At 41.0% G+C, this 144,179-nt stretch overlaps 3 protein-coding genes and 1 long non-coding RNA gene across 13 annotated transcripts; 1 reads left to right on the top strand and 3 right to left on the bottom strand.

Moving 5' to 3' along the window:
* Positions 1–37,298: 37,298 nt before the first annotated feature.
* On the bottom strand, positions 37,299–113,726 carry CLIC5 (chloride intracellular channel 5). Of its 2 annotated transcripts, none has more exons than XM_032682694.1 (6): positions 112,412–113,726; positions 67,757–67,866; positions 67,307–67,432; positions 65,859–65,965; positions 47,348–47,529; positions 37,299–45,143 (listed from the first exon to the last, which is right to left on the bottom strand). In XM_032682694.1, the coding sequence occupies exons 1-6, from the start codon at positions 112,931–112,933 to the stop codon at positions 44,976–44,978; spliced, it is 1,215 nt and encodes a 404-aa protein (XP_032538585.1). In that variant the 5' UTR covers positions 112,934–113,726; the 3' UTR covers positions 37,299–44,975. The 2 variants fall into 2 exon arrangements, with proteins under 2 accessions (XP_032538585.1, XP_032538586.1); XM_032682695.1 differs by lacking the exon at positions 112,412–113,726 and adding an exon at positions 95,249–95,608.
* Positions 113,727–114,733: 1,007 nt separating this feature from the next.
* LOC116784268 lies at positions 114,734–121,331 on the bottom strand. Of its 5 annotated transcripts, none has more exons than XR_004356009.1 (5): positions 120,176–121,331; positions 117,595–117,853; positions 116,693–116,804; positions 116,219–116,287; positions 114,734–115,526 (listed from the first exon to the last, which is right to left on the bottom strand). It is a non-coding gene; the product is annotated as an uncharacterized LOC116784268 (long non-coding RNA). The 5 variants fall into 5 exon arrangements; XR_004356011.1 differs by having other exon boundaries at positions 114,734–114,862; XR_004356008.1 differs by having other exon boundaries at positions 116,219–116,804.
* ENPP4 (ectonucleotide pyrophosphatase/phosphodiesterase 4) lies at positions 114,984–129,590 on the top strand. 3 transcript variants are annotated; one of them, XM_032682692.1, is made up of 5 exons: positions 114,984–114,989; positions 115,680–115,681; positions 123,922–124,754; positions 125,665–125,835; positions 128,362–129,590. In XM_032682692.1, exons 3-5 carry the CDS (start codon positions 123,938–123,940, stop codon positions 128,724–128,726), a joined length of 1,353 nt encoding a protein of 450 aa, XP_032538583.1. In that variant the 5' UTR covers positions 114,984–114,989; positions 115,680–115,681; positions 123,922–123,937; the 3' UTR covers positions 128,727–129,590. The 3 variants fall into 3 exon arrangements, with proteins under 3 accessions (XP_032538583.1, XP_032538581.1, XP_032538584.1); XM_032682690.1 differs by lacking the exons at positions 114,984–114,989; positions 115,680–115,681 and adding an exon at positions 122,044–122,172 and having other exon boundaries at positions 123,908–124,754; XM_032682693.1 differs by lacking the exons at positions 114,984–114,989; positions 115,680–115,681 and adding an exon at positions 122,049–122,187 and having other exon boundaries at positions 123,908–124,754.
* Positions 129,591–132,908: 3,318 nt separating this feature from the next.
* ENPP5 (ectonucleotide pyrophosphatase/phosphodiesterase family member 5) lies at positions 132,909–143,906 on the bottom strand. Of its 3 annotated transcripts, none has more exons than XM_032682687.1 (4): positions 143,846–143,906; positions 141,055–141,906; positions 137,655–137,831; positions 132,909–136,312 (listed from the first exon to the last, which is right to left on the bottom strand). In XM_032682687.1, the coding sequence occupies exons 2-4, from the start codon at positions 141,899–141,901 to the stop codon at positions 135,942–135,944; spliced, it is 1,395 nt and encodes a 464-aa protein (XP_032538578.1). In that variant the 5' UTR covers positions 141,902–141,906; positions 143,846–143,906; the 3' UTR covers positions 132,909–135,941. The 3 variants fall into 3 exon arrangements, with proteins under 3 accessions (XP_032538578.1, XP_032538579.1, XP_032538580.1); XM_032682688.1 differs by having other exon boundaries at positions 141,055–141,909; positions 143,846–143,901; XM_032682689.1 differs by having other exon boundaries at positions 141,055–141,909; positions 143,850–143,899.
* Positions 143,907–144,179: the final 273 nt, after the last annotated feature.

Below are 144,179 nucleotides of genomic sequence, written 5' to 3'. Positions count from 1 at the left end.
ATCTAGGTGATTAGCAGGGTACTTGCTAAAGGGTGAGAGCCTTGCGCTTTGGTTCACCATCCGTCATGAATGCACAGATCTCTTGCTGTGCTTGGTGCCAAGGTTGTGGGTGGACGTGGCATCTGTATGGCACAGCTCCCTCTTTGAAATACACCACTGGAAATGCAGGAGGACAACACCAGTGTTTGTTCTTACTTTCTGACAGCTTGGCTTTCTCTGGAGTTTTTCAAGGCCTTTCTCTTGGCTTTGTTAAGAGTGGTTTTCCAGTTCAAATGTGCCATTTTTAAAGGCAGCTTATTAAAAAGAGGGAAAGAGACTGTTTAAACAGGCAGATACTGAGAGGACAAGGGGGAATGGTTTTAAACTAAAAGAGGAGAGATTTAGATCTGATGTTAGGAAGAAATTCTATACTGTGAGAGTGGTGAGGCACCAGCACAAGTTACCCAGAGAAGCTGTGGATGTCCCATCCCTAGAAGTGTACAAGGCCAAGTTGGACACGGCTTCGAGCAACCAAGTCTAGTGGAAGGTATTCATGCTCATGGCAGGGGGATTGGAACTAGATGATATTTAACCAACCCAAAGCATTCTGTGATTCGATGGTTTTTAGTAATATCCTCCATTGCACAGCTGCTGGGGGTGAGAGCCACAAAAGGCCTCGGGTGCTGTACTATTCTTCTAAGCTTCTGTAAAATCCAAATCCCTGAATTACCTCCCACCTAACCTTGGAGATGCCTCCAAGGCACCATCAGCTGTTTTCCCTAAATTTGCCACAAATCCTTCCTCCTGGCACTGCTCAGTAGCAAACAGCCTAACCCATGCTGCATCCACAAATGCTGCCAATCCTCTTAAGGGTACACCTGTATCCACCCAGGAATACACTTACTAGAGGTGACGACAGGTGACTAAGGAGGTTCTAACCCTCCTTTAAGAGCACTGAGAAGAAGCTGGCAGGAGCCTAGTCCTTCACCTGTACAAGAACTGCATTAACCTTTAGCTCTATACCATTATTCAGAGGACATTGCCCTCTTTGAGACTTTTATATCCTGGCTTATAGTAAGGGAAGTCCTCCCACTGTGACACTTCTTGTATAGATCTGCATCACTTTTTAAATTTAATCATTTGGGCTGAAATTTTACAAATATGTTTCACCTGTTTCCAAAATAGAGCCCAAGAAAAAATAATTCCATTGTCTCACAGTATAAAACACGACAAAACTCAAATAGGTGTTTCATTAAAAAATTCTACTGTCCCTCTTCTCCGGAGTAGGGATTTGGAATTCATCAAGGGGCTTACCCTACTGTCAGAGACATGCCTTTTCCTGCGAAAACCTTCTCTGGCGAAATTACCCGGCGAAATTATCCTACGAAATGAGCCTTTGGGAACTCTGAGGTCGCACACACTCCACAGAGACTTTTTTCAAGTTTAACAGCTTTGGAGTTTCCTCCAGCCCTGAGCCAAATATGAGTTTCCAGATAATTTGCTGCTCTTGGCTGTGGCAGGGGTGCTGTTAATGCTGGGGGAGCTGGGAGATGGGGGATGCCTCTCGTGTGCTCCCATTGCTCCTCCTGCTGGAGTTGAGCAGCATGAAGGAGGTTGCTGGGGAGGGAGATGGGTAAAACTCCAGCTGTGTGGGAAATGGGTATAAGTAGGGCAACAGAAAAGACAGACCCTCAAATATGGGGCTTGACCCAGTCATTGCTGCTGGGGTTGTCTGTTTAGGCTTTTCCCACAGTTACTGAAGTTGGCAATTTGTAAAGTTTTTAAAGGAAAAATGAACTTTCTGTGCAGGCTTTATGTGCTGTCAGCTAAAGGGAAAGAAGTCATTCTAGTTGCATGGGGAGATGTAAGCACAAGTGTTCACAGCACCAAGAGCAGGAATCTCAGGAAAAAAGCGCTTGGGGCCCCTTACACCACTCTTTTCTCCCCCTGCAGTCCCCTACTCCATTTCCCTGCATCCTCATATGAGTTATGGTACTGCCATACAGCATCTCCTGGATCTCTGCACTTCTTGCTCACCCTCAAGACTATTGATCCTGAGCACTGGATGAGATCAAGATGGTTTGGAAGAGATAGGATCTGATCATTTAATTCAAGACATTATATAATCATAGAATTGGAAAAGACCTCTAAGATCATTGAATCCAACTGTTAAGCCACCACTGCCAAGCCCACCACTCAACAATGTCCCCAAGTGCCACATCTACATATCTTTTAAATACCTCTGTAGATCTTCTGCACATGGAAGGAAAACTGAGATTGCAAAAGCTACCTAAACTGTGGTTTTTCCCAATTTCTTGCTTGCCTTTGCGACTTAAAGCTCTTGGAGCATAGAGGGATGTGTACATGCATGTGTACGTCATATACATTTTTCCCAGCTAATTTGTGCCTGGGATAACACAGAAACCAGACCATCTAGTGTGAAAATGTACAATATCCTAAGTAAAAATGCAGTCAGAAACTGGCATTTGGCTATGGGTTGCAAAGCTGAGAGACACCACAAATAGGATAACAAGGAGAGTTTCACGAATATTGCTCAATAACCTAATGCAATTTTTCAAAGCCTCAGTGGTGGATTTCTGTCTCCAGGCTCTCTTGTGGTCAAGGAAGTGTGAGGAGCCACAAATGAGAGCATGATTTTGGCAGCAGCGAACCAGCTTTACAAGTCTTGCAGGACTCTGGTACTCCATGGCATTAGGTTTTCATTCAATGCAGAAGTAAAAAGGGTATGCACATGATTTTCTAAATTTTCTTACCATCTCCCCACTTCATGCACCCCCTCTTGTTCATATGTGTGTAAGTCTGAGAATGAAAGAGGAAACGGACAGATTTATCTATTTCACATCACTTTTCAGTCATGTTATTAGATGGAAAATAAGAAAAAAAAAAAAAGAAAACCCATCAAGCAATGAAAAAGAATTTTTAGAAATGGAGACAGTAGACAGAACTAAAAAAATCCCTGTCTGAATTGGTATAAAATTTTATATGGACATATTTGAAATTTTTCTACAAATCTGAGAGGGTACACATTTATTACATATAGTTGGGACATAGGCTTGCAGATGGTTGGATATTCACTTTGAATTTCACTGCAGTGATTTTCTAGGTAAGTACTCTCACCACAAGCAGACACAATGTTTGAAGTCCTTTCAAATTGTAAAGACAAAAGCCTTTATGTTGGACACAATGTGAGATAGACTTGCCTGTTGAGGTCCTCAGTGAAAGAAGGTGTTCAGAAATTACTCCTGGTAAATGGGAGAGGATTAAAGCACCATTCCCTCACCCCAAGAGCAACTCTTCACTGCTGGGGGAGGGGAGCTGCTCTTTGAGACAGCAGGGAGGACAAGTTCCTCCACAACTGGAGAATACCATAGCTTCCTCTAGAGATGCCTTCTACCAAGAAAACCAGGATAAAACAAAAAATACTCTAAGATCAAAGTGAAAATCTGTTTCCTTTAACCATGTCTTCCCAGACAGTAATACATAACTGAAGTTAAAACTTCTTTTGGAATACAGAGGTTTTTCAAAACTCTGCTTTGGCCAGTTCAGAATTTTTATGAGCTTGGACACACAAGGTGCAGACAAGGAGCAAGGGAAGATAAACAAGAAGCAATGAGCTTTTTTAGAACAGGCAGACAAGAGTGACATGAATGATGTTCATGTCTTCAATGTCTTCATGAAGTCTTTTCCAGAGTTCCAGGCTTATATTCCTCTAATTCTGATATATCACAGAAACACACGTAAAACTATATTAGAAAGACATCAGTAAGATTACAAAACAGGTTTCAAAATGTTAATAAAAACTAGACTTTATGCTTTTCTGTGCAATTTTCCAATCCTTAGCCCCTGCACACATGCATGATAAGCAGCAGTATTATTGTCCTGTCTGCCATTTCAGTAGGAGCAGTGGCATTGGGGCTGGTTTATACAGACGTGGGGAATAAATACCAGGTGTCCTTCTACTCCAGTCCTAAGTGATGATCAAAGGGTAAACTGACCTTTGCAACAGATTGTCAATGACCGTTCTGGATCTGCTGCCAAAACAGATTAATTTGTGCATCAGTCTCAGGCTTGTTCTGCTAAGTGTTATGGTAGAAGAGATTTAAGACCAGGTTTGGAGCAGATACAAGTGAAATCATGTTTCACCTCCTTGTTGATAAGCATGAGACCAGAGATGTTTGAATGATATAAAGAGATTGAAGAGATGCTGAGATCACCTTTTGCTGAGTTGATCTTTGGTTTGGGTCTCCTGGTACAGAGACCACCAGTTCTACCATGAATGTGTTTGTCTTGTGACAGGCCAAGAAGACCCCATATGTCCATGACTTGTGCGTGTAAACACATAGCTTTGCCTGGCTGTCTGTAACAAAATGCTGTCAAAACCAGAACTTCTTCTTTTTTCTTTTTTTTTTCTTTTTTTTTTTTTCCCTACCAGCAGGAGAGGAATGAATGAGATTACAGAAAGTAGAAGGACTTCCCAGTTCACTGGGCAAAATCTCTGGAATATTTAATTGTTTATTGTTTCAGTCAAAACAGTAAAGGTGCAATAGCAATTCTGATATATCTCTATAAATCTTCTAAGTTTGAATGAGTGTGAAGATTGTATTTCTGGTTTCACAACAAGCTAGAATCTGCAATGCCTCAGAGGAAACACTTTGTCAAAGCGATGACTGCTCAGATGGTTGAGTCAACACTTCTCCAGATACAGAGATGAAGAAGACACCATAATAATTGTCAAAAATTTATGATCTCAAAATTAGCAGTTTAACTCCCCTTTTGGAGCTCTTAGCTGGTTTTTTTGCAGCTCCACTTTTTGCACTCAGCTCTGCTTCTTTTGATGGCAAGTTTAATAGGCAGATCTTAATTTCTGTTTCTGTTCCTCATTGTTACATGTGCATTAATAGAGACAGGAGCCTTGAGGAAAAAACTATATGTGATGAGATAACTAAAGAGTATCATAATTTACAGTGCCAGAGGGCAATGTTTGGAACTTGATTGACACCCTTAATTCTGGTATTTATCATCTTTTAAGTGCTTGATTCTACAACTATAAAATGTTCTTTCAGTATGATTGGATTATTTCTTATGAATTTCAAATTTAATATCCTAGGTCTCAAAAAAAACCCACTTCCCCTTCCCCCTCCATGGCCCATCAGGTGCCACCATCCCATTTATGTGGGAAGACTGGACTCTATTCAGGCAGACTGTGCACCAACCATTATTAAAGATAAAAGAGAAAGCAGCAGTGAGAGTAAACTGTCCTATTCTACTAGAGTTAGGTAGAGGTGAGAAAACTTCAGCAGCAATTTTCACAGACATTTGCTGACTTCAAAGGAATAATAAGCAACAGAAATTCTGGGAGTCATCCAGACTGCAAAAACAGGGCTCATTCCTTCTTCCCCTTCCTCTCTTACCTCTCCCAGTCTCTTTCCTACTTCTGAGTATGCCTAATCCCATCCTTCTGCCCTAGTCCCTCTCAAATACAGCTGCTCAACACACAGCAGAAAAATATCCAGAGTTAAATTATGCATGTGGGCATTTAATGATTCCCTGGATGGACAGACTGAAGAACAGCAAGGCAGACAGACAAGTAGATAAAAACTCCTAAATAGGTGGACTTGCACAAGCAGAGGTATGCTTTTCTTTGCAAAATATCTGATCTCAGATTTCATATTCTCACTGTGTCCAAAAACTGCATTAAAAATATTTAGGGACACATTATACTAATTTACAAAGTCTAGAGTCAGCACTTGTTCATACACATCAAAGCCTCACATAAACTTGGGCACATTTGACTCCACCATACAGATGCTAATGAATTTTTTTTCTGTAGAGATTTTCTTTTTGGTCACTCATGTGGTGGAGAAGATAATTTTCAAGAAGCCCAGTAAGTAAATTCAGTAAGGCCGAGGAAGTGGGTATTGTCATCTGTTAACTACCATGTTGAGCTTTGAAGCTGCGAGAAGCCACAGTGCTCACCACATGGCCATGGTCAATTTTTGAGTGGTAATGTCTTCCTCCAGATGACATTATGTCAACCACTGTAATAATGTGCGCTCTCTCTCTAGCTTTGAAGGTTTTTTTCCGATCATTTCCTAAGATTTTATCGGAAGAGTCATGGACCTTAGGGGAAAAACTGCCAAAAACTCATTGTGTAATTTTGCAGGATCAGATTACTGTGGTGGAGGGAGGGTGAGAGTCCAAGACAACTTTAGGCAAATCTGCCTAAATCAGTTTATTTGATACAGGTTGTCTGATTGCACAAAGCCTTATTTCAATAAGAAAATATTGTTGCTTAATAGCAAGACAATTATATGGTTGTATTCCAGCTCAACAGAATAGACCTTGTAGGAAAATTACTTTTTTTCTTTAACATAGTAATTTTCTATTAATATGAAAGAACAGTGTAAATCTTTGTAAAAATGATGTTTTATGAATGACTAAATGTTCATCAACTATTTATTACTCAGGTAGCATGTACTGACAAGATTTCATGGCTTTGCTCTAATGCTTTCTATTCTTTACCTCTTTAACCTCTCTTTTCTTTGAGTAACTCCTCTTCTGTGGAAAAAAGTCCCTTTCAGATCTGTAATGGTTGTGAAATGAAAATTAGCTCACTTAGATCCTCACTGTCTCAACTAAAATATGACCCAGAGCTAGCTAAAACCCCTGTGTAGCTTCCATTACTGTTACTCTTACACTGCTACCTACCCATGTCACACAGCAAGACTATGAGATGACCAGAGACCAAAATAATGTCTCCTATAACCAAGTCAAGTGCCTTGACCACAACACAATCTTTCTCTTAAATCAATCACATTTGATTTTGGTTACCCAAAATCTCATCAATGAGGTTTTGCATAAGCAGTGAAGTGCCAGCACTGGGCTAACAGTGGCAGCCAGAAGGAGTGGCTGATGGCTAATGGCTTCTGTGGGCTGGAATGGGTATTAATGAGGGCAGGACTTGCCCTTCTGTTATTTGGTCCACAAAAGGATTTCAGTATGCAATGTTTGAGAGATGGGGATAAGGGGAAAAAGATAGTCCAGGTATGGATTTGTGCAAGCCAGCTACTTAGTCTTTTTGTTCAGGTTTTTTTTCAGGTTGTACAATATCATAGTCAGTCATTCCTCAAACATACTGATCTTCCATCGACTTTTTTTCAGTATAAGAACTGTTGCATATTGTTAACACAATATGCATGTGTAGTCACGTGTTTCAGTCAAGGCTTGTATGAAACCCATATAAAGAGGTTCTCCTTGAACTCAGGTGACTGTGGTTTGTGGGTGGGGAGAGAGTTTGGATTCCAGCCAGCCAAACTGCCTTCAAGAAACATGCTCTGGAAGTTATGAGGAATTAAAAATTTTTAATTCAACAAATCTTGGTAATTTGCACTGAAAAACTGCCCGAAAGATATTTTTGTGATTTGATACTTACTTTTAATAACCGTAGAAGCTCAGAATTCCAGAAATAACATCAAAATTCTTGTGCAAGTTTTCAAGACAGAAAAGTGATGCTGCAGGAAGCTAAGACTGATGTGACTTAAATTCATGGCAAAAATAAAGGAATGCAGGAAAGTGATTTAATAAGTAAAGAATTTAGAAATAATGTGTAATTGGGGCCAGTCAGTAAATTCAAATTAACTTGATTCTCTTATGAAACAGCGTATTTGATCAATAATAATATTTTCGGAGGTATATGAGTTATATAGGCTTTTGCAAGGTCAGTTGACTGTGTCATCATTCTCTGCAATCATGAACATTGCATAGTCTTAATAGCACATAAGTGAAATGAATTAAGAAATTATTAGCTAAGAGATCTCAGCAATAGGAATGTCATCAGGAAATTAGTTTTTAATATGGTGCATCCATTGGGCTCCTACAGGGATTGATATTGTGTCATGCATTCAGTGCTTTTGATTATTGTTCCGAAAACAATAATAAAAATTACTCTTCATGGAGTTTTTGGATTAAATAAAGTTTTCTGGTGGCTAAATAATAAATGAAGACAAAGCCTCAATGCCGAGTGAATTGGGTCGTTCAGTAACCTCATCCCAGTCAAATAAAGGATAGTTCAGCAGGTAGTTCAGACTGTGCAGGAGACTTGCGACAAATGTTTTTCTGGAAAATATGGGTAGTCGTATTGAAGTTATGCTTTGGCCAAGACAAGATGTGGGTCAGACCCCATTATTTCCAAATTTTCAGTTTTAGACCCCAAGGACCAAGTTCACCTAACCACAGGTACACATTTAAAATATGGACTTCTGTATAGAAGTAGTCACTCTGGACTCTATAGTCACAGAATCGTAGAATCATGGAGTGGTGTGGGTTGGAAGAGACCTTCAAAGATCATCCAGACCAATCCCCTTGTCATGGGCTGGGATACCTTCCACTAGAATAGATTGCTCGAAGCCTCATCCAGCCTGGCCTTGAACTCCTCCAGTGACATCCACAGCTTCTCAAGGCAAGTCATTCCAGTGTCTCGCCACCTTCATAATAAAATAATTCTTCCTTATATTCAGTCTAAATCTCCCTTCTTTCAGTTTAAAACCATTGACCCTTGTCCTATCACTCCAGGCACTGGTAAAAAGTCTCTCCACTTTTCTAATTAGCCTTCTCTATATATTGAAAGGCCACAATAAAGTGGAGCCTTCTGTTCTCCTAGCTGAACCACTCCAGCTCTCTCAATAGTCAATAAGGAGAGATGCATTTTAAATCCATGGCATACCTTTCCCAAATATGGATAACAAAACCAAGCTAGATTAAGCAATCCCCAAGGGATCATATTTGTTTCATTTGCTTACAGTAGATGCCTGGGTGAGCATCCTCAATCTAGATATCCTCACTGTAGCATTACGAAGCTATACAAGATAAATCTCACCTCAAGTGAGAACAAAGGAAACAAATTCCCTTGAAGTCATGAGACATTAACATATCTCTTACTATATTATACCTTCAAAACAACATATATTAGGAATAACACAATTCACTGTTAAAGAACTGACAACTCATATTGGAAGACAGTCTGAGAAATGATGAAAGAACCCAGTTTTCAGAAACAGTTTCCTGATTTCACAGTGCACTTTTTGAATCACAGACTGTGTACCCCTCGTATTTCATTTATATCATGACACTGCAGACTGAGCAAAACAGTGGGGTTTTGGTATTAATGTCATTAGTTTTCTCTTAAAATCCATTCTTCAAGGTAAAATTCAACAATAACAGCAATGTATTCTGATTGGTGGAGACTTCAGGGTGTCTTTATCACAAACTCAACCCCCTCTGTCCTTCAAACAAGTCTACTGACATTTCCAATGAAGAGGAAAGGAGAATGGCAGGCCTGTTCACCCTTACGTGTCTGGCTTGCCTCCCTGATGTGACATCATTGCTCATGCCCTACTCCAGCGTAATCGAGCAGGTCAGTGGTTATTCCAAGCTTCACCCATTCCAGATTCCACCCTTAACCCTCCAAAATAAGTCTTTTATAGTTAAATGATTCACTTATTAGGTAAAATAAACATGAAAATAATGTCAAATTAAAATAAAGAGAAGGAGCATGAAGTTAAATTCGGACTGACACTGAGCAAACAGTCTGGCTGGAATCATTATACCCTTTTGGAAACAGGCACGGATATCAGAGCATGGATCCAATTAGTTTCAACTGGGAGGACCCTTCCTTTTCCTGGCTCCCTGGGCTTAAATATCACCATTTAGATATTATTTTAGAGTTAGGGACAACTGTCCTGCAGTTACCATCTACAGGAACTCAAGAAACCTGCAAACTGTGTTCTGAGCTCAAGTATTGAAACAAAGCATGAAATTTATCATTTGCAAAGATCATTAAGACCCTAGTCACGTAAATATTAAACAGGCCTTGGCTTCTATAAAAACTTGGAGAGAGAGCAAACCCGACAGGTTCACCAAGTCCCAGCACTGGTCTTCATGTCTGGAGCCAACAGGCAGGCCAGTGTGCATAGAGGAAAAACAATCAGAAAGGGATGTACAAAGGCTGCTCTTCAACTGCTCAAGAGAAATGCTAGATCACAGTTTCAGGCTTGCTATTATTAATTGGAGTCCACAAGTGATTTATTAAGATGCGCTACTGGACCACCTATAATCACTCACTGGCTTTCCTGCTGGTGCTGCTTCCCTCAGCCCAGCGGGTACAAAACGATGTGTGAAGGGATACAAAAGAGCAAGTCAGGAATGTGGAAAAAACTTGTGGCTGTAGGCAACTTTCTGCCTTTCAGGCATAGCTCCCTTGTTGAAGTTGTGGTATCATATAAGGAAAACACAAAACCACAGAAGTTAACTTGGTGATGCCAAGTGAAAGTCAGAGAGGAACTTTTCACAAGGACAGATAGTGATAGGACAAGGGGGAATGGCTTTAAACTGAGAGTGGACAGGTTTAGATTGGATATAAGGAAGAAATTCTTTACTTGGAGGGTGGTGAGCCCCTGGCATGGATTGCTCATTGAAGCTCTGGTTGCCTCTTTCCTGGAAGTGCTCAAGACCAGGTTGCAGAAGGCTTTGAGCGACCTAGTCTAGTGGAAGGTGTCCCTGCCCATGGCAGAGGGATTGGAACTAGATGACCTTTATGGTCCCTTCCAACACAAACCATTCTGTGATTCTATGATTCTATGCCAGTTCAGGATACGTTGTACACAGGATTCTTCACTGAGCACATCTGCTATTGGTGCCACTGAAATACAAACCCCAGAAGAGGAGGGAAGTACATTTCCTAACTAAGTTAAGCTTGCTTGAGCTCACTGAGGGGAAGACACTTTTCAGGTTCACTTGGAAGAACAATTCTCACCAACTCTTGGTAGATTTTAAACCACTATTGAAACCATGTGCAGGGTGTGTATAGTGCAAGGTTCATCCCTACTTGTTTGCAAACATACCACCACCCTGAGAACTGGCAGTTCTCCCCAACTTTGTCACAAGAGATGACATTTTAATATCCTGACCTAATAGAGCTCAGGAACATCTCAGCAGCTACCTGTCATGAGAGAACAGTAAGCACCACAGATTTGTGCAGTTCTTCATTTTACATACAGTGAGAATCAAAAAGAGTGTCAGGATGTAATTTCAAATACCCAGGGTTTTATTTATATTTTAGGAGGAAAATATAGACATTAACCATCTTTTTTTTTCTTTCAATTTCTTTTTAAAATCTCAAAGCAAATGGAGTCATAGTATTTCTGCTGGTACAGCCAAATTGTTCTTCAGATTTCTGTGTATTTGATTGCAAGCAGTTTTCATCTCTCTCTGCTACACCATGAATTGTCAATGCACATAAGTGTATTATACATACATTTATATTCCCTTTCAGCCCAATGAAAACCATACATGTATTTTTAATTATTAAGCTGTTGACTTTGAAAATTGGGCAACAGTGATTTAAAATAAAAATCAAAGCTGATTTTATTTTAAAATAAAAATCAAAGCTTTGCACCATCTCTGCAAAGTAAGAGTGATCCAATCAACACTTGACATAATCAAGTGGTGTGAATTCTTCCAAACAGTCATTACAATCTTTAAAACAATCCTTCATCCAAAAGGCTGATACAGCACCAGTCATCACTCCAAGGAAACATTAGCAAAATAGGTAAGAGAAAAGAAAAGGCAAAAGCAAAAATGTCTCATTAAAAATCATGCAAATTGGGCAAGAAAAGTCTTGACTTTGTTTTTATTATACTTGCTTCTCAAATGTGACAGTTGATGTTGTCTTTTTAGGCTTCTCTAGGTTCAGTATTCTCTGGATGGGGACATCAGCTTTTCAGCAGAACGCTCTACATCCTGGCAGTGGGTCACAGGGGTATGGCCACACAAATAAAAGCCATGTCTAGAGCATTCTTGAGAAATGAAACCAGCAAGATGGAATTGCTGTAGATTTTCTCCCTTACTGCCCTGGGGAGGCTGAAGATCTCTGCCAGCATCTGGTAGCTCCAGGTCAAAACCACAAGTACAAATGAAAAAAGGTAGAAAATAAGCTTGGCTGGGGAAAGGGAAAGGTATCCTTAGTACCAAGACGATGTTCTGCAAGACCAGCCACCTTCCCAGCACACCCTTTGGTGGCAGCTTGGCCCTGTGGTTCATATGGCCACTGCTGCCAACAGAAAGATGATCCTTGACCCACACACTCCCCCCAAGCAGAGTCAGCAGCCTGGGCCTTCCCCCAGAACACAAATGGCCACTTGCAGCTTCCTTGCTTCCTCCAAGACACACTTCTTGTGCCCTATCACTGTCAGATGGTACAGCCCAGCACTGTCATCCCCCTGTTCTCTCTCCACAGTCCTCAAGGACCAACACACCCAATCAAGATGTAACAACAAATTCAGCCTATTGGAGTAGTTCTGCTTTGGCAAGGCTAGCAATAAACCAATGTCTGATGGCCACCTACGTGCTAAAAGAAAAGTTTTTGTTTACTTTAGTAGGAAAAAAAATGGCCAGAGTAAACTACTGGTCCCGGGATCATTGCTGTTGATGACTTGAGTCAAAGTGTTACATCCAAGACTGTCAGTTTGATCCACTTACACCTTCAAAACCAGAAAGTGAGACAATCCCTGTCACCTGAATGAAACCTGCTGAGCTTGACCTCTTGAAGTGTTATGGGAGTAATTACTTGTTCTACAACATGATCCACATCTTCCAACCAAGTCCACAGATTGCAAGCACAGCTGGGAAAACAATGTATGTCCTCATCAGTGTGGACCAAGGTGAGACAGTACAGTCATTCAACACTGTTTGTCCTCTGTGGAACTACAAATCTTTCTGTGATGCTCTTATCTTTACCCTTAAAAATACAGAAGAGAGGCTGCAAAGAGCACTCAGCTTTTACTAGCATTGGAATAAGATTTCCAGGGAAGTGGTGAAATCACGATCCCTGGAAGTGTTTAAAAGTCATGGATGGATTACTTGAGGATATAGTTAGGTGCTGAACACAGTGATGCTGAGCGCTAGACTTGGTGATGTTAGAGGTCTTTTTCCAACCCTAATGATTCCATGATTCCAACCCTTTGTACTCAGCAGGTGTGAGTCATAAAGTAATAAATCTTTAGAGAAAAATTGAGAAATTAAGTGTTTCCTAATTGGAAGCCTAATGCCACCATTTCATTATATTTCAGATGAGAAACCTGGGAATATCATATGGAGAAGAAGATTCAGCATCTCAGCACAAAATTAAAATCTTGCCAAAAGGATGCTTTTACATAGAAGGTATTTAGTAAGACAATGACTGGTTACCTTCATGGTCTCTTGATGATGGATGGTCTAAGGAAATTCATCCTAGGAGATGATGATGAAGACTGTAGTATGGCTCCTACCAACCCAGATGCACATGTAAATTAATATGCCTTTGTATGATCCCTCTCCTCCATTTTTATCTCACAATATTGGAGCAGTGTCATGATACTGAAAGCCAGTTGAGCAGATGCTACCGCAGGAGATGGTAATGTTCTTGTTGACATCACAGAAACCAGAGAAAGACTAATAAGAAACGGTTCTGGAAACACCATGTCGAAGACACTCATGCAGAAAAAATTGTTCATCTTAATCTCAGTAATGCTTTTGTTACATTTGTTGCCCAGAGGAGCTGTGGCTGCCCCATCCCTGGAAGTGTTCAAGGCCAGGTTGGACAGGACTTGGAGCAACCTGGGATAGTGGATGGTGTCCCTGCCCGCAGCAGGGGTTTGTAACAAGATGGGCTTCAAGGTCCCTTCCAACCCAAACCCTTCTGTGATTCTATGATTCTAGGATTTCCATTGCTTGCCCTGGCTCAGGGTGAAATGCAAAAATAAGGGTCCCTCCTGACGTCTGCATTACAACAAGAGATTGTGGCCATTTTGGCTCCTTGAATTTTATAAACAATGCAGTCTCAGCACACTGGCTACTGTTTTCCATATTAAATTGTTGGGGGGTGGTATCAATAAACAGCTGCACGGTCCAATTAGTACTGTTTACTGTCAAATTAACAAGGAAAGTGATACTTTCTGCTCTTTGTTTATAACTCTGCCCAGTTGGCCCTGGCACCAGAAAGACTAAATGAAAATGGACAGCTCCCGATGGTAGATGCTCTCCTAGATCAAACAGAAGGGAAATTTTGTTTGCCTTATAAACTAAACAGTATCTTTTCAGGTTCATGTGCTCAGAATAACAGCTATTCAGTTGCACCAGCTGTTTTTTATTTCACTGCTAATTGTATGTCTCATTCCTCAGCCAACTTGCAGGTCATTGTTTGATTGCTGATGTTCACTCAGAGAAAGGGAGCAGAGTTCAGTGCACATGTGTGTGCATGAGGTAGAACAGTGGGTAGAAGTTTAAATTCCTGGATGAAAGTTGTGTACAGTTGTAGGTTTGCTTCATACTGAGCTTTAGAAGATAGACCCTGGCCTTTCAGCATGCTCTCTGAGCTTTGCTTTTGGAAAGATGGAGTGCAAGGAATGTCAAACACTTGCTTTGAGTCTAAAGAAATCATCTGAGTTCTTCAGTCAAAATATAAATTGTGAACGAAACTGAATCACCACTTTTATTAAGGAAAACTTAATTTATTCGAACCGAGCCTCGTTTTTAGGTGTGCTCTAGGCTACTTGAATCAGAAAAACGTTATCTCTGTGCACTGTGCTTCTTGCCATTTACTCACTCTTCTGACTTTTCCTCCTTCACCTCTCCATTCATTGCAATTTCTCTTATAATTGTTTATTTTCTAAACCCCCCTGCACTCAGACAGAAATATAGAAAGGCTGTCATCACATTGCAAAATAAAAAAAAAATTGATCACACAAACTGTGCACAGCCTCTGGTTATGGTAGACTTCCCCCTAATTTTACATGATTTGCATTATTGCCACTTCAAGACAGGTTTTTGCAAGACACTTGATATTGGTGTATCCTTCTCCTTTAATCCAATAATAATTTTTCCATGTGCTTGTAAGAGTATAAGGAGGAGAGCTGTGTGGAGAGCTTACTAGGGCTTTATTTCTTATCAGAAGAGGCAAAACTTGGAGAAAGTAAATATACAGACTGTTTACATCCTTTTGTTAAATGCTCAGAAACTATGTGAATGAGGGTGGCATAAATGCTTGTATGCATTAAAACCAAAAGGCTTCTCTGTCTCCAGTTAAAAGGCTTTTGTGGTGATATCGCGTTGATAAGAACTTTTAAATGCTATAAATAGGTAGATACAATCTCTAAAGAATGTCTTTGAGGTCATTCTAACTCATCCATCTCAAGAAAAAAAAATCACTACAGGCAACTTTTGCAGATCACATAACGTTTTGTAGACAGTTAAAGCAGTAAGAGGGGTCATTTCTCCAAAGTGACAGATCTGCACTGCAGTGAGGCATGAAGGGTGGGTTGAATCATGTCCAGAGCTCTTTCAAGACACATTTACCTGTGAGCTGGGCATCCGACCCCTGTTTTAGTCATTGGAGGTTTAATCCTAAACCGTGAGGTTCATCTTACTGTGGACATCTACATCTGATAAGATTTTCTTTGCCCAAGGTTCCACTACCTGTACCTATAAGATTTTGACTATAATGGGATTCAAGACAACTTGGTGGACATGTACATATATAGAAACCTGAAATTATGAATTAAGGTGACATCTAAGTTACTTGACTAAGTTTTCTGCATAAAATATGGAAAGGAGTGTTCCTTATTACACCCTAAGAGGCAACAGTAAAATAACAGGTGGGATGTTCTACTCTGTTAAATTCTAAGGAACCTTAGATGAGTGATTTAAGCTATGCACAAAGCTTTAGAGGAGTGAAATTCAATGGGAAAAGAGAAAGGGTTATGGGAAGAAGGGGATGGAAGAGAGATAGAAAAAAAGAAAGAAAGAAAGAAAGAAAAAGAGAGAGAGAGAAAGAACACTAATTTCTCATTTTTGTTAGAAAATAGCATCATCTATTAAGAAATTATATGGTCATCTTTACTGGAAATTTTTGAGAACAAATCATAACGTGCTATAAAGCAAAATTCAAATTAGGATCCTATAAATTGAAATTTCCCCTGTGCTTTCATCCAGATGCTTAATTATATACTTCTGATTCAAAAGCCTCTGTAATATTATTCCTTCAGTATAACACTATACAAATGAGTAAACTTCAGAGATAAGTGAAGTTATTTCTAAATGTTTCGAGACATTTTAAAGCTGAGCAAAATTACACCAGAATAACAAAACAGCAAAAGGTGACCAAATAATATACAACATAGCTCTGCTAAACCTTAAACATGGTGTATACTTTATTTAACTACAACAGCATTTCTGTTATGTGATGCCAACTAAGTGCAGGGCAACTGTAAAGTCAAAGAGGATAAAGGAAATCACTTTTTCAAATCTCTGCCAGACTCTTTCAAAAGAGAACTAGGAATGTAGCAAAAGTGATCAAAGGCAAAAGAGCCTGCCAGGCTTTATTTACTCTCTACTCTCTGTCTGTTGGGGATTGACATTTTTTATATTTTTATTTCTTTTTTAAAAACAATAGTTTAGACAAATGTGTCTAGACTGATGGTAGAGCAAATGTGACATCAATTATGGATTCTTACACAGTGGCTCAGCGTATGTGGGCAGTTGCCAGTTCCCAGGGAAACAAAAATTGCCAGGCTGCCAGACTGGAAATAGCTGCTCATCTTACCATGGTCTCTTCTCAGAGCATGACTGGTATCAGAGGCTTTTGAAGAGGTTGCTTTGCTTGGATGTGGGCAACTGTAGGGCGCCTTTTGCATTTCCAGTAGAAGGTGTCAATGGAGAAGAGCCTACAAGGGGATATCTTTTCACAGCTCTGCAGGAGGTACTTCAGATCCAATCACATGCCAAGTGAAAGCCACTTTGGCTTGAAGAAAGTTGTGTGCAAGTGTGGTGAGGTTGTCTCTGCACCCCGACCTGGCCCATTCAGTGGAACCCCTGAGTCTGCTCTCACAGGGTTGATTTTCTCAGGCTCATCCAACAATAGGCACCCAGGAATTAGGCAATATTGTGGATCTTTTATGACAGTGGCAAACATCTTCCTTGCCGGGAACATCTTCCATTTTGGGAAGACTTTTGTGTTATTCTGATTCCATTACATTGGTGGTTCCAAATAAATGTGCTATCAGCTAATAAACTAATGCTTTTCATATCTCAGTTGCTTCCAGGTGATGGCTCTGATATTCTAGCAAAAATTCCCATTACTCATTCTAAAGTGAATTCCTTGTATTTTGCTCTGCTGAACATCATACTATTTTTGCTTTTCTCACTCTCAGAACATCAGATCTCTCTTCATGATACTCCAGTCCATCTCTTGTCATCAGCAAATTATAGAACCATAGAATCAAAAAAGGAGTTAGATTGGAAGGGAACTTAAAGAACATTCAGTTCTGACCACCTGCCATGGGCAGGAACAACTTCCACTAGACCAGGTTGTTCAAAGCCCCATCCAGCCTAGCCTTGAACACTTTCAGGGATGGGGCATCCACAACCTCACTGTGTCTAACCACACTTAGAATTTCTTCCTAATATATGACCTAAACATACCCTCCTTCAGCTTAAATCTATTCCCTCTTGTCCTATCAGTTCATGCTTTAGTGAGAAGTCCCTCTCCAGCTCTCTTGTAGGTCCTCTTTAGACACTGTAATGGGTTCTAAGGTCTTCTTGGAGCCTTCCCTTCTCCAGGCTGAACAGCCACAACTCTCTCAGCCTGCCCTCACAGGAGAGCTGCTCCAGCCCTCTGATCAACTTTTCAGCTTCCTCTGGACACATTTCAACAGGCCCACATCTTTCTTGTGTTGGACACTCCAGATCTGGATGCAGCACTGCAGGTGGAGTTTCACAAGAGCAGAGGAGCAGATCAACAGCCTTTTGTGCTAAAGTGACAAATGGCTCTATTAAATGAGCTCATTCTTAAAAAATGGTTAATGACAAGCACAATTCTTGAAAAACCCTGATCTTGTAACCTCCTTCCAGCCAAACCCATAATTTCTTTCATCACATTCATTTTTTTCTTTCAATTGAGCTGATTCCCTACACATCTTCCAGCTAATTCCTATTCGATCACTGATCAGTTACCACATATATTATGATGTGGAGTTTTTGGAGGGCACAGCAAGACATAAACACAGTATAATAGCAGGTCAATGCCACTTAGTGTAGAACATATTGCTGACCATGTCCTTCTCAGTTTATACATGAAAGTCTGAGTTATATTAGTGTTCCAAACCAGGTTGTCAGCTTCTACACAAGTTTATAGGTAATGTCTTTAGCAAGAAAAGTACTTCTTAATATTTGAGCCCATGACTGAACCTAAAACAAGAAATCTAAATTTAAAAAAAAAAGTGTAGGCAAATGGCTTTGTCTTTTAACAAAGACTCAGCATTATAATTTTTAGAATTTGCCAGTGACACAACCCATTATTGGTTTGTCCATATTAAAAACTTCCTAGCTTTACATTTAATCAAAAATAGCTCTGACTGGCAGACGTGCTGAAGGCTGTAACCTTCTGGTTATCCACAGAACTAGAATAACAAGGGCAATGGGGTAACATCTCCTCACCCTGCCTCTTTTCTCCCAGAGGGTCTAACTCTTCCCACTCAGTCTAGGGCTGTTTTGCTGAGTCTGTCACCAAAACTGTGGAGCTGAATTTCCTGTAGGGATGCCAGGGACAAAACCAGAGTCAATGTGTAGCCACAAAGAATCCCTTAAAACTTGACTCAGAAAAATGATTCAGACCGGCTGAGGAAGCCAATTCATACAGATAACTACTCTCTGCAGCACTCAGGCGAGGGTGAAAGAGGTGGGTGAAGACTCCTGCCCTGTTATTAAACAAGCAATTTCCCTGAATTCTCCCTGAACTGAATTCTCCATTGCCTTAAGTGATCTGCTGGTGAAAGTGCAGCAGTCAGCTCCTCTGGTGCCAGAACCACAAGCGCTGGGCATCGCTAGAGCATCACGCATTCTCTCCACAGGCAATGCGCCTCCCAAAATTTATAATTCCTCACTTTTTTTCAGAGGTGTGAATGTGGAGCCACTGAAAGTATGTTGGGTGGGGATGGACCATACGCTTCTCTGTGTGTTCAGCTCCAGGAGAACTCACTGGGGCTTTTTAGTTCTTAAAGGAAGACTATAAAAAAGAGGGAGAGTGACTTTTTATATGGACAGATGGTGATAGGATAAGGGGGAACGGTTTTAAACAAAAAAAGAGAGATTTAGATTAGATGTTAGGAAGAAGTCCTTTATTCAGAGGGAGGTAAGGTGCTGACACAGGTTGCCCAGAGAAGCTGTGGATGCCCCATTCCTGGAAGTGTTTGAGGCCAGGTTGGAAAGGGCTTTGAGCAACCTGGTCTAGTGGAAGATGGCCCTGCCCATGGCAGAGGGACTGGAACTTGATGATTTTTAAGGTCCCTTCTAACCCAAACCATTCTCTGATTCCATGACCCATCAGGATTTGAGCCAAATCATTATGGCATATATGTAAATAGATTTACCACTTCATTTAATGGCCAAGAAGCAATCAGCGCGTTAGCACACAATCAGCACATCAGCACACAGGTAGTGTGGCTTTGTCCTCCTGAGCTAAAGAAATGATTTGTGCATGTTTTGTCTCTTTTCACTGGTGCAAGTGAAAAGTGGCCAAGGCAGGTAGAAAAACCTGGAAAACTAGGACTTCAAGAGATGTGCCAGTGGGAATGCCACCTTCCCTGTGGTCTGTATCACCTCCACTTTAGCTTCCACCTAACAGCTACTGTCCAAGGAACTTTCTGCCTCCTCAGCTCTACCACATTGCCACTTACGAGCTGATACTGTTGGTGTTTACGTGAAGACATCAGACTGTGAGCAGCAGGGCAGGGTAGTGAGCCCCAACAAAGAGGGAGAGTGGGCAGCTAGTGATGGTTGTGCCTGGCCCCATCTCTGCCAATTCCACCAGCACTGTTTGTCGAACTCCTGGGTCCTCATGCTGTCCCTTTTTCATGTGGTTTGGCTTTCAAGGCAGAGCAAGTTCATTCACATTAACTCCCTGATATCAGGAGGGTGGAAAACAACATAGCTTTTAACTCAGACCTTGGCAATAAAAGTTCTCTTTCTACAAGAAGAAAGCAGTTCTTTGGAGAATTGCTTCCAGCAAAGATGCACCCTAAAGAGAAACTTTTACAGCTACAACACACAGATGAAACTGGAACGGCCTTTAAATTGTATATCAAGATGTTTCTACAGAGCAATTCAAAAGAGGGCTTATGTTATCCAAACCAGTTTAAGGAACATAACTGCACCTGCCAAACTAAGTGCCCATTATCAGGAAGAGCAACAGGAGCAGAGAGAGAAGATGAAATAGCATATGGGGCCAGGGCATTTGTTCCCAGCATGAATATTAGTTCATGGTCCTTGCTTCCCTCAAAACACACAGAGAAAATCTGTATGTACAACCTTCCTTTGGATAATCCATGGTATAAAGGCACTAAGTCCATTAAAAGCATTTATTTCATAAACACCAGGCAAACATGCCCAGTTGGTAGGAACTATAGAATAGAAAGAAGGTAGGAACTACTGGGCAGAGTAAGATCTATCACATGACAATGGAAGACTCTGAATTATATTTTGAGCTTCCTAAGTCACCAAAGACCTCTAAGCTTTTTCTCCACACTTGGACTGACATTTTCCATATATCAAATTTTTTAAAAATTTCTAGATTATTCACTTTCCATTAAATCTTGAGCAAAAAAAAATACTTCTTTTTCAATGGAATCCATAAGTGACAACAACACATGGATTACGGAAACAGATTATCTGCTGTGCTGTTCCCACTGTGCACAGTTGCATTAGTTTACTCAAACTTGTCCAGCTTCTGCCAGTGGTCAAATCCTTAACCCCAGTCACAACAGGAGAACAGTGACTTTCCATCCACTCCCATTTACAAGATGTTTCCTAAAACACTGTCTAAATCTAAGTAGGTGGTATTTTCCCACGTACATTCATAATTGAAGAAGCTGGAGACATAGTCTAGACATTCTGTATTTTAATACTTGTCTTATTAATGTTTCTCCATGCTTCACTTTCCTTACCCGTAAAAGGACACTGATAAATCCTGAGGTACTATCAATACGAGGTAGTACAGTAAAATTAGCCAGTTCTGTTTGTTTAAGCAAATTCGAAAACAGAAGTGATATTCAACATTAGTAAACACGCATGCAAATCTAATTGTAATTTTTAAAAATGCCCCAAAAGACTAAAGGTCTGCAAAGTACTTGACTGGGGGCTGTTATTTCTTTTTCCTTTGATTTTAAAACATCTTTTTACAGCCTTTTTAAAATTTCTAGTAATTTTCCTGGTTTTATTCATTCCTAGTTTTTTTTTTGTGTTGAATAATGTCTATGTGTTGGGTTGACTTGTTTTGTTTTGTTTTATTTTTCCCTTTCCAGTATTTTTTTGTTACATTGGTCACTTCTCATGAAAAGTGCTTATCCTTCCCTATCCTTTTTGTGATAAGAAAGGGCTAGAGACTATGGACAATAGGCATTTTTCTTACCTTTTTTTTTTTAATAAATGGATTTTGGAAGAGCAAATCCCTTAAAATAAATACAATGCAACCTGAGAATAGGTTTTTTATATTGTGCTAAAACTTGATTTCTTCATGTGGGCTAGTCTGAGGCTGTTGCAATAAATTATAAGTTCCCAGCATCCAGAGATTTTGAACAGTCACTGCCAAATGCCAGGATTTGCTATTAATAGTAATCTTTTGGTTACTCCCTGTCCAATAAATGACTGTTTCTGATATAGAGTGGCTCATACTTGGCATGAGCAACACACATGCAAGACTGCACACTCATGAAATACACATGCTCCCTACGAAAACATGGCCAGAGATACAACAGAGCAGAGAAAGGGGAGATGGGAATACTTTATATGTTGTGAGAGGGAAGAGAAAATCCAAAACACAACAAAATCAACCTCTTGAATGGGGAGTCCCAGGTGAGGAAGGTGTGTAAGCCTGTGTGTGAGATCTCACGAGCATCAATGGGATATTGACGGCCCGAGCTCAAGTCCCACTGAGACCCTTGGAGATCCCTCCATTGCCTTGCTCCTCCTTCTCCCCTAGCTTTGCAGCTCTTGCCCCAGGCCTTCTTTGTCGACCTTTCGCTGAGCTAATTCAGCTCATTAAAGTGACAAAAGATGTATCCAACAAAAAAAAGTGTGGAAATGTGCCACTTCCTGCCATTTTACAGGGGAGACTCAGCTCACACAGGGCTGGGACAGCAGTATAGCCACCTGAGTGGAGGTGCAGGACTGCATAAAGACATGGATCAACCGAAACAACCCAAACCACTGTTGGTCTCCCATTCACATTTTTATTTCAGAGCCTTCCTAACAAGATGTCTTGAGTCAGCAAGGTATTTACTTACTTATTTGTTCTCTATCCCAGGGTTGAGTGACCAGTCTTTTATTGATTTTCTTCCTTTCTTGAGAGTTTTGTTTCATCTCCCCACCTCCTCTTTGTATCAGATGGCCCCGCCACATAAATATTCCCCAAATACTCCCAGCATGTGCATCGCAAGTCGTCGCTTCTTCAGAACAGAGTTCAGGGCTCATTTTTAATGCATATTCAGTGAGTGAGGGGAAGGAGAGAAATGGGAAAATGTAAAGAGTGAATTTATTTCTCCTTTTGCACTAGAACAAGTCCATATTAATTCCAGTTGTGCTGATGAAAGAAAAATTTGTCTTAGTGCTGCCCAGCAGGGATCTTGTAGGTTACGGAATATTCCCCTCCTTGGTTGTAAACCAGCACAACCTTACAGCATAGAGAGCTCTTTCTTCACAGCTTTCATCTGGCTCAGCCCTGATTTGTAGAGATGTCAATAAAAGCTTTTCTCCTGGCTCCAGTGGGGGATGTCTACAGCTCTTCCCTGGTTTGCTTCCTCCTCATCACATTCTACTGGCAGCTATCTTTACACTGGAGGGACAAATGTGTTGTCAGTTATACATGTCCTAATCATTTGCCTATGGCACTGCAAAGAGAGGCACCTTTCTGGGGCTGGAACACAATTTGTCTGTCCCTTTCAGAGGGGTGTTTGAGTCAATGGAGCCACAGGCAAACTTGAGGGTTGGTTATAGCAGCTGCTGACTGTTCAATCCAGCAAAGTGTGCAAGCCCAGAACTTCAGTTCAGGCCACCCATAGTTCCACTGGTGTGCACATGAGATTTTTCTCGTTTGACTTCACACACATCATGAAGCTAAACACGTGGTCTGAGGTAGTCTGGAAAAGAACTGTGTTTCTCCCATCGTAAGGGATGTGTCTACAACCAGCAAGGCAAACAGCTTTGTGGAGGTGCTTATCTCACGTCACTGGTGGCAGAGACATCTTGGTCTGAGGTAGTCAACTGCTTGTCCTCCTTAGATGAGGACAACCCCACTTGAATGGTTTGGTTTGAGCCCTCATCTTAACAAGGTGACACCGAGGAGCACTGGGCTCTGCAGAGGCAACATGCAGCCCTTACTGACACAGAAATTCCTGAAGATAGCTAATAAAACTCTCAGTTCCCTCCTGCTCTACATTGCCATTAACTAAGTTATTTCTCATGATTTGTAGAATCACAGAATCATTTAGGTTGGAAAAAACCTTTAAGATGATTGAATCCAACCATTAACCCAGCACTGCCAACTTCACCAGTAAATCATGTCCCTCAATGCCACATTTATATGTCTTTTAAATCCCTCCAGGGATGGTAACTCCACCACTTCCCTGAGCAGCCTGTTCCAATGCTTGATAACAAAGAAATATAAATAAATAAGCAGACCTGTGATTGGCAGGTGCCAGATTTCTAAGAGGGTTTAACATCTTTGTGATTTAAGCTTTTTGCAGAGTGTGATACTGGTGGCCTAGTGGGAGATACCCAGTGCTTCTGACTAAATTGATTGGAAAATCTGCTCCAGTCTGCATACAGTGAATGGGAAGGAATCCAGCTCCTGAACCCTTGCATTTCAAACAGTTTCTTGTTTATCTCCTTCACAACTGTCACCTCTTGCAGTCCTGCAAGGAGTCAGAAGCAATTCACTGCTAGAAAATAATGAAGAAATATAGAGAATTTCAAAGAAAGCACCAGCAGGCCTTATTTCCAGGGCTCATCTCTGCTGGTACTGAAAACATGGCAAGAATTTGTAGCTCTCTGGGACCCAACACTTGCTATTCACAAAGGTGGTAGAACCACTTGTTCCTCTCAACCACTGCATGTGTGTAACCTACACAGCTGTGAGGTTTTTGCTACGAGCTGCAGTCACTCCTGGTTTGTACCATTCCAGGCTGTGCGCCTGGGAGAAGCCACACAGCTTCTCACGATGCTCCTGATGGCAAACACCAGGAAGGGGTTGACCACTGGGTACCACCACCAAGCCACGGCTCAGCTGGAGAGGCAGCTGCAGAAACTCAGCTTCACCCCAGGTGGGGTTGGACACATGAGGTCAGAAGTCCGGTCTGAACCAGGACCTTGGCTTCTCTCTGCCTAGAGAGCATGTGGGCATGTACCACATTTTTAAAACAAGGAGAAAATGCTTTGAAACGGCCATCTCCACCACTGCCTTCGGTGCCCACAGCTATGTTTGCATAAATATATGAGGGGTATCAAGAATTTTATAATGATACTCCCTCACCCATGGTTCCAGTTAAAACCGCTGTAATAAACAAAACATACAGAGCACATCACTGGCACCAGAGGCCATAATTTTCTCTGAGCAGAAATATTACCAAAAAAGAAAAAGAAAAAAGACAGGATTTCATCCAATTTAGGAAGAAATCTATGCAGACCTTTCCTTTCATTAAGCTTCTCAACTATTATTAAAGGAAAGTCAGTAGCCAAAAATTCTTTGATGATGACATTGAATCATTTGATGACAGAGTGTTTTGGGAAAGGCTACACATGCAGATCACTGGTAAAAACCCTGAATCCCAGGAAAAATAATCTTTCAAATATCTCAATGATTTCTCTTTTGTGGGGAAACACTTTTAACCCTCTTTTTCAAGTGAGGTTTGGATTTTCTCTTAAGTCCTTTGATTTTGCAGATATTAGGAAAGTGATATGTGACGTCTTTTCCTCTGAAGCTGCAGATCTTGACTGATGGCAAAGAGAAAACAAGTACCAGGGCAAGAAATCTTTGTATTGTGGGATATGAAACATGCAGTGCTCAAGCATGCTGGGAGCAAAGGTGTTTACTTTCTTATTTTCCTGCTTAAGACATTTTATAAAACCACAAGGAAAACATGGGCTACATGGGAAACAGCTCATTGCCACATAGTTCCTCATTATTCCAAATTCTGTTGTCTACATATCTTTGTATTTCAGATACCCCTCATGATTTATTTTTTACTAATTTTTACCTAGCTGTGGACATTTTAAAAAAATCACTTTTGAAGGTGTTTATCAGTGTTGTTCAGAGGATGGAGTTATCTGAAGGGCCTTCTATTGCTGTGTCACCCCTGTCCAGTGACATTGACCTTCTCCATTATCTTGTTGTGCTTTAAGTTCAGTGGAAATGCTCCCATTCAGTAAACCAAGCACGTCTTCAAGCACACTCTATCCCAGATCAACAGACCATATAATCCCCTTGACTTCAGCTCTGGATTTAAGGATAAGTATGTGCCCATGCATGTTTTAAAGCAGGAGTCAAAGAAACAAAAGATACAATCCAAGATTCACCTGGTCAGTTTTGGGAACCTGCAAAAAGAATCTGGGGGCTACCTAAGTCCAAGGCAGTGATCATTTACCACAGAATCGTATAATAAGTGTGTAGGTTGGAAAAGACCATTCAGATCACCAAGTCCAACCACTAACCCAGAACTGCCAAGTCAACCACTCAAACATATCCCTCAGCACCACATCTGCACACCTTCTAAATACCTTCAGGAATGGTGACTCCAACACTGCCCTGGGAAGCCTGTTTCAATGCTTCACAATGCTTTCTGTGAAGAAATTTTTCCCTAATATCTAATCTAAACATTCCCTGAAGTAACTTTCCATTTTCCCTTCTTTCTTGTTGTTTTGGCGACGAGACTGACCCCCACCTCTTCACAACTTCCTTTCATGTAATTGTAGAGAACAAGGTCTCCCTAAGCCTCCTTTTCTCCAGACTGAGCCCCCCCCAGTCCCTCATCTGCTCCTCATCAGACTTATGCTCCAGACCCTCCCCCAGCTCCCTTGCCCTTCTCTGGACACGCTCCAGCACCTCAGTGTCTCAGAGCCCCATCCAGCCTGGTCTTGAACACTTCCAGGGATAAGAAAGCCACAGCTTCTCTGGGGAACCTTTTCCAGTGCCTCACCACCCTCACAGTAAAGAATTATTTCCTAATATCTAATCTAGACCAAACATACTCTCTTTTGGTTTGAAGTCATTCCCACTTATCCTGTCACTTCAGGCCCTTGCAAATAGTCTTGTCTCATCTTTCCTGTAAGTTCCCTTCAGGTTCTGGAAAGCCATGATAAAGTCATCCTGAAGCCTTCTCTTCTCCAGGCTGAACTATCCCAATTCTCTCAGCCTTTCCTCATAGCAGAGGTGCTCCATCCCTCTGATCAACTTGGTGGCCTCCCCTGGACTTGCCTCAACAGGGAAATGTCCTTGCTGTGCTGGGGACCCCAGAGCTGGATGCTGTGCTCCAGGTGGGGTCTCACCACAGCAGAGTTGAAGGGGAGAATCACCTTCCTTTACCTGCTGGCCACGCTTCTTTTGACCAATTTTGACAGCAATTAAGTAAAGCAAGAAGGGGGAACATGAGGTGACAATGACTGTCAGCCAAACACATTTAGTGGACTGGAAGGAACAATTCCTTTTGAGCTGCTATCTTACTTAAAAATGTAATTTAATTTCCAAATATTGAATTTCGATGAGATATTTAACTTTGGTATCCTGGTTAGTAAATGAAGATTAACTGTTTTGGTGGGGTTTTGAGAGTGTGTCCAAACCAGAAATTTTATATGGAAAATTTTGACAGGATTACATTTTTTAATCAGAATTTCCTTTTGGCTGAAAAATGTTTTTCATCTGGGATACACAATGCTCAAAAGATCCCTTAACTGAGGAGTCACATACACGGCTTACACAACACCAAGCCCTTTTCTGCTCCTCACCCCAGCAGCGAGGAGGTTGGGGGGCACAAGGAGTTGGGATGGGACACAGCTGAGACAGTTGACCCCTAACTGACCCAAGGGACTTTTCGGATCATAGGGCATCATTCTCAGCATCTTGAGCTAGGGGAATAAGAAGGGAGAGGGGAAGTTTGCAATGATGGCATTGGTCTTCCCAAGTCACTGTTTCCCATGATGGAGCTCTACTTTCTTGGGGATGGCTGAATACCTGCCTGTCCATGGGAGGTGAATGAATTCCTTGTTTTGCTTTGCTTCCTTGTGTGGCTTTTGCTTTACCTATTAAACTGTCTTTATCTCAAGCCCCGTGTTTTCTCATTCTTACACTTCCAATTCTCTCTCCCATCCCACTGGAAGCAGCTGAGCTCAGTTGCTGGTTGGGCTTAAAGCATGAAAGGCTGCTGTAGTGGTGGTGGCACTGAGGAGATAAAGACTTCTTGGTCAGTATTATTTATCAATTGCATTTAGTCCCAATACCTGGTGGACCTCAACCCTCTCCATGAGATGGGAGGTCAAGAGCTAACATGGAGCATGGAACAGAGAGATGTGGCAAAGAGAACAGGAAAGAAGAAACGGTAATGAGATTATCACAGTTATTTAGCGTCTGCTGTCCTACATGGTCCCAGAATTAAGTGAAGACAGGGATACCTGGGGTCTCAGAGAGGATTTTCAGAGCATGGTCTAGCTATTCTTTTCTGTAGAACGAGTAGATGGCAAAAAGGCCCTAAGGAAACACCATTCCTTCTTGGCTCTGGCTCTGTATTCCAAACTCACTGTCTCTAGATTTCTCTTGCCACTGACCACCACCCTTTTCCTCTCCCCCTCCTTCCTGTGGAGGAGTAAACCCTCCTGCAAGCCAGGAGTGGGAAGGCACTGATGAACCTGGGCTTCATACATGTCCAGGAGATGAGACCTGAACTATTAACCTGGCCATTTGAGTGATGAGTGAATGTCTGGACAATCCCTTCACTTTAAATGGAGGCTCCATTACAAAATTTTTATTTCATCTGGATTGCAAATTCATGGGAGTAGCACAGTCACTTCAAGAACTCACAGTAACAGAATCACAGAGTCATTAAGGTAGGAAAAGACTGCCAAGATCATTGAGTTCAACCTTTCACCAAACATCAGCAAGTCAACTAAATCATAGCACTAACTTATATTATTGACATAGAGTGTCATATACTTTCATTATTTTATTTCTACATTACAATAATGGGATGTCAGACTTTGTGGAAAACCTCTTCCAAAGCTTGCCGTGCTGAGCCATGCTGGTGTTACCATTGACTATTTCTCTCTATCCCTTATGTTTCCCTGTAGTTTTTCTAGAGGAAAGGATTAACCAGGTGCTCTACTATCACCTCCTGACAGAGCCAGTGTGCTGGTTTAAAAGTTAACCAGCAGAGGAAACCAAGCCAACTCAAAGAGAGATTACAAGTCAGAATAACAATTTAATAAAATAATACAATAAGTACGACCACACAGACAAGCAACCGGCACTAACCCACAAAGCCCAAATGTACAACCCAGCACCCCGGGGCACAAACAAAGCGGTGCTACCTGGGCCCCCCCTTGAGTCCAAAGCAAAGGGAGAGGGGAAAAACCTGCTGGTGGGAGAGCTGCTGCAGTCCAGCCAAAAGTGGTGATTGTAGTCCAGCCGAGGGTGGTGGTGAGCTGCAGTCTGGTTGAGAGCGATGAGCTGCAGTCCTCCTCTGGATCCCACGAGTGGTAAAAAGGTTCCGAAACTCCAGGTTTATATACTCTCCAGTTCAGGCAGGAATGTTCAGTCCTCCCCTCAGAGCGGGGAATTCCATAAAAGGGTGTTTAGTCCTTCCCTCAGAGCGGGGAGTTCCATAAAAGGGTATGAGGGTGCTCATTCCATAAAAGGGTATGAGGGTGCTCAGGAACATTCCCCCCCCCCACCTCGCAGGCCTCTACTGACAACAGTTTCTGGGAAATGGCATGGAGGGCTATAGAATACACAGTTTGGGCTATACCCATTCAGTGATGAATCGGTCCCAGCTGTTCTAACCAGGACAGCCAGGCAGGCTTATGCACTATCATCCTCACTGCTCATCCAAACTACTCTGGATAAACACCATCACTGACTTAAGGAGTGCTCAGGCAACCTCTTGTCCATGGATTAAGTTGTGGAGGTTGTCGCAAACACCTGGGACAAGGACATTTTCCAGCAACTCAGCAGTTTGCTTAGCAAACCACCACCCATGGCATTAGTCACAGCCCCCAGGTGTTCTGTAGGTAAAACAAGTCTGATGTACTGGGCAGAGAAAGGAGGATTTGTGAAGGAGGATTTCTACACTGCCCAGCATTGGTGCCACCAAGGTCCCACTTGGCCATTGTGACTTGTGGCTACTGGGAGGTGCAATCAGCTTAATTCAGGTTGTGTCTCTCCCAAAAGCCAGATGGTAAAAGCACACTAAAATGTGACTTGTTGAATGGTGACTAACAGAGCAAACTGCCCCAGACAGCTGCTTTTCCCAAGTGTTCCCTTCCCAACAGGAAGCTGGAACTGATAAAGCTGTGATTGCCCCTTCCACTTCAAAGAGCATCACAGGGAGGGGTGCACAGAAAGCAGCCTCTGTCCTACCTGGTGGGCACAGGACTCTCATGCAAAGCAGATCTTTCAGTGGAACTATTGCAATGATGTGGAGAAAACTTTTTTTTTTTTAATTTTAATCAGCAAGTATCACAGATACTTTTAATACATGTAAATACCTTGGTCCCTCTCCATCTTCCCAGCCCTGGTCCTGCCTGGTCATAACTGTAGGAAGCTGGTGCAGAGGATGAAGCAGAGCCCCACGTTGCTCCTCCATGGCACAGATGAGCAGTCAGTGGTTTGCCTGCCAGAGGAGCCCCAGAATCAGGCTGGTCTCCTAGGAAACAATGGCATTGTTGCCACTGGAAAAGACATCCTGTTGGGCCATTTGTGTTTATCTGGTATTTCCATTCTCTGCTGATTAACCCAGCCAAGTGAGGTCTTCATGTGGTAATTACAGCACAGTTCATTTGTGTGTGTTTTACAATGGTGTTGATATAATCCCACTAGAGCACCCCAAGCATGTGCAAGGAGTTCCCACCAGAAATCCAAATAACGCCCCAGTGCTGCTGACAGCTTAATAACATGACAAAGTTCAGTCTCGCTGGATGTCAGGGACAGGAATGTGGTTCAAGCTCTGACCTGGAGCTTTCAAAATACTGTACAGTTGAGGCTGAGTGTTTGACAAATAACCTTTTCTTTGCCTGCTCGAATCCATCAGACGCTACCAGGTGCCATGGAGAGGCCACATGCCACTGTTAAAATGTTAAATTGAGTGGCACAGCCATCGAAAGCTCTGGGGAGGGACATTTATCTTTATTATTATTGTTATTAATAATGCAGATATTGCTGTGCATTGCATTCCAAGGTATTTTTGCAGCACTAAATCATCCAAACACCCATCGACGGCCCTGATAAATCACACAATAAACCAAAATTCAATACAGCTGTCAGCCCAGACCCCAAGCAAAATCTCAGTGAGCTTAATTATAAAGTTCAGGCAGGGACTGAGCCTGTTTGCAAGGGGATGAGCAGCAGCATGGCACTGCCATTCCAGGCACTCGGGAAAGGCTGCATCAGCCCTCTCCTTCTGCTTCACAGCATCTCAGTGCTGCCACAAGTAGCAGGATGGGGACAGCTGCTCATGACAACATTTCTCATTTCTCATGCTTTTTCCATGCTGCTTTTTTACTTCTCCTGATTTATTTTAAGCTTTCTCTCCCTTTCTATCATTTCTGCTCTTCCTTTTGTTCCTCTCTTTTCCTTCCATTTTTTCCTTCTCCCTCAACACTTTCCTTCTGTCTCACCATCCCTTTCTGCTCTTTCCCTCTCCTTCCCCTCCTGATCCCCCCATCAAAGCGAGGAAACCGTAACCCAAAGAACAAGAGTTGAACCTGTGCCAATGCAATGGGCCAAGAGGCTACATATGGAACCAGCAAATCACAGAGCCATGAAGGATGTTAGTGATTTAAAGTTATGTATATTGAAGTCTGGATCTTAAAATGAATCCATAACGGTAGAGGTAACTAATGGAGAGACTTAACTGACAGCAAGCAGAGTTTTTTCTTTAACATTGTTATATTCCCACAAACTCCTCTTTTCCTGTCCCCACCCTTCTGCTCCCCTTTCTGATTAGTTCAACATCCACGTTGACAACGAAAAGCCAAAGCTGCTTCTTTATGAATAAAGATTTTAGCCCATACACCATAAATATGAGTGCTAACTCCCGCTGGATGCAGAGCAAGGCATCCAATTGGCTCCAACAGCTGTGGGGCTCTCCCTGGGGAATCATGCCCATGGCAAGGGACAGTGAATGTTCCCAGCTGAGCAGGCACAGCAGCAGGACTCTCACTGCATTGTGATAAATAACCTCCCGAGGGCTCAGGCTTCAGCAGAGACGTGTTGCCAAAGCGAGCTGGTCCCCTTTGGCAGATCAAATACCAACTGCACTGATTTTCTGAGATCACTAAGGATACTCAGAATTAAAATGCTGTGCAGAGGGAAGGGTGTCACTCTATGTGTGTATGCACATGCATATAGAAATAGATGTACATATGTGCACAAAACATTATACAAGGAAAAACTACAGTAGTACATTACTACACGTGCAAACTCAAACACTCTAAAGATAGGAAAAATCAAATACTGCTCACCTCCCCCAAATTTGTTACTTTTTATATACTAGCATCATGGTGGCACTGGGACCTGAAACAACAGTTGAGGGGCAGGAACTTCTGAGCACTCTTGATTGCACTTGAAAGCAGTGAGGACACAACCCAAATACCTGCCTTTACTACTTAGTGTGTATGGCCAGTCTTCGCGAACGAAGATTTGGGAAGGGTCTTTACCCTTCGAGCCCGTGCAGTGGATTTTTTAGGTGAGACACAGTGTGCGCTGAGCTGAGCCCACCCTTTAATCCTAAGGTTCATCTGCCGGGGCCGAGCAAGCTTGGACAGTGGCAGTGAGGTCCTCAGGATGTAGGTTTGTTTAGAGTGACCTTCTCTTAGATGGATGGCCTTACAGGGCTGGCGAGCTCCATCTGCTCGGGGGACTCCTCTGACCGGGAACCGAACCCGGGCCGCGGCGGTGAAAGCGCCGCATCCTATGTATACACCATATACACCATACCTATATGTCTAGCCTGTGAGACCTCCTTTGGCTTAGGCCACCTAGTATCCTCCCAAACCAGCTTTTGGAATCATTTGGAAGCTCATTTGTCCAAGGAGGTTTGTCCAAGTGATTTGCAGGTAGCCATTCAGTTTAGGAGGGCAAACCAGTATGGACAGGAGCCATTTTGTGCCAATCTGTCCTAGAGACTGGGAGTCATCCCAGCATATTGAATTTATTTGTGCAGCAGCGCCCTGAAACTGCAGCACAGTGTGACATACTGAGAGAAATTATGTCTTAAATACGTGAAACCAAGCATTCAAAGTGAAAACTCACATCTGAAGTTTTCAGTCTTGGTTCCCACGCTGTGAAACATCATCCCATGCCCCTCAGGGACACATGAAGTGGTCTAATGAATGTTTGTGAAGCAGTTACAAACAACGCTGCTGCAGAAAGCACATGATACCACGACTATTTTAAAGACCTTCCTAGCAGGCTGAGAAACAAGGAATAAAGAAGGCCCAGCACCACACTATGCCAAGAAAACAAATTGTATCACCCATCCAGGGCGTTGAATGGGACAGGAGCTGCTCAGGATGTGGTATGTGAGCTGATGAAAACTGGTACCACAACCTACCCACACAAGGAGCTGAATGAGGATTACACAGGTGACCTGAACTCCAACAGGTTCTTCAAAGTCCTTCCCTTGGCACCAATAATGTTCTTTAACATTATTTTAACAAAGGGTTGGGAGAAGTGGAACTTCTTGCAATAACTTCTTTCTCATACTTCTCAATTAATATTCTTCCATCCAGCTTTTCCCAGAACCTGTGGCTTTCAAAGCAAGGGAACCAGAAAAAAATCCTCCCCTATTCTCTCTGCTCTGGAAATCAGGAGCACAAGGGTTACATGTGCACTAAAGAAAATACCCTTTCTTTTTGTTTTTGGCAATTTGGGATTTTCAAACTGCTGCACGTTCTTCCCCATGGCATTAAATTCCCCTTTGCATTCTGCAATGCTGATTTAGGCAGAAACTTAAACAGATTAAAGTCCCTGGGGTGTACACACAACACCCAAGAGAGAAGGGCTGCATTTCCCACTAGCTGCTGAACAACAGGGTGGGTTGGAGATTGGCCACCAGCCACTGGCATTGCCACACTGAGCTCTGGGATGCTGGAGGAGCCAGTTCCAGTCCTGCTGAGGAGTGACTAGACTGCGGGTTTTTCTTTTCCTCCAGGCTTCACCAGGGAAAGGCAAGATCCTGTCAGCGGTGGCTGAATATTGGCCAGATTATGGGGCATGTGGGTATAGCCTATATTTATTTTTTTTAAATATATATTTGTTTGATGTTTTGCAAGCATCTGCTTAAGATTTCTGTGCTTATCTAACAGGAGGAAAGAGCCCATTCTTCCCAAAGCCAATTCAGTGCTAGAAATGTCATAACACTGCTGGGCCCCTTCGTTTCATCCTTCGCCAGAGGGACTCCATAGTTCCTCTGCTACTTCTTGGAAAGCCAAGAAGCAAAGGCTGGCAATTAAAGGCATCTGCTGGGTTAATGAAAGGAAAGGCATGCACGAGATATGAAGGATGGATGACACCTGAAATGTCTAAACTCTTGCCTGGTGCAGACTGGACTGATTGCAGCGTGTCTAGCAGGACGTGTAGAGTGTTACATCAGGTATTGAGATAAAAAAGAAAAACCAAACTAAACCCTCCTTGACAAAGCTTCCTCCCACCCCATCCCTGAAGGAAGAGGTGCCAGCGGCTCCGTGGAGCCCGTAAAGGGCTCCATTTTTCACATGGCAAGCAAGGAGAGACAGCAGTACAAATCCCCGTCAGAGAGAGCGATTAGCTGGGTAGAAGAGATCCTTCAGAGACCAAATGACCAAAAAAATGACCAGAAGCAGCAAGATATGGCTGTGGAAAGGGGAGAGCTTTGGTTTGTTCAGAGCAAATGCATAAAGAATGATAAAATAAAGACAGGAAAAATGATAAGTGATCCAGGTTGTTACTCACCCCATTTTTCATCATTCAGGGCAGCAATCACAATCACTTAAGCACAGAAACCTCTTATTTTACACAGTGCCCAATGGATCTGATGCTCTTAGTTTCACTGCTGTAAAACATGACCTAGACCACTATCCAGAGAGCCTGAGACCAGTGTTAGGTTTTTTTTGTACAGTGAGAGGAGCCAGAGCTATAAGCAATGATTTTTAATGAAATAAACACTAAAAAACCACCACCAGTGTGGAACATTTTTTATGTGTGGTCAAAATCCAAGGCCGGGGGCTACCAGCAATCCTCTGTGAAGCTTTCAGTACTGACCGCTCTCAGAGATGCCCAGCAGGATGGAACAGTCTCATACCTGTGGTTGTGGCGAGGCAGGGGCATGATGGAGCTGTGCAAGGTGTGAGTTTCTATTAGAAAATGCACACCAGTGTAACCATTCAGCCAACAACAATGCTGGCCATGGTCACCTACACAGCTGAGTGACCAAACGGCAAAGCTGAACTTCCATTCAGGACTGGCTACAAAATGGGCAAAAAAGATATTTATTAATTCTTTGATAAGCCCAATAGCAAGTTTTTCAGATTCCCCGGTTTTCTTTCATCCTGCCACAATTGGAGAGAAAGGGAAAAAGAACACATTTGCTCTGAAGATGCACCTGGCTGCTTGCACATTGAGAGCTTGGCCCAAAAACAGTCAGCCAAGGCCCTGGATTTCTACAGTTCTTAACAAGTGAATAGGTATTTCAGCTAACAGGTATAACAGCTAGTTAAAACAGAAACATTAGTCTGGCACCACCTTGAGTTTGGAGAATTTGAAATAGATCCTCATTTTTATACCACATATAACATCAAAGAGATGTGGTACCAGAGTGACTCAATACTACAGAGATGTGGCCCATGGAGTACAATCTTGGGTGACCAGAAGAGAAGTCAATATGTAACCTTGGAGAAATCCTACTTGTTCCTCTCCAGCTGCAGCTGTTGGATGATGAACTCCTGTTGCTTTAGATGGAATGTAATTCCCTGTCATTTGCTAAGAGAGGGATTCCAAGCCTCTGTCTCTAATGCCTCTCTGGAAGTGGTTTGCTTTGCGGAAGATAAATTCAAAGTTTTGTGATGGAATTCAATTTACAATACTTCACATTTGTGTATCATAACATCAGAAAGGCCATCCTAGAACCAAGGCACCCAGCCCTCCCTCAGCCGTGTCTAACCTCTCATAGCAGAAGCAGTGAAAGAAATAAGACAAACAGAAACCTACTTCCTCATGGACCTTCTCTAAGCCTTGGTATTTGGGGACTTCTTGACCTGGAAATGGCTTCCAAAGCTTCTTGTTTAACAACATTAATAGATCTGTTCTTCAGGAAGTTAGTATGTCCATATTTGAACCCCATATTCATTTTGACCGGCACAGCATCCTCTGGTAAAGGGCTCCAAAGTTTAATCACACACTATGTAAAAAGACAATTCTTTCTGATTATTTTAAACTTGCTGCTTAATTATTTCATTAGGAACACATAACCTGTGATATAAGAAATAGTGAATAATCATTCTCCATTTCACCCCACCCATTATTTTATAGACATGTATTATAACCCCACCAGTTCTCATATCCCATTTTTAGATCACGAGTAGTTGTATTCAAGCTGTGACCACATATTTTTTCTTGCAGCCAAGGAAAAGTTGCCTGTTCAAAAAAAACCCAATAAACAAAATAAACAAAATTTCAGGAATAACCCAATGAGAAAATAAACCACTTTTATTCAAATTATCAGGTGTTAATCAGTCTTGGAATATAATTATAAACAGCTCCAATATAGGAAGGTGGATTTCTTCATTTAACAGATACTCAGTTCAAGGATACAAAAGAAATACTTATTTAATCTATTTAGAAGCTTAAAATGAAACAATGAGCAGATACTTTTTTTGAGTTTAAAAATTAAACTCTTTCTTCAATAATAAAATATACCACCTATTATACAAAAAGGACATTATTTTATTCACAGTTGACAGAGTACAGTAGCACAATCATAATATTAAAGGTGAACTGCAATGACTTTTTAATTATATTTTTCCTATTATTATAGATTATGAGGGCTAGAGCAGCACACAAAGACCCTAATCAGGCTCCTGTTGTGTAAGGAGCTTCACATGCAGAGAAGAAATATACAGTTCCTACCCCAAAAGGTTGGAATCTAATCTAAACCTGCCCACTAAGAGAGGATGTGCCTCAACTGAAAAACACAAGTCTGCAAAGGGATTTATCCTGGCTTTCTTTCTTATCTGCTGGAGACCCCTGGATACACAGTTACTTTTCACTGTCAGCCATTATAAAATGGTTGTTTACAAATAAATTACTTTTCTTTGAACCTTAGTAGGTCTGAGTTTAAAGGTAATTCCTGCTTTCTCCTTACAAGTTCCTGATCTTGCTTTTAGTCCAATAATTCAGGTGGTAGTCCTGAAGAGATTAGGCATTTCTGAGATTAATGACATTTTGGAGGAGAAAATTCAGTCATCAAATTGGGTGTTGGCCTTTTTAAATGAGCCAATTTTTCCCTGTATAATGCCCTGAACAGGTACTGTGTCTGTCTGATCTCCATGCCATTGTTAACAGCTCACACTTTGCTTTTGAATGTCAGTGCAGTTTTTAAGCAACTGTGGGTCAGTTGGGGCCATGCAGGTATCTGCACAGGTTGCTCACACACCGGATAGGAAACTTGTCGTACATCTCTCAGGACTTCCAGACCGGTTCCCGCTATCCTCTCTCAGTGGAAGGACAGTAGCATGTACAATGGGCTCCCCTTCCTCTCCTTCAACCTCAGACCCTCTCAAAGTAACGAGGATCATGCCCCAAATGAGTCAGGATCTGAAAGTGAGTGGGTTTGTGGGGGAAAAAAAAGCACTTCTGTTCACCCCTAAATCTCACTATGCAACTTGGTTTTGATCTTCAGGCTTCAGAACTGAAAACACTCAAATTACAAAAATAAATCTATTGATCGCTTCATCATAAATTTTCTAGGAAATACAGAGCAGGACTCTTCAATAAAAAAAAAAAGAGAAGGCGGCAACAAAGGGGGATTGCTGTCGTAGCTCCAAGGTTTGCACAGATGAGGATCCATTCTCTGAGCAGCTATTGGGAATTTGTTCACAACCTCTGAAAATACAGTCTCCTGCAGCACAAGCTGTCAGTTTTGCACTTGGAAAGAGGGCTGTGTTGGGGTTTGGGGTTTTTCACCCCAATTTCTTACAGTTAATAATGCCCAGTAATTTCCACCACTAAACAACACAATACACTCCTGGTTTGTTTGAAACCCAAGGTTTAGACACAGAGCGGCCTTGGAAATGAGAAGTGAGGAGGTCTGGCAGCTCAGTGCACTTAAGGGAACATTTTTAGGCCATTTAGTAGGAGTTTATTGCTCCAGCACAGGAGGCTTTGAGCACTCAAGCACGACAGGGTGTGCATTGTTGTGCCAGAACTGCCCGCCCTGGGTGTGTGTGGTGTGCGGCAAAGGGCCAGGGGCTGTGTTTAAACGCACCCGCACGAGAAATGCGATTTAGGCAGAACAAAGCACACTCCTGTTGTGCCTCCCCGTGATTATAAAATAGATCTGTGTCATTATAAATAGAAAATGACTGGTGACAAAGATGCTGCTTTGACTCACTGCTGAGGCCAAGCTCCTTCGCTGCGGCTCCTGATGTCAGACCAATTTAGCGGCTGCGCTGCAGGCGTGTCTGGTTTAGGGTTGGCCAGTCCACATCTCATGATGGCTTAATCTCATTTTATAACTGCGGGGGATTCACTGGGGTGCTTTGCAAGCAACACGCTCCTTCACCCAAGGACAGTCCTGGATGCCTTCCGAAATGTGCTGTGCCCACTACAAGGCTCAGATTGCTAAACAGCAAATTACTCTGTCCTCCAAGGGACTGTCAAACTTTCTGCATCTGTGAAGTTGAGATCCTGCTTCTACACAACTAAATGGTGTGGTTCTTGTTTATCCAAATGGGAACCAAATCAAAGACACAGAAATAATAGCGCTGTTTCAAGAGTGTAAGTTTTCCTCTTTATGCCACCCTCCATCCCAACAAACTTCACAGCACTATTGAATTAAATAATGCAGTAAAATTAACAGAAAATATATACTTATATATATAAAAATACAGTTTCTATGTGGAAAATAAGTAATTAAAAATAATATTTAAAAAAAATGGAAATTAGAACTGATTCTTAAGTCCCTACTGCAATAACTGGAGTATGCTGTTCATTTAGTCCTAAGCATGCTCCTTAAAACAAACTGAGATCTTTCTATTTCAACTATTTAATCAGAATCCCACTTCCATATATATTTTACCACAGTTTATTCCCAAAGCTGAGGATAACCTCTCATTTCCTGAAAACTCTTAAAAACTTTCTTAAAGAAAAAGTAGAGAAATCTGCTGTTTGCAAATTCTATTTACTTATTGCTTACTTCCAAACTAAAGTAGTTCATTTAATGAAGGAGAAAAAAAAAGAGCGAAAAAGACTGATGTGGTGCCTGTAGCCATTTCCCAAATTCTTCAGAGTTTATAGACCTAGGGAGACCGGGAAAGAGCAACTTCTCAGCAGTGCAGCAGAATAGGCTAAAATGACCCTGTGAAACCCAAGCGATTCTGGGAATTAAAGGATGTTCGCTCCTGTTATGGTTCTACACTGCAAACTGCTTTTAGGGCTCCCAGTAGTACCCATTAGCAATAGCCAAGCTTTTCTGTTTTAATTTAATTTAATTTAATTTCCACCAACAAATTCCACTCTGTGGTGAGAATTGACAGTATCATGTTGAGAGCCATTAAAGCGTATTTGGATTGTTTTTACTCCATGTATGTATATAAAAAAAAAAAAAATACCCCACCCTTTCTTTAGACAAGCCACTTCATAATAAGAGTGAGGCAGACACAATGGAGGCATCATTATGCTGTGGGATACCACCATAGGGAGTGTGGTTGGAGATACAGGGGAACATGCCTTGGCACTGCACTACCAGCCTGGTCCCAGCTCCACTCTGAACCTCCCCATGAGACCAGAACAGAGCCTGGCAGCACCAGTCGTGTTCCTCCAGTTACCACCTGGACAGAGCTGGTGGCCTTCTGCACTAGGGTCCTGTATATCGCTGCTGCTTCCTTTTCTCCTTGACTGCTTTCTGTTCTCTTAAGGACATCTTTGCAACTTGAAACATCTTCATGCTTATGTAGCCTTTGGCTTTGCTGGGAATTCCTATTGGGAATTCCCCCACCGGGAATTATGCCACAGGGTTTCAAAGGAAAGAGAATAATAATGCCCTTCATTAATATAGGCTTTTCTGTCATGACTTTTAGGCCTCTCTCCAGGCAAGCAGGCAAGCACATGTTTGACATTAAACACATGAGTAGTCTCTATTCACATGCTGCAAGCTAGAAATGCTCATTAGCGCTGGATCATGGCCCCAGCTGAGCTCTAACACACTCCAGCAAGGAAGCTGGGCTGGAGGAAAGGTAGCCCTGAAACCTTTCATCATGGTTGCACCAGCACTGGCGAAGTAGCTTTGGGTCCTCCAGAGGGTGATGGGTTGTTCCCTTGGCAGCAGAGATGCAACCTGTTGAGCTGTGACAATGTCATCATTCAGAGCTGCTTAGCTGATGAGCACAGCTCAAACACACCACATTCAAACCCATCCTCTGGAGTATTTTCAGTGTTAGCATCTCTCCAATGAATGCTGAAAGGGGAATGATTTGGGGCAACAGGGTTGTAAGATGATTGCTGTGGTCTATGAGAGCCTGCTGAGACCTGTGTGGAGAGTGCCTGAGGGGGGGTTACAGGGCTCTTCAGGCCTTTATGCCACATGTTAAAACATGGACTGATCAAGTTTTGGAAACCAGCACTGGATGGTGTCTCTGGGCTTTCCTGGGGGCGAGTGTTGCAATAAAGCAGCTCAATGCTCTCTGCTTTCCCTGCACATCAGCCAGAAGGGGAGAAAAGGGAACAGGCCCCCTCTTCGACGCTGAGCACTGACTGAGTCACAGTTCAGTGTCCAAACCAGCAGATCCCTCCTGACCAAGGAAATGGGAAGTTTTGTGACTCAGAGGGAACATGTCTACTATCTCAGAGAAATCCCTAGGCAAAGCCACCTTCATGGTGCCTTGTTCATGCCTGTGCTGAAATTCATAATCCAGACTAAACAGTCTATCACTCTTGGATAAAGTATCCCAGATGAAAAGACCCATTTTTAAAAATGCTTTTAATACTGTTTTCTCCAGAAAAAAAATAAATTACTACCTCCTTCAACATCTCAACAAGTATAAACCTCACAGCTTTCCTGCCGCCTCTGGAATTACCAGGTCATTGCAGACATCAAAATTAATGAAGAGATGAAAGATTCAGAAAAAGGCAAAATCTTACTGGAAAAATATTTCTTAATATCAAAAGCAATCCCTGAATAATGAATATATCTAGAAGAGTAATAAACAAATGCAAAATTCCTGATGCTTGAAAGAATACACATGAAGTAAGACACAAGACTTTGGGGATATTTTTTTCTTTAAAACACCAATTCATTTAAAAAAAACACAATGCTTCCATGTGCTTCTGGCTTTACAGGAGTGTGACTTCCACTGGCTAAATTTTTGCAATACTTTAAACTCAGCTAATTAGCCAAATTCAGTCGATGCAGAAAGGGGGTTTCATCCCACCAGATGGAAGGGTTACACTAAAATACAGTTCCCTGTGCGCCCGTCCTTGAGCACTCTGATATTTAGCACTGAGGAAATGGTTGTGGCTAAATTGGAGCTGAATTTGAGCAGGGACAAGAGAGGAGGGTTAAAACAAGGTAGCCAGGGGTTAAAACAAAATAAATAAATATTCAAAAAAATGCTACATGTGTTTCAGCTGAACTTTCTTGTAAGAAAAACAACTTTGTCTAATTTCTTTGTGATATAGACTGTCATTCCCTCCTGGGCAGTGGCTTTTCAGCTGGTGCAAACAGAGGAGTAACCTGTAGCTCTGTATTGCACACTAGACCTGATAAAGCAATATCATTGTGTGATTTCTATTGGAAAAAAAAATGTTTCTCTGAAGCCCTCATTTAAATAGACTTGAAACAGATACTCTCTAGTCCCACCTGTACAGCAAAATGACCTCTTGGCAATTCAAACAGTCTAACAGAGAATAAGAGCAACTAATCTATGGGATCCTCCAGCACTCCCATACCACTGCTAATAGAAGAAAAATCAATATTAGTTTCAATATGAATGGAGTGTTGGATTGACTGAGCAGGGAGCTTTGAAATAAATATCTAAGAAATGTTTAGATGAAATGGACATCTTCACAGACATTTGGTCTGCATTTTTGAAATGTAGATGATTAAATCCACATTGTTGGCTTCTTCCCCCTCTGCACTATGTCTTTCTTTACATCTTGCAAAAAATTTATGAACAAAGTTATTATAAATCTGCAATGTCTGTCTTGTCACTTAGATTCTTTTCAGAAATGCTGCCTTGCCAATGTAGATATACAATCCTGTATGATTAATATTTATTACTTATAATTCTAAATACAATGGAAGGTCACAAAAAATACCCTGCCTAAAGGAGTCTGGAGCCCTTTAAAATCTCATTGGTGATGGGTCCTGAGTCTTGAGAACTGAGCTCAAAATCTTAGCAAAACACTTTTTTGTGTAGGATTTCCAGTATTTCCTGCTTCTGACTACAAAAGCCAAAAAGCACAAAGGTGAGCGAAAGTTACAGATCTGAAAACATGAACTTGGATTTCAAACTCAAACAAAGGTCAGGGAATGCCTGAACCTGTCCATAATCTTGTATCAGCCTATAATAGAGTTATGAGTAAAATACAAATTAGGATGCAGAGTTAGACTTGAATTCTGGCAGAACAGGCATGGGAGCTGAAAATTGCTCCATTTTCCTCTTATTCTTTCTCATACCCATAGTTACATCTTATCTAGATATTTAGGGGATACTGTTAGGAAAATGAAGATATTTAAAGATTTTTTTTGTTATTAATTAGAAGGAAGGTAGCTTGGGGATTTTTAGATTTTATAACGAAATCTTTAAAAGTTTTTAAGAACATGCAAATCATCTTAGTGCTCATTGCACTTACAGCTCATTTTCTTTGTGGTATAAGCCCAACCATTTTAAACATAATTTTTCAAAAACAGATGCAATTTGAGGTCCCTAAGAGCAACTGATTGTGATTTGGCCCTTATCTATGAAAACTACAGAAAGACATATAAGAATGTTTCAGAACCACAAGATTCAGCACACTGGTGAATACTGAGACATGGAAATCAGGGCAGACCCTGGTTTGCTTACCCTGCCTGAGATCTGCTGCATGTTTGGACAGTCTTCTTTTAGGAGCTAAATATAATAAGCAGAGAGAAAGAATCTGCATCCGCCTCTGTATCTTTTATTCAAAGATTCACTGCAACTGTGATTAAGCAAAGCGACTGACTGAAGTACAAACCTGAGAAAAATGTAGTTTCTGTTGATCAATATGCTTCAAATCATACTGGAAGTAAAAAAGTCCCTGTGACCATTGGTCAGATGGAAGACTTTTCACTAGGAACAAATTGGCAGAGCTTTGCTAATAACACTTTTCTAAACCGACCGAGCCATCTTGACCTGCGCGGTGAGTGAAAACAAAACCAGAAAGACAGACAGAAAGGACTGACTCAATCAAGATAAATAAATAAATAAATAAATGCCGGAATAAAAGGGAAAAAAAAAGAAAATAATATCACAAATAATAATTCCAACCTCATGAAGAAATGTTTTTAACAAGCCACATGTGCTTGTGCAGACACTTCTAATCTCATTAGATTTTTCTGGCTGCTATTAGTGTTCTCTGAGCCAGCTGATTTCTGAGCAATATTTTAAAGAGTGCGAGCCTTTGCCCTCCTGTCTAGCCACTGATAAAACAGCCCGTTCTAGGAGAAGACTTGAGAGTTCATGGATTTTTCTTACAAGGTTTTGAAAGTTCAGAACAAATTGACCATTGCATGAGAAACAATAGTCAACCACAAACTATCTTCACAGTTAATGAGTAACATTCTACTCCCAGCTGGGTTAGTGTGAAAAGTGGAATAATCCCACCAAAGCAACAGGATGGTTTCAGATTGTCATCAGCATCACACGGCAGAGGCTGGCACTTGATGCTGTCTCCACTCCTCCAGCTTTCTGGCTGCAAACAAGCCTGCTGTGAGGTTCCTGTTGGTCACAGCTCACCAGCTCAGGGTTCCCCTCAAATCTGTGCAGCTCTAGCAGCTCTGATCAGAAGGGGAGCCACATCAGGTTAGAGCTCAGTTTTGTTTTATCTTTTAAAACAGCAATAAATCCCCCTAAACTGAAAAATCATGAGCTACGTGCACTGCTATACATATTGGGGCACATGAGTTTCAAGTAAAAGAGCTGTCAATCTGAATTTGCTAAAGGAACGTGCAAATAATCACTAGTATAAAGCAGATGTGCCAGGAAGGAACTACAGATAGAACAAAATAATTACTGTTAGAAAAAAATTCCTAATTCAGAATCATGGAACCTGGTAAACCCTGGATGAACGGGATTGAGGCATGTTGCACGGATTTCTGCTGGCATACTTGCTGAATTTCTGGCTGGAAACGTGCCTCTCACTGTTTCAGCCTGCCCTCTTTGAGGCTCTCAGAGCAAACTTCTCCTGGGGTGAGATGATGAGCACTTGAAAGTGACCCATCTGGAGCCCAATGCGAAGAAAGCGCTTCCCCCTGCCTGGAATTCGTGTGCAGCGACAGCTTTCTACTGCTGATCCAAGTTTCCCAAGATAGCAATTATAAAGGAACTGGCAGCCATACAGTCAAGATGACAATATCCTACATGGTTTGGTTAGCTGTGCCAATTCCCTCTGTGGGTGCTGGAGTCAATCTGCTGCCCCCATTATTGCTGTGTCTGTCTGTCTCTACCAACCAGCTGATCCACTGGGCATTTTGGCACGAGCCCTGCTCTTCCAAGGGCTGCCTGCTCAATTGTTCATTCACTCTCTTTTGCTTTAAACATTTGGATCCAACAACACCATGCAAATTTTATGCAGAGTAGCATCTGCAAGTCTGACATATTCGCTCTGGCTTCCCCCTCTTCCACCAAGTTAAAAATAAATACCCTATAAACTCTTGGGCCTGCTGAGACAGAATGTGCATTCAGAGAGTTTATTTAAATATAACTGCTAAGAGTATTTCTGCTTTAGGGTCAAACTCCTATTTTTCCCCCCCCCTCTCTCTTGTATTTTGTTCATGCCTCGGGATTTCAACAGCACTGGGGGGAAAAGCGTCCTTGAAATAACCTACAGAAGAACAAGTTCTATGTGTTCCTAACTCTCTTATCTGAATATTCAGCTAATATCTTATTTTTAAAACTGTAAAGACTACAGGTGGTGATATACCCCCCACATGAAACAAGAAAGTTGTAAAGACTCATTTCCAATACTGATTGCAAATAATACTAGTCGAGCCAGATCTTAGGTTAGACTTTAAAGGGTCTCCACCCACCCCACCAGAGCTGCCTTTTCTCCAGGGAGAAGCAGATTTGTCCCTGACCAATACACTTGGAACAGGTGAAGTCATAGGGATGCCAACCAGACAGCATAACAATAAAGTATATCTTAAGGCAACAAGGAGAAGAGTCTGTAAAAGGGGATACTGAGCCACCACTGAGGTCAGTTAGGACTTGCTGAGCCGCTTGGCCACGTCTGCATAGGCTTGCTCGATTTCCTTGTCTGCTGCACAGGTGTTGGTGAACTCGTCCCTGGCATAGGCGTTCTTCAGGTACCGCCACAGCCCCGTCATCTCCGTCGGGAACTCAAAGTTGCGGTATTTCTTTGCAACAATCTAAAACAAAAGGGAGAATAAACCATCTTGCTCGTGATATATTTCTCCAGATTCCTCCCTAGAGAGCTTCTTACTCTTTCCTGTCATAGAATTAACTGCAAATTAGAGAAACGCTTGGTGACTTACAAAAGCCTGAAAAACGATTGTTGGTTGTCCCCTATCTTGCAAAGATGCTACTTGGGCTAAGGACATTCTAAGTTGGTGACCGGGCTACTGCCAACAAATTACTACTTTTATGGTACCTGAAATTCATTATTTTACCATATTGAGTTCTGGGGGATTTTTTAACCAGTTTTTAGTATATTACTTAAAGCTGAGATGCCACATAAAAAAGAGCTGAATCATAAAAAGAAAGACAGATTTAAGAGAAAAGCATTAGTAAAAATTATAATTTTTCATATTAATATTTATGTTTTAAATTATTTTATACATATACTATATTTTAATTTTAATATATTTAATATATTTTGCCTGCCCAAGGGTGTCAGAGGATGTAACCACCTACAGCTGTTGGAAGGCTCTATCCTGGTTCATGAAAAGGAAAAATTCAGGGTGGTATGGGTAGCATGATTAAGAAACCACCATGATTTAGCAGATATTAGAAACAGGAGTACTGGGATAAACCGGGTGAGAAAATGGTTATTTCAAGACTTGTTAGACTAGGAAACTGTCTATCAAGGGAAATTTTGGATTTCTAAAAACACTTAGGCTCTTATTCAGGAAAATAGTTAAGTACGTACTTAATTTTAAGCACCTGTACGGTCCCACTGAAGTCAATGGGATTAATCTGTGCTTATAGCTTGTTGGTTAAGTACCTTGCTGGATTGGGATATTTCAGTCTCCCTTATATAGAATAAGCCTGTGGTGACAGAGTGAACTAGTTGATAGGAAGGGAGGGATTAGCTAATTTAATGAGTGCTTCCAATCTCTAGTTTTTCTGACAGTATAAAATTGTTCCTGGGCATAAATTACATACATATGTGCCACAGAGTTCCCCTTCATTTTTAAAGCACATGGTAGAGCTGTTTTCCATCTCAAATTTCTTAGGACAGTCATGTTCTCAGAAATTACTGTGATTTGTTTTTATTACCAGGATTCACTTGGTATATGCAAGTCAAAATCCTGCCCTAAACTGCATTTAATTAAGCATTCTTGCCTTCAGTGATGCTTCACACACATATGGGGAAGATAAAACCTGCTGAGAAACTTAGGATTTTCAAAATTTCCAGCACACATCTTCCATCAAATGAAAAAATAATTTACCGTTTTCTTCTATCTACAAAATGTTTTTCAGGCAATATCCTATGGCGATGCTTGTCTGAGAAAAATTTTCATTCTCCTTTGACATCTTTCATTTCATCCCAAGGAGACAAGAACCAGTAAGGGGCCATACATTCATTCTGCATTGTCTGACTCCAATGTCATCAATGAAGACAATCCACAGAAAGTGCTAAACCTGTGAGGATATTATCACATTTCTCACCTGGTGACTTATGCACTTTTTAAATTTATTTATTTTTCTTTCTGCATGTGTGCAGTCAGCTCCCAGGCTCAGTTTATGTTGTGGCTCATGGAGCCAAATTAGATGCATGACTTGGCTTTAATTCCTAGCTCACTTGCTTGCCAGGGTCTGCCAGGTACTTGCGTTATTCTAAAGCAACATGTCATCTGATAAATTAAATAAATGCAACATTTAGAAGTCAAGATGATGTACACCATTTGCACTATACCAGCGACCATAGTACATCTTAAATCCTGGACCTCTGCAATGACTTTGATTTGTTAACTTCTCTGTGTGAAACACCAGATGGAATAAATATTCCCCAAAAAGATGGACTGCTGCTCTTAAGTTACAAATGGGTGGGAACTGCCTAAGGTTTTGACAAGCCTCTTAAGAATACTAGGAACTAATTAATATGAAAGACTGCTGTTATTTGCAGCAGGGTAAAAATAAAGAGATGAGATAGAACTTAATATTGTCTCTGCCACTAATCAGTGATGAGACAGTTTTCCCATGTACTACGTACGAAGTTCCCTTGGTTAAATTAAAGGAAACACTGAGGAATAAAAGTGTGTTTCAAACTGCTCTTCTAGGACTACAGATCTCTCTGCTGAAATACGAGTTGGCTTTAGCACTCAGCTGCCAGAGCAGGGCACATCACTGTCAGACAAGGCTTCTTCAACCATTGCATGACATCTTTCACCTTCACAACGTGGAGTTTGGGCAGAAGGTTGCAGTCAGCAAGAGTCAGGTCATCTCCATCCAGAAACTTGCGTTTGGACACTTTCTCCTCTTCAGTACTGTTTGCATCAATCTCCTCTGGCAGAGGGGTTCTCAGGTAGTCATCGAGCTTCTTCAGAGCCTTCACCAAGCCTCTTTCAAGAGCTTTCCCAAAAAAGCAAAGAATAAGTGATTAGGGCAGAGTAAGAACTGTTTATAAACACTCATTGTCAATGGCTATGGTAGTATCTAGAAAAAAAAGCCAAGAACCATCTCTTTGTTGTTAATTTGTGCTCCAAAGTCTACACAACCTTATGACAAAGTAGCCCAGCAAGGTCTGCTTGAGGGTAAAGCTCATCCTGCAACGGGATAAAGGGACACAGGAACCTGTTGTGCCATGTCTTCTCCTGCCTAGACAAACAACAAAAAAAACAGGGAAACAGATGCCAGAAGGAAAGAACAGCTTATCAGTATGATACACCAATAAACACCTACAACCTAAGATATTCTTCTGGTCTGTAGAGGCCATCACACAGTAAACTAGAGCCCTGTACTCTGCTACTTTATTTAACTAAGCAGCCACATATGACTGCAGTGAAGTTGAATTTTCTAGCATTACTTCAGCTCTAAGAAATCTTAGTTTTACTTCTTCCAACCCCCTTCCAGAGTAATTAAAGGCAATAGCAGTAATTCCAAAGATGCTAACCAGAGCTCTATGGAGCTGAAAGATATATTACAACTGAGATACTCAGCCACAGTTAAGATTCACATTTACCTCAGGTTCAACCTTAGCTGCAAATAGTCTTTTTGAGATGTCTCAAATAGGCTGTCACAATGGAGAGGAGACTTCAGAACAGTTACTAAAGACCATGTCCCACACTGCTGCTGGCTCAACAAATTCCAATCTTTAAATAACACTTAGACCTTTACAGTAGAGGCACTGAATTTGTGTTCTTACACTTCATGTGCAGGATAATACATAAACCTGATTGCAATAATGCATTTATAAAAAGCTGAATAACTCTACGCAAATTTACGTGTTACTTAAACTGCAAACACTCTGGGGCAAGAAGGGTCTTTTGCATTTCTGTTTGAAGGGTGACAAGCACAGGGAGTCCTGGTTCCCAACAAGTGCCCCAAAGTGCTAAAGCAACATAAATAAGAAACAGCAAGAATTTACAATGTGAAAAAATAACAACATGACTCACGGGCTCAGGGCCAGAATTTCAGCTGGTGAAAATTACCTGCATTGATTTATACCTGCTGCAGATCTGGCCTGGAGTCAGAATTAAAAGCCTAATCCTGTAAAATCTTATATCTCGGAGTAACTTACTACCACTGAATTTAGGAGAGTATACTCAATGGATCAAGTTACTCAGGCAGCACAGCAATACAAGGCCTATGGAGAGAAAGTACAAGGAGCAATGGGTTCAAACTGAAAGTGGGTTAATTTGGTTAGTTATATAGAAGAAATTCTTTACTGTGAGGTGATGAGGCATTGAACCAGGTTGGCCAGGGAAGCTGTGGATGCTCCATCCCTGGCAGTGTTCAAGACCAGACTGGATGGGGCTTGGGGCAACCTGGTCTCGTGGGAAATGTCCGTGGCAGGGGATTTGGAACCACATGATCTTTAAGATCCTTTGCAACTCAAACCACTCTATGATTCTAAATATATTTATGGAGCACAACAGAAGCTTGAAAGGGCTGCAGCAATCACCCTTCACAGAGAGGCTTGCTGGTACAGGTAGCTCTACAGGCTCTGCTGTCAGCCATCCCTGCATTTTTGGCATGGAGAGAAAGGCAGCATGTCCAGGGCCACTAAGGGAGCAGAAGCTGAACACCACAGAACAGGATTTCTCTGCTGCCCTTACATCCATTAAACCTGTGCCAGCAGTGGAAGTCAGATTAAGCTGCCTGATGCCTTGTTCCCACTGAAGCCTCTTGGCCCAGCACCAGGGAACCATACCAGCTCTTTTGTGGCTGACTCTGAGACACAGTGGCAAACCCTGGCTTAATTGATTGACTGGAGAAACGACTGTGATCCAACTGAAAACACCCCCACAAACATAGCAGGGAGGGAAAGAATTTTATTTCTGAAAGCAGAGCATCTAAAGCGACTGAAGTGCTGCCATCCATAAAACAAAAGTGTTGCCATCCCTCATTTAATCAATTCAAATTGAATTTTGACACTGACATTCTGCTGTCAGATGCTGGCAGTGGTGCCTTTAATTGCCTGCAGCTGTACTGAGTCGCACAACTTCTACTGGAGGGTAGTAACTCTGTAGTGTGTCATTTTACCCCCATGTGGCAACACTCAAAAGATTTAGCAATCTCTTTTTGGTTTGACCTATAACACCTGTTGAATAGATAGTTCTCCTTCTCTTGGTCAGCCTCAGATTGTGTTCTCTTAAAATGCATTCATGTCGAGACAATAGGCTTGAATTACTGCGATTTAATTCAATTTTGCTCATCCAGATTTTAGAGAATTGGCTTGACACTGAGCATTTTCCAGTATTTCCTTCATCCAGTAGGATCAGTGGTTCTCCAAGTCATCTGAGCAGTGTTCCAGCATCAGCAGGACATTAGATGCTTTGTGTTAGCCTGTGGGGTGAGTCAGGTGTGTGTATGGAGACAGGAGCAGCAGGTGAGATGTGTTTATGTAACTTTGTCGGAACTTATTACGGTTTGGGTTTATTTTTTTGCTCTTTCTGTTATATCAAAATGTGTCATGGCTGCCCCAAAAACAATGCCTAGAGTGAAGCCTGTTTGTGACACTAGGAAAAACTTCCATCTGAATTCATGCTTGGCCCTTGCATACGGCAGCTTTAGGTCAGAAATAAGCATATGTTCAGGGTTCAGTACACTTGTGACCTAATTCACAGGCTCTGCTGGAACCCACAGGATCAGGACATCCCACCAGGAAATGAACTCACAGGATCCTGATATCTCACCGGGAAATTAACACACAGCATCCTGACATCTCACAGGGAAATCACCACATGGTCAAGACCATCTTATACCCTGATAGTCAAGAACTGGACCACTACTTATGACACCAATGACCTCATTTATTTAACTAAAACTCTTCTGATCCTGGCAAATCTCTCAGAACAGCCAGGAAAATAGAAGAGAACCGAAAAAGAGAGGACTGATCCTCTTCCGATTAAATAGTGACAGAATTTTGAAAACTAAGAGAATTGAGATCCTAAAATTGCAATATCAAATGTTTTTTAGGTGCACGTGATCATATTTTTAAAGCCTGATAATGGTTTTCAAGGCATTTTTTGAAATCCATATGCAAATATCCATGTTGCAAATCCTACTTGCTAGGTGTTCTGATACATTCAGATTTATCTATATGATCTGAAGTCTTAAGTTCCTTGAGAAAGTACTCAGGGAAATCCCCACTCAAAGTAGGAGGATGTGTAAAAAAATCTAATTTTCTCTCTCACCTGGTAGATATTTAAGCATTATGTGAAAGGTGAAAAAATATGAACAGAGACCAGGGAAAGAAATAACTCCTTCAGTATATCTTATAGCTTTGAATGTTTTGGGACTTTTGCTGAGGAAAGAGCTGTCTGGGTTCATATTACTGAGCAAACTCAGTAGAAGATTTTATTTCAAACCTCCCATACTATGGCTATTTCATGAAAATCTGGATGGTTCTATACATTGTCTCCGCTTAGAACACAGGGGAGAGGATGCACTCACCAGGGCAGAGATCATATGAATACCAGTCACAGCACTAGACTGGATGAAAGTGTTTAAAATGGTGTGACTAACTAAAAATTACTAATTCCCCATTTGTGAAAGTACCACCCACAATGAATTTCAGAAGTGGTTAAGAACCTAATTCCCTTGGCAATTTATTCTCTGGGAAACATCATTAAATAACTAAATAAATTTGCTGATAACAGCCAATGGGTAGGATTAATCTTCCCTGAAGTGAATAAATTAAATAAGTTTGAATTAAGCACCCTGAGCTCCTTCTGTGTTCAGCGGAGTCTTCTTGTCCACACTTGGTTTCAGTGAGCCCTAAATCAGCTGTGGGGACAACCTTTCCTGAAGTGTCTCATCTCACCCTTGCATTGTCTTGGTAACTTCAGGGTGGAGGATTCAGTATTACACCACCAAGTCGAACCGTGCCTGAGAATGTGGCTCTGTGCTGCTTTTGAAGTTTCTACCTCCAATTGCTTCCCCACCCTGCAGACTTTCAGTATGAACTTAGGGATCCCAAATGTGACCACCTCTGCGAGAGGAACTCTGTCATAAGCTTATCCACAGGGATATATTTAATATAACTTCAAATTCCAAGAAGTTCTACCCATGTATATAAAAAATCCATGGTGGATCCATCTCTCTCAGCCTTCACTGCTTCACTCTGGGCTCCTTATGAAGCCAAGACAACTTACAGCAATCACAGTCCTGCCCTGTCATCCCATCAATAGTAAACAACTCTATTAATAAAAAAACCTTATGAGCTCTTTGTCATTTTCCTTCTCCCTTCAAGACTATGCTTTTAAACAACTGCACTTAAGAATCCAGAGTTAGAAGCCAGAAAAATAGCACTTTCCAACCTCAAAGCAACCACAGAACACTTAATGAATGTATTACCATCTGTCAAATGCACAGGGTGAGGTTCAATTTAGTTGATGATACCTAATTCAGAATGACGTTCCGTTTTCAGCAAAAGGTTACTTGATGTTGAACAATGAGATTAACAAATTCTGACATGCACAGAAATACAAATAACGTAACAAAAGTTAATAATTGGCAAAATTGTGCTCTCAGTTACGCTGACATAAAAGAAGAGTAACTCTGCATTGTCAACAATCTATTCCATATTTACTCCAGTTCAACCAAGAACAGACTTTGGCTCTGTTACTCAACTCTTCAAGCAAAAACTTCCTTAAACTATTAGCCTGTGCAACTGTTTCCAGGGGACGGAGTGAAATCCTTGTAAGTGCAAACACTGGAAAAAGTAATGCATGGAAGAATCCTACAAGTCAAGTGGAGGTCCACACGACAAAGATTCATTAGTAGGTACTCAGGGTGAAATTCTGGGCACAGTGAAGCCCACGGAAGTTTTGCTGTTGACTTCAGCGGGGTTACGATTTCTCCAGCAGCTTTTAAATCCAAAAGAGACTGTTATAATCAGTTAATCTGACCTCTGAAATAATACTGGCCAAAAAACTTCCAGCATCGTTGGTCGTTTCCATCTCTTATTTTCTGTGGGTCAAATAAGGCTGAAGTAAAATGGAAAGTAACTAGAAAGTAGTAAAAGAGAAACGGATCGGAAAAAGTAAAACCAGTTCAGGCTGCCCACACCCACAGCATTTGCAGAGGTCAGACGAGGACTCTTCTTCCCCTTTCTTGAACTCCAAATATTTCCTTCCTTGTTTAATGTTGGGACAAGGAGAAATAGCAAAGCAGACAAAGCATATAAACGCCAATCTCTGTGGCCTGAATGAGCCGCTGGAAGGCAAATCATTCCATCCTAAAATAGTAGCCTACGAAAAGCTGAATTACCACCAGAGAAGCCTCAATCTCTCTCTCTCTTTTGAGAATAGGCAGACTGGCTACCTAAATTTAAAAGAGCTAAAATGAGATGAGATGACTCGTGTTTTATGTGTCTGAGTGGAACCATTTGCAGGATGAGGATTTCACTTGACAGTTATTATGGGAAGAGACGCAAAGCATAGAGGGCACAATAAGAGCAGTAAGAACAAACAATTCTTTAGCCAAATTGAACATTAAAACTACTTGATTTTTGTGAAAAGAGAGCAAAACTAGTTAATTTTTTAAAACAAACTCTAACCAGAATAATGCAAGATTTTCAAACAAGCATGAAAACAAAAAAGTCATGTTTTGGGATAGTTGGTTAAGTAAGTCACGCCTAGGCATTCAATCATTTTCATATCATTTTCAAAGTGTCAGTAATCTTCAAAATTAACATATCAATTCCAAATTAAAAAGAGAATAACCTTTTGTTTCAAAAAATTTAAGAGAAAATACTTTTATTTTTCAAAGCGAGATATTATTCACAAATTTCCACCTACATTTGCCAATAATTCAGGTTACTCACACCACCTATGGCATTTTTTGTCAAAAAACACTTTGTCACAAAACATTTTCTCCAAGTCTAGGTCAAATACATGTGGCCCTCTTCCTAAGTAATTACCACTGTAAGCATGATGGCAACAAGGCTTCAAAGTCATTGAAGCCCAGCAACACCACGGCTTTTGTAGCCAGTATCTGAAACTACCTGAGACTGACCTCGGCAGAACTGCAAGGTTCTTAATTGCTGAGCCCAGGCAAGTTCCACAAACCATGATCCATGTACAGGAATGAACAATGATTCCTGCTGCTGCCCTGGATCACTGATTGATGCTTTCCCTTTTTACTGCTTTCTCCCACTGCCCTCCAGTAAGATTTATCCTGTAACACACGCAAATGAACTTGGTGAAATACACAATGAGGGAAAAGGGGGAACAGCACATAAATATTCACAGTCGCAATCAAACAATCTGCAATTTATTTTTCCTTTAAAAAAACAAACCACCTTTCCTGATCACTTCCAGATTCACAAAGTTTGATACTATATGAGACCCAATACTGTTTTCTGGTAGGAGAGGGGAACCAGCTAAGAAACAGCAATCTAAGGTAAGAAAATAATATCATTCTACGAGTCTGACAGTCTAATTAAAGACCAAGGATTCATATTTTCACTCTCTTTTTTCTCCATCCTGCTCAGGTTTTTTTTCAAACAGGCTCGACAGAGTTTGTAGCAATAATCTGTATAGGTTAATCCTCCTCCATGGAGGAGGTGTGACTGCAGTACACGACTCTATATTACATATTGAACAGTTTATCTTCCCCCCTGTGATTTCAATATAACCATTGAGATTTGAGTGCTGCCTTGATTTCTTCTGTTCAGCCACTTAAGAGTCAGGTGCCTTGTCTAAGTTGGTTATGTAGGTTCCCTCTCTGTTCAGAGGGACTAAGCATCTCCAGAGGGTAATTCCACCCAACCGCCTGAGACACCTGATTTAAACCAGTGTGACTCAATCCACACATGCCCTTCTTGCTGCGTCAACTACAGTTGAAACCTAAAGGACTAGCTCAGACTAGACACCTCACTTTCAGGGAGGTGAAGTTAGTGGAGACGAATCCTACCCTTTGAATATAATTTCACTGTTCACCCAAGTGATGTAGTATAATACCTCCCATTTTTTAAAAAAGTACTTAAATATTAGGGCTTACACCCCAAAGGGCAAATACATGGCCAATTTGAGCATTGCAACATCCTTCCCAGACATGTTTCTGCCTTGTAAAATCCCCAGCTCTGAGCAGCAATGAGTGGGCAGTCACTGAGAGCCACTGGAAATGAAAAGGAGGATGAAGGCTGTGTGCTCCTTTGCATCCAAGGCATTTAGATGTCTAACTCTGGGCCAAAGGGAGTTTCTGGGGTGATTCATCTCTCCTATTACAGATTTTCCACTCCAGATAAATAATTTAATACTCACTGGAACAGACACTTCTGCATGTTCCCACAATAAAGGCAAATGCCCACACATCCATGTGGAAAAGGTGTGATCTGTCTGTTTCTACTCACTTAATGAATCAACAAATACCTAGTTGTGTACACGGAGAGAAGTAGATTAGCGTCTCTTATTCCTCAACCCCATTTTCCTGATTAGGGGGTTGTTTTAGGTGACAGAGGTTCATATTCGTCCTCCAGACAAGTCAGAGCTGGGATTTGAAAAGGGATTTTTCACTCCTGGTCAGCGCTCAGGTGACTGTACATCAGGAGGGGAGTGAGTCACACAAACACAGGTGCACACATGCAAACAGCCACACAACTTCAGTCCTAACTCGCCTTTCAGACGTGGTCTAAATCAGGCATAAATAGGGATAAATTTTCTGTATTTGTAGGTGCATATATATGTTATTCTGTGTATGTCCAGTGAGAGACATCGGGGTGGTAAATCCCAGGAACATTTCAGCCAGGACTCAGAGGAACATGGAGCTGAAATACAGCTGATAGATACCATAAGCAACCTTAGGAATCCAGACACATCAAAAATCTATTGATTTACTCAGAGGTAAAATTCACCTTGCCTAACTTCAGCCATCTACTTGTTAGGTAATTAGTCCCATCTAGTTGTCCAAGACTCCTCTGTAGATAGCAATGAAAGACAGGTACCTCCAAAAGAAGATCAAAAAAAGATTACCCAGCTTTAGATCCAAATTTTAAGATAAATCAAACTGCTCTTTAGAAATGGACTGATGTCTCTCTCCACTGATCACAAAAGAAGCCAGGATTATTGAATTACTAACATAGCTTTTAGACAGACTTAGCCAAGATGATATCTTCCTCATAATCCCTCTTCCCTTCCCTCCTCACCCCATCTACAAACTTTTGATGATGTTTATTGATCAATTAGAGCTACATCTCAAATTTTTTACATTTTGACAGATCTGTCTCAAAAAGTTCCACAGAATATGACTCAGAGAGTCTGAGACCTTGATTCCCCAGGTACCTTTTTCCTCAGACAGAGAAAAATGATCCAAGGGTTAAGGGGTTACCTGCATTTAAGAGACCTGAGTCTCTTCTTCTCAACCTTTTCTACATGACCTTATAAAAACGATTTAAATCATTTGCCTTGTAACTTCCTATATACAAAATAAGAATAAAAGTACACTTCAGTCACAAACTCTACATTAGTAAAGCTGTGATGCACCACTCGTGGACATATGGTTCAGGTTAGAGGAAGGTACACACTAAATATAACAAAGAGAAGAGGTATCTTGACATGTTCCTATTTTCATGATATCATTTGTTCTACTCCCAAATTAAACTTAATGAAACAGGTGAATCAATAATGTCTTTAAAAAATTTAAACACATGTTTTTTAAGCATCTAGAAAGATTGTTTTGACTTATGTCTAGTTTTATACTGAAAATTCAGGTTTCCTCCTTCCCTTTCCTTACTCAGTTTTACAGTGTAGGCAAGAAATAAATGCAATATTTGTAACATTATCACAAAGAATGGAGGCAGAGCACCTTAAAATGCTGGTTTTTAAGAAGAAAACCCAGGTGTTCAAATGACACCAAAAGAAAGCTTCACTTCCAAGTCTCTCAGGAGTCCAAGCGACCCTGAGGGCAGGAAGCAAGTGAATGTAAAACTACTGGCCTACAAGTGCCCCAGGAAGAACAGCACCAAACTTGCATTTCACAAATCATTGTAACTCTGTAGCAGCACGTAAATGACAAGCATCATTTCTAGGGCACATCCCCGAGGGCCTAATCCTGACCTCTGCAATGCTAGTCCTGTGCAGGTGTCCCTAAAATAACTGTAGACAATCAGCAGCTGATTTGCATGAGAAACTTGGGAAAAAAAAATAAAATAAATCCCCACAGATTATAAACCCACATTATTCATAGTATGAGATTAGCACTCTGCTATCTTGATTTTTGAGATGCTGTGTATTCACTCAGAGTGTAAAGTTTTGTTTTACTACCAAAGAGCAAACAAGACGATTCTGAGACCAACAAAGGAACACTAACTTCATGTATCTGAATTAAATAAGAGTAAAGTGAGCTGCTGGTATAGTGCAGCCAGGCTTTAGCAACAGTGCTGTGGGGACCCCTTGTGTTCCAAGATTTAAGGACCTTAAAAAATTTTTTAAAAAGTCAGTTCCTCTACAGGCTGTTGGCACTTGAATCTTAAATATCAATTTCTTTCAATTCCAGGCATGTAGAAGAATAAAGTCTGCTTTTGTTTACACCAGGATAATCCCAATTGCACTTCAATTACTTCAATTACATTATATGTAATTCCAGCATTGGTGGAATGAGAGGGAAACACAGCAATGCCTATCTAGCAGCACCTGAGGATGAAATTTTAAAGATATTAAGTTCCCAAATCCCTTAGTTCACTTAAAAAATCTCAGTCTCAAATAGATTTATTTAATGTTTTCAGTATTTTCTGTCCTTTGTGTTCAGAAATTGTTACTGAGACACAAAAAGCCATGAGATGATGAGATTTACAAATGACTCACATCTTAATTCTTTTCCATTGTTTCTCTGCTTTTGAGATTTTTTCGTTTCAAGCCCCATGAAATGACTTAGGGATCATCCCGATTATACCTCAACCTCTCTGAAAGGTGTAAAAGCAAAAAGACTTTTAATTATGTCTGGATGCATGAAAAGATTTCAAGTATTAGTAGGGAGGTCACATTCCCTCTGTTGCAACTGCTGTGGCAAGAATTAAGAACATTTTTCCACATTCTGGTGTTCCCAATTAAAACAAGGCATTGGGAATTCTAGCAAGAGGTCAAAGGAGAACAATAATACAGCGCTCAAGGACTGGAAAAAAGCCTCAAAGACCAAAGACACTCCAGTTCCTCCTATTCTCTGATCGATCAAATCCAATCCTTTCAAGGATGAAATACTAACATGTTTGCTCAATGGCAAAATTGACTGGGATGGGATTTGCAAGAGATGGTAGTAAATAATCCAAAGGTCCTCCTAGCCTCAAAGTCCCATTTTGATGCCTTATTCCCAACACTGTTTTCAAGCTAAAGATCAACTATTTAAGATCTGATCTAATAAAGAAAATTAGCAACATTGATTTTCATTTATGTCTCATTCTTGGTTTCCCTGTTATTTTATGAAGAACATTTGTATGCTTAAAACAAAAAACCTGTTTTGGGAAAAACATATTCTGGGCCAATTCTTCTCCCTTTGAAGTCACCAACAGTTTTGCAAACTGACTTCCAGGAGCCAGTCACTGGGCTCTCTATCATGTGATAGCTTGCTCTGCAATGGCTAAATATAAGCCTGTGAACAATCCTCTCAGGACATTAAGACCAGTTGGGTGTTTAAATCTGAACATCTGCTTATATGAGATTTGGACACTGTACTGAGTAAGGCCATAACTTCATCTAAGTCCTTGGTGTGGGGAACATACTTAGGATACACGAAGTATAACATGCCGAGGGAAGTCACCCACCAGGGCAAAACCATAGAGCAATGAAGTTAAAACTCAATTCTAAATAATAATGTAATTTAGGCTTCCCATTCCAGCAGCGAGGCGCTTAATTCCTCCCAGGACTGCTGCCGCCAGATTGCTCTAATCCACTTCCAGCTGTGCTACTGCTCCTGTGTGCGAGTATGGGAGCTCGGCTGGGAAACAGAACAAAGCACCCCAGTAAAGCCAGAAGCACTTGGAGGAATATTCAAACACACGAGGGAAATAATTCCCTCTTAAGAGCATCTGCCAACTACTGTTCCCACTGCAAGTGTTGTAGTCTAGGCCTGGCCTGTGCATATAGGCCCTGGTTCTGCAAAGGCTTGAGAATGTGCCCTAATTTCAGCATATCATTGATCTCGTTGACTTCAGCATATTCTATAATTTTAATTTATATAAATACAAATATTCTTTTTTTTTTTCCCTTCCTCCTTATGGTATGCAATGTCTTCAAAGTTGCTTCAACACAGATGTGTCATAAAATTACATCTGTTAGTAAATTAATTGCAAATATTTACTATTTCCAGAATGGCTACATCTAAGACTGCTAATCAAGCATATCAAGTCCCTGCCTTGGAGAGCTTGCAGTCTGATCACATCTGGATTTACACAGGATTTTAGTTTTGTGTTGTTTTTACATTGTTTTTCACATTTCCATCAGGAAATCTTCATACCTTGATTAGCAAGAAGAAGGAAAGTTCAAAAATATTCCCTAGTAAGTACATATTTCTCAAATTAAGGTGGTGGTGTGTTATCATTTTAGAAAACTGAAAACCTCTTCCTTCTAATGGCATAAAATTTCAGATCTCAGTTCTGGTAGGTCAAAAGATATTGGTCCTTAAAGCTGTCACTGGTCCCAGCCAGAATATTGATGGCTCTGGGCCTCCAGCCAGCATGATTTTGAGAAGAACTTTCAAAGAGTTATTTCTCAAGTAAACTTTTTTTTGCAAACTGCTGTTTCTGGGTATTTTCGAATCAGTCTTTGATTACTGGGTAGAAAGCAGATAAAGCAATTTAGGACAGATGATAAATGCAACTTGCAGCACTTCTTAACAAGTTAGCACACAGCTATCACCACAGTTTTAGTGGTCTTTATACATGTGTTTTTATAAGGAGACAGAGTGAACAGTTTTATTAACATATCATGAATGAGTTACGTGGGTCATCCCAAATGGATGGCAATAAAAGCTTTATATCACACTCACCAATATGTATTTGGTACTTTATGTGCCACAAATGTTGCAGAAAAGCTATTTTACATATGTTTTAAAGACTGGGTATTTTTTATATTAGGGCTGGTTTTGTAAAGCTGCCAGGCACTTCAGCTACCATGAGCCCAACATTATTCAGCTCAGGGGGAGTCATAAAAACTTGTTTAAAATGTTCTGAAACAGCTTTCATAGAACTATCACAGAATCATAGAATGGCCTGGGTTGGAAGGGACGTTAAAGATCATCTAGTTCCAATCCCCCTGCCATGGGTAGGGACACCTTCCACTAGAGAAACTGTCATCCTGACATATTAAATCATAAAGCAAGTCCTTTTCTCTAAAACAATTTTAAACACTATTGTAGTCCTTCTTGGTTGCATGACAGAGAAAACTTGGTATTGTCACAGCACAGGACAAATTGTGGCTCATGCTGGGCCTTGGACAGATGTGGGATTTTGTAGTGGAAAAGGGAAAATCTGCAACTAAAGAGGAAGGAAAAAATTTAATGGCAAGTTGATATACAGACATCAGACACATATTTATAGATTTATATTTATACCTATATATTTATATGGCACCTTGAAAATCTGTTCAAAAAGCATAAAGCATTAATGTTGGTCCCAAATTAGAGTCTAATTCAAGATCCCTGTCACAGGAAACACCCACCAGTACAAGGGCATTCAAAGAGTTTTTCAAACTTGCTCTGGTAAAGTCAAAGTCAAGAGGAGCTTTGCCAGGAACTTTGCTGAGCACAGGGTGAAACCTTTAGGCACAGAAAAGGATCAAAGCCTCAGGACAAGCCATATCACATCTAAAGTTATAATCTGACCCCTTTGGATGAGAGAAGTCCGTCTGGAAGGAAGGGGGGGTGATTCCCCTACCCTTCCCCACCACGTACAGAGATGCTTTGGGGACAGATGTTTTGCTCTTTTACACCGACCTGCTGCTGGAGCCAGACCAGACCATGCTTGTCAGGATGACACAGGCTGCCCCACCACATCAAGAAGGTCCTACGCCGGTTCAGGTGCCACAAAGGGTCTGCACCACAGAGCTGGTATTACTGTAAATATTTTACGCTGGGATTTGGAGTGAACTGATTTAAAGAGGCATGTGATGGCTTCTAGAAAGGATCAGCACACACCTTTCAGCCTGTGCACATACCTGTACTATGGGTCTAACTCTCTGCTTAGCAGGAGTAACTCCACAGCATAAAACTGATGTGGGGCAGTTTAAATTCCAGCCCTATACGTGTGTGTGCATACCTACTGTACACACACATACACAGCAGAGGGAGAGAGACATTTCCCACCTCACGCACTTAACCACAAAGTGTGATGGAGCTACTGAAAGAGGTGAACGGCATTTAATCACATGTGAGTTAATGATTTAAATGTGCTTTTATTTTTGGCCTCTTGATGTAAATCCAAACCAGACAAGCGGAGTCCTCTGGTCAGACGGCTGGAAATTCCTCTGCATGAAATCATGTTGGTGGTCTCCCAGCTCAGCGCCTTCTGAAGAGCCGTACAGTGAAATATCCTTCCGTACCACTAATGAATGCGCCCACCCACACTGGAGCTGGTGCCCCCTAAGAACTCAATTCAAGAACAACTTTTTAAACTCATACATGAAATCAAAGGGCTCATTCTGCGAGCCAAAGAACTTACAATTTTAGGCGGGACAGTTAATGGGTGGTTACTCTAGGTTGTCCCCTTGGTTTGCAGTACACAGTCTCGTAGGAAAAAATAATAAGCAGGATACTGTATATGTACACAGCATTCCAGTTAATTAAATTTCATCCTCCTCCAATGAATACATAAATTGTTGCTACCCCGGTGACTGTACAGAGCTTGAGTGACTTGCTCAGCATCAACCAAAGGAATCAAAGTAAACGCACAAGATCTTGTTTTACTTTCCTGTGCTCAGACAAGACCTCCTTCTCGATGTTAAACAATCACTAAGCAACCAGAAACACTCAAATTGGCTGTGAAAACTTGAGCAAGAGCATCCAGGAAATAATTTTCAAGACTACTGCCACTAAACCCTCCCAAGGACTCCTGTCCTTGTGTGAAGGAACACTTGTCATTTCAAGCAAAGGGCCAGAAAACTGCATAACCCAGTTTTGCTACCCAAGCGAGACACGGATCATCCCACGATGAGGAGATGAGTCCTTCAAGCAGGCCTGTTATAAAATTATCAAGTGGCACGGGGGGTGGAAGGAATCAAGTTCTAATTGAACTGACTTGAAATAATAAATGCACACACTTTCTTTAAACACAGCTTGCCACATCCTGAGAATCTGGAATCAATTCCTTCCCTTTCAAGAAGCTTAAAAGTGGTGGGACTTTGATATGGCATGAGCATGTTTGCTTCTGGGCTTACAGCCCTCGCCAGCCCGTTCCAAAACTTTCAGCGCTTTTATATTATAAGACAGAAAGTTAGGAAAACAAAGATGGAAAAAAAGAATCAGAAATTCAGGGAACTATTAAATCAGGGCAGTTTTGCTGCCAAATACCTTTGGTAAGTAAATGAATCATGATCAATAACATATTGCCTTGCAGACTTACAGGAGAAGGTTATCACCTGCTTCTGTGCCAGGCACAAAACATAACGGTGTGTGGCTAATGAAGTACTACATGAATCCAGAAAAAAAAATCACTATTTTTCTCTGTAATGTTAAAGCATTTTACTTCAAAGTAAATTTAACTCATCCAGAAAAAACATGATTTTTTCCATTTGTCAAAATTGATAGGTTGCTATGAAACACTTCTCTTTTGATGATGTTGCATTTGTAAGAGCAAACTGTCTTGACAGAAGGAACCCTATTTTTGTTAAGGGGATGTTTCAGCCCTGATTGTAAAGCTGCTTGCTTTATACATTCACATATTTGCCAGCAGAGGGTATCACAATCTTAGAAACACATGTACATACCTATCACTGAATCTATTCATTTATATGTGAGGATTTAGACATACACACTAAACCAAGAAGTTACCAATCTCTTGTTTTCTTTAGTAACTTTTCCATTATTGAAATAAAGAAATTGTTTGGCTACTTAAAGGCTACAGACTGTGTTAGCAGAGCCATCTGCTATGAATATTGCAATGACATAGCCAAGTAATGGCATCATCTGAAGCCTGACATTCCTGCATGGCCCTGGCTATAAACCCTCCTGGGAGGAACACCAGTTTGGGCTTATCTTCGGAGTGCATCAGGTTCTCATTAATTCTTACATCCAGTATCCTCATGCTGCATAAATCTCGTTTAATTATCCCAACCACTTCACGCCACTTTACCACAAAGATGTAACAGCCACAGGCTGTAGTGAGAGCTCATATTGCACAGACCACATGATCTCTGATAAAGCAGTACACTACAAAGAATGATCACATATAATTACACCTTACCCACACTTCTAGAGATAGGCTGATGCTACAAATTCCCAGCCTGATATCTCACACGTTAATGCATTTACCTCCCTGACTCCCAGTTTAAGAATTTAATTTAAACGACCTGATGTTTGGTGCTTTAGCTTCCCTGGTATTCAGCAGTCCCCTATTCCCAACTAAAATAAATTAAAATTATTGTTTATATAATGGCCTGAGTTCTATGATCTATTTTTAATTTATTAACAAGTCTTTTTCTATTTGTGTTTTGATCATGTGCAACTGATGTCCCAGTTACTGGTGTGGCTTTCCCAAGCACTTGAGTCAGCTGGAGTTAGGAGCAAATATAGATGATGACTGTGAGATGTATTACCTTTATCTGAGCACTGGGATCTATAAGAACCATTTAAGATAACAACAAACAGCAATCTCTGTTCTTTTTGGATCTCACCTGCTCATATGGAGACAGGGAAAGGGACTTCACCTAAGTAATTATATTTTATATATATAGAATGCTTTTTATTATTACAGAAATATATACAACTATTTACATTGTTATATAGGAAAGACAACGTGTCATAACCTGCTGTAAAAGGACACGTATCAGATCAGGGCTAGAGCCCCAGATTCCTTTTGGATCAGTGTCGCAATTTTATAAAATACCAATCAAAAAGAAATAGGTTCACATGGGAATATGCATCCAGTGGTGTTGTCCTTTCCTTTCCAGACATAGTCTTTTCCCTGCTCAAGAAATCTAACACAACCACTTTTTGATTAACTCATTATCTGCCATCCAAATCAGCCTTCAGAATAACTGCTGTGGTTCAGATGAACTGGACAGGAAGGTGGGTAAAACATCCCTGGGATAAGGGAAAAGGTATTCTTGCTTAGCCCTTGAAAACTGGAAGTCAACTACTCTACTGAAATTGAGGTCTATGTCCCACTGACAGTCCCAAGGACCCAGAGGTCCTCAGGTACTTTACTCTGTTGATAGAAAAAACATGTGGGTACTACTGATACTCTACTTGTCTGTGTTTTATTCTCTTTGCACTGCAGCACTACAGCTGTAAAAAAATTAACCTAAAAACTTTTCTCTACTTCAAAGAGGAAAGTTGAGGATGAGTGCATCCAGAGATTGTAGTGTCTGGATATGACAGGAGCCTGAACTAGCTAACAAAAATGGAGTGAAGGTGTTTGCAGGGAACAAAGACTGTCTCTTTTCCCTATAACCTTGGTGTGCTTAATTGGCATTCGAAACATTTTCCTTTTCTTTTCAAGAGTACCTAAACCAAGGGCTTTTTAGGTAGATCTAGGGAAAGCTCCCATAAATCATACTGCAGCTTCTAGAAATGTGGAGTGCTTTGCAGGGTTAGATTCCTTATCTCACAGTAGCGGATATCCGACCTTGAATTCCAGCTCTGCTTATGGCCAGATGCAGACACCTCTAGGACAGCCATTTACTCTTGTCTGGAGCTGCCAGCCCTTGTGAATCCAGGGATTTGCATATTGCAAAGTCACTGAGAAGCGAGAGTTGGGATTCTGCATGTGGACAGATACCCGTGGCTGTTTTAGGATGCAAGCTGAAGATCTACAGTTGCAGGGCAGACCATAAAAATTCCTTGTAAATTGCCAAGATATTTTACTTTCATTGTAACATCTATTTAGTCTAACTCTTAATTTATTTTCCTTTTACAACTTCCTACAGAGGTTAGTTGAGTGTCCCATTAGCATTAGACAAAAAAACCCCAACTCTTTAGAATCACTGAGAAATGAAGCACTGTAATTATTTCCTTCTGTTAACAACACAAAAATATGACGGAGGAGATTGTTATCTGGCATAAATCATCATTTACCCACTTTTATCTCATGGGTCAGCCCCGGGCAATGAAATATAATTGCACAGATGAATTGTGTGGCAGAGCTGGAGCCTGAAAAAATCTAGTTTTTCTGAATTATATGAGCACATGATGTTCAACAGGCATTAGGTCTCTGACTGTGAAACCAGTAATACAAGATAAGAGGTATTAGTATATTCTTATACTCACATGAGTGAGTGATTGCAAATATTCTACTAGATCATCTCCAGGGATAGGGATGTGTAAATCCATTAGCTTTCATGGAGCAACAGAAGCTAAGACTAGCTGAAGTGTTGTTTCTCTAGGGGAAAGGAATGTGGAGAAGAACAGCAATTTCATTAAGAAGACAGTGTGGGATGCATATAAGTATGAATGGCATCTGGTTTCTGGGGGGGTTCTTTTTTTCGACAAACAAACATGTGAAGGAAAGTTTGGACCTTACTGAGTGCAGTTACATTTCTTAAAGCCACTTCTTTCATTTAATAACTTTATGTTGGATGTCTTGATATAACTCAGTTTATATGAGCAAATTAGCTACAACAACATAACATAATCATGAGGTAAGCGGGTCTCATAGCCACATCTAACAAAGCATGAGGGGTCATGGCACAAGTTGGCCTCACAGTTCTGGGTCCAGTCAGCACACGCTCCTCTAAGCAGCGTCTGGGCGAAGTAGAGGATGTAGCACAGGCCACCAGTCTCTTCCAGCAAGCACTAAGGGATTCTGTTTTGGTGAGGAAGCTGGGGTGTATGGACAGGAGTCATGTCACGGCTGTTGGTAAAGAGGCTACTAAACACTCTGTGGCCTGTTTTATTTACTACTACAGATGTAGTTAATTCAGCTGGGAACATGTGGATTTAGCCCACTGAACCAACCATCTCCCACTGCTCAGCAGCAGAACCTGACGTCATCTGAACAGATCTTAAAATAAAATTAAGAGGGAATGGCAAAATTATTCCACTTCTAAGCACAGAAACTCCCTGGCACATTTGGCAGTGATCATACTCACCAGCATTATCCTGCTGCTTGGTATTTTTGATGTATGCAGAAAATTTGGAAAAGATATCAATTCCAGCAGTGTTTGATTCCCGGTGCTTAGCAGCCAACTTGGGGTACCTGAAAAAGCAGAAGCAGTGTGAAAAGTAATATCTTGCTACCAGCATCATAGGGATGGTTACAAATACAGTTTAATAGAAGAAAGACAAAAGCTCCTGTACGAGGAACTGTAATTAACATCATCATTTATCTCAAAACAACAGCTTGGCAAGTCCCCCTTAACAATATCTGTTATCTGTCTATCAAGGCAGGCATTTGGAGAGTTACACAGGGATGGTTTCAAGACAAAGGTAATTGTACTTGTGCTTTGTGTTACCACGATCCAAGATACAGTGGCCTTAAATCAGAATGAAGCATAAATTTCCAGAAATTTTATGCAGGGGAATTTGGCTGCCAAGTCTCTCCATTATGAATGGCAGTCATGTCTAATACCCTACACCGAAAACGTACCCCAGGATGGAACAGCAAGGCATGTTAGGATCACCCAGGTGAAGGAACATAAAGATTTCAGTCTCTGAATTGCTTCTTATAGGCAACTGGTGCAAAGGAATATATCGATTTGAAAGATAAACACAATTAAAGGCTTCTACTGACTTCAGTGGTCTTGGAGTAGAGTATAGAAAATTAAAATATCTGATCTCTTGCCTCATGACTATCCTATAGCTGCTGATTCACTTGGAGGTAAAACACTCCATAAGGAACGAAGCCAAATTTCATTGATTCATAGATTCTAAGGTCCAACTCACAAGCCAACAATTTTTTTTTCCCATTATCCTTGTATTAAGTCCAAAACATTTGACTAACTAAGGCATATCTGGTAAATCTAAACCTTTCCTTGGTAGCTTTTCATACTGAAAAAATCTGGGCCTTATTTCTAATCTGAATTAGACTGGTTATAACTTTCAGTCTTGGGCTCTTGTCATTTCTCGACTAGAATAATGAGCACTTTTCTGCCTCCAGAGCATCTCATCCTCTGTAATCAGTTCCCCTTCCAAACTTCCTAATACACTGTACAGTTCAGAATCCTCCAGTTTTTCACTGTAAAATGCTTTTCCTGGCACAGATATTTTGTGTGGCAATTCTCAGCATCTCTTCCAAGTTATTTTTAGCTTTGCAAAATGTGGCCACCAGACCCCTACAAAATTTTTCTAATACCGGTCTCCTTAATTCTGCATACAAGGGCATCCTGAAATGTGTACAGAGAAAACATTCTGCAGTTATTAGTCACACAAGTAACCTTCACACATGGAAGTCATCTCACTGAAGCCAGCAAGTTTCATAAATAAATATTACTCCTGTAAGTAAAGGTTGTAGGAAGGAGTGCTTTTTAGGAACTCTTCTTAGGACGTCTTTCATTTCTAGGAAATGGAATTTTGACTGAAAAAAATCTCAAGTTCTTACTTTGGAGGTGCAAGAATCTCTTCCAAGAATTCCTCAATCTTGTTAACATCTGTCTTGACTTCTCCATTAAATGTCAGGAAAGGTGGGTGGGTCCCAGGAGCCAGATTGTGCAGGTCAGCTGGCTTTCTGCAGACAGAGAAAAAAAGTCATGAAAACACTAATCTTTACAATCAGGTAGCTGCACAGATATTTATAGTTCCTAGAAAATCAGTCTTTTTTTTTTTTTTTTCTGTAATTTGTGGTTGGAAGACTCTGAAAGTACCCCAAGCGCCCTGTTTAATATATTCCAGAAGTGAAAAAAACCCAACAACCAAACCTGAATCCCAACTATTTTGTTGTGCACCACAGGCTCTCTAGGTTAGATACAAATCTGATTGAACTTGGTGGTGCCTTTGTGTAGGACAAACACTGGATCATTTCACTATTTCAATTAAACTGAACAGCTTTTACCTTTTCAGATCAACAGTGGTGACGTTGAACACAACTCCTTTGAGCCACAGGATCATGAAGAGACGCTGGGAGAATGGGCAGTTCCCAATGCTTTCTCCATCTATACCAGCCTGAGGGATGGAAAGGAAGGAAAAATGGATTTCAGACTTGTTAGTCATTTACCTCCCTCAAGATGGAAAACAGGATGTCGCAAGAAAAATAACCAGTTTAAAAATAACCAGCAGTGCCTGTTATTTAATATAGTTTATCATCAACACAAGCATGGAGTTATTGCAGGATTCAGCCTTTGTCAGGAGCTCGAGAATGCAACATGGAGCCTCTCCTGAGGGCAGCTCTGGGTAAGGAGATGTGTCCTTTGCTGACGGCAAGCAACATCCAGGATGTTCTTTCAGTTACTCTCATCCCTACAGGAATTCCAGCTTCATGAAAAGGATAGAAAAACTCAGGACAGGTTTTCTGCTCAATTAAAGTCTGCAGATTATATCAGCTTAATATCTGTTTCACTGTTTTACTATCTAAAATGCATACTTTATATTTAAACCCAAATACTGTGGACATTGACTCATTCTTCTTCACGTCCACCAAAGCAACCTCAAACACAAACAACCAGATGCAGACACAAATCTCCATCCGAATCCTTCTGAGGTTCAAGGCAGATTTCAGCCACCACATTCAGTCTGTTCCTATCTCTAGTACCTAATGAGTTGCCTATGAACCACTACAAACCAATAAAAAACTGCTAGTGTTAGCATTGAGGAAACAGCCTATTTTTTCCTCTAAAAATTTATGGTCCTTAGCCACGCAAATTCTGACTTTGAGCCATGGAGGGATACAAATAACACCAGCCGAACTGAGCCAAAGCTGCGTCCAAGGACAACATCCTTCTACAATAATTATGCTTGTGGCCAAATCTTTCAGGACGACAATGGTTTTGATAGATTTCCATTTTAATTTGTGGTACCATTGTGTTTAAAAGATTCTTATAATCCTGGTGAAGCAACCAACCTTCTGTTGTTGACCCACACGGGTTGCATAACTGTATTTTTTACACACAGTGTGTGTCCAAAAATGGCTGATGAAAGAGCTAAGCAAATAAATGCCCTCTTCCTTTGGAGACAATATTATATTACTCTGTTGGCTCTCATAAATTTTATCTTATTAATATTCAAGCTGTGAGGTAGCATTTCTCTGTCTTAAAGAAAGAACCCCTTCTAATTATTGCAGCTCTGTGAAACATCCACAGCACAATTAGAAACATTTTGAGATTAGAAATGTCCAGCTGCTACAAATTCAGGCCTTGCCTGTGAAATGACATTTCTTGTCACCAAGCTATGGAGAGAGTATGGATTGAAGGCTTGGAGACAACCTGCCATAAAGTTTAGGGCTATGTAATGAATTTTGCTCTGAATTCAGATTCAGTTTCAAACACCCAGAACTCTAGAGGTATTTGGATATAGAGGTATTTGGGTGAACAGTTTGGCTGCAGTTTGACTTGAAACTATGGATCTGCAATATGTCTGGCACATGGCATATGCAAGAATTAGGAAACAATGTGGGTGAAAGCATGGCAGGGCATGAGGATGAGAAGATGCATTTTCCCATCTACCTGAGGTGTGAGTAGCCCGGTTCTCTAAAATTTTATAAGTTAAATAGTTAGCACCGTTCTGCAAATTTCAAGGCAACAGCAACAATGTCACCACGGGAACACCAGGCACCACCAGGCATGCCATAATTACTACAAAGTCACAGTTGCTGATTAAACCATTCCCAAGAAGTTTTAATTTCTTACCCTTCCTCAAAAGAGGTAAATGTTATGGGAGAAACAGTGATATGACACCAGACTTCCCTTTGGCTTTTTCACCATCTTAATCATAATTGCATCCTTCATAATGGAGCTGGATAACTGAGTCTGCAAACAATATGTTATAAACTAGAATTTGAAGAAAAACAGATCAATGACTGAATTAGAGGGTGAGAGAGCGCAGGCAGGAGGGCTGATTCTCATCTTACCTTCTCTGGAATGACTTTGGCTTATAAATTCATTGATTCTGTTTTTTCTTCACCTGACTGCCTTCAAAGTAAGTGCAAAACCCTGGTTTGCCAAGTTCTGCAAATACCTTGAGATCAAAGGGTCTTGTCTCACAGTAATATGCAAAGCTCCAGCTCTCCTGCAAGTCTCCATCCCACATGGAGACAACCTCCTGCCTGGTGTCATTGCCCAGTTCTTGTGCTGCAAGCAACAATTTCATCTTTTTCAGGAAAGAGACTCAAGAACATCATTTCTCTGCTCTCTCCAACTTCATATTCTCATGCAAAGGTTAAGGGTTACCCAGATCTTCATTTTTTTAAACATTCTCTGTCCTTCAAGGAAATGGTGGAAAACCCTCTAAATACCAGAGGACTAAAAGGGGGACAGAGCAGCTGAATTACAAGGAAGAAACAGAAGTGATGGGTCATGTGAGGCTAAGGGATGCAGAAGTCATTGGGGAAAGGAGAAAGATGTGAAATCTGGAAGACATAAGATTCACTTGGTGATCAAAAATAAAATTAACTGTGTAGGTCAAACGAGGCCTCTAGTATCTTCCCAACACTTCCAAAGGACTGGGAAACATTAATTGCTAGAGACATACTGGGAATAGGCAGAGGAAATTCCAGAAACAAAAGATAAACTAAAGAAAAAGTACGGCATGATCTCTGTTCAAAGCTCCTGGATCTGGAAGCCAGGCTTATGATTTGGGTGGGGAGTGACTCATGGGTTTTGATCTCATGTGACTGGCATAACTGAAAACGCTACCACAAATCACAAGGCAAACTGGTGACAGAGGAGGGAACAGAATCAGAATCTCCCCAGCAACACAATTTATCCATTAAATTCAGCTATTTTTCTGCAGAAATTATAGGCAAGGCTCTGTTGGTTTTGTGAATCTTTTGTCATTGCTTCTAACAGCAGTCAGTAATTCAATGTTCAGTACTCAGAAAGAGCAAAACCTTAGCAGGTAATAACTTCAAAGGCTTATCAGAGTGTTGTGAGATCCTTTATGAAGTCTATTAACTACCAGGAGGAGATGAGAAAGAAGAGAGAACTTCCCAGGCTTAGTCACTCTTCAAAGAAAAACGGCTTTCTTAAATCACTGCAGCAGTGCCTAAATACAAATCTATTACGTATCTGTCCAAGGGTAAGGGCTCAGAAAGGTAGGAATTAAATAATACCTTAATCAAGATCAAGAACTCAGACAGTGGATGGAAAGAAAAGAGCAAATAATTGACAAGCTGGAGAACCACAATTTATTCCTGCTGCTGTTGAAAATGAGCACAAAAGCTTCTCTGAAGCACAGTAAAAGTGATGAACCGCTTACAAAAAGGAGCAAGTTGATGATATATGCACTCTCCCTGCCAGCAATGTCAGATATTTCTGATATAATGATTGCAACTAGGGACAGTTCTGGCAAATCTGATGTAATGATTGCAGCTAGGGATAGACTTGAGGCTTTGTGGGCATGGATAAAGGAGACGGGCTTATTAAAGTGAACTATAAGCTTCACAGCTGTGAAAGGGCTTCAGAGCCTCCTTCTCCAGTGGAGAAGAACCTCACCTGAAAAGGCAAATTTCCAGAGTGACTGCGGAAGAGTAAACAGATTTGAGGATTTGCTGGGTGAGACTCTTGGCCAATGCTCATCCCACTGCAGTTTAACTGAGATGCCTAAGGGAAGGTCTTCTGAGCAGGTAAGGTCAAGATGCACATCTGAAAGATAATTGTGGCCACCTTTCACTTCAACTGAACCACTGAATATCTGATTTTGGGTGGGATGAATGTGGACCACAGCAAAAAAAGCCTGGAGTTTGCAGAGACAGAATTTCGAGAGAATTATTTTGCTCTATCTTGGAAACATCACTTTCTGCTCCCATTTCTTCCTACAAGCTTACTTTTTTTAGGTTACCTACTAAAAAAGTATGCTTTTCTATTTAATCTCCAGCTGTTTAGATCCTTCACACCAACTGATGCAAGGTCCTGCCCTGGAACTTGGTATAATCACATAAAAAAAAGCCCACTGTCATACCAGCTGCTTGCCTCTGTCTGAGTAATGGCAAGAATGAACAAGACGTTCTCCTTTATTAATTATAAGGCACTCCTCCTTAAATAGTTCAGCTATTTTTAATGGATTAATTAAACCTTAAAGACAGTTGTGTGCACAAGTGGGGGCTGTAGAGATGCATTACCAATTAACATAATTAAGGAGGTTTTGGGAGGGAGAAAAAACGGTCTCGGTGATTTTATGAGCTGGTGTCAAGTGTTTTTGTAGAGCTGTGGCAGTATCGAGAGACTCCAACCACTGCACAGCACAGCTCAATGATGTGAACAGGGAGCTCTTCTCAAGTTCAAGATAATACTTTGCTATAAATGAAACAACTGGAATAAACTTCTTCACGTATTCAAAAAATAATCCAACTGGTACATGCACAAGGACTGCAATGCACGCAGACAACCATATATTATTTTAATAACCTTAAGGGAGAAAAAAAGGGGCAAGTTTCACTTACTCCCAAAATACAGAACTTTAAAGAAATACACCATCATTAATAATGACTAAGCATCTATCTTAAAAATGGCAGTGCTGGCAAGAGTTGCATATCAGAGAGTACTGTGTTTTTTCCAGGCAAATAATATATTTGGTTTTTTCTATCCTCCTTCTTTGATTTTTCACTGCATTGAGGCCACTCTGCACGTGGTCCAGGGGTCTGTAAGACTCTGGGGTAAACCAGGGAGACACTTTTGATGACACTAAAACACATTTCTTTTTCAAAAGGATTTTAACAAGTTAACAAAAGCAGTCAGGCTAATTCACCTCAATGTTTCCCAGTAAGGATTAAGGAGGGATTTGATTTCATCATCCCTACATCAAAATTGAGACTCACATTACACATGGTTACACCCTCTCTGTTTAAAATTGGGAACGCTCCTACCTTTTGACACTTACTCCCCTTACGCTCAGAACCCAAAGGGGAAGTGAAAATCCTATTCAAATGCAGAGCAAGCCAGGAAATATCCTATATATTGTGCCATAAGAAAAAAAATTCTGTCTTAGTAATTATACCACACACACAATAGCACAAATCTCCATTGTAGGGAAAATCATTGGTTGCAACATGAGATCAGACATGCCAAGGTATTGCTTTAGTAAGGATCATTTCTTTCCGTTTCTGTCTTTTTTTTTTTTTTCCCCCAACTTCTCATCCAAATGTAAAGCCATGGAGCAATTTGGAGTGCCACCAACAGAGAGGCAAGCTAAGAAGTGCACATTCACAGAGTAGCACTGGTAGGTCTCAAGTTAGAAGTAAATCTCGTTGCACAAGCCCTGTGTATCACAGGACACTCTTGTGACTGTGGCTCTGGTTCAGGAAAGCATTTAAGCATGTGCTGAAATACATCCCAATTCAGAGGAAGTATGCTTGACATTAAGCATGTTCTTAAGTCCTGATGATTTCAATAGACTTAAGCACATACTTAAGCACTTTCCTGAACAGGGGCCTACAACAACAATAATAAATTTGCTGTGCAGTATTTTAACTTCATTAGGCTTTTTTCCGAAATTTTATTTTGCTCGGAGAAGGCTCTTCCTCCTTCCAAAGCGGGCAAGATAGAACAGGAATGTATTCCTGAGGACACACACGCAGAAATAGACTATGTGCATATATGTCAAATAAAAATAGAGCATTTGCCTGGAAGACTGTCAGGATAGTGACAAAACAAAAAGGAAGTGGTGAAACTCTTTAGCCAGCTCCCCAAAAGCCAGCCAAAATGTTGTCCAAGTTTGGCATTACATACATGCATATATTATAGATGCACATAAGCTTAACTTGGTCTGCGCTGTCGGCCAATTTGAGGGGAGCTGGCTTATTCCACTGGGTTCAGACCAGCTGGGTAGCATGTCAGCAGAGCTCAGGATCTCCAAGGAGCTGTCACTGCACTTCTCAGATCTCTGCATTTTTGTGAGAGATGCGTTTGTACTCCTGAGACATTCAGGATTTTCAGACAATGGAAGGGCAGGTTGAAGACCCCGTGGACAGGACAATTATTATCTTTAGGTTTGGTAAGTCATGATTTTCCAACTTTTTTATCCACATGAATGGCAGCATGGGCAGGAAGGAATCAGTCATACAAGTCAGCTTCTTCCTAGGGATCTTTTCATTACAGCTTAGGATACTCACAATTAAAGATCAGAGTCATCTTGCACATCAGCTGAGGTACTGGTAGCAGAACAGCTGCACTCACAGTGATCAACCTGCACAAAAAGGTCTCAGTTTCCTCAAGGGCTTTGTTAGAGCCACTGGCCACTGCATATGTTCTGCATGAAACATGTTTTGCTCTGAAATAAATTTTGAGATGCCCTAGAACTCCAATAATTCAGGTTTGATGTAGAAAACTACAGACTAAACACAGGTGTATAGTCTCATCACAGAATCACAGAATGGTTTGGGTTGGAAAGCACCTAAAAGATCACCCCATTCCGACCTTCTGCCATGGGCAGGGACACCTTCCACTAGACCAGGTTGCTCCAAGCCCCATCCAACCTGGCCTTGGACACTTCCAGGGATGGGGCATCCGCAGCTTCTCTGGGCAACCCATTCCAGTGCCTCACCACTCTCTTAGTAAAGAATTTCTTCCATATATCTAACTTGAATTTCTTTCAGTTTGAACCCACCATGTGAAAATGGTTCTGTGTGCTATTCTATCACCTCTTCTTTCTTCAAAGAACTAAAGGCCCATGATTTGACAAATATCAACAGAGTAGAGAAGCATAGAGTGGTCTGACACCTTAGACCAAGCAATTATTTTGTTCTCATTTATATTTATAGATCCCTTACTTATCTTTGCATATGGTTAACTTAATGAAGAATTATTATTAGATAATTAAAAGTAGTGGGAACTACAATGACACTTCCTACACCAACATATATGTATATATATGAATTAAGGCTGGGACAAATTTTTTTTTTCCAAGAGACCATATTCCAGCATGCTCTGCTGTGAAGAATTTCTGCACACCAAGACTGACTTTCACATGGTGGTGTATAAGGGAATAGTCTCCAGAAGAGTGAAAGTCATTTAGTAACATCAGCAGTATTGTATAAAGAAATCACATAGAATATGTATTTAATTTATATTATTTTAATGTCAGCAAAATATGAGCTAAAGGATGGGTGGCAAATGCTGGCTGACATTTCCAAAGTGGCTAGCAGTTTTAGGTCCTGTGAGACAATTCAAAAGCAGCTGACTTCTCACAAGTATCAATTCTCTACACTTGGAAAATCAGGCCACAAGCCACCCAGAATGAAAAGCTGCTTTTAAAAGCCTTAGTAAGAAGGGAGTATCACTGTGAGCTGTGACTGTGAGCTTCTTGAGCAACTAGACAAAAAATTAAGTGTTCTAAAAGAAAATCTCTATTGGAAGAATATTCTTTGAGGAGCTCACTCAGAATTTGACAAATACCTGGAGATGTGCAGTGGCTCTGGCCACACCACCTTGGAAATAGGCCTGGAGTTGTGGTCTTTGGCCGCCCCCCTGAGGGTAGGCAGGGTGCTGGGACCACACAAAGCCATAAGGACATGGGGTCCCAACGTGCAGCTCAGCAGGGCTCCCAGGGCTCCTGGTTGCCCAGCAGCCCACCCACCAGCCAAAATTTCCTTTTAAAACTACTGAGACTGTTTCAGTTTCCCTCCTCACTGAAAACCCACCACAGCTTTGGTTCAACAACATTGTGAATGTTTCAAAATGATTTTTTGAGACTTAGAGAAATTTAGAGCAAAATCTTGACATTCTTCAAAACCCAAAATTGCCATTCTCATCACAGCTCTTGACAGCAGATTGTTCACAAAGCTCATGTGCTTCCGGACACAGTGGACTGTGGGCAGTGGACACAGTGGACAGGTGTTTCTTTCTTGGCTTGACATAAAAATAACAATCATCCTTTACACTTCTTCCTAAGCCTTCTCCAATCTAATAAAGCAATTCCTCTCCTATCACTCACCAGTATCATGGCACAGGATCCTGGGTACCCATGATAGCCACTGGACGTAACCTCAGAGAACAGCTTTTAAAAGCCTTGATTTTTGGTGACCCATCAATAATTCATCGAGACACCACAGGAACAAGAAAAGAACTTAAGAAATGTCAGATATAGAAGCTTAACACATAGATAGATACTTGAATAAATGACTAAACCACAACTCACAAGCACACATGGAAATCTAAAGTTGATAAGAAAAGACAATATGGATTTTTCAGGAACAAATGACATTAATTAAGCTAAGCAAATTTAGTTGTCTTCCAGGGTTGCCAGCACTGCAGGTAGAAAGAAGTAGCAGGTACCTGGAAGCTGACCTCTCTAAGGTTTCCAACGTCAGCTCCAGACCGTATTTTATTAAACAAAGTGAGGAATGGAACCTGTATGAAATTACTGCAAAGTGCTTGTATAGGTGGTTGAAAAATATTTATGAAGTAGTAATAATACACTTTTCTGTACTCTACAAATACAACAAATAGAGGTACCATAAAGGCCTATGACAAGATGAGTCATATTTAATGTTTCCATTAGCAAAATGGGGGAAGGAACAGATAAAACCTTGCAAAATTTCCTGACAGCAACAAGCACAGAGAGGTTATCAGTATTTCCCAGGAGAGGAGCAGACTTCAAAGTGATGCTAAGAAGTTGGAACAAAGTGTCTGAAGTCACTTAAATGAAATTCAGGGAAATTAACCTCAAGGTGTAAGATGTGAGAAGAACATAATGTGACTTACAAATGCTGGATGGGGAATAGCTGGTGGAGCTGCGAGGGCGAAGTGAAAGAGGTTTTACGTAAATCACAAACAATAGGAATCATCAGCATATGAATCTACAGGCCACAGCAACAGGATAATGTGATGTACATGTAATGTTCTACCACGACATAACAGTCCTCAAGCATGTATAAGACTGTTTCACAAAGAGGATGATTTTCCATTGTTGTTCATGACCACAGAGGATGGGATTAAGTATTTTGCTTAATTTGCAACAATAAAGCTTGGGGGGGGGGGGGAATCCAGTGTAATTATAGGACTAATGAAACACAAAGCAGGCTTTCTAAGGAGGTTGTGTAATCTGCATTTAGTGGAGGCTTTGAAGAAATCAAAAGAAGTTGGTAAGATTGGTCTCAATTTATTTCATCCTGCTGCAGAGTGGAGAGGGGGCATAGGATGTTTCAAAAATCCTTTCTATACAGTCTATATTAGTGACTCTGACAATAAAGCTGTTCTTGCTGTCAGTGCTGGATGCTTGGTGGCACAGACTTTTCCTTCTCTCTGACCTGCAGAGGATGAAGTCTGGCCCCAGTGAAATCAATGGCAATTTTGCCCACGACTTTGACAGGACCAGAATTTCACTCAGAGTTTTCATGGCCACAAGGGACCAACATAATAATCCTTCCTGACCTTTTGCATCATACAAACATAGATTTCGCTAAGCCTGTAGCCAACAACTTGTTCCTGAACTAGAACATGCATTTTGGAAGGTTTTTCAGGAGAGGCACATGCCTGACATAGAGTGGTAGTAAAATCCCCTCTAGCGTTGCCTGCTTGCATTGCAGGGAGAAGCTCTCAACCAGCAGCAGCCCACTTGTGGAGTTTTCCTAAAGCTGCCTAACTTGTCACATTACATATATATGCAATCTTTTTTTCTTATCTATCAGTTGCATTTACGCATGTGGGTTTAAGTTCTGGAAGGAACCTTAGTCACAGGATTTGGGAAGGCAGGACACAGCAGCACTTGGAAAATCATTCCATTTTTAGTAAAAAGTCAATAGAGATGCTGAAGCATCAGCTACTGCTTGGTTGTTTTGGATACAACTGTGTATCTCACAGGAAGAGGTATACATCCTCTTTTTAAGACCAATTAACTTAGAATCATAGAATGGTTTGGGTTGGAAGGGACCTCAAAGACCATTTCGTTCCAACCCCCTGCCATGGGCAGGAACACCTTCCACTATCCCAGATTGCTCCAAACCCTGTCCAATCTGGCCTTGAACACTTCTAGGGATGGGGCAGCCACAGCTTCTCTGGGCAACCTGTGCCAGGGGCTCACCACCCTCTCAGTAAAAAATTTCTTCCTAATATCTAACCTAAACCTACACTCTTTCCATTCGAAGCCAATTCCCCCTTGTCCTATCACTCCAGGCCCTTGTAAATAGTCTTTCTCCATCTTCCTTGTAGGCTCCCTTCAGGTACTGGAAGAATCTTGTCCTGCAAGATATTGATACTGGGTGGCTATTCATGCTCTGTATATATATAATGCAGCTCCTACATTTTGGAAACTTATGCCTATAGGGTCATACTATATCTTTGGTCTTTTGGTGCCACACCTATTAGTTTATTGCATTCTAATATAATAGGTGGTATGTGCCCCATCCCTGGAAACATCCAAGGTCAGGATGGACAAGGCTCTCAGCAATCTGATCTAATTGAAGATGTCTCTGCTCATTGCAGGGGGTCTGACTAGATGACCTTTAAAAGGTCCCCTTCTAACTCAAAATATTCTATGATAATATACCTGATCTAATGCCTGAGCAGTTAATACTCACACAAAATATTCCCACTGATGATAAATATTCCACTGAATTCAGTGAGAGCAGAGTCATACTTTGGATTCACTGGTTTCTTTCTAATAAGGGATTTAAAACACAAGTGGTTTTATGAGCTGTCAAGAAAGAAATTAGGAATTACTCTTATTTAGCTATTCAAAAAGTACCAATTTTAATAGTTTCAAATACTGATGATGCTATATCCTCAGAGCTAATTAGATACATAAAAAAACCGTTACCCCAGGAAAGCTGCAGAAAATACGAGACAGATCACTGTCAGAAGGTGTCACAGGCAATGCAAATTATAACCAAATTATTCCTGTTTCTAATAGAGATCAGGTGCAAATACAGGAGTCGTTTCTCCAAAGCAAGCTCTATGCAGAGCTCCCATTACAGTACCAGAATCCTGAATGCAGGTTTTCTTGTAAGAATTCAATCTGTGCACATCTGGAATTTGCATGTCTGCTAAAAATCTATGAGCCAGGGATTTTTGACCAGGGTAATCTGGTCATATGGCATATTCTGGAAATGTTGGTGAATTGCAGCCAAATTTCCATGCCTCTAAGCAGCGTATCAGACTAACAAATAATAACAGCAGCCAGGTGCTGAAAGTTAATGCTGAACCCGAAATCAGATCCAGGGTTGAATTATTTATTGAAATTCCATTACTTCATTTGCACTATTAGAAGACAGAGTCACTTGCAGTCACTGCAAATAAAGGTCTGGATGGTGGGGTGTTGCTGATAAGGGCATTTACCACATCAGCTGATCCCAGCACAGGCCATAATCTGCCCTTGAGGGTCTCATTTTGTATCTTATTTAACATCACAGAAATACTGTTCATCAGTGATCTAAGGTCACTGGACTAAAAGAGCAATTGGTAGCCCTCAGGAGGTGTCACACAGTGGGCAGCACTGGGCCTTTCTATCTCCTTTTGCATCTCCAAAGTTTCAAGGTGCTGCAGAGGGTACAGGAGAAGCTCCATCCTGAGATGTGATGTTTACGACTTTCACCAAAAGCAGATCAAGTTACTTTGCAAAGGAGCAGCACATCCCAGGCTCAAACTAGTCTTTGGTCTGATGTTTGCATCTTGATGTGACTTCTCAGTGCAACCCACAATACCTCCAATAAACTATTTACCAATATAATACTACCAGCATTTGGACCAAGAATTACTGCTGTGAAAATACAAATGCAGTATAAACAAATTTTCCGGTTTCCAGACACTCACAGAGAAATAATTACAGAGTTTAGTCATTAAACAATATTTTTTCACCTTTAATATTTTCTTACCTGCCAAAATTGCCGTATTTGTTCATCTGATCATCTACACTTACAGTCATATTTAGCCATTCAAGGGGTGTTACACTACAAGGCAGTCTTTTCTGTTAGCCATCTACAAAAGAGGGGGATGAGACTCTCTCTATTTCATTAAACAAGAAACAGAGAAAGTTCTGAGTTTGTAAATGTAAGTACCTGCAATGAAAGCAAGAGTCTGATACACATAACCAGCAAGCAATTGTTTCTTGAGACTCACCTAAAAGCAAAACAATTTGTGTGTTCAATAGCAAATGCTCAAGAAAACAAACAGTGATGCCTTCCAAAAGCTACTGAGAAATTCTGAATAAATGTGTATAATAGTAGCAGTATAATTTACAAATATTTTACAGTACAGACTTGTGACATTAATGTATCATAAATGTTGTAAGTAGAAAAAATAGTTGGATCAGTGAGTTGAGTTTGGATAACATTTCTTGTTTACTCAGCATCCCAGTGCAGAATGATTTCTTAAATCCCTGTGTCTGTACTGTTTGGGTCCATTTGAAATGCTCCAGTGATGTGACTTTACAAACTTCCCATAGGAAATGGTTTTGGCAACTTTCTCTGAACACATTTTAACCTGATGCCTAGACTGAATTTCCTCTAATTTTATTTTATTCTACTATCCAGCATTAAAAAAAAAAAAAACACAAAAAACCAACCAAACAAACAAACAACAAAACCCACCTTAATTGCCTTTAACTCAATGCTATTCATTAAAATAATTCATACTTTTCATCCCTTTATACAAAATCTTACTTAACTATGCCATTGCACTTTCCCCTGCACCTCTTCACCTCTTACAGCCCTCTTGTTTCTGGGATCCTTGACCATGCCATCTATTCCCAATATCATCTGTTCCACAGGAAAACATTCACTTAATGATCATTAAAATTTGTCACTACAGTTTAGTCCGAACACTCAGATTTGGGCTGATAGATCTGGATTTTGGGCTGTGAGAGGAGCACCTGGTTCTTCCTATGCCACAATTCCAACATAGACACATTCCAGAATGCCACTGGAACTCCATACACCGAGCACCCATTGAATAAAACTTATTGGAACATCCAGGTTAATGAGGTAATTGAGACATTAGAATTTGGCAAAGAAATTTCTGAACATTTTTTATACATTTGTGTACAGTTAGGTTCAATTTCCTCAAGTACCTGAATAGGCTCTGAAGAATTAGCTATTTTTTCATCTTTACTTACAATTCTCTCTAAAATGGAGGGATTTTTTTCTATTACTGTGAAATGTCAAGTACACAGGTGGTTCTTCAAAAATAAAAAATACAGAGAAGTCCTATAATTTAACACTTCCACTGATAAGCTAAGTATCTGTTAGTACAAAATCCCTCTTTCTGAAAGCATGGCACAACTGGTATTACTACTTAGTGCACCCAGTCTCAAAGACCTTGAATACGGCTTTAGATAAATGTTAAATAAACATTAAAATAACTTTTTTAATAAATTAAAAAATCAGTAATCCTTGGTGCCCAGAGTGGAAGAGATGTCCAGAGGTTAATTATAATAAGCTCTTTTGCCCATGGGAGCTGCAGCAAGGTGCTGCCACGTGCAGATGGGGCTGGGAGCGGTGGCCAAGGTCAGGGGAGAGAGGCACTTCCTTCCCCTGGAAAAGAAAATCAGTGTTTCAAGGTTTGTCTCTTTGTCAGGGCAGTGGGACTGCACCTCCCCTAAGTTCCCATCCTGGTCACATTCTTTCCTGGCTCTCCAAGGTTGGACATGAGTAGCTGTCTTCAGTCAGCATTTTTAACATTATTAGTATTATTCTTGTTGAATTATCTCCTTTGAGATAAAAATTGAATCACGAGGCCATTGGGCAGAGATTGTGCTCAGCCCAGTAGGAGAAAAAGGTGTTCCTGCAGATACATATCATAGGTCTGATGGTTTCAGGGCACCAGGATGGGCAGGAGGATATTCCCAAATCTGAAACAAGTCTTCCTTCCTTTATTACAGCCTGAATAGTGAGAAATAAGACTTATGGGGTGTTTTAGAAAAATATGTAATTGGAGATGTTCTAACCCCAAAAGATTACATTCATGCACTCTGAGAAGCTCCTTGTGGCTCCATCTCTGAGCAGGGTGAGCACTTAATGCTTAATGCAGAGAAAACAAGAGACCATTTTTGAACCTCAAACAAGACACAGCTCCAGGACTGGATCTAGAGCTCAACAGGGGGACTCAGAGATATTGACTTGAAAGAGAAAATAAAACCAAATATCCAAAATTAGAGCATGTCAGAACGAGAAAGAGCAACTCAGTAATTCAAGGCAAAATAGAATTCCTTGTCAAACTGCATGAGTGAGCTAACAGAGATGAAAAGAGAATTCAAATGATCCAAATGCTAACTGAAGACTGAAAATAAGCTTAACAATTAAGGACTTTGGTGCATTGAATCCTCTTGGCACGTCCTGAACACTTAAAAGAACCGAGCACAGAAAAAAACCTAAAATTGCCATTCTGAGAGAACCTAGAACCTGCAAGACTATTCCATGATTCAACCCCTCTTCATCCAGGAACAGCTTTTTAAAAAATACTATGAATAAAATAAACAAACAAAACAGGTCTCCAGTCACACACTGAATCAGCAGCAATGGCTCATCACAAAACACAGGGCAGTGAAAGAAAATAATTTCCTCCCATGATATGCACTCGTATCTGTTTGAAGTTGCCCATTCAGCAGCTAAAAGCAAAAGGAAAGCAGTTACACAAAGTGCCTGTTGACACACACAAATTGAATCACAATCTAGAAAAACACCAGCAACAATAGCGATGATCCATCGGGGCCAGTTTCTCTGATTTCCACTTGTTTTGGACAATACACAGGTATAGACTTGCACCAGCACACAAAATGACAGCTCTGTGCAGGATGTTTATTTGGGTGTTAAAATATTATAGGGAGGACAAGCTTGGCAATTCATACAGAGAAGCACCTGCCCAATCTGAAAATTAATTCCATATTTTGTGAGGAGTTAAACCACAACACTTGAGTAGTTTTTACAGTCTATGTAAAGAGAAAAGAACAGATGCAATTTTAGCTGGATAAGCTACTGGGCTTCACAGATATGAAAATGAATATTGATGCAAATGTTTCATAGGGAATGAAGCCAAGGCATAGGGACATGGTATGACTTAGACACAGACAGAAAAGGAATTTGGCTCTCATATCTCCCAGTTTAGCTCTTCCTTCATCTCATCTTCAAGGTCTGACCTGTACTGACACAGCACTCATTTGCTCAGCCTTTGGAGGCCCTTCCAAAGTCTGGTCCTTGCAAAGCCAGACATGATAAGCATAAAAGATAAGCAATAACATATTTAACTGCCACCTGAATTTATCACATCTCATTATCACACCCAGGACATGTAAGCAGCCTCTTAGCATCATTTATATATGACTGACCTCAACCAAATTTGTGCTGTCTTTCAGAGACACAGAAATCAAAGCCTCCCTCTGTGCTTGAACCAAACCCTGTTCTGGTTTGCCAAGATCTCCTCCATCACAATCCCTTCCTGTTTTGTAGATTTTGTGGCTTGCTTATTCCTTTACTGTCCTTAACTGTGTGTGTTCGTTACAGCATTATCTAGTCTTGATTTGAATCAGAGACAGAAAGGGCATGACTTCTTTGGTGGTTTGTTCCAACAGTTAATCACTTTTAGAATTACTACTAAGTTTAGTCCTACCTTGGCTACATTTGACCTCGAGGTGGTCTAAAAGAACATGTCCCTGCCACAGCAGGGGTCTTAGAACTAGATGATCTTTAAGGTTCCTTCCAACCCAAACCATTCTATGATTCCATGTCTTGTTATAGTTGTCACACACTACATTAAAAAGCCCCCTATAGATACATTTAATATTGTGGTCAAGTGATGTTTGCTCTTTTACGTAAATGAGAAGGACTGCCTTAAGGAGGGCAACCTTAAGTATTTTTACTCCTTAAAATTATTCTTCTCTACATCTTTTCCAATATTGTAACACACATTAGCTCTGAGTGTGTTTAAAATGACCAGCCAAAAGATAATCTAAACCTTGACCCCTCCCTACTAAGAACAATGGTAAAATAAAAAAGTAAAAATGCATAGCTGTGACTAGTCTGATTTATGTGTTTATTATTGGAATATTTACTGTGAATTACTAAGCAGGTGTGGCACATGAACACTGAATCAGTCATGCCAAGTGCTGTACAAATCCAAAAGACACAAGAGCTATGGCTAAAGGGCAGAGCACAGGACTGGAGTGAAATTCTTGCTGGATTTCCTTGCACAAGGCCCCTGCTTCTGAGCTTCTGCACCTCTTAAGTGTTGATCATGACTGTGCAATATTTCAGAGTTGCTATTTGCTATAAACAGGCATCTGTATTTTTTCATCTCAGGGACTGGGTTTTGCAAAGAGAATCACGTTCAGAGGTGGCTGGCAAAGCGTGGAGCAGCCTGCACAGCCTCCTTTGCAGAACCGGGATGTAAGAACGCTTATGAGCTATGAGCATCTAAGAAGAGTAGAGATCTTCTGTTATCACCCTGTGTTTTACTAACAAGTATTAAAAAAATCCACACTCACAACAAAGGCACAGCTGCTGAACCTTTAAAATGGATGCTAAACTATCTTTTCTGAATTACGGACAGTTCCTGAGCTTAGCTGTCAAATGGTTTTTGAGATTGAGCACACATGGATTAGTTCATCATACTCTGAACTCCACTGCTAGCTTGCAGCAGAACACTCATTGGAGGTGATGAGCTCTTTTCCAAGCAGTAGAGCATTACACTTTACTAGCAGCAGAAGTTAGAAAAATTTATATCTTCTTTGGCATCTTCATGGTCAAGAGATTGGGAAACTAAAGCCATACCTAAATCAAGCAAACTTCCTCTGTGCATAAACCCCATTTAGAGAATCATTAATAGGTTTTAACACCTGAAATATTGGTGAATGGTGAACTGAGCCATGATAATTTTTTTGGTCCAAAGGAAACAAAATATTTGGTCAGAGAAGTTGTAGATGCTCCATCCCTGGAAGCGTTCAAGGCCAGGCTGGATGGGGCTTTGAGTAAACTGGTCTAGTGGAAGGTGTCCTTGCCCATGGCAGGGGGTTGGAATGAGATGGTCTTTAAGTTCCCTTTCAACCCAAACCATTCTATGATTCTGTGAAACGCAAGAGAAACAACAAAAATAGTCAAGAAATGGCTTTTTTGCAGCCTGACTTACGTAAGGAAGGATAAAAAATACTATTTCCATATATAATCTTTCCAAGTTTTATAGAATTTAAAGAATTTAATGATAACCAGCTTTGGTCTTGAATTGTAACGGTCCAATAAAGATATCACAATGCCAGCTATGGGGGCAAAATCTGGAATCATTTATTGAACACGTGAGTGCTATTTAAGGGTCTCAGGGGCTTCCATGCCAATGAGGAGGCAGGACTATTCCAAACAGGGGATTCCACAACATATTAGCATTTCCAGTAACAGAAGTGACATAAGGGGAAAAATGATTTTACATTTCTCGGATACAGTATTTACATTCCGGGGGAAAAAGTTTGGGTATTTCCAGTAAGCAGGGTTACATTGGGGAAGGATGATCAGCTTCACCTGAAAGAAGGATTTACACAGGGAGGGAAAAAACAATGGGATATCTGATAGCATCATGCAAAGTCTCTCTACATCCTGCTGGGGGAGATCAGGACAATGGATCTTGTGTGGTCTTTTAGATGGTGGTTTTTCCCCAGCCCCTGTGGCCCAAGGTTTCCTGTTTAATCCTAGCAGTTCCTTTTCTATTGGTATTGGAATTTCGGACTGCAGCACTGAATATTAGGCTTTGAACATTTTACTTACATTTTTGAGTAAGCACATACAGGTGAATGCCATGGCCTTCTGTCATCCCGCTCTGCACACATAATTAGTTTATCAAGAATTAGGATTTAGAAGAGCCAACTGTCACTCTCTGAGCAACTTCACACCTAATACAATGTCCCTTATGCCAGAGCATCTATATCAGGATAGCTTCAGATCCTACTGTCCTACAGATGCATTAGTAAGTTATTACAAAACAACCCTCCTGAAATAAGTTTCAATTAGTGCATTATCTCAGTTTTACACAGTTGCCAATAATACACATAAAGGAGCTATTTTAATACATTTTGGCTATCAGGGACATGGGGAAAAAAGTTGGAGAAGCACCTGGGCTCCAGATATACAATACTTCTGAGGAGGTACTTGAACCAGGTTACCCTGGGGACCAACACAGAAACCATGGGGATTAGCAGACTGGTATAAAATTTATGAGTCTGAATGCATGTGGAGAACAAGCAGAAAAAGCAGATAAGTTGATCCTACAGAAGATACACACACATCTGCACAAACTCTGAACTAGAATGAGCTCCTGTCCAGACACTTAATAAAGCACCCAACAGCCTGTACCTAAGAGCAGACAAACATCCAGTTCCTCTGCTTGATTTCTTTTATTGCCCAGGAAATTGAGATTTCCAATACACTTTGTCAGAAGACAGTTCTATACTGGAGACCTGATCGCATCATGTATTTCTCTTCTGTTTTAAGTGGTGTTCAGGATGCTGAACCTGCTCTGGGATAAGAGTGAAGAATGTTCCCTGATCCCACTACGTGTCCACATCTGCAGGAGAAGGACTGGTATCAGCATTTTATCAAGGTGAGGAGAGCCTGAATACCTTGCCTTGGATCACTGAAGGAAGCAGAAAATACCCAAAAGTAATAAAAGCCTGCCAAGACATTTGGGTAGAAACCTGATAATATTACTAAGCTTACATGTTGAAAAAATTGCACAGTGGGACCTTTTCATAGTTTGACTAGAAAAAATAATAAGAATCAGCGTTTACAGCTGGTGGGAGCTCTGCTGTTGTTTCTATTAAGATAAAGTGCTGAAATGCTGATTTGTTTGCAGAATGGAAAGTCAAAAAAACGTTGACTTGGATTTTGACAACACTGGGGCCTTTTTAACATGGCAAAGCTTTCCTATGGTGCATTACAGAACTGTATCTAAGGTGCTTTTTGTCCCAGTCTCTTTTCTGAGCCCATCTCCTCTTCTGACACTGTAGCCATGAAATTTCTGTGGTGCATCAGAGTCACTGAATAGAAAAGGAATCTGTCTTATGTCACAGAAGATTAACTTCACCATCATTAAAAAAGGATACATATAGAAGGATAAAATCATAAACATCCTAAAAGCTGTTATGAAATTATTCTTGAGAAAGACAGAATCACAATCATTAAAAAAGAATCATGTAATTTTACAGAGTCAAAGAAAACATCCAACGGACTCATTATTCTACATTTATGTGTGAACTTGCAATCAAGTTGCATAACAAACAGGAATGACATGTTGTAAATGTAATCCATTAGAGAAAGTTGTACCCTTAGGTATTATTAGATAAAATTGCTGGCTTTGAAACTGCAAAACGCAGCTGGATACAGTTTGAATTACTTTTGTTCCCCTGTAATAATTTCCAAGTTTTAAGTTTAATATAAGAATCATGCCAGGAATACATGATGCCGATTAAACTCCTCAGACCTACAAAAACAAGGGACTTTTTAACTCATGGCTCCATATGTACATATATATCACTGCTCCATCCCAGATGATATTACTGCATGTCAGCAAAACAGAAGAAGTGCAAACAAATGGAGAGAGCAAGGACAAGGAAGGAAAGGAAATACGGATCTGTTTTGGACTGTGTCCATGATAAATTTTACTGTATCAAACAATCACTTCAAGCTATTTTCAAAGGTCCCTACTAGAGCACTTTAGGTACCTGCTCGGATTGCCTAATTCACCTAAGATCTATAGGTGGAATTCAGCACAAAACTAAACTCTTGCTTATTCCAAATGATTCTCCCTGACTTTGAGTCAGCCTTTGCCGAAAAAAGTATCATTGAAACCTATTCATGTACAAAACTAACACACAAACTCACAGCCCTTTAATATCTGCCTAACATTAAAAAGGGGCAATTTGAAAAATTTACCAGAGATCTTAGCTGAAAAAACAGAACTACTACTAATAAAATAGTGTTTAAGTTACCTCTTTGCTGCACCGCTGGGATTATTTTGCTGCCATATTTTGAAGAGTTATGTGCCACACAAGAACTAAGTGATATTGTTGCTGTGATGATCAATATGTTCTCCTAAGCAATCTTATACAGCCTTTCATCAAACTCTATTTGACATAACCAGGTGACCTGATGATAACGTTAAACTCTGGAGCACAGGCAGACGTACTTACTGCTGGCTCTTCTGGAAAGGATCCCTGTGTATTTTTGGGATGTTATGTCAAATGATCTCGGTGACATTTGCTGCTCTGGAATAGCCTCAGCAGAGCCATGTATTGCCAATAAAAGTTCCCTGAGGACACTTACTGGAGCTTCACTGTCATCGCTGAACCACGACACAACCACCTGTGAGCCTGATGAGCCGTGTGCTGCCAGAGATGGAAAAAGAGCAACCTGCAGCTAAACATAGAGCACCCAAAGCACACCAACGGCTATTTCTCAGTACAAGCAATAATAATTAGGAATATCATCAGTTCTTTGCAGTAAAATTAAAACAGTATTTACCCAATTTGACTATGAGGCTCAGAAAAGCTGGAATAAAGGAAGGAGTTAGTAAGTGGACTTTAAACAAGATCTCAAATACACTTAAGCTGACCTAACTCTGCTGCCACTGAACTCAGCAGTACAAAACTGACTCATTTTTGTGGCCATGGGATATGACCCAAACTGAAGGCTTCTGAAGTCTTGTGCATTCAAATGGATCCAATTTACAAAGGCACATAAAAAGAAGTAAAGTTACGCATATTCAACAAAGCATTTGAATATGTTTCATTTTAATCAGATGTTTTGATCACAATTAACATATATATTGGTGCCATTAAGCTTAATGAAGAGCAAATCGTCACAGACATTTATATGAGGAAAAAAAAAGCAAACCATGGCAGATCAGAGTGTGATTCACCTTGAGCCATAAAATAATGATTAGATCATGAACTTAGGCAGAAGGAGACACAGCTGAAAATCCCTTCTTAACTTGAGATCCAGTTTCCCAAGTAATCCCAAAAGCATTCCAAACTAGGTTCAAGGTGGCAGGGATAGTGAACATATCCCTGCAAAGTCATTTTATAAACTTGGCCTGCTTGAACTATTTACTGCCCGTCTCTAATATTCCCACCAACGAAGCACTTGTCCTGACGCAAAACAAAATCTGCAAACACTCAGAGAGAAAACAGACACACAGACATACAGACGCTGGGCTGTATAATTTGGGCTAAAGCTTCTTTAAAGTATTGTTTTTCTTCATCACAAAGAAAAACAAGCAGCGTTTAATTTTTAAACTTTTGCTAGGCAGCTTTTAGTAGTTTATTGAATTGTTTTCTTTTAACAACATAAGCTTAAAGCAAAATTAAATCTTGCCAAGAAGCATGTTTTCCCCCTGTTTTTAATTATTTTATTGAAAATGCTTAATAAAAAGATAAGAGAAGAAACTATCAGTCCAGGCAGCATTTCCCTGATTTAACTGGGTTGGTAGTGGAGTTGCTATTGATTTGTCACTCCAGGCACTCTTGATTTGACAAGATCTAAGCAGAGTCAGGGTTACACTGAAATACCTGAGTCCCTCGCATGGAACTTATGAAACACATTTATTGATGTTTAAACAAACTTAGTAAAATTATTTTCCTCCCTGGTGTCAGACTACCGTTAAATCTTGCAAATTTTGTAACCTTAATACCAAGGCACAAGGCCAGTACACTGGAGGAGAAGACTCAGGCTGCTGATCATGCACTGCCTCAAGGAAAAAAAGTTTGGAAGAGACATGAACTGTGTTGCCCATTGTCTGCTTGACAGCTTCAAATGGATAAAAATTCAAGATCCCTAATAAGCCCTGTGCTCATGCCACTTCCAGGGCGACAGCTGGAAGTATCAGAGACTGCACACACTGTGTGTGCCTGCTTTGTAGGGTGGCTGTGGCTCCCTCAAAATGTGAAAGGTTTGGCCAACCTCATAACCAAGGATGCAAAAAAATGTTATTGTCAGTCTTGGAGCACCAGGCAGGCTGAACCAGATGTCTCAGTATCATTATTATTCCTTGTGTTTTTTTAATCTTTGTTATTTCCTCTTTATCTAGAAAGTTTTACTAAACATAGGAATGATTTTGTATGGAAGCCAAAAGCTGAGCTCATAATACCCAGGAAAAACCCATACTTTTTAAGAAATAGAAATGAACTTGCACCCTACAGATCTGATGCTGATTCCTACTTATCACCAAAAAACTTCTTGAGTGCAGTCTATGAATCAAATACATTACAGAGCCTGTATTGTTATAATGGGTTGAAAGGTTACTATCAACTTATCTCTCCCATTTTGTAAAGGCAGTATTGGATTTGATAACCCTGAAATTCTGAAACTGAAATCAGATTTCTTATCAGAGGGACTCTCTTACATTAAAACCACAAAAGCTTTAACAGTGGGGAACAACTGTTTGCACCAGGAGTAACATTATATATTCCTCTAAGACTATGTGGCAGCAGTTCACCAAATTCCAAACTAAGGCTAGTTTCAAATCACCTTTTGGCAGAAGAAACTTTAAAAAAAGAAAAAAGAGAACAGAAAATGCACCAAAAAAAATCCCAGAATTCAAAAAAAAATCTTGCACCTCCCTGAGATAATTTCTGGGATAATTCTGTCCAAAAGAGGGGCAGCAACATCTTCCCAAGAGCAGTGGCTCCTGGTATTTTGTTGGAGCACACTAAATGAGCAGGATGACTGCTCTGTCCTGACAGCCTGGTTCTCTGACTGACCCATTCATTCAGGGAGAGGAAGTTTGGTGCTAAATCTTGCCATCGCTTTTAAACACAATCCTAACAGGCCCCTGAAAATCCCCAAAATTAAATGCTGGATCACAAAGGGCTCACAGGTTCCTTGTATGTGTGTTTGCTGCTCCAGGAGATCAGGACCATTCCAGGACTAACCTCTTTTCTTTGTGATCATCCTGTAACGGAATGACTGCAAGGGGCCCAGCAAATACTGGGATGCTGACAGTCCTTGAACCCTCCCTTGGCTGATACCATATCCCTGGGATGCTGCAAACACCCCAGCACTGTGCCTGGTCACACACAGTGCTCAGCTCCAAATTGGAGGGAAAGGATGAGAGCGTTCAATGCATTTAGAACTTCATGTCTTCAGCTGGCAGACAGGAATGTGTTTACAGATCATCGCATTCCAACCTCCTGCCACAGGCAGGGACATTTTCCATCAGACCAGGCAACTCTAAGCCCTATCCAAAGTGGCCTTGAACATTTCCAGAGATGGGGCAGTCACAACTTCTCTGGGCAACCTATGCCAGGGCCTCACCACCCTCACAGTAAAGCATTTTGTCAAATCTAAATCTGCCCTCTTTCTATTTAAATCCATTCCCCATTGTCATATCACCATATGCCCTAGTCAAAAGGCCCTCTTCAGCTCCCTTGGAGCCTCTTAAAGCTCTGGAAGGGGCTCTAAGGTCTCCCCAGAGCCTTCCCTTCACCAGGCTCAACAACCCCAACTCTCAGCCTGTCTCCATAGCAGAAGTGCTCCAGCCCTATGGTTAACTTAGTGGCCACTTCTGGACTCTCATTCCAACAGAACCAGGTCTTTCTTATGCTAAGGACCCCAGAGCTGGATGCAGCACTCCAGGTGGGGGTATTGTAAGAGCACAGCAGAGGGGCAGAACACCCTCCCTCAACCAGCAGCTCACACTGCTTTTGATGCAGCCCAGGATACTGATGAATATATCCATAATATTAATCCATTGATACCACAATGACTTGTTCTAGAAGTAGCTGCCTGCCAGCTCACCACACATCCTCTTACTACCATGATGATACCACCATCTTTTCATTATCAGAAATATGGACTAAGATATATCTTGTTATAGAGTGTTTCTAAAGTAGGAAGACTTTTAAAATGAGAAGCACTTAGGCCCATTTGTGTGGTTTTTTTGCTTTCTAGACTGCACTCATTCTGAGCAATGCAAATAGACAGTTTTCTTTGCATTATGTTTTGTTTTACACGTGTACAACATATCTCCTTTCAAAGTAACTTTCTAAATATTAGGCACTACTCTAATCCTGAAGGGCAAGGAACGTACATCCAAGCACCTATTTCCACTGCAAACAGAAAGAAGCCACAAAAGTTCTGTTGTCCTCCCCTATGGATTTTAATTTTGTTACTGCGTGCAAAAAGAGCACAATTTCAGTTTAGTCATTACGTTCACATATACAGGTGTCAGATCGCCAAGAACACCTAAATATACCTTCCATTGGGATGTCATTTATGCAGAAGCACTTTGCTTCTCCAGCACACAAAGAATTAAAATTAACCTGAGTTACAAGAAGCTGGGTTAAGCACAGAGCAAGCACAACCTCCTGATGTTCACTTCCCCAGCGTCGCTGCCGCCAGCGTCTCGCGCTGTTGCTGCGTATCAAGCTTTTTTCTCTGGCAGCCTCTTCCAATTCCCTGTCAAGCAAGTTTAGAGAGGGAATTGCTGCTGTAGAGTTTCAGTGTTCAGTAAAACCCTACTTACATGAACTTCCCATGTGATCAAGGTAGTGGCAGACCTCACTGCTCCTCAGCTCTGCCCGCTCTCACCATCCATCTCCTGTCCTGCCCCAGATTTAGGGTGGTTGCCTCTCAACCAGGCATCTCGCAAGAACAAACACTTGTTCACAAAAAAAAAAAAAATCTCACAGATCCAGGTTAGGGTACTGTTAGAAAAAGAGTGAAATCAAAGGGGATGGTAACAAACAGGTGTGATAACCACTTAACCTGTCTCTGCCACGGCAGCTCAGTTGTGTCCTGGTGGTGCCCAGCCTGTCTGCGGGCTCAGGACATCCTGAGCCAACCTGCATTAGGTTACAGCACAGCTCTTTTGTTTACAACCAGCTCTCTGCTTGTCTCTCTGAGGCTCCTGTGATCCTGGTTGCTAAATAAAAAAGGGAAATAGAGCAATTGTGTAACACCTTTCTTTTTTTAACCTGAGACAGAAACTGTTTTTATTAGAGACTCTTTGGCTGTTTTTCCCTTTCTGGTTTATTTGTGCTTGTGGAAGACAGTTTCCTCCATGCCACATCTACTGCCCTACATTTTCTCACTGAACTCTGTGTTTTCTGGCTGTGCATTCATCCAAGGATGCAGCACAGAATTCCTTCCCTTAAGTATTAATTCCACAAAAATCAAATGATGAATTTCTCATTGCTCCAAACATCCTCTGCTATTAAAACTCGCCTCAAGTCTGGTCTAGTATATTAGATTTGCCATTTGTCCCAGTATCTCATACTCGTCCAGAAGTTGCACTTTTCTGTTCTTCTTTCCAGGCTTAAGACAGACAGAAGAAGTGCCTTCTCCTTTGCAGATTCTCTCCTGGATCAGCCTTCCTGTTTATTTCCCCTTAATAATATCCTATTCTTTTCAAATTCATGCTCCAGAAATGTTGTCACCTGTTCATGATTCTCTTACATGCTCCTGTTTTTCAGCTTTCCACTCATCTCTCCTTTGGATGTTGTTCTCTTTTTTGTTTTACAACTTCTGAGCTGTATAATTTAATACTCTGCTTACATACATTACTATACAACCTTCTAAACTTCTAATTAAATTAGTGGCACCTTTCCAAAACATCAAGAATTGCAATTTTTCACTTTAAATGGAAAGTCTCCAGGAAGATATCCATTAATTCTTCTGCTCCAGCTCTGCAAATTATGAATTTTATGTGAGAGTCTCTATGCAATTCTGTAATATGCATTATGCAGGAAGTCACATTACTAAAAATGTCCTTTCTGGAGTTATAAATCTTCAGGTGATGGCATAGCTCAGTTTAATGCAGTGCTCATTTTTTCCAGTATCTTATGGATCCAGAACTTCACACAATGAATCTGGGCAATGACCTTCACTTTAACAGCTGATGCAGTCAAGGAACCACATATCACAAAGATCCATATCAGCCTCAGTAAAATAGTGTGGGCACTAAGACAAATCAGTAGCTAAAGGTTTGACACTTGTGATGACATAAGAGTGCCAAACAACCCCTCCAACCTATTTTTTAGCCCATAAATGTCTGCATTAAACTCATTGTGGCAGAAATAACTTGTTTCTAGACACCAGAGGTGAGGTGTCTGGCTGTATGGACCCGTGGAGGTCCATTTTAATACATTAAGCTCTGCACGAAGGATCTGCTGGGCATTTATGAACCAGAAATTCTTGTAAAATCTGTTTGCTAGGGAAAAAGACCTCACTGCTGGCTCGGTCAGAACAGCTGCACCTGAACTGACTGGTTTTGAAAGATGTGTGAAGAAGCCGTGTATACACATCATGGATGTGGCTGACATTTCAACTTACAGCCCAAAACATCCATCAGGGAGTAAAAAGCAATTATATACCCTCAACTTGACAGAAGGGAGGGGTTGGAATTTGCTTTCCTAATCATTCAGTACTGTTTGCAAAGGGTCTGAGGTAACTTCCACATATTAATCCTATTGATTTATAGGGGTGGTTTAGGCTTGAAGAGACCAAACACCTGCTACTGTTCCAGACCAGCTAGACGAGGCTTTGAGCAACGTGGTCTAGTGGAAGGTGTCCCTGATCATGGCAGGGACTTGGAAGGAGACGGTCTTTAAGGTCCCTTCCAACCCAGCCATTCTATGATTCTACGATTTTATGATTTTACATGGGCATAGTGGATTTCAGCTTCAATGTGTGTAGAGGCTTTAAAACATACTCTGAACACCAAAAATCTGAGCCCTTCACTGGGACAGAGTTTGCACAAAGTTTGCTATTAATAAGGTTGTATGTGTCATGGGTTTGAACTGTGCCACTGATTTGAACGGTAAGATTTTCATAGCCAAAGAGCAACAGTCATACCCCACTTGAAACATTCTGAAACCTTACCATGTAACAGGTGTGCTCATTTTTCTATATATTCATTAAATCACTTTCTGTTCTCAGTTACCCTTTTATAAAATCAGAATGAGCTTAAGGCTGAGGAAACCAAAAGTAAAAACTGATTCAGTTTTTACTGCTTTAGAAAAAGAAAGTATTGCAAGAAATAATCAGAAAACGGACACCTTATCTCAATCCTTATTGTTTTATGGTCCATCAGCATTTGAGACCTTACAGTGTCTGCTGAGGTACCAAATCATGGTATTCCTCAGCTCTTCCCAAAAATGGAGAAAGCAGGCAGGATTCATAGTGGAAAACCTGAAGTCTACAGCCTCAAGTCTAAAGTTAGGACACAATAATTGCAGGCAGCAGGCTAAGAATAACAGAACAAACTCATGAGGAGAGAATTAACAATAAAACACAGGAACTCTGACTTTCCCTTCACAATATTACCTAATTCTAATGTCACGAAGAAGAAAGCAGTGTGAGCGTGTGTGCAAGAGATAACAGGCTGTCAAAGCACCACTTCAGCTCAGTGCCAGAAAATTAAAGTTTGATTATTCAGTAGAAGCCGAGCTGATCCGAGAGTCACACCAGTGTCCAGTTCACAGCACAACTTACCTTCACAAAGAGCTCGATTTCAGGGTCCTTTCCTTCCCCATTAGCAGCAACCGAGTCTGTCATTTTTCACCCCCAAGGCCACCAGCTGATCTCCCTCTATTAAGTGGTAAAAGGAGGTTTCAACTGCACAGCGGGTGAGTTTCCCTTCCAAACTGTTCTCACAAAGCTCTTAAAATATCATTTGTAATTATGATAAAGCTCAAAAGCAGTGGAGAAAACAAGTTTGCAGGTTAATAAATTAATAATAATTTTTAAAAGGCAGGCAGCAGAGAAGCAGTCCCTGTTACAGTTGTGTAGTTCTTCAGAGCAACAAGTGCTGCTGTGCTCTGGTACAGTATCCTCATCTGTCAGAGCTGCACTCCTTGCTGCCTGCCCAAAATAGCCCAGAGCATAAAAAAAGAGGGTGGGGTTAACTCACAGGGGAGGAGACAAAATTGCCCAGAGCATAAAAAAAGAGGGTGGAGTTAACCCACAGGGGAGGAGGCAAGCTTCTGGTACCTATGGCAGGATCAGTCTCAGAGCAAACAATTCTGGTCTTCCCCGTTTTCAGCATTTCTGTCGTTCCCTCCCTTTATTCTACAGCTGGGAGCACCAGGGACAGGGAAGAAGGAAGTTCTGCAGCAAGCCTGGTTTTGTTGCTTTAAGCAGCAGTGATGATTTTTCCTGCTTTTCTGAGGGGTGTTTGTCCTGCTCCGAGCTGTTCGAAATCTTAATATTGTTATTGCTAAGAATGGTAAGGAAAAAAAGAGCCCATACATTGGCCTTGGCATCGGTACAAGGGCTGTGCAGAAAAGCAGAGTTTTGCTTCAGCAAAACCCCCCACGTGTGTGGTACAAAGGGGCACAGAGGCCGAAACTCAATACTCAGGTGAGAGAAGCACCTGTGGTGCCAGCACTGTTGATGGAGTACAGGAGCAGAGGAATGGGAATGTTTGGGTCCCATAACTATTTCTCAGCATGTCCCTTGGGATGCTGGTTGTAGAGGGGGGACAGGAGAGCGATGATTAACTGGGGTGGAGCATGGAAGAACAGTTCCAAAGGCCTCATGCTGCTGACATATTGTCATCTCTACTCCCTTCCTTCACCCTGCATTCCTTGTGTGACTCAGAGGTCACCACACAGCAACCCTAAGCATGAGGTGGCACAGGATAGAAAGGCCTGACACAGCCAAAAGGCATGGAGGAAGGGAGTGCTGGCATGGGAGGGGACAATGGGCAGAGGCAAAGGGGGTAGTGGGACCTCTTCCTCATCCCCATCACTGCCTGGAGGGACTTCATGTCCTCCTGCCCTCGGGAAGCCCCTTCCTGCACTGCTGCCCCTTGATTCTGTTTTGGGACCAGCTCACAGGCTGTTGGCAGCTCGAGCTGCCGGACATGAGCAGTTTTACCTTCCCCTTCTGACACAGAGAGGCCTTTGGGGGATGGTTTTGACATGATCAAACACTTGCCTTTCCTGAAACTGCTCTTAGCTGTGTGCTTTTGTGATAATCTCTAGTTCCCTCCATGACCTCTAGGCATTTAATACAGGTCCAGAGCAGTCACAGCCATGACCTCCATGGCCCTTTGGATAAGCTCTATGGGAATTTCCCCAAACAGCTGCTTTGTGTGCGCTCCGTGAAGGACTGAAATGGTTAACAAGTAAATCTCATTATGCTGTTGCAACCATAATTACAACATAATCAACATTATAATTACTGTAAAAGTGTGCTTATGGTTTTTAGATCTAATTAGCACTCATTCAAATAACTGGAAGGTTAACTGTAAGAGAATTAAGTGTTATTACTCCTTTGATTTCAAATTTCTACATGTAATTTTTGGACTAGGCACATTAATTACCAAACATATATAGTATGATTACTCTTAGGCCTACAGGCAAGCTTCCAAGGGCATGGGCTAAGTGTACTTACATGTGGCAGAAAGAATCATTGCATTGTAATTATGCATTACAGTTATAAAAGTCTGCCAAAAACTTAAGTGTAGTCACCATATCTCTAAAATGCATCCCTAAATAATGTATTATCAACTCTACGATTATAAGACTTCGGGGGTTGCTGAAAAATTGTTTTGCTTTAGCGCCCCATGATGATGTAATATCCCTTTAATGAGGTTTCCTTGGAAATAATGGGAAGTGGGTCACGTTGACTGAAGTTACCTGTAGCTCCAGCCTCATTGAAAACACTGTTTTGATATAGGCAAGTGCTTTGAACAATTTATATCACAGAGCATATATATTGGCTCTGGAAGGGAAAACACTGCCAGCTGTGAGCATAGTAAAGGAGTTAATGCTGCTAATGCTAAATTAAAATGTTGAAATAAAATCAACTTTCAAGATACTGGCACTTACAAGATGTAATGCATGTGACCTATTTAGATGTCTATTTTGGAATGAAAAATTGTGCCCTAGAAGTGTCTAACTTTTTCCACGGGTAATAAAGAGAACCCAGGGCAATGAGATAAACACATAATGGTCAGACAAATTCTCCTGTAATTATTAAGTAAAAGAAATCTGTGGCTTTAGTGCCTGATTTCTATGCACGTACCATCTCCCACTTCAGAAGTTGTGTGTGCCTTGCACTTGTGAAAGTTAAACTCTAAATGTAGCAATTTCAGTAGAGACTCATCGTGTCAAAACATTTAAATCCTTCCCTCCTAATTACTGTCTGGGTTCAGTGGTGTGTTATGATTAGTTTGCAGACAAAGATTATTGTGCTGAGGCTCAGCAAAGCAGAATGGAAACTGTGCAATACAGAGAAAAGGAGCTAAGATGTCCTGAAGCAGTTTCATCCTGACCCAGATATAAAATACTGCAGGGAAGGGTCAGATCACACCTGGTTCAAGGTGATTCTGGACAATGGTGCCCCTGGAAGACCCTTCCCCATCCATTTTCACCCATAAGGCATCACCTTGCTCTCATTCCTTGTCCCAAGACTTGATATGGGATGCTCAGAAGCTACAGAAGCTGTAGACTGAATACCACACATCTGGTGTTCCAGCTGTGCTTTTAGGTATCCATAGAGAGAATAACTCAGCCCACCTCAAAAAATGCTAACTTTCAAAAATCTCCCTATGGAATCCCTAGAAGAGACCAAACAAGACAGAGTCCTTGTTCATATAATGCTTTTTTTTAAAAAAAAAAAAAAAGAGATTCTGAAAGCTGAATTTAGGATAAACATTGTAGAAATCAATGAGTAGGAGGGAATATATATATATATATATGCACTACTCTAGGAATCTATTCATGCATTTACTGCTTTTCTGTCCTATAAAACTGACCTATCACTTACATCTGGGTGGAACCTCTTTGACTGTAATGGTTTTTACTGCCTACACAGCTCTGCTTTGTATTATGAAATCAGCTCTTTCTTTGGCCAAATTAAGGGTAAGATACTGATAAATAATTAGTACACTCTCATTTTACTGTAAAGAATAAGTTGCTTAGTTTGGGCTATCATTTTCTCACAAGTCAGAAGTAGCAGAGGCTTTGAGTTACACACAAGAACATTAGACACTGAATTATGAACTCCTCATAAGCCAAGTCATTATAGTTTGAGGTTTTATGAGATATATAAATGAATATGAGCACGTCATCCCATTAATAAAAAAAGAGAACAGCTTCAGAAAAGGAAAAGCGACATCTCCACATAAGGCCTATTGTAGGTGAACTGACGCACTATCAGCTTTCAGGGGCCTGATCCAAGCTTCACTTCCAGCAAAGATTTGTCCCGAGGGGGTGAATCAGAGGCCAAGCATCCAGAATGTAATTCTATCATGCAGTTCTCCAGCAGGCCGCTAAGTTACCAAGAAGGATCAAGGCACAAAGCATATCCATCTCCCAATGCTTCCATCCAGCTCATTCCGTAAGAGCAGGGTATTACAAGTTTTATACAACACAGGCAATGTTTTTCATCGTTGTGATGAAAAGAAGGAAAAACTTGGTGCAGCTGCAGTAAATGGTATTTGGGGCTATGATTTTACCTGGGAATTATTTAACTGCTTAGTTGCCAAAAACCCCACACCTAAGCATAATCAGGTACTAACGCAGCATGTTTGAGTGGGTTATGAAAATATCTCTCCCAGGTTCAGTTCTCAATTACTGGCAATTTGCAATTGCATTCATTGCATTCTTGTAGCTTTGACATGCTAATTACTTAACAAGTTAACAACTCCAATGAATCAATCCAATCATTTTAGTTTCCTTTTGAATTACAGTGTGTCGCTATGAATTTCTTGATTGATCTTCAGAAAAATCAAAAGGATTTTTCTCAGATATTTGGGGCCAGACAGAATGTTCCCCTTCACGGATGTACAAGACATGCAAGGATGTACAAAGCTCTTCTCATCAGCCTCATGCCAAGGTTGGGCAAGCAGATATTTTCCCTCAACTCCAGAGACATACAGTACCTCAAAGTCTGTTGGTTTGCTGGAAGAACTGGGATTTTTTTCCTTCTTATAAATTGTCCCACACTCAAGGGCATGGAACAAAAGACATCAAGTGATACAACAGCTGTGCAGCCTGAATGTCCCAAGAGACGGGATGGGGTGGCAAAACCTAGGCCAGAAAACTTTGCAGTCCATTAACTGACAAATTGGAGATAACCCACTCTATAACCCAGACCTTAAGAATCCATCACAGCCATGATCTACAGCAGCTCTCCTTTATCTTATTATGAAAATGCATTATTTTAGCTCTAAAGGTCTCTGGCTGAAACTCTCCTCTTTAACAGAAAGGCAGATCACTGGAATCAGCTCAGACTGGAGTTCTGCACAGTAAGTTCTATTTCAAAAGCATGAAGCTATTTTTAAATATAATTATGTTTTCACATGGATGCAGTACCAGACTTTGCTATAACATTAGTAAGCATTAACACTTTTAAGAGAAAAACCTGCTGCTGTTTAGTGCAAAAAGGGATTTCATTATGGATAATTATCTCAGTGCTTGCACTGAGACAGCCACAGGTATCCATTCATAAGGAAGTGGCACTGAAAAGGTACAAAATCATCTCCTAGTGCTGCATTCAGTGAAGAGGCTTCTAGAGGGCAGCAGTGTATTCCTCTGTTTTACTATCATTCCAAAACTGCCATTTCAATTAAAAACAAAAGATACTTCCAACTAGGACTGAGACTGCTCTGGAAAGTGGTATTGTAGGGGATACAATGGAGAGCATTACAGATTGTCCCAAACTGTGGGCTGTATGGATAATGTAACTGACGAAAGGAGGAATGTAGAAATCCTCAGCCCTTGCTTTTCAAAATAAATCCTCCATGCTGTTAAGCATGATGAAGAAAAACAGCACCAGGTAAGGGTGATGTACCCATTATTGTTGACTCACTGCTATCATAGAACTAAAATAACATGATTTTACTTACAAGTCTGCAACAGAGTAACTAGTGCCTATCCCTGTCTTAATTTGCAAGAGTCCATAGTGCAAGTCCCTATTTAGATTATTTCTGTTCACTTCTTGGTATGCTTCTTGTCATAAACCAAGTCTAAATTAATTAGGATTTGGAGCACGTACATGCAAACTAGGGTTAAATCCCCCCAAAGTAAAGACCAGCACACAACCCACTACTCCAATCCCAATTTATGAATTATTATTTACAGAAAGTGTTCAAAATGACGTGTACATCTCATGCAGATCTCAGGGTAAGTTTCAATTTCTCACAGTAAATAAGGCCAAATAATGCACAGTTGCTGCTGATTTCATTGGATACATTTGTGTTTCACACTCTTGTTTAGCAAACAATTTGTCTGAGAGCAGAAATTACTTTCTACATTCTGATGCACATTATGTCTAAAAGATGAAGCCTTTAACAACTCAGTTTGAAATTGCTCATGACTTAGGCTAATTCCCATGGGTTCACATGTTGGCATCAGTACCTGCACAGCAGGTACTGTGCATGGATCTGCACACTGGATTTCAGGATCCTTTGTGGTGTATGTACTATTTGGCTTTTAAAAAGGGCTTTGGGCTTTTGGCTCCCTGATAAACTTAAGCTTGATCAGTGTGAAATAGCAGGGATCAACATCCTGACATCTCTCTGTGGAGCAAAGTTTAACCTCTGCATATGGTCCACCTGGTCAGTGGCAGTGCTGTACTCCTGGGTTAATGCAGCTGGCTGACTCTGAGCCGTACAGTGAACTGGAGAACTCTTTAGTTCTCCTTGGAAAATTGCCCTCATTCATTTTTCATTTTACCTTTTGGTACTTCTTCTGTGATAAAGTTTCCACAAAGTTTGCCAGCTCACTTCCCTTAGTGCATCACCACAAGTTGTTATGAAATGAATGGTGAGTTGTTTGCTCTTTTTTTCTGTCTTACGAACTTCAACATAAGAGTTCAGCGTCTTGAAGCACCTGATGTTGACTTGGTGATATCTCATTTTAGTTTTTCTTTGCTTGAGGACGCTTTTCACTGAAGAGTTAATTCAGATAACCAGGATGAATTGGAGGAAGGTGGTTAGTTAAGCACAGATGTGAACACCTCTTCTGCAAATACACTCTCACATTAGCAGATTTTTGCTGCTGACCACTATGCACAGGTTATTAGGATTTCACAGACCCCATCCCACATTCTTAAGAGAGAGATGGTAGTGACCATTTTTGGAGAGCTTGGCTTAAGACTGAAAGGAAATCTTAGTGTAAAATTCAGCTTTGAGCACAGTCTCAATAGCAATGGGGTCTTGTTTAAGTCTGTGAGAATTGGGAACACAGGGTAGTCTTAACTAGAAAGACATAAGGTTTTTTTCCTCTTAAATGGAAGATTTTCCAAAAATGTTTTATCTTTTCCCAAAGTCACAAAATTTTCACAGAGCATGTAGCAGGTATCACTTCTCTAAGGAAGGTATGGACGCTTTGTCACTGACTGCAATACCTGGAAGCAACCTCATAAAACACTGGAATGTCAAAGCTCCAGGGTCCTCTTTTCAGTCTCAGTGTTCTGACCTTGATGATGACTAGGTACAATTCTGTAGCAAAGGGACTAGGACCTACATCAGTTAGAAAAGTGCTGATGAGACATGGAGCCCTTTACTCATTAGCAACTTCAGCCCCTTTCTAGCCAAGCATCAAGTAAGATTTGATGCCAGACTAATTAAGAGATACATATAAAGGTATCTCATTATGTCGAGAGAGAGCCTAAATTCCCCTGCAGAGGATGGCACCAATAAGAGATTCTCCAGTTAGCTCTTTGCTACATGTAAATACAGTAAATTGACCTTCCAAGAGGAGAAGAAAAGAGTTCAGAAGGAGGAAGTTAAATGTGTTGTAAGGATTGACTCCTCTCAGCTCTGATATCCATCTATATCACACAAGTCAGTTGTGGGGGTTTCTGCCACCCCTGTCAATGCCAGATCTCTGGACCAGAGAAAGGCTACAGAACTACCAAGCCACCGTGCTCTGCAATTATCTTGTTTGCCATGAGAGATTGAGCAACTAAGACAATAAAATAAAAGGTAATTGAATGTCCTTATAAGTGACCTTTTCAGAAAATTAAGCATATCAAATCAAAACTGAAGGCAATTTAGCCAGGTCATCTGTCAATCTTGTAAGATATTATAAACCTTTCACTGTATTATTGTAAACCAGAAAAAAATAAAATACTGTAACTAAAATGAAGGGGAATCCACACATACAAACTTCACAGTGCAAAGCTGGATAAAATCACAGAAGATGACTCAGAGCAACTCAAGTAATATATGTGGGAATAGTTTACTGTTGATAGGGCTGATAATGCTGCTGATTTTTAAGACTTCCTAATGCTTTCCCTGATTACATCCTGTTTTCAATTCAGCATAACTTTTGCCAGACTTTAAAAAGGGAGGCTTCTTTATTCATCTAGAGTGCTCCAGATACCCAAAGGTTTATCTTGCAATGCACTCAGTCACTGAAGTCACTGATCCCCCAGCCTACAGGTTAAAACAGAAGACAGGCAGTGCTTGAAAGGGAACAGAAATGCAAGGAAGTGACCCGATTTCCCCAGAATCAACAGCAAGCTAAGAATAGACTTCTGAACTCCTCAATGCCAGCTTAGTCAAACCATTGTCAAATGAAAACATGTTTGTTTTTCCAAGTGTTCAGAATTCCATCGTCACAGAGTATGCTCCCCATACAGGTGATTATATTATGAGTATATTATAACATTCTTGTACACAAAACCAGAGATATTCTGCAAGCACACTTCCAAAGACATTCCACCAGCCCACCTGCCATGCTGTGATTGGAAAACTTGCTTGGAAAATCTGACCTTCAAGTTGTGTCTTTTTTTTTTTCCTATACCTTTGTTACTGTCCCCATGAGTCACACAGTCCAGTGTGTGTGTTGACTTCACAAGTTAATTGTTAAGTGGGATTAGACAGCAGGGTGTTCTTTGGTCACATATTTTGCAGGGACTTGGAGAACACGGTCTCCTCCCTGGCTGGCAGTCGAGGAGGGAATGCCAGGGCAGCTGAGCCGCTGGCCGGGCTTTTATACCGGTGCTATTTTTAGCTGTTATCAGCCGTGGTGTCGGGGCCAATCCACGCTCGATGCCAGCAAGAAACTCTTGCTCCGTCCAAACTTCACTCTCAGCAATCTCGCAGGGAGGAGCCAAATGACTCTGAATTTGCTGCTCTGCACTTCTGCCATTCGTTACAAGGGCTCATTAAAGCGCAAACACCGAGTACGTGAATAGTTCGGACCACGGTGAAGTTACTGATTTAACAGATAAGCATCCTGCCTATATCTGCTGAAAATCAGTAAATATAAGGTGCCTCATAAAATCCATTAAAGTATGTGGTCCTGCAGTGTGATATACATAAAACAATCTGTATGGTTTTTACAAAGGTGTTCTTTTTTTTGTCACTGTGTAACTATGCATTATGTCACTTGAAACTACTTACTGCTGATATTTACAAATCCACGTGCTTGCCAAAGAAAGGGAAGACAGACTGGTGCCTCCTGAAAATAGGCCACACGGTGTATAACAGATTTTTGATACTGGACTTTTCTCCAGTATATTTGTTTAGCATATTTTCATGGAAATATGACCTTGTAGTAACTTTAGGCTCTGAGCAATTGATGGTGGGGTTAGACCTGTTCAGACACAGTTCTCAAGGGTCGTGTTAGATGCCCTGGGGTATCCTGCCAAACCTCCAGCTGCTGCTTTTCTCAGGATCAGGCCTCTAACATGTCTCAGCAGCTGAATCACTTCCACAAGTAAGAAAGATGCTTGTTCTCAGATGTTATCTGGCCGGATTTATCAGGTGATCAGAGTTCCCCATTAGCCAGGGTGACCTAATGGTGGTCTTCCAGTAACAGAGGGGCTACAAGAAAAATGGAGAGAGACTATTTACAAGAGCATGTAGTGACAGGACAAGGGGGAATGGCTTCAGCCTGACAGAGTAGGTTTAGATTAGATATTAGGAAGAAATTCTTTACTGTGAGGGTGGTGAGGCACTGGAACAGGTTGTCCAGGGAAGTTGTGGATGTCCCATCCTTGAAAGTGTTCAAGGCCTTGTTGGATGGGTCTTGGAGCAACCTGATCTAGTGAGAGGTGTCCCTTCCCATGATAGGGAGGTTGGAACTGGATGATCTTTCAGGTCTCTTCCAACAGAAACCATTCTATGATTTAACTTCCTCTTTAACTTAAACATTGTGATTCTTCCCTACTATGATTCTTCTGTAAAGATTCCCCAGCTTATTAAAAGAGAAGTTCTTTCTATTCCTCCTTATCCCAAAGCAATCAAGTATTTCAGTAGAAACATAATTTTATTAATTTTAAATTATTGAGAAAAATGTGAGTTAAAGTTATTTTACGCTAAAACATTAGGCATGTGGTTTATTCATTTCAGGGATAAGCATCAGGGCATTCAGCACGCTGCAGCACTGAGCTCTTGGACAACTTACTTTTTTTTTAAACAACTGGGATATGAGTGCTGTCTTCATTCTTAAGGGCACTTCTTGATGCCCTGTGGAAAAGCCCATGAAATGTGCAAGAAATGCTACCCACCATGCCTAGCCTGAATCACAGTGTGGTATCAAAAACAAACAAACAAACAAAAAGCTAAAAAAAGGACTCTTGGCTCAACAAATCTACTCTATGAAATTCAGTATTCCTGAATGATTTTCTCCAGTATTTATCTAGAAATTTCATAGCTAATAGATATTAAAATTAGGAAGGATTTCTAACAACATTTCTGGCTAACAAAGATAGGCAGCAGCACTGAAAGGACCTAGGATAGCTGAGGAAATCTGTAAATATGTATGAGAAAGGATATATGGGAGACCTGTGGCCTTCTGCAGAGGCAGCTGGAGGCCAGGAATGAAGCCTTAAGACATCTAAACCATCACTGGAAAACTGAGTTAGGCCCCTACTCCATACAATGAATGGAGTCTACTGAACAACTAACCTCATCCTACAGCTGATGCCTGCACTTGGTCACCAGAATTAACATCCCACTGTGCTACTTTAAATAGATTTTTATTGCAAAAGGAGCCTAGACATCCTGCAGAGATGTAGTTAATGGCTTACAGACACACCTTAAGTTGAGTAAGTCAAATCTGACCCTTGATATCTGAAGAAAACAAAGAGCAGAGCAGAAAAGCTGCTTTCCTTTTGCAGACTCCAAAATAATTTCCATATATCATTACCAGTTGCTCTGCAGGGATTATGTATTATTTTGTGTATGTAAACATCAGTCTCAATGGAGCTGCTTTTTAGATACTTCTGCAATAAGCAATAATATGTATTGCTCTGTATTGGACAGAATCCATTTAACAGATGACATAACAGTATTAACTACAGAGATAAGTTTTCATGGGCAGCAAGGAAGTAATCAATCCACAAATCCAAACATTTTCTAATCCTAAAATGTAGGCACTGAGATGTTTAAAAGGAAAAGAACATTCCGAGCTGGGATAACAATCTTGTTTTCAGAACATCAAAGAAAGCATCACAAAAAGGAAAATACATGGAAAGATAAACAAGTCAATAAATCCTGTTTTAATTTTTCCTCGGTATAACCTACATATTTACATTGTATTTGCCATTGCTGCAATCACTGTGCAGGAGTAATTTCCTAGGTAATCCAGGTCTGTATTCTGAAGCTGTTGCTATGCTACTGCACTGTGCCCGGCCACCGCCACGACTGGAGCCACACGCTGAGGGTGGCACAGGACTGTCACCTGAAAATTGATTCATGGACCTTCCCACAGGCAGAAAAGGTGCCTGAATGAGCCACAGACCCAGCAAGGGTCAGAAGCAAGACCTTTTGCCCTTTGTATCCAAAAGATTAAGCAAACTGCTCTGCCCTGCTGCTAAAACACATGTTCTGTTCATGACTGATAGTCGGGGAACTGGATGTTATCTGTAACCGAACGGCCACTCGCTAATCTTTTCACACACACACACAGAGTAATTCGGGTAGGCAGAAATCCAGCTGTGAAGAGACCTACAACACAGTTTTTCTCCTCAGAAATAAGATTACATAACTATTAGGTTTATATGTTATGACTTAAGAGATTACCAGTCTTCTATCCATGACAGGGGGAGCCATAAAGCCACGCTGTGTCTGCACAGCATGTGGAGATGTGGAGATGTATCTCTATTTTCTGAGTTAGTAGAGCAAAAGCAATGGTGTCCCTCAACTGGCAGTGGTGTCCCTCACACTGGATTTATATCACAGCACTTGTCTGACTCCAAACTCATGCTGTTTTCAGTGACAAGTCATCAGAGTCCGATCACACCACTAGGAGAAACCTAAATTCTCACAGGAGAATAACTTAATACTGTAAAAGTCAAACAGCAGCTGGAAACTGTGCAATACTACTGCATTACACTTGCTTGCACATGGGCAAATAATAAATGGTCAACGCCCTTACAGAAGCATTTACTGGGAAAACACCAGGGCTAGATGAAGCTTATAAATGTCAAAGAATTCAAAAATATACTGCAATACAGCATATAAAGTGTCCTGACTAGAGAGTTGGACAAATGATGCATTAAAGATGCACTTGCTGTAGTAATTTTTATTGGCAAAGCTATATACACTACCTGTATCTGAAAACTGGAGTTTAAGATTTATATAAATTAACTGGAAAAAGACTAGAAAAGGTAAAAAAAACCCAAACCAAAACAACAAAAACCAAACCAAACCAAACCAAAAAAAACCAAAAAACAAAAAACAACAAAACCAAACAAACAAAACTCACCCACCAAAAAAACCAAACAAAACCCTAAAACAAACCACAACACACCAAACCACACAACATTTAGAAATGATAACTCAAGCTTGAAGGAAAGCTGAAGGAACTGAAGGACTTTTGGTATCTGTGTTCTATATATGTAAAAGGAGCTATCTATTAAAAAGAAAAATAGCATAATTCAGAGCAGCAGAATTTTAAGAAAGGAAAATGTTTTTCTCAGGACAATAATTAAGCACTGACAGAGGCTAATTGGCAGAAGCACTGAATTGGCATCACTGAATGTTTCCAAAGAAGAGTCTGTTAGGGATAGTCTGGATAAGATTGAGAGCAGGAGGACACGTCTTATCACTTGATATTCCAGACTTGTATTTCTATACTTAATTGTACTTTTAAGCTCTCTCAAGACTATTTGAAGGAATAATTAACCATTAATTTAATTATAATTATAAAAAAAGATATCACATTAGGAACATTGGCTCTCTATGAGTCATTCCCTGCTGTGCAGGTGTCAACTTCAGCATGTTGCATCTTGGTCTGTAAATCTGCCAAGACTGGAAAACTCCAAAAATAGTTCTTGGATCTTTTCCTTGCTGAAGTTGCTCAGTTAAAACTATTTAAAAGGTGGATTATGAATCATTCAACCTTTCTCTAAGCTTATTCATAAGACCAAAATAATATTTGCTTACTTCCATTAGATTTATTATAAAAAATATTTTGAGAAGCTAAAATGTCCTAAAAGCCAAACTACTATAATTTTATGTACATAGAGAGAGTTACACCTGCCACCTGGCTTCAGCCTGAACTCATTTTACTACCTGCAAACCTCATTGCAGAAGAAATGGCTTAATACTATCCTTATGTGCTCTGTTGGAGTCAATTAAAATACCACCTGGTTTGCATTGCTAAAAGGTATTTGGACACCCAGTTGTGCTTGCAAATATCTACCAGCCCAAAATTGCAAATACGATTGTTTTACTCTGTAGATTATGAGTGTAGTCGTGGAAAATTTGAAAAACTAATACTTTCATTGTCACCCTTTATCTGACCCCCCTGCAGGTTGTCCTACTGGAAGCTACAGAAGTTCATCTATGCTGGGGATTCTTTTACTTTTCATCTTCTACAAAAATGCTCAATTCTGCTCAGCAAAGCACCAGTTTAACCACTAACTTATGACTGGACATCCATGTGGTTCTGCTCTCTGCAAATAATACATGCTAAAAATTGTCTTTGTTCTGTAACTTCATGTTCTAACCTACTAATACACATTTCTTGACAAAATTTTCTCAACAGATACCAAGAGGCTCCATAAAAGTAGAGGAAAGCCAACTCAATGGGAAGGAGCGTGATTTTGGCAGTGATACAACAATTAATCCTACGAAGAACATGGTCTGTCATTCAGCTCCACTTTGTGTGTCAGTGGGGAGCTAGAACAGGGTTGTGCCAGAAAGTTAGAAGCCGCAGATCTTCCTGACTTGGAAACAAGGGAGTGGGAAGCATCTTGTTGGAAAACCAGAAATGTCCTTTCTTTCCCTAGCATTGACCTAAAGAAATTTTACTAAAGCATGCAATAATCCCAGAGAAAACCCCTAAAAGTTTAATTTCTGGTGTAGACAGAAGTTAAAAGCAATATCTTTCTTAAAACAGCATTCTTAAGCGCTGGTATCCACGGAAAGGACAGGAGGCAATGAGCACAAATTGAGCTATGAGAATTCCACTTAGGCATAGGAAAACACATCTTTACCATAAGGGTAGGACACTGTAATGGCTGCACAGAGAAACTGTGGATTCTTCATCTTTGGAAATGTTGAAAACCTGCCCAGACATAGCCCTGAGCAACCTGCTCTAGGTGATCCTGCTCTGAGTAAGGGGCTGGACCAGATGATCTCCAGACGTGCCCTGCAGCATCCATAACTATGTTACCCCAGTGCAGTGATCCAACGTGCAGGTTCATGATGCTGAACCACTGTAATACATTAGTATTTTTTGCATAACACAAGCTGTTTATTGCTCAGGTAAAGAATTACCTCCGTTTGCTTGGGAACTCTGCTCTTATGGCACAAATGAGTACATTTGTACAAACCTGTAGTCAGTCTCAGGTCATCAATAAACCAGAAGGGCAATAATTTTCTTCTGAAAAGAAAATAGGAGGACAATTGTTTAAATAACCACTCAAGCTTCAGGAAAAAAAAAGTTAAAATTTTTAAAGAAATCTAAACCTTCAGAACAAACATTCTGCTCAACAGGGAAACAGAGTGTACAAGTGAGAAGGCTGGATCTCAGAGCTCTGATTAGGCCAGGCTGTCCTGTGCACTCAGGAGCACAGCCTGTGTGTCCGTCATATTTCTGCTCAAATTGCAAAGGCTTTTGTTTGAAGAAATTACAGTGTTATTGAAAGGGCATTATTGTGGCTGTGACAAGCCTGGACTCGCTGGATTCACACAAACACCTCCATGTTGGGACATGCTACGTTCTGCTGTTAAAGGTACAGGGAATTCCTTTTCTGACTTGTGGCACATCCTGAAGTAGTCTGCTGACATGACATAGTAACCAAGTACTGATAAACAGTGAAAGATGATTTAAACATTTTCTTGGTGTCTAACACAGAATGGACTACTGTAAAGATTATCTAGGCTGACTGAAATTATGATCTTAATGTAACAGCACTTACAATATCCTGATGAAGTTAAATTTCTATTCTAGCCAGCTGCACTCTAAGTTAAAAACCATTTAATTTTCCCACTTTCTCTGGTTTTTAGTCAGCAGTGACCTCTGACACTCACATTTCCAGCCACCTACAGAGACTTATTAGTGCTACAAACAAAGGAAGGAAAAAATAGTGCCAGAACTGTCATGACCACTATTGTCCCACAGCAAAAGATCTTGCTGTCCCTCTTGGTGTCTGCAGAAAAGAGCAAATCGAGAAGATGAACCCAATTTCAGAGCAACACTGGCCCCAGGTGAACTAGAGACCGTACAAGAAGGGAACCATCTGTGAGTAATATTTATTGACACAACTGAGATATTGGTTCAATGTGCAAGAAGTAACAGCCCTCAGGTATTTCACTACTCCTGCTATATATCTGTGACCTTCCATTTTATAGGCTGACTTTTGCTATCTAGGTAATTAAAAAGAGCAAAGCTGGATCTGCACTCCAGGGAGTTACTGCTTTATTACCTTGATACCAGAAAGAAAGAAAAAGACAAAAGCCAAAAATTATATGTCATCAGTTTCTCATGGAGTAAAACACTGGCACAGGAGTTCAGTTCAGCCACACACCCAACAGTATCCAATGCCCTGCCCATTGGGATCACAGCATGGATCACCTGAGAGCCTCATATGTCATTTTCCAGCCAGGTAAGGATACCTTGGGATTCAAGGACGTCTCAAAGGCACCAGGTGCTTATGTTTGGCAAGTGAAGAGAGCACAAAGTGTGCCTTTCTCTCTAGAATAGCTGATAAGCTCCTTTATGGGATAATCAGGTACTCTGCACACAGAGGCAAGGAAAAGGACTTCCTCAGACCTTCTCCATGACAGTTCTTTTCAAAATGCCCCTCTTCTAACTCTTCAGAAATTCATATTAACCCAAACAACTCTGCTTGAATGGGAGCATCTGCATCCATTTCTTATTTTATCCATAGAAAAAGAAGACATTATCATTTTGAAACAAGAGGAACACAAAAGAATAAGGAATATAGATGATTTTAAAGCCAAAATACAACATTCAGTTTGCTTACACCATATAGATGCTAACAAAATATACTCAATTGCTGCAACTTTTAACAGACACATGCAGGACTGCATGCAGAGATATGAACTAGAACTAACACCACAGGTCTTACTTTGACCATATAATTAGCATACTTTTAGCAATGACCATGATCCAGTCACAGAAATAAATAGGAGAGGTGCTGCTTCAGAGAGTCACGCAGTGTAAGGACTGTGAAGGTAACAAAAAGGCCAAGGGCCCTCACACATGGCTCTCACAGCCCACTTCCACAGAAATCAGGACGAAAAGTTTATTGTGTGTTCTTGCTTCAATGAACTAAACTAACCAAATAATGACATTGTAAAGACATTCTTACTATGTGTGGTAATGAAATCTGTTCTCCTGCTTCTACAGGCCCCATGGAACTGAGGAACAGATACTGATAATATTATTTATGTCAAAAAGTGAGAAGCTTCATGAGACTTCTCTTGAAATAACAGAGTATTATGCTCATGGTGTGCCATTCTATTCAAAAGAAACAAGACCTTAAACGTTTATTTCTTATGTAGTTAAAGAAGGAACTTTTTGGGGAGTAGTTAAGTACAAGTGCTTTTATGATGGGAAACATAGTGTTTATTCAAGAACACAGGCGTTTACAGTTTTGAAATGTACATATTACTTTATAAGGTTAGAGAAAATGTGAAAGCCCCTTCAGTAATTTATACCTAACTGGAAACTATTGAAAAGTACATGTTGAAATTGTCACAGAAAAAGATTAATCCAACAAATCACAGAAATACATTAATTTAAATATTGAAAGAAAGAAAAGAAAGATTTCTTTCAGGCATGATCTCCTCTTAAACTAAATATTCAGTTTTCTTCATAGCATTAATAACTATCACTTTTGAGCCCTCAGCTACTAGATAGAAAGTGAAATGCAGGGACAGCTCAACTGGATCAACTAAACTAGTTCAAGTAGTAGCACTCTAGCTGTAACAGCAGGGAGATTTCACAGAATAAATGAATTGCAGCAACAATCAGAATACTTTCACCATAATTCCACTCAAAATGAAGAAATCTCAGGCACCTCCACACAACACAAATCACCTCTTTCTGTGCCTCAAGATGCAAGAGGTAAGTGAAGGGACTGCATCCCTGCAGCACACAGGCAGCAGAATTGGAACAAAGCAGTGGGTAGGGTATTTCCCTGATTTGGAGGACACACACATTGATTTGGGTGTTAAAACTAGAGTCTGCTTAGGAGCACCCAATTTCTTACCTTTACAAAAATGTAAATTTCAAAATCTTCCTGAAAGTTGTTAGTTTCTCCAGAGTTATTGTTAAGGGGAAACTTGAGGGAAGTTGAAGAGTCAGAAGAAGTGCTCTGTCTCAGACGTGACTGGAAATCTGGAGGAAAATGAAGGTTGCTCTCAAGCATCGGGACCTCTACATGTTTCTCTTCCAGAGCTGGGCTCATCAGATCCATCTGCTGGTATGGGTGGTCTTCTCCAGCACCACAGTGAGATGAAGAATCATCTTCTCCAGCACCATGGTGAAATGAAGAATCATCTTCTCCATCATGTCCATGCTGAGAGGCCACAGAATTACTACAGCTATCTTCTGGGTTCTCTTGACTACCATTCATGTTCTCTGGGATATTAGCGATGGAAGAAGGAGATGCTGAATCTTTACGGACATGATAATAAAGATGACCCCCTTTGTCTTCCTCAGAGTCTGAGACCTCACAGACACTGGTGTCATTAACATTTTCACTAATGTTGGTAAAGACTGGATCTTCCATTACTGCTGGCTGGTGAAATTTGCCTGCCTGCTGGTACCTTAAAAGACTACAATTAAAGTGAGATGTTGACAGACAAGCTCTCCTCAGGAGGAAGCAGAGTCTGTGGCGTGCTTTCTAAATGCTCTGCTATACATGGCAGAGCTCCAACAATCATTTACTGAGAGCTTTGAATCAAGTAAAAGATAGGGCTGTCTCACTTTTAACCCCTTTGTTGATCTGACTGCTGGGAATGGTATCTCAGGAGCTGTAATCAGTTGTTCTTCACAATCATTTGCAACATTTCAGTGGTTACTTACAACATCATCAATAAATGATGATTGTTTATAAAGAACTACAAATAAAAAAATATAAAGTGGTAAATTTTAACTCTTTCCAGCTTTGCCACTGACTCACTTTGGGGACCACACACTTCACATTTAGCAATTTCCCCCTCTCATCTATAAACCAGGGCCAAAACTCTAAAAAGTCCTGTGAGCTGCCCTGCAATGTAGGAAAAGAAAGCACTGAATAAGTATTAGCTATTATTAATACACTTAATGTGTTGATTAATTATAATCGCATTTACATTATGTATCTCCATGTCATAACAAGCTTTTGCAATCTAATTTCCCTCCTTGTCTATGCAGTTCCTTTTCTCCAGAGAGACACACTACACTGCACAGAATCTAAAGTGGATGAATACTGCCAGCATCAGCATAAAATAAACTGCCCTCCTAGGAGAGATACACATTCCAGAGAAACTGAATTCAATGGAGCTGAAACTCCCTAAAGATCCAAACCTGAATTTATCAAATTATTATTAAGTTATCCATTTATTAAAGTCATGAGAACTTCAGACCTTACTGACTAAAGGCTTTTTATCTCAATGTTTACTACATCTGGATTATGTAGATTATGACAAGAATTCTTATAATCTAATTATATTTAACCTTTTGGGTTTAAGCCAAAAGGAAAAACAAAGGTATTTTCCTCCTGACCCATCCATGTAACTTTCTGAGAGATAATTGCCACAGCCAGGTTGGATTTCTTAAAGAAACACAGAGGAGAGGTGAGAAAGATGGTAATTCCATCCACCCCAAACAGAGCAACCAAGGGAAGACGTGCTGTTTCATGCAGTAGAGTAGCAGGTGCTCCCTGCCTGGGATTTATGGTTGTTCACAAGTTTACTCTTATACGGAACAGTTTAGATTACTACTAAAATTAACTATTAAAAGCAAACCAATATTTCATCTTATTAAACTTGGATCCACCTTCTAAGGCTCCTAGATAACCTGAAAAGTGCCAGGATCATAGTAACAACCAAATTTAATCACAATGATTGTACAGCACAAGATGCAGGTAAGTATCAGAGAACAGTGAGATCTCTTAATCATGGATACATTTCTGGCCTGATGTAACTCAAGAACTTCAAGGATATCTTGAAGGTCTAATTTCAAGTATTCCTACCCACAAATTCCTGCCTGGCACAAGTGGTCCATCAGCAAACAGGACAAAGCACATCTACTTTTTACATTTTGTGTATGTAACTCTGACACAATTCTTCACATGGAAATCCTAAATCAGAGATTCTGAAATGTGGTGTGTAATCTGTATGGTAAAATTCTTGCATTCAAGACCAGGCTAGAGATAAGACTGATTTAAAATCAAGAGCCTAAATCACTAAAGTTCAAGAAACTTGGGAAAACCAATAAGCCAGCCAACTAAATAACTTCACTTTTTCAATGAATATTTTTTACATTTTTAAGAAAACACTCGGATTTCTTCATTTTTTGTAGAAAGACAAACATATTTCTCCCTGTGGCTGTTCAACTTGCTCTGAGCATGACCTTGATCAGCAACTCCCACTGATCTTCAACCTCTTTTTACTTGCAGGATTAAATACGCTGGGATCATAAAAACTCACTCCTTAGTAACTCTGCTGGTAAATAGCTTGAGGACGAAAAGAGAACACAGAAATATTCATGGCACTAAACAAAGTTGTATTAAATTAAACTACTGAATTTTTTTCCCCTTCACGAAGATGACATTTGCAGGACGCAGCAGCACCTGCTGGAGGGTTTAAAATATCACAAGTAAACCAAGGAATAAGAGTGTAACATGAGTATTATTTAAAAATAAATAAATACAGTTGATGTGGATTTCTTTATCGTGAATTACCCAAGTCCTTCTTTCCTCTGCCCCACTCCAAGAGCAAAAAAAAGAGATATCAGCCAGCTCCAAGATCCCGATGTCACTTTTGTGACAGAGTGATAAGGCCCCAGGGGAAACCTGACCACACTTAAGAATTTACCCAGATGAAAATCAGGTGCATTTCACATCACATTACATGAACCCTCCGCTGGTTTACAGCCCTTACTTTTCATTTTCAGGGAAGACAGAACAGTTTTTGCATTACAATTCAAAAGTTATGGGATAACAAACAAGATCCAAGTTGAGGCTCCCACACCATGACCTGGGACAGTGTGTCCTGACCTGCTCCCCTGTGTCCAGTGCTGCTCCCTCCCTATTCCCCAGCCAAAAATGCTCTGCTCCAGCAAAGGAACTGAACAGAGGTGCTGTGTGCACGTGTGCCCAGTAAAATGGGACTTCTGTCCTGCACAGAAGTGAGAGAGAAGAAGTGGTATGAGGCAGGAGGGCAGAAAAAGATCTCGGCATAACTAAACAAAGCAGAGATCACCAATTTCATCCATTCCCTAAATTCCTCTGCTCCCAAATCGAGAAGGCATTGACTTAATGTGGAAGTTAGTAATAGCAACACTTCATGGTGTTAGTTCTGCAATCCAGGTTGTGTCACGGAGCAGTGTCTGTACCATCCAGTCCCACATGAGCCATTGGTAACACTGGTTACTGGCTTTGCAGAAACATGAGGAACCACAAAAACCATAAGCAGCAAAATTCATACAGGGACAAAGAACATGAACAACAGAACTCCTCGTTTTCAAGGTTTATTTTTTACTTTATGACTGAATTTCCATTTTTACTCTAACCTTTATCTTTTTAAAGCAAGACATACCAGAGTTGACATGACTACAACTCCAGTTAGCATACATAAGACACAAGTTACAGTTCTGTTAGTGTCCAGTACCTCGAGTAAGCAAATCACTGATTCTTTCTACAGTCCAATGGACAGCAATGGGTACCTCAAAGTATGTAATAAAAAGAGATGGAAATAATTACATCCAAAGGAAATTAAGTATACTCTGGAGAATATTATTACTGCAAAACCCAGCGAACAGTGGTCCCTAAAACAGATATATCTGTTTAGACAGCAAAGTTGGGACTCACCTACATTTAGAAGCCCACAAATGGACATCAAAACTCACACTAGGAATGTAGACAACTGCCAGGTTCACTCTGCAGAGAAACACAGAGATCAGTTCAGCAGCTCGAACACACACAGACATTTATTGGTATTTAAGTTGTTCACTTAGACAACTTGATTTTATTTGAAGGACAGCAGATACAATAAGGGCCCTGGCACATTGAGAACAGCATATTAAAATCAGACCACTGAAACCTTATCTGTTCATCCTGTCACCCTGACAGAAATCAGCATCCCCACCTTGGACTTATTTTAAAACGACAAGCAGAAGAAATTCCTGCATTGCTAAACTCAGTTAGCCCTCGCCTCCAGAGTGGAAGAGAAGGGTGGAAAGAAGGAAAAGTAACAAGAATGTCAGACCCCTAAAGCTCAGAGACTAATAATTTGAGGTAAAAAGCCACATGACACTATTTAATACAGATTCTTAAGCCTTTTACCTGGGTAGACCTTTATTAAAGCAAATAACTTGAATGTCTTCTAGACATTCCACAATACTGGAAAGTTCAGCTCATCCATCAGTGACACAAGTAGCTTCAGTAGTTCACAGCCCTGTTTAGAAATAGCAACATGTTTCTATTGGAATTTCTCAGATCATTTCCAGTTGCTATGATTTTAGTGCTTTAGTTAAAAGAGTCCCTCAGTTTTATTCGTCCTCCATGAAGATACTTGCACACTTTAAGCAAAGAGCCCGTAAATCTTTCTCCATAACCTAAACAAATTGGGGTCCTTCATTTGCTTGCTCTAAAGCGTCTTTTTCCAGCCAGAAGAGATGCAAAAAAAAAAATCGAATAGTTAAAACACTCAGAGTTCTTGGAAACAGCCGAGCCTGAAACCGAATGATGGTCAACAAATTTTACCCTCCCTCAGAAACTGAGGGATCTTGGCGTTCTGTAGGATCGGGCCCTTCAATTTCACATGAGGGCACTCAATGCAAAAATCATGAATGTTCCTGGCCATTCAGGATGGTTTTACAAAAAACCCCAACTTTTTTTCTTTGTAAAGCTCAAAAATTGCCAAAGCTTTGCCACATGTAGTTCAAGGACTACATTATCGAAACTACACTGTCGGCTCTGGGAGACAGACTGGTCATAGTTTACAGATTTACTGCAAGGGGCTGGCAATAAAATCACACCACTTTGTTTTCACTCCAGGCTGCACTCAATACCTGGATGAAATCAACTACAAACAAACTTCCTTGCATCATTTCCAGCCTCAGCTTTTACTTGTTTTGTTAGCACCACCTCATCTCTCCGCAGTTCATCAACAGTAATGCTTTATTCACTGACAATGTTGCACACTAAGCAGCATGAGAATAATACCTTTATCCCACATTTTATACCTTTATTTGTATTCTATTTGTGACGTAGCAAGGAAAACAAAACACACAGAAGAACCATTTCAGAAGAAAGTGGTTTGGTAGATGTTGGTCATGACACCGTTTCACACAGGAGTCAGCACATCCTTAAAGCAGGACTCCAGAAATCCATTTGTGGCTCAGCTAACACTGACCTGGATTCTGCTTGAGGGGCTGGTTCACGAATCCAGGACCCCACTGTAGTGGGTGATTCACCTTCACCCAGATTTTCCTTTGCTGCTGACTGCATAAAAGACACATTTAAAGCAAACACATCTGTGAATTTGACTCTCTAAGACAGACACTTCTCCACTAGACAAACAATAGAAAACTACTTTGCACAGGACACGCAAATCTCATATTATCGACAGCTTTTGGTTGTTAAAAATACCAGCAGTCATTGCCAACAGACATTTGAAAACCTGCTGTACCTGCTGCAGGGCCTAAACAATTATTCCCAACTGGGATGTTTCACAGCCCTTTATTTGTGGTCTTCCAGTTCCTTTTATAAAACTTTACTTGGTTTGGTCTCCAACCCCATAGTTGGAAACTCCATTAGAATACCTGAGAGCCTATGCAATACTTTTTATTTGTCCAAGTGCTCCAAGCAAAACATTTTTGTTCACCTTTAAAATCTGGCATCATTTCAACACCCTTGTTTATCTCTGAAACCAACCCTTGAAAAGCCCAGCAACCCAGCTTCAAGCCTGTTAGCAGTGGAGGCTCTGGTAACCAAAATAAAGAAGGCAGAGGCACCAGAGTCCCGTGTATCAGCCTGTCATGCAGCCCTAGGGATCTCCTTCCACACAGTTTGAGAAACGGCAAGGTTAAGAGCCCTCTTTGGTTTATAGCCTCCATACACAAGCAATGCTTTGGATTAAACAGGCACTAAAAGCTTACTGTCTAATAAAGTTTAACAGCTGTAAGTCACCCAGCCCTTTTATGGTCTCATAAACCTCTATTTTTTTTATCTCAATTATATAAAGATGCACCAAAACATGCTAAATGACAGATTACAAAACCACTGAGCAAAAATGGTCACAGAGATTTCTGTCACATGGATAAAATTGAGAACGAAATTGGAAATACAGGAAATATTTCTTGTTCGATGTTAAGTAGTGAAAATGCCCTGCTTTTTCTTAAGAAACCACTTAAGACAAGTATCTGAACTATTTACATGCAACATCAAGTTTTCATAGAGTCATAGAATTACAGAATGGTTTGGGTTGAAAGGGACCTTAAAGATCATTCTGTTCCAATCCCCCTGCCATGGGCATGGACACTTCCCACTAGACCAGGTTGCTCAGAGCCCCATTCCACCTGGCCTTGAACACTTCCAGGGATGGGACAGCCACAGCTTCTCTGGGCAACCTGTGCCAGTGCCTCACCAATCTCACAGTAAAGAATTTTTTCATAATTCCTAATCTAAACCTACTCTCAATATGAAGCCATTCTCCCTTGTCCTGTTGCTACATGGTTTTGTAAGTAGTGTCTTTCCACCTTTCTTGTAGGCTCCCTTCAGGTACTTGAAGGCTGCAACTAGGTCACCACAAAGCCTTTTCTTTTCCAGGCTGACAATCCCAATTAAATTAATACAAATTTAAACCCAATTTTAATTCATTCAAATAAATTTGGAGTTGCTTCCCCTTCACAACACTGCCAACAGGAGGGTGTAGTTTTCCATCTAGAAATGAAATGCTTTATTAAACCTACCAAACACAGAGAATATTTTGAGTTTGCCTATGCTTTACTTCCTGGCATTTACTAAATTCCACTGACACAAACAAATGCATGCAATGGTTTTCGAGCTGCATGTGCTCAGTTATACTCCAGCAAAAAATCTGTACAGCTTCTGGCAGCATTTAGGATGGTCTAATGCTTAGACCTGCAGGCAATTCTATACAATATAGAAAGAGATCAAGGTGATGAAAGACAAACATCTTGGTAGTTCCCAGTTTTACTTCTTTTAATATAAGTATACACATAACTCACCTATTTCTTGTAGGCAAACACTGTAAATGGAACCAAGAGTTGTATTACATGATTAGATACATACTGGCTAGCCCAGTTCAGAGTCCAGAGTTGGTATGTTGTGCTGCCTGCATGATGTGTCAAATTGGACACATCACATTAGGCTGGGCTCATGAATATGTGAATTCTGCAAATAAGTTTCAAAGCATTTGAGCAGGTGTAAACAAGAGATTACTCACGCCTTCTGGACTGAATAGTTGAGTATGTTGCCAAGCTAGGTTGGCAAAAGAGCCTTGATGCTTAAAATTTGTCTGAATCTGTGCATGAAGTTTGTAACAAGAACTCAATCGTAACTTGATGAAATTGGCTTAAAGATTGCACCTGTTATGAATTCCCTTGAGCTCTACTTCACTCTGTGTAATAAATATTTTTAAGGCAATGCAACAAAGTAATTCATAAAGAACACATCTCTCCTGTCACGTGCACATGCAGAAAGCTGAATTAGTGTAACAAAAAGGGAAAAAAACCCCAAAGACCTTGACTTGAACCTGACACATAACAAGTGAATAGCTGCAAGAAGTCTTATCTCGCTCACCTGGAGTTGTTTTTTTCCTTCTTTCACACTCTTGTGCTTTGCCACACCTCCTACATTCCATAAATCAAGGTGAATCAGAGGCGCGTCACTTTATTCAGCCTATTGTACCACATCTTTAGAGTCACTTCACAGCTCGAACAGGCAGGTAGCACAACCTGCCTAACTCATACATATGTGAAATCCATTAGAGAGAAACAAGCTGAAGTCTATGTGGTATTCAGAATAAACATGTCAGCAGGATAAACAGAATGAAATTCAGATCTACTTCAGTCAATCATGAAGCTATAGGCATGTAGTTTTCTCAGTTTTTAGGATGAAGTTTAAAATAGAGTGATTATTTGTGCTCTGTGCTATTAAAGGATGTTTTACATAGAGCTGATCTCATTGTTACTCAAAACCAGCAACTTAACAGGTTCTGCAGAATTACTAATCCATCCTCATAATAAAAAGGAAAACCATGGGAATGTAAATTATTTGCCTTAATTTATGAAGCAAACTTACACCAGGAACCAAAAGAGACCTCAACCCATTGTAACCACACACTGCTTTTCCAGAAGCTGCGGTGGCACTCGAAGTACATTCAACAACACATTCACCATTTCCTGCCTGAATTCTGAGTTTTAGGGTAAACCAGTTTTTTCACAAGAGGCCACAAAAAGGTCATATGTGTGTAAGAATATGAACAGGCAACTTTCAGAGCTGTGTGACCAAAAGGGAGACAGTGTCACGGAGAGGACATGCTGACAATCACCACTGCCTCACAAAGGTGACAGCCTGGGGCTGCTGGGACACGTGGAAAAGAGGCGGAAGGCAGGTTATAGGTGTGCTGGGAAAACACGGAAACTCCCAGGGCCACGTCCCATCACCTCCTCGCCTCGCCCCACAGTGTCCTTCAGCCATGGGGCAGCCAGGAAACACCCTGTACCCCCAGTGATCCTCACCCCAGCCCGTACAACATGCTCCTCATAAAACCTCGAGCTCCCCTGCAACGTATCACATCTCCCAGCTTGTGACAGCTGCATTCCATAGCCCTGCTCCGCTCCTGTCATCCTGGGTTGTATCAGGAATAGCGTGACCAGCAGGACTAGGGAAGTGATTGTCCCCCTGGGCACTGGTGAGGCACCTCGAATGCTGTGTTCAGTTCTGGGCCCCTCAATTCAGGAAGGACATTGAGGTCCTGGAGCATGTCCACACAAGGGCAATGGAGCTGGGGAAGGGACTGGAGCACAAGTGTGAGGAACAGCTGAGGGAGTTGAGGGTGCTCAGGGGGACCCTCTCGTTCTCAACTCCCTGAAAGGAGGATGTAGCCAGGTGCGAGTCAGTCTCTTTTCCCAAGTAACAAGCAACAGGATAAGAGGAAAGAGCCTCAAGTTTTTCCAGGGGAGGTTTAGATTGGATATTAGGAAAAATTTTCTTCACAAAAACGGTCGTCAAGCATTGGAACGGGCTGCCCAGGGAGGTGGCGGAGTCACTATCACTGGAGGTGTTTATGGGAAGACTAGACGTTGCACTTAGTGCCATGGTGTAGTTGACAGGGTGCTGACCAGTCAATAGTTGGACTAGATTATCTCAGACGCCTTTTCCAACCGAATTAATTCAGCGAAACTGGAAATCCCCCCTTGCCTCCCATGTCTCCCCCCCCCCCGCCGTGACCCCCCCGCCGTGACCCCCCTCGGCGCCCGTCCCTCACTTCCCGCTCCCCCACCCGCCGTGCCTCCCCGCGCCCCGCCCACCGCGCCGGAGCCAATCGGATCTCCCGCCAGCGGGTCCGCAGCCAATCGCAGTGAGCGGAGGCCGCGCGCACTGACGAGCTCCCGCACCCCCCCAAGGGCCACCAGTGGCGGTTGGGGCCACGGGCGCGGCGGGTGCGCAGGCGCTCGGCCCCCCCCCCCCCCCCCTCTTACCTCCCTCCGTCCCGCTCCGCCTCAGCCGCCCCGGTCACCTCCGGCGCCACCTCCCCGTATCCGGCCCGAGCGGAGCCGGAGTGGGACGTCACGGTGGGGACCGGGCGGGTACGGGGGTGTCCCGCGTCGGGAGGCTGTGGGGACGGTGAGCCCGGTCGGAGCGCAGTCGCGGGTGTGGGGGGAACCGTCCCAGAGTGCCCGTCGGGTCGGCGGTGCCGGGTGCCTGCGCTCCGCCGGCGGGACAGCTCCGTCCTGACCGAGCTGCGCAACTCCCCAACGCGGCCGGGAGGTGCGGGGGCTCGGGAGCAGGTGGCACTGGTGCTGGCGGCGTTCCACAGCTGGGTTGTGGTGCTGGTTCTGCCTGGGGTAGAGTTAATTTTTAGTTAAACCGCGACGGTTTTGTATTAAAAAAAACCGCAAGTGCTGAGCAGCTTTGGTGCATTTCGAAGCGAACGCTGTGTTTTTGCGTTTTAGTGCGCTATGGAAAACTCTGGTTCTGCTTTTTAAAGCACCTGACAACATCAAACGGCTGATTCGCTGCTTCGTTGCTATTTTCTTGTCTCCTTTTTATTTTTTTGTTTGAAGGGGCTCCGTGCTCCAAGTCCTCTGTACTAGCAGGTGCCTTAATGCTGGTTTTGCCAATCATTTCTTCAAACTTCTGTATCTTTTAAAGAAATTTTAACTGTTGGAGGCAGGAGGAATGATTTCCCGTGCTTTGAATCCCCCTCACGGCTAAAGCTATAGCTACCATTAAAGCTCCTTACCCCTTTAAAATACTACAATTGCGGTTTTAAGGAGTTTGAAGGAAAAAGCGTTACTACAAGCTGGGAAAACAGCTGCTGCTCCTTTAATCACCCACTTTGTGCAAATGAGATAAAGGAGACACTTGCTGGAGCAAGTGGGGCTTTTCTCAAGAAATAAATACACTAACAGCATTGCAGAAGGTTTTTTGAAACCTGGAGCTTCCTCTTTCTTAAAGACTGACAGAATCATTCTGGACCTTCCTGAACAGTGCTCCAGGCACACATAATAATTTTAGGGGGGAAAAAAGCTTACTAATCATACATTGCATTCATAATAGTCATGAATTCCTTGGTGAGAAATACTTGTCTCACAGCTAAGGTTACTGATGATTTTTTAAATTTTTTTAAGAGAGAAAAATATGATACATAAAAACCAGGTTTAAATACTGTTATGGTAGGTGTACAGGAGCTTAGAAGGAAAGGAGTAGAAGTTAATCCTGGCAGTTCTGTGTATAGAATAAGCATTGACTTAATAGGAATGTTGAAAGGCTCAGAAGTCTTCCAGCAGCTTGAGATGGTGGAAACTGTAAAAGGAAAGGCAGGATGAAAAAGAGAAGTTATAATTACAGTAGGAAACAGAATTCTGGTCTGAGCAGGGATGTGTAATAAGAATTTAGAGCTGCAGAGGACTCTTAAACGTGGAGCTGGAATTGTTCAGGAGCATGTGGCTTGAACATGAGGAAAAATACTGATTGTCTGTCTTGGGATGTAGAATTGTAATAAGACACACAGAACAATGGAATAACTGCTCAAAAGAGAAAACAGTTCTTCAAAACTAAATGAAACTAAATGTCATTTAGTCTGTAACGAAAAAAATCTTATTGCTCATTTGTTTTACTATATGAAAAACTATGACAGTGTGAGAAAGCTCTGAAGTCTGTAGGAAAATCCATGGTTGACTTGAGTGGTTGTTTAGACTGATTATTTTGGAGTTACCCTCTACAAGGAAGATGTACATAATGTATGGCTAGTTTAACTGGTTCCAGTACAAGTATTTTGGTTACATGCCTTTTTAAATTTTTCAGGTGCATCTGATTACCTTTGAAGCCTCAACAATGAGCTCAATGTTAATGTTACTTTTTGCTGGAATACTTGCCTGTTGTGCTTGCTCAGCTGGTGATTCCAGGTTACTCCTCGTGTCCTTCGATGGCTTCAGGGCTGATTACTTGGAAACCTATAAGCTTCCTCATCTTCAGGAGTTCATTGAGGATGGCGTGCTTGTAAAACAAGTCATGAATTCTTTTATCACCAAAACTTTCCCAAACCATTACACCATAGTAACGGGTTTATACGAGGAAAGCCATGGCATTGTTGCTAATGACATGTATGATGCAGATGCCCAGAAAAAGTTTTCCCAGTTCAATGATTCAGATCCCTTCTGGTGGGATGAGGCAGTTCCAATTTGGGTAACAAATCAACAGCAGGGAAAGGGAGCAAGTGCTGCTGCCATGTGGCCTGGTACCGATGTAAAAATTAATGATACGACCCCTCAGTTCTTTATGAAGTACAACTTCTCAGTGAAGTTTGAGGAGAGAGTGGAGAAGGTTGTTGCATGGCTCAACAGCTCCAACCCAGTGGTCACTTTTGCTGTGTTATACTGGGAAGAACCGGATGCAAGTGGGCACAAGTATGGCCCAGACGACACCCAGAACATGCGCACAGTGTTGGAAGAAGTGGATAAACGGATTGGTTTCCTTATGAGTAAACTGAAGGCATCAGGTTTGTGGGACACTATTAATATCATCATAACAAGTGATCATGGAATGGCCTCCTGCTCTGAAAAGAAGCTGATTATCCTGGACGACTGCATTGGGCGCAACAACTACACTCTGATAGACAAGACTCCGGTTGCTGCGGTGCTGCCAAGGCAGAGTATGTTTTGTTTGGCTGTTTAAGTCACACACTGAGAATTAAATCTTGTTTGTCTTACCTCTGAAAAGTAGGCACTATGGTAGACTGTTCACATCTTTTGCAAAACCAGTGGAGTTCGTATTGCAGCACTTGGGCATTATGAATAAGATAAAAGATGTTGGTTTATTTAGAAATCACTTTGTTTTGGTAATCGGTGGGCCAGTGAGAGTTTCTTGTCAAATTACTATGGGTTATCATCATAAGGATGATCCTGGTACATCTAGTTGAGAAATTAGATAGGCACACCTGCTCTCTTGTTGCTCACTTAGTCTATGCAGTTGTAATTCAAGGTGAGCATGAAATAAACCCACATGTTAAGTCAGAATAAAAAAATATGTAAATTTCAAAGTGAAAATCTAAACCCAACTTTGATCATTTTCACAGTTCTGTTTCTGAGAGTGCAGGTTTCATGCTGCAAATTCAATATCTCGGAGTAGTTCCCAACAGGCATGTCTTAAATCAGGACTCTGCTGGCCTCAGTTTCCGTAGCTGTGGCCAGACTAATGAACAAAGTGATTCATACAGTAAAAAAAAAAAAATATTTACTGCGTTGGATAAGATATTGACTACTAGGAGGGGTGATTGTTTTCTCTTGATTTCTCTGCTTGAATATTGCCATGCCAGCCCAAAGGGTAAGTTGAAATATAGGACCAAAGCCACAGCTGTGATGTGTCTGATTTAAAATGAAAGCAGATAGTAAAATCCACCCTAACATATGTTGCTCTCGTGAGGGACATGAAAAAATCGTTTTCTATGTGTCTTTTAAAATATTATTGTTTTGAAATAATGGATCTTAGGTTTAATGACAGATGATTGTAATAAACAGGAGTTAATGTCCAGGTGTTTCACATGCAGTTTCTTTTCTTGGCAGACAAAGAAGATGTGTATAACTTACTGAAAAATTGCAACAGTCACATGAAAGCATATCTCAAAGAAGAAATTCCAGACAGATTTCATTATAGTCATAACAAGAGAATCCAACCCATAATTCTGGTTGCAGACGAAGGCTGGACAATTGTACAGAACGAGTCACTTTCCAAGTGTAAGTGTGTTTTCCTCTTTGGTGCTCTCTGTGGTTTATGTTGGTAAACTGACTTGTTTCTATTCCAGCCAGCTGCAGGATGATTCTCCTTTAGCAAGTGGAGTTCTGGCACTGTGCACATTTAGGAACAGCTCAGTGTCTTCTAGAACATTCTCAGCCTGAGCCTGGAGTGTTATAAGAGATGGGGATATTCTCTTGGCTGAAGCACTTTGTCACGTTCAATTTAACTCGTAAAACTGTACTTCACACTATTATCTTAGGCAGGTTAGTTTGTCTCAAGCTTTCCCTAGTGTAGTTTAACTTTTCATTGTATATAAGATACATATATATAGGGGTGCATAAATTGAGGCATGCAAGATGCATGTTGCAGTAATGTTGCAGTACATGTACTAGGAAACAAAAATGAATGGCAGGAAGTACAAAAAACAATAGGAACACAACAATAATGGTCAAAGAAGCCAGAGTTCTTCCTGTTGGGGGCATCAGATAGCATGTTTGAAAGACAAATCCCAAAACAGGTGTTACTTCTCAGTGCACTGCTAAGCTCTGTACTTTCTTCCTGCTGGATGCTTCCTGATGAAAGTCAAATTACATATATATCTATATGTGTGTGTGTGTGTATATGTATGTATTTTTCCAGGTGTTCCACATGCAGGGTTGGTTTTTTTAGCAGGCAAGGGGCATATACAATTTACTGAAAAAAATCCAACAATCACATGAAAGTATATCTCAAAGAAGAAATTCCGTATAGATTTCATCATTGTAATAATGAGATAATTCAGCCTGTAATTCTGTTGTAGATGAAGGCTCTGTGTGTGTATGTGTACAGATATATATATGTGTATACATGTGTTCACAAAGGGATTCGACAGACTCTTGGAAGAAAAATCCATTAATAGAAATTAATTACAAAGGTACCAGCTTCCAGGAAGTTTCTGAGCAGCCAACAGCTCGGGGCTGGCTGATATCTCTGTGTCAGGGATATCCCTGCTGGATACTCCCCAGACTCCCTGTATGACTGCTGTCAGAGACAGGGTGCTGGGTGGTGGAAACTCCAGTTTTCATCCAGTTTGGCTGTTCTTTCTGTCTGCCCTTTGCACATTTAAGTTCAGGTGTTCTCATTATTTGTCCAAAAGTACTGATTTTAATGCAAGATGTGTTTACATTTAAATTTCCCCACAGGTTTGCTACAATTATCTTCAAATTGACAATATATAGCACAGGTGTTCTCTATTAGAGGTCTCTTGTTTCTGGTTAGATTCAATTTCATGTACCTAAATATATATACTTAATAATTGTATATTTATAAGGAACAGCATTGTATTAGCTGAAGTGAATCCCTTTTCAAATCAATTTTGTTAGCCAGGGCTTCCCAGAATTAGGCAGGGGGAGGTTTTAGCCTAAAAGCCTGTTTAAGGGTTATTGTCTTCATGGACAAAAGTGAATGCCACGTGTACCAATACTTCATACCAGAATCCAACTTCAGAGTGAAAGACTGGGAACCTCATTGGAGAGGGGACTTAAAAGAGCTCTGCTCAAAGCAATCGAGTAGCAAAAGAGGGAAAAAAAATCAAGAAACATAGTACTGTGTTAAACAAGATGTGGTGCAGTAATACCTCTGTGGTAACAAACAGAATGGTAGAAAACATTAAAAAGGACTAGTGGAAGTTCACTTAAGTGGTGTGACCTAATCAGTCAGAATCTGGACATTTTGCATCAGAAACTTCAGTGAAGCACCCAAGGAGACAGTTCTCAGAGTGACTGTCAGTTGTTACTAAGAAATAGACTCATGCAGTCACTCACGTACTGTGCTGAGTGTGCTGTGAGAAACTTCTGGCATCTTGGACAGGTTTTTTTGGAATGTTGTTAGGAAATTTGACTATGGCTGCTTTTTAGCTCTTTATATTTTATCTTAAAAACCTACTAAATGTCCAAGTACTGCTGACTTTGTAGCCACAAGGGTTTTGTTGTTTGCCTGTCAGAGGCACAGTGATCCTTTGACTGTTTATTTGGTTTTGACTCTTTGTGTGTCCCTTCACCTGAAGTACCTAAGCTGATAAATGGGATTTGAGGGTACTTAATATGTTCAAACCAAACACTATCAAGGGAAGGGTGCTTGGCTTTTAAGAAGTAATTAAAGTGTCTGCTATGCAAGGGAGAGATGACTTTCCAAATATCTGAGAAGTAAAAATTTCCATTCCAGCTACTGACTCATGGTGGAGCGGCAACCTCCTTTTACAGCTTTGGCATGAGGAATGGGAAGGGGAAAAGCTGGAAATGTTAAGGACTGAAAGGAAAAGAGATAATGAGAGGGAGAACCGTAGCTGAAGACTGGTATTGGAAGAGTCTTCTGGGGTTTGGGGAAGGAACTCTGGGTTCCTTCAGTACTTGATCTGACATGCACATTTATGTTCAGCATTAACCTTTGGCTAAAATACACTTTTGGGGGTGGGGGAGAGAGAGGGAGAGGAATACAAGGTGCAGACAGACCCTGTAGTGTTAACTGTTACCTTTTGCTCCCTGCAGTGGGTGACCACGGCTACGACAACGCTCTCCCCAGCATGCACCCATTCCTGGCTGCGCGCGGTCCCGCCTTCCGCCGCGGATACACCCACAGCTCCATCAACAATGTGGACATCTACCCCATGATGTGCCACATCCTGGGGCTGACACCACAGCCCCACAACGGCACTTTGGGAAACACCAAGTGCCTGCTGGCTGACCAGTGGTGCATCAACCTTCCCGAAGCTATTGGGATAGTTATTGGGGTGTTCGTGATCCTGAGTACTTTCACCTGCATCATAGTCATCTCCAAGAACAGAGTCGTTCCGCCACGGCCCTTTGCCCGGCTGCAGTTACAAAGTGATGATGATGAACCTTTAATTGGATAGCACAGAGGGAGCCCAGCCTCACTTGCTACACTGTGATTTCAGGAAAAACAGTTTGAACTTGCACTGGATGGCATTCTGTGATGCACTTTATCTGCGTAAAATACTGTACAGCCAGACCTTGCTGACTCGTTTGTGTGCTGCCTGACTAGTGTCCTGTAAAAATATTTTCAAAACAAAACAGTGGCTTTTCACTGTAAGAGATGCTAACAAAATAAAGATGCTTAGTTTTTCATTCAAGCCTTTGAGCACTTTCAGAATGAAATTCCAGAGTATGACTAGCCAGGATAGACTAAGTGAATTTTAATATTTGTAAATGATAATTGCTTTTTTGTATTAAATTTAAATTAATATTGACTTATTTTAATGTTCTTGTACCTATGTTGGAAAGAAGATCTTTTTTATGAGAGCTAGAAGTTAATTTTGTTTGGAGAGTATGTTCTGGTTTGCCATTTAATTTGGGGATAGAGTGTATAGGGAAGATCCAAGACTTTTGTTTCTACCCTAAGGCAGCAATATGACATGACATTGCTGAGAAAGAAAATGGAAGTCAGTGAGGAAAGAATTGGTGCATATCACTTCTATTTTGAGCAATAAACCATGTGGTTCAGCAGTTACAACACTGGACAGGTGGCTCTGACATTTCTGGGCATGTGTCTGTGGGTGACTTAGATCCACAGTTCCTGCACAGTTCCAGTTGCGCTGCTGCCTTATCTCAAGGATGTCAGTTTAGTCTGAGAATCTTTGAATTACCCAGTTTCATGGGCTGTAGGTGTAAAATTAATGCTTCTAAATCCTGTGGAAAGTTTCTCAGATGTAAACTCTGCTGAAGGTGGTTTTGTAATAAAGGTGGTTCTGCCCTGTGCACCAGCTGATATTTGTCTTTTGGAGGCTGTCATGCTAAAAAGCAACAATTGACAGTTTGATGTGCAGTCATCAAACAAGTCTTCCAAACTCTTATTTTAAACCCTGGAAATTTAAAGGGATAAGTTAACAGACCTTATCTCAAAAAAATAAATATTCTATAGCATTTGAGATGTATAGATGCAAATTTCTGGTGAAGACCAGTGCTAATGGTTCTCCTAGTTGAAACTCTTGATTCCTTGTTAGTGGTCAGGTTGTAACTTGACATTAAAATTTGATGTAGAAAGCCTTCAATGATACCTTATCTTTCAGTGAGGAGAGGATGTGAGGTTAAATTGTTAATGCTAACCCAAAAGAGAACTATGGTTACCGAGTCCTTTTCCTACAAGTTTGATGGTTTTAAAAAATAATTTGATGTGACAGAAGTACATGGTAGTGTGCAATGTCGTTTCTCTTTCGCAAGCTCCAATTCAATGCAGTTTGGTATTGGCCCCAGACTGCCTTTTAGTGATCCAGCAGGCACTTTGGAGGGAAGGGCTGCTTCTAACTGTCCACAGAAAAAAATACACTGGAGTTTTAGAAATGTGTGGAAGCTTTACTACTTTGTGTCTTCCTCTCTGGGTATTCTGTTGTACTGATAAAAAACACAAACCAAAACCTACCTGGTTCTGGTTTCCCCTCCTTCTTAAACTACTAGTTATTACTTACTAGTGCTTTACTCTGGATTAATCTGAACTTGAAAGAGGCTTGGGCCCCTTGAAAAATCTGTTCTGTTACTGACAGGGTACTGGATTTTAACCTGTTGCTATCCTAGAGCAGTAGCTGGACTGAGCACAGAGTCACTTTCTCATCCTGCCTGAAGTTTAAACTAATTAATTACAGTCACCCAGAGGTCGAGTTAATGAGTAACTACAAAGAGAATGTTTTGCAGGGTAGGACCCAGGCTTGGATATGCTGTAAACGGGAGGACACTGAAGAAAGTTGTTTATTAGGTTCTCATAATTCTGCTGATTCAGGCTGGGATCCACAAAAGGCGGTGGAATTATTGGGAGATGCTTTGCATCATCTGTGTTTGGAAAGGCTTGACTAGACTGAATTAATCTTCCCAGCAGACTTGGTCAGATCAAACTGTTCTGTCTCTACATGTAAGTTCTGGTGGGTTTTTTTTCTGGAAGCTAAACCTGATATAGCAGAGTGTTTGCTCCACTCTGTTCTCCCCCTTCTCTGCCCTCCCCACAGCAGTTGTCACACAGCCTGTGATGGATGTGCTCTCAGTTCCTCTGTGCATCCCCCTCACAGGCAGGTGGCAAAGTTACCACCAGGATTTTAATGGCCAGAAATGTAAATGCTGACTGAAGTGCAGTGTGATCTGAAATAGGAGTGTTGTTACAGATGGGGAAATCAAGGTCTAAGTGCATTTCTCCTTCTAGCTCTAGGCAGCCCCTTCTGATGAGAATTGCTACAAGCCACTGAGCTGCTGTGAAACCAGATAGTGAGTGGTTGTATTGAGTGGAAATCCCTAACACCCTCTACTCCTCCTCCCTTAGCATGGAGACTAAACAGTGCTACTCTGGAAAGGGCTTAAAGAGGAAATTTAAGTACTAAGAAATAGGATAAACTGTATTCGAGTTGCATTGCTGATTATTTTCATTTCCAAAGATGTGGTATGGTCTGTAACGGTTCTGAGTATTCTTCCTGGCACAATGGGTTTCAGAGTCACTCTTGTACATCCAGGATTTCACACAGATCATGTACAGATGAAGAGAACCTAGAAAAACACCTCTTTGTCCATAAGACACAAAGTTTCTTTATTTAAAGATGATTATTTTTTTAAATTCTGGCAAAACACTTCAACTGCCTCATTACAGTTTGTGTTCTATTTCTTATGAAAGCTGGTGGCTGATTTTCTTCCCAAGAGCCAATTCAGAATAAGAACAGCAAAGTTGTGGCTTCTGCTTCCTCAGAGCTGTGATAAAGGGGCGATAGTTTGTGGCAACAATTAATGACTTGCTAAATAGACTCAACTCAGCAATGTTCACACAGGGCATGTTAATTCAGAGGACATTCCTAACACTTAAACTGGCAGTGAAGTTTAGAAGGGGATAGGAGGGATATTTGTAGCCACTGCCTTGCAGTGAAAGCTCCTGTTTCATTATGTTGGCTATCTCCATAAGGGAATGCAACACTGGGTACAGAAGCCCTAAAACATCCACCCCTTTGGGGTTCTGTGCTTTTCTGGCCATTAGCATCAAGGAAACAGTTCCAGAATTGAGCTGACTTCAACTACAGCTCTGAAACACTGGTTTCAGGGGTAAGTTTAACTTACTGCCTACACGCTGCCTATGAAAATAAACCAACATATGTATCTCCAAGGATCAGGCCACAGGGACAGATGTTTGCTCTAACACGCATGGTAGCATTTTTTATTGCAAAAATCCCAGTAATGGAGGTTTGTTAATAGGATTCAGATTAGGATTTCATTATGGAAAGGCTGAGAGCACTATTGGATTTTTCATTTTCATGTGCTTGCAACAATTTTTGTAGCCTACCACCTAATAAATGTTTACACCACTTTTACTGTAGGACAAACATGCCATGAAAGGTTTGTACAGCAGCACAGGTATGGTCAACACAGAATCCTTTGCCATTATTTAAGCAGGGAAGAAGACTGGGAAATAACCCTGTTAAATTTGCATTTTACAAAACAGCAGGATCCAACTGCTGCACATTTGTTCTTCTTCCACATTCAGCTTGTGTTGTTCACACTTGTGACAGGTCTCTGCCCATGACAGGGGGGGCAGTTGAAACCAACCCAAACCATTCTATGATTGTCTGAAAAGTCAGGCTGCACAACCCTTCATCCTACAACAGGCTTGGCAGTGCTGGGTTGATGGTTGGACCCTTATTGTAGAAGTCTTTACCAACCTAAACAATTTTATGAATCTGATTTTTCTGCCTCTTTTTAGTTATTATTTTTCTTGAGACTGCATTTCTTGTAGCAGCATTACTGCATCTCTTTACCAAGAAAGTCTGGAAGATTTTTTTTGGTGAAAGAAACTGTATTCCCACCACTGGTAACAGATAGTTGGTTTTTCCAGATACAGCAGCAAGGGGGGAAATGAGATCTATTATAAAAGAACTTTCACTTAAAATTCCTAAGTTCTATCATACTTCCAGTTATTCTTAATAAAGGCATAGACTATGCAGAGCCCAAGAAATATTTGGGATGCAGGAGTTAAGGCCATTCTCCCCCAGTCACTCCCTCCCCTTCAGGTTTGTTTCCCAGAAGCATTTTTAAATGAAGCCAGCACTCCATGCTTGGTAGGACTACAGCAAAGATGTATTTCAACTCCAGCAGTTCCAAACACGAAGAAACAAAGAAAACATTTGACATCTGTACGCTTCACAGGTCAGTAATGAAACACAACATCATGCATCACTCTTGGTTTCCAAGCTTAAGTTACAAGCAGTACAGAGTGTACTCAAATCCAGTTTCCAATAAACTTGTTTGCACATCATAGAAAGTATCATATACACAGAAACCAAATCCCATGTGCTCCCCACCCAAAAAGATAGTCTGACAAAATGTCACATCAGAGAAAAAATTGCTGTGCTTTCATCATCTGTGCTTTCAATTCCATTAAGCTCACACCCAACAACTTAAAACAGTGTTTGACACCAGCTGGGCAAATATACTAACAAGGAACTACCCAAAAGGTGCCTGCAAATACTCCAAAGAACAAAGGAAGTGTTTAGCCCTAAACTGAAATACCCAAATGCTATAAGATTCCCTTCAGGTTTTTTTACAAAGTTTTATTTTACCCTCCTCAAAGAAGGGCCTCACAGTGCAATACAGAACAATGACACACACAATTTTCACATCCATGTCCCCAAATTATTTTGAGTATTATTGTTCCCAAAACCTTTGTCGCAGGAAACTTACTGCTCTTCCCTTGTTGCACATTTGGGCAGGTAAATCTAAGTCCAGGATGACTGAACAACACTGACCAACTCTGGCCCCTCCTTAAAATCAAGATTTACTTTGGCTGATAGAACTACACCTGCCACAATTAAAGCGGGGGTTTAATGAACAACTCTGAGATTACAACCCAGTTATTTTCACATCTGCCATGATTACTGCTATGAAATTACTGCAGTAAGAAGAATTTCTATTAAAGCAGCATGTTCCAAAGTGCATAACTGCAGTAGCTACAAGAGAGGGTTATGGCATCTCCAATTGCCACTGTTATTGCCTTATCCAAGCCTGTAGATCTTTCCTTAAACACACACTAAGGCATAGCTAATGGCCGGCCACCTCTACTAAGAATCAGCTTTACAGACCTTTTCCTTCAGTGTTTTCTTAAGAAAATGGCAATACAGGAAAAAAAAAGACAGTTCACAGCATAGCAACAGCACTGAGTCAGATAAGTTCACAAGATTTCACATATATCTCCCAAACTGAGAGCTGTCTCCCAACAGATATGCATGTTTCCTGCCTTCCTAAAGCTACTATTACAGCTAAACTTTCAGCATATCCCTTAAGTTGAATTATTTCACTGCCTTCCCTCTCAAGCATTTGCTGAACCCAGGTGTGGCCTCTGGAAACGTCCACATCTGTCTGCAAGACAGGCTGGGGTTGGTGCTAAGCAAATGTCCCTGCCATTACAGAGGAACCCAACAGATCATCATTAAGTCTGGAATTTAGTCCAGCAAAACGAGTTTTGTACTGCAAACCCTCCCCTTGCAGTACTGTCAGTCACACTGTTTCCTCGGCAGAGCACAACCAAAGCCGAGGTGTTCCCATCCTTGCCCTCTGCTGGGGGCTGTGGATACAGCTATAAATTGCACTTAAAAATACTCAGTTTGCTATTTCTGCATGAATTTTAAAAGTTTCTTTCTCCTTCAGGCATTGTACTCAGCATCAAAGTGATGAGAAATACTATCTCACAGAGGGAGAAGGGGAAAACTCTGACAATGAGACAACTTTTCTCACTTCAGACCATGTTTTTCACACAAACCTTAGTCAGCAGCTTCTCACCTACCATTTAAGTGAGCTCACAAAAAAACCCCACAACTACACTAGCAAGAAGATTTATTGCCACACACAAAAGGATCAGAATAATATGTAGCTTTGTTGACTCAGAATTAATATTTTTCCCTGACAGAGGCTTTCCTCCAGAAGAACAAACTCCAATCTTACACCTTTTTTTTTTAATATTAAAGTGTGCTTGTTCAGTTTTAAGAGCATATATGGCTTAAAGATTTATATGGCTGCTCCATAAATTGCAACTCGAATCCTGCTTATCCAATTCTAAGGCCCACCAGGCACAGCAGATAAAGCACAAGACGCAAGTCAAACTCACACAGTAACGAAGAGTCTCCGATAACAGATCAGATGAACACCCAGGAACAGAACTCTGAAACCAGCCTGAATATCCATGTTCCTTAACTGATTCATCTCCCTTAGTCTCTAAGAACCTTCTTATCACAGACATATAGAAGACTCCATTTGGATATACAGGTGTGGTGCTTGTAAGTGTCTTTATCCTGCCAGCTGCATGGAACTTCTAGAAAATTTAGTCCAGTGTACAGGAAATAGAAAACGTGAAGACCTAAATTTACTTAAAATCATACTTAAAATGGTAAAGACCTGTATTTACCAAAATAATATTTTTTTAAACTTAAGAATCAAGCAGTTTAATACTGATTGCTAAAGGCAATACCACTTAGATTCATATTTTGGGGCTACAATTAACAGAGTAGTTTGAAGAAATATGCCTAATTCTAAATGTAGAGACTTAGCACTCGTGACCTAGCTGAACAATAATGTTGTTTTCCACAGGATTTAACCCACCAAGTTGTCTGTAATGGTGACCAAGAGCTTCCTTGGGCAGGGAAGTTAAAAAGAAAAACAAAGAAGTTTAGTGCCATTCAGTGACTTGTTAGAATCAAAGAGACTCAAGAAACATCTCAAGGAACAAAAAAAAAAAAAAAAAAAGAGGGTGGGAAATGAAATCACCATTTAATAGTCTGTGAAATGCACCTCAGCTGATGTTATTTATCTAAAAATAGCTATAATAAGGTATTTGAGGTCTGTTGTTACTACATGTCTACATACATAAACAGCTTTCCAGGTTTACCTACAATATCTTTGACGCCTGGAAGATGAAGTGGCTGCAGGGTGAAACAGGAACATGCTCTTTCTCTGCATCCCTGGTCTGTACGTGCCCCAGAGTACCAATGGATCAGCATCCACCTCCTTTTACTCCAGATATTTATGCTGATCCATCTCTTATTACTTATTTTCTCTGTATAAGCTTATTTCAAGCCTCAGACAGGAAATAATCCCAAGTGTTAATGATCTTGCAGCAATGGCTGGGCAACTTCAGTGTGTAGGATGTGCATGGAATTTGCTTGGGCAAGGACAAAATGCTTAACAAAAACTGCAGTAAAAACCAGAACAAGCAAGCTGCCCAAGAAGACTCCTATGACTGTGGAACAGGTGTCTGCTCCAAAGGCTCCAGGAACTTCAGCAAGGATGTCTTTCACGGAGTTGAAGGAGCCGTTGTTTGGCAGAGGGTCAATACGAAGCAGATGACACAGCAAGGGGTACAAGTCTGTAGCATTCATGACTTCTTTGGTGGCATTCTTTCTGAAAGCAGGCCCAACTGCCACAAAAATGGGATGCATTTCTGGTATGATGTTGTCATACCCGTGGTTACCAACTTGAAATAAAAGATAGAGAAAGGTCAGTATTCTGAAGTTGCAAAACAAGCAACCCTTCCCTAGAATTAGCAGAATGCAGAACAGGCACAGCCATCAGTTATTCTTGCAAAGGTTTAGAAGAATTCTTTTGATCCATTTGTCTCCTAGCAAATACGAAGTCTCAGAACTACAAAGAGAAAATGGCTTTAAAAAAAACAACAATGGAGAGCACCATCTGAAAAAAAATAAAAAGAGCTAGAAAAAAAGGTAAGCTCACAGGGCAGTAACCACTGTCAGTGACATGCTACCTGTAGCCAACTTTCCTTGATTTTTCTCAAGGAAAAACTCCAACTTTGCAACTGGCCCAGATCTCTTAGAGAAAAATAAAAAAAAAAAATATGTAGAGATAGATTGTCCATTTGACTCCAAGTTTGACACTTTGTCCAATTTTGTGCACTATCAACTCATCAACAAGGAAAAGACCTCACTACTGGGTCTCCAGTACCCCTTCCCAACAGGGAACATGTAGAACACACAGGCATGAGAAGCTGCTCTCAGCACCTACTGACAAACTTGTTATGTCTTGCAGGTGATGCTCTTCGGAGTCATAACCTGCAGCAAAGTTTAGAAGGTTTTCAATTAAGAAACTTAAACACCGACCACATGACACCTGTATTTTTCCTCCTATGTAACCAAAAAGTTACAGTTTGCTGTCTCCATTCTATCTATAATAAATATCAAAACCCCGAAGTAAGGAACTTAAAAGTCTTGGGGTTTTTATTCCTCCATATCACCTAGAATGCATTTTATCCTCTAAGACAAGTGAAAAACACTGGTGTGCAGAAACAAAATATCCCCAAGACTCTTTGTAGCAATAGAGCGAGGTTACTGTAAGTGTAGCACGCACAAAAGCTGAGGACTTTCAGAAAACATTTTTGTATTTCCAACCCAACCTTCTCCAGTAAATAAGTAGTACGTGATAAAACAACCCTATTCACCCTCTACTCAACAAATTCAGTTACAACTTTCTTTTTTAATCTCTCAGGAAGTGCTTGTCAGTTTGCTACATCCTGAAAGACCTCAAGTATGTGACCTCAAGAAAGACCACAAAACATGTGACTGATCTTATCTCAGAAAGTCTAATGTTTAAAGAAACATTAAGTGTGGATTCTCCTCCCCTAATAGTAGGGTGCTTCCCATCCCACCAGGGGAAAACAACAGAAATTCTACACACTTCAGTTTTCCCTCTCAATCTTAAAGAAAAATAAAAAATGAACATAGGTTGAGACTGGGAGAGAAAGTACCACGTAAGGTTCCTGACTAGGAAGATACAGCAAACCACCATAAAGACAAGATACTTACCCATAAAAACATCAGACTTATTATGTACAATTTCCCATCCTTTATCAGCCACTGCTAAAATGGGCTGAATTTTACTGTTGTGTTTGTAATGCCATCTATCTGGAATCTGCTCCTTTTTATATACAGTCATGTTGGGATGAGCGTTGGCCAAAGCTTCATATACTTCATCCAGTTTGCCTTCAAATAAACAAAAGAGACAAAAGACAAAAATTAAACATACCAATATGTTTACTGAACTAATCAGTAGTTTAAATACAGCTGAAAGAAGAGGACAAAATGCACTTCCTTAGTGAAATGAATTTAGTATAATTCATGAAGTTAATTATAGCTGTAGGAGACAATGTGTGCACATATGTTACTGAGACAAATCCAGAGGATCATTCACGGTAAGATCCCACCTGACACCAGACTTCACAGCCTGTTCCCAAGCAAAAAGTGCCCTGCTAATTTTAGAAAAATCCCTCATTTCATAGTTGTCAGAATGTCAGCTTCTCACAGGAATGAGCTAGAAGGCATTCAGTTAAATCCCATGGAAAAGGAACCAATCCCTCCTAGCTCCATGCAAAGCCTGAAAGCAAGAAGATAGCTCCTAAACCTGTTCATGAGGTAATAAGGGCATTCAGGCCATATTCTGTCTGTCCCCCAGTTGGCTGTGACAACAAGTGACACTTTTTATTAATTTTTTTAATTTCAAAGCAGTCTCATTGTTAGCTGTTTTCCTTTAAAAGGGGAAAGAGAGAAGCCACTTTGTTTCTTGGCATTGCTGAATCATCCTGAGCAGGGAACACATGACAAGCACACCAAGGGACAGGCTGGAATGGCAGATGAAGGTGGAACTTTTGGTCTAGAACTGTCAGCCAACTGTATTCAATAACAGCCAACAGCATGAGCTACTCCTCTGTATTCCTAGTGCCTGCTCCTTTCCTTTCCTTAGTCACAGTGAGTGCAAACCCTCAAGCCCTGTACTACCACTGAATAAATAAGCATTTCCCACCCCCAATTCTTTATTTGCTTATTTCCAGTTTCTGAGCTTGTCTTTCCAGTAAAAGTCACTTAAGAGCCACAACCAGTTGGACAAGCTGGAACATCAGTGCACAGACAGGAGGAACCAGAACACAGAGACAGAAGCACAAAAACAAGTTCAGGAATTGGCACCTGAGCAATTTCCTCTCCATTTGAGGAAAGATTCGTACTGAGGGCTATGCAGTGCATACAACAGACTTATGTGAAATACCAAATCCCTCAGCTGAGCACTTTGTGCACTCAGCTGCCCCACTGGATTGGGCACAGTGTGTCTGCAGGCCCATCTCAGTGACCATTTACAGCCTATGTGGAGTTTGGAACGTACCTCAGGGAAAAAAGGTTGGGAGGAGGTGCCCAATGTCTCTAAAGAAAACGTGTTCATTTTCCCCCTCAGTTCCTAGAATCCAGTATAGAAATTGTGAAGGAAAACTGGAAATACATTAATGTATAATGTTTCTTATCTCAAACTGGCATAAAAACTTGAGAAACACAGTAGAGGTCAAGATGAGACAGCAAAAATGCAGATATGATAGAGTTACAGCAACAAGGGACTCCAATCTAGCATTTCTAGGACTATACTAGTAATAACATTAATATTGTTATGCCACTTTTCTATATGGGATGGCAGGGAGGAGAAGCCCCAAATACAGCAAACTATGATTTCACACTAAATTAATTATTTTAATTATTTATATCGAATGCAAGGAAAAAAGCCAGCATCAGCAGCTGTGCTACAGGTACCTTCTTTGTGAACATATTATTACTTCCCCACACACTGTAATACACCAGCATGGTTAAATAATGGCTTTAATCCATCTCTCGGGGAAGAAATACGCAGCCAGTTAAACTAAAAGAAATTGCTGCATTTTTAAGCATTCAAACTTTTCCCCAATGTCTCACTAAGTTTTACCATTCCCTTGGCTTAAGCAAGAAAAATGGACTAACAAACAGGTGAAGAATCAGTGTTTTGTACTTAAGCGTATGTTAGTTCATAGCTTAACTGACAGTGAAACTCATTGTTTTATAGTAAAAATCATAGCTGCTAACACAGAAGGAAGGAATTTTAGCTGTGCTCAAAACTCAATTCTTGTTTACTGGTAATGTAATAAATACCTGAATCTCTGGTCAAAACCAAATCCAGGCTATTTCTGAAATCCACTGAAATGGTTTTTTTACTATTCTGTCCTCTAATTGCTGCCTAGATACTGTTTCTTCTCGGCATTTAGCAGACAGGAGAATCAAGTTACACGTCTTCAAGTTCTCATTTACTGCATCAAGGACGTTTCAGCACCAAAGTTTACTTTTACAGCTTTTTTACTTGCTAATGAGAACGTCCTACTCAACCATGTTGTCTCTATGAGGATGGAGCTCCCAAATTTGGCTTTTTTATCACCACTGAGGGAAACAGCACCTACAAGCACCCAAGTGTGCTCAGGCAGCAATGATCTCAGTTTGGACATACTGACAATTTAGTCTGAAGTATTCCTCAAACTAAAAATGACAAGAGACATTTGTTTGCACATAAAAATCTGCAACATACCCTCCCTACTGGGACATTTAAATACAGAGTGCTATCCATTAGTGATGCAAATTTTATAGAATTCTTTAAAAACTCCTTTTCAGAAGGCCACCTTAAAACTCAACTTCCAAATCAGCATTTTTTTGTGTGGACAGGGTTGCTATTTTCCAGGTTAACACATTTGCACCAAATAGTTATAACACTTGATCATCAAAATAAAGAGCAGCACCTCTGCATTAGTGACACTAAACATCAGCTGACACTTTCAATAACTGCAACCAGACTTCAGATTTTGATTCCAACAATATTCTTGCTCATCATCACAATAAAAACAGTATGAATATAAGTGGATGGCTGTTCAGCATAACAGGGGAAAAAAACTAGTGAACTACAATAGCTGGCAGCTAATCAAATAGCCAACACAAGCTTTCTTTTTATCAAAGCTCCCCATCTGGTCTCAGTTTAACTCTGTTTGAGTTAGAAACATAATTCTTCCACTATGGCTTCAGCACCTTGATGAAAGGCAAGATATGTAACATTCAGGTGTTATCTATCTAGAACACCATTCAGCCTTGATAATGCCATTATATTATCCTACTTCTCACAAAACCTGAAGGATCTTTGGCAACATTAGTCAACAAAAGATAGACTTGCTCCCTTTTCATTTCAGAAAATTAATCCAGGCTTTTGACTGAGCTAGCAAAAAGAATAAAGAAGTGATCCTGCAAGTACTCCTTGTTCAAGGCTGATGTCCTACTGGCATCAGTGCTGCTACCACCACTAAAGTTAGGGAATGATGTCTATAAAGTTTGGACACTTAAGTATCTCTTCAGACAATTTTACTGCTGTAGCTCCTACCTTCTTTTGGCAAAATGGCTACTGCGGGAGAATGGTCAATGACTTTATAGAGCTCTCTGTCCACATACTGATCAAGCTCAATGACCCTCTCTGAGGACAACTCTGACATCCCGTGATCACTGGTGATGATGACATTTATCACACCCCACAGCTTCGCCGCCTTCAGCTTGGAGATGAGATATCCCAGTTTGTTGTCAATATCACTAATTACTGGTCCCATAAGTGGGTTGTCTGGGCCCAGAAAATGTCCCATTTCATCAGGCTGTTCCCAGTACAGGAGACCAAAGTTTATGGGTTCTTCTGATGTAAACCACTCAATAAGCTTGGCCACTCTGTCTTCAAAGGGAACGGTTTCATTGTAGGGCATATAATGTGTGGGCAGCACTCCGTGTATTTTCACGTCTGTTCCAGGCCACATGGCTGCGCCAGATTTGTGTCCTTTCCTCTGGTTCGTTATCCATATCGGGATGGCCTCTTCCCAGAACTTGGGGTTATAGGTATTCATTTTGGTCAGAGAGAAGGTTTCATTCAGAACAGGGTCGTACATCTCATTAGCGACGATGCCGTGGCTCTCTGCGTAGAGACCAGTCACCAGGGTGTAATGGTTGGGGTACGTTTTGGTTATGAACACATTGGTGACCTGCTTGACATGAACCCCGTTCTCCATGGCATAATGGAAATTGGGAGTTGAGACTTTATAGATGTAATCCCATCGAAATCCATCAAAAGATACCAGCAGCACTCTGGGCTGGAGAGACAGTGCACTTTGAAGAAATAGTAATAAAATTCCCAGGACTTTCCAATAACAGCTCATGGCTATTCTGGAAGGTATCTTCTGAGGCAACATGGCATCTGCTGAGCAGAGACAGAAGGTTTGTTGGTATTAACATGTTTTGTTAAAGTCATAACTTAGTTTTAAGAATGAGTAGCTAAAATATTCCTTATGTATTTACATCTTATGTATTCTAAAAGAGCATGGACTGGCAGGACAAGGGGGAATGGCTTTAAACTGACAGAGGGCAGGGTTAGATCAGATATTAGGAAGAAATTCTTTACTGTGAGGGTGATGATACTCTGGCACAGATTGCCCAGAGAAGCTGAGGATGCCCCATCCCTGGAATTGTTCTCAGCCAGGCTGGACAGGGCTTGGAGCAACCTGGTCTAGTGGAAGGTGTCCCTGCCCATGGCAGGGTGTTGGAACTAGAGGGCCTTTAAGGCCCCTTCCAACCCAAACCATTCTCTGATTTTAATTCTGTTCATATGACTCAAGGGTATTGACTACTCCTACCTATGACTGGAATTCCTTAATTAACAGCATGACATAATAGGACACATAATTTCTTTCTGCCCTTCCTAAACACCTTCTTGTTCAAAACTCAGTTATCTTCTCAAAGCAAGACAGCTGTAAGAATCCTCACATGGGACTTCCCTGTCTGTAACTGACCTAAAATTTCATGCTTATATTCCCCACTTCTTGCTCAACAGCATCATTTAACCACAAGACTAGATATTCCTCGATCCAATCTTGCACCGATACTCCACACAGTTCCCTTTAGGTTCCCATTTTTCAGCAATCCTCTGAGACAAATCACTACCAAAATTCAGCAGGAAACCAGTGATTTCGCAATGAATAAAATCATCTTTATATTCAGAGTACATAACTATCCTAGTTAATATAAAAAGTTATACTGTAACAAGCATCTGAATACCACTGCAGTGACGGAATAGGATCTGTCATTCTGGTAGAATACAAGATATATTCCATGGGAAGTTTAACCACTCCAATTCCCCAGTTCCTCTGATTCTCCTCAATCTCTCTCTCATATATACATTTACACTTGAAAACAGCACAAGCACTGCTGACTGCCCGGAGAGGTTGTGGTTGCCCCATCCCTGGAATTGTTCTCAGCCAGGCTGGACAGGACTTGGAGCAACCTGGTCTAGTGGAAGGTGTCCATTCCCATGGCAAGAGGTTGAAACTAGATGAGCTTTACGGTCCCTTCCAAACCAAAGCATTCTGTGATTCTAGGATTTTAAGAACTGCAGGCAGTCAAATGTTACACCAAGCTTGTGTGCCTCCCAAAATTAAAATCCAGGCCTTGAGTTCTGTTAAGAATACACTGACACTTCGGAGATGTAATTCCCCTTTCAGCAAACAGCACAGACCCAAAGGCTACAGAATCTCCCAGTTTCTCCCAACGGAGGATTTCTTCCAGCTGAACACGAAGCAAGGAAGGGAGAACATGCCGCTCTGTCCATCTGAACCCCATCTGCCAAATTAAATGTAGCCCTTCAGTTTCCCTTAGGGAGTGACAAATACGGATTTAAGTCCTCTCAAGCAAAATCAAGTCTTTACTTCTGAACTTTACACAGTTAATGATCTCAGTGTGACCTATGATTCTATAGACAATAAATGATGGGTGGTTTGTTATTTTTTTTTTCCCCAAGGCCTTCCTATACTGGTCTTCCCTGGATACAATCTAAACCCATCTACTGACGCGGGTCTCTCCAGAACTCCGCAGCACAAAGCCCCGGGGACCCGAGGGGCTCTGGGTGGACAAAGCCACCGGTCTGCCCATGGCAGGAGCTGCCACACGGACACACGGACGGACAGACACCGCGGGCCGCGTTCGGCGGCCGCCGGAGCTCAGCACTCGCGAATGCCGAGCCCAGGCCGCCGCTCCCCGCTCGGCAGCCCCCAGAACCTCGTGTCAGAGCCGGGCTGGAGGACGCCAGGAGCCCCTACCCCGCCACCAGCACCCCCCCTCTCCGGGGCCGTTCCCCCCGTTACCTGCGGGCCCGCGGAGCAGCGGGTCAGGCTCCGGCACCGCCCCGGGCGCAGCGGCGGCGGCGGCGCCGGGAGTGGCCGCCGGGGCCGTCACTCAGCGCGCGCGGGGCGGTGCCGGGCGTGAGGCGGGTCCGGCCGTGAGGGGGTCACGGAGCCACAGAGTTAATGAGCTTGAGAAGGGCTCTGAGATCGTCGAGTGCAGGCTGGGACCGAACGCCACCATGTCAGCTAGGCTACGGCACTAAGTGTTTCATTAAACACCGTCCCTGCACCACCTCCTTTGGCAGCCCGTTCCGATGTCTAATCACCCTTTCTTTCTGTGAAGAAATTTTTCCTG

This window comes from Chiroxiphia lanceolata, chromosome 3 (genome assembly GCF_009829145.1).
Source record: "Chiroxiphia lanceolata isolate bChiLan1 chromosome 3, bChiLan1.pri, whole genome shotgun sequence".
NCBI lineage: Eukaryota > Metazoa > Chordata > Aves > Passeriformes > Pipridae > Chiroxiphia > Chiroxiphia lanceolata.
This window is presented reverse-complemented; position numbering and strand designations above follow the sequence as displayed.

What these genes read in the sequence shown, in the direction of transcription:
- CLIC5 (XM_032682694.1), bottom strand. Translation starts at nt 112,933, where the DNA reads ATGGAAGATCCAGTCTTTACCAACATTAGTGAAAATGTTAATGACACC. An exon ending in GAGATTCTTGCACCTCCAAA is followed by an intron (nt 65,966 to 67,306) that starts GTAAGAACTTGA and finishes CTGCTTTTTCAG; the next exon opens with GTACCCCAAGTTGGCTGCTA. An exon ending in CCAAACTCCACGTTGTGAAG is followed by an intron (nt 45,144 to 47,347) that starts GTGAAAGATGTC and finishes CTTTTGTTTTAG; the next exon opens with ATTGTTGCAAAGAAATACCG.
- ENPP4 (XM_032682692.1), top strand. Translation starts at nt 123,938, where the DNA reads ATGAGCTCAATGTTAATGTTACTTTTTGCTGGAATACTTGCCTGTTGT. An exon ending in TGCGGTGCTGCCAAGGCAGA is followed by an intron (nt 124,755 to 125,664) that starts GTATGTTTTGTT and finishes TTTTCTTGGCAG; the next exon opens with ACAAAGAAGATGTGTATAAC. An exon ending in GAACGAGTCACTTTCCAAGT is followed by an intron (nt 125,836 to 128,361) that starts GTAAGTGTGTTT and finishes TGCTCCCTGCAG; the next exon opens with TGGGTGACCACGGCTACGAC.
- ENPP5 (XM_032682687.1), bottom strand. Translation starts at nt 141,901, where the DNA reads ATGTTGCCTCAGAAGATACCTTCCAGAATAGCCATGAGCTGTTATTGG. An exon ending in AGCCATTTTGCCAAAAGAAG is followed by an intron (nt 137,832 to 141,054) that starts GTAGGAGCTACA and finishes GTTTATTTGAAG; the next exon opens with GCAAACTGGATGAAGTATAT. An exon ending in TAAGTCTGATGTTTTTATGG is followed by an intron (nt 136,313 to 137,654) that starts GTAAGTATCTTG and finishes TTTTATTTCAAG; the next exon opens with TTGGTAACCACGGGTATGAC.